The sequence below is a fragment of the Dermacentor albipictus genome, chromosome 7 (assembly GCF_038994185.2).
Source record: "Dermacentor albipictus isolate Rhodes 1998 colony chromosome 7, USDA_Dalb.pri_finalv2, whole genome shotgun sequence".
NCBI classification, from domain to species: domain Eukaryota; kingdom Metazoa; phylum Arthropoda; class Arachnida; order Ixodida; family Ixodidae; genus Dermacentor; species Dermacentor albipictus.
Window position 1 is genome coordinate 77,661,314 of NC_091827.1, and position 125,737 is coordinate 77,787,050.

Consider the following 125,737-nt stretch of genomic DNA (forward strand, 5'->3'; position numbering starts at 1 on the left):
GATAATGGTAACCTGCTGTTCATGATCTCAGAATGTCTGCCAAACGCACCCCAGCCCATTCTTATTCTTCTGATTATTTCACTCTCATGATCCGGATCCGCAGTCACTACCTGTCCTAAGTAGATGTATTCCCTCACCACCTCCAGTGGCTCACTACCTATCGGAAACTGCTGTTCTCTTCCGAGACTGTTAAACATTACTTTAGTTTTCTGCAGATTAATTTTTAGACCCACCCTTCGGCTTTGCCTCTCCAAGTCAGTGAGCATGCATTGCAGTTGGTCCCCTGAGTTACTAAGCAAGGCAATATCATCAGCGAATCGCAAGTTACTAAGGTATTCTCCATTAACTCTTATCCCCAATTCCACCTAATCCAGGTCTCTGAATACCTCCTGTAAACACGCTGTGAATAGCATTGGAGAAATCGTATCCCCCTGCCTGACGCCTTTCTTTATTGGGATTTTGTTGCTTTCCTTATGGAGGACTACGGTGGCTGTGGAGCCACTATAGATGTCTTTCAGCATTTTTACATACGGCTCATCTACATCCTGATTCCGTAACTCCTCCATGACTGCTGAGGTTTCGACAGAATCAAACGCTTTCTCATAATCAATGAAAGCTATATATAAGGGTTGGTTATAATCCACACATTTCTCTATAACCTGATTGAAAGTTTGGTATGGTCTATTTTTGAGTAGCCTTTACGAAATCCTGCCTGATCCTTTGGTTGGCAGATGTCTAAGGTGCTCCTGATTCTACTTGCTATTATCTTAGTAAATACTTTGTAGGCAGCGGACAGTTAGCTGATCGGTCTATATTTTTTCAAGTCTTTGGCTTCCCCTTTCTTATGGATTAAGGTTATGTTGGCGTTCTTCCAAGACTGCGGTACGCTCAAGGTCATGAGGCATTGCGTAACAAGGTGGCCAGTTTTTCTAGAACAATCTGCCTACCATCCTTCAACAAATCTGCTGTTATCTGATCCTCCTCAGCTGCTTTCCCCTTTGCATACCTCCCAAGGCTTTCTTTACTTCTTCCCGCGTTACTTGTGAGATGTTGAATTCCTCTAGACTATTCTCTCTTCCATTGTCGTCGTGAGTGCCACTGGTACTGTATAAAACTCTATAGAACTCCTCAGCCACTTGAACTATCTAATGCATATTAGTAATGATATTGCCGGCTTTGTCTCTTAACGCATGCATCTGATTCTTACCTTTCCTAGTTTCTTCTTCCCTGCGTTCAGGCTGCGATAGCTTACCGGTATCCTGTCTGACGAAGTTACCACTGACTTCTATTGCACACTCCTTAATGATGCCCGTAAGATTGTCGTTAATTGATTCAACACTAAGGTCCTCTCTCTGAATTAAAGCCATATACCTGTTCTGTAGCTTGATCCGAAATTCCTGTTTCCCCTGTTACCGCTAACTCATTGATCGGCTTCTTGTGTACCAGTTTCTTCCTTTCCCTTCTCAAGTCTAGGCCAATTCGAGATCTTACCATCCTACGGTGACTGCAGCGCACCTTGCCGAGCACGTCCACATCTAGTATGATGCCAGGGTTAGCGCAGAGTATGAAGTCGATTTCATTTCTAGTCTCGCCATTCGGGCTCCTCCACGTCCACTTTCGGCGGTCCCGCTTGCGGAAGAACCTATGCCTATGCCTAGACCCTATGCCATATTCCCCCACTGAGCAGCGCAGGTCACGCAGCAGGTGAGCTGGGCACAGGTTGTTTCTCCCAAAGCTCGTCCCCCCCCCCCCCCTGTTGACACAGAGCTGGCACAGGCACATGCCCAGATTAGGCGTCTCACTGAAGAAAACGCAAAACTCAAATCAGAAATCACTAGCGTACACGCAGAATTCGTAGCACTTAAACATGAATTACTTGGAAGAAATAGCACTACCCATACACAAAACACTTCAACCCCACCCCCGGAGAAGCGGAAACGGGAAGAACAGCCAGCTCAAAAAGTCACTTCAAACCCGACACCGCAACGAGCAACCGCGCAGCCCACTGCGCCGCAGGGAGTCATACCCGTCCAATATGCCACTCTCCAGAAGGTAGAATAAGTAGTAGCAAAAGCTATTCAGAGCCTTCAGACATCCCTACAAGCTACCATGCAGCAACAACTCACAGCTATACAACAGTCAGCGGCACAACAACAACACTCTAACACTCAGTTGGCGGAACGCATCATGAGGCTAGAGGAACGCATACTAGCACTGGAAGCTCGTCAGAGCCGGCGCCCCAAGAAAACAGCTCATCAGGCCCTACCAGAATTGCCAGATTCTCTGGGCTCCCCAGAACCCCATCTTGTGCACGCATCACCACCCCTTGATAACCAAGATGGCTCCGCCTCAACATATATGCAGTAAGCGCGGGGGCTCCTCAGGCGAAACCACGGTGTGGCAGTGGAATTGCCGGGGCTACAAGAACAAGTATGGATCACTGATACAATACATCGCTACATCAACAAGACCACCCGAAATCATCGCACTGCAAGAAACGAACACACACGTCCGCCTACCCGGATACGTCACTTATGGCACCGATACAGGCAGCAGCCTTCACACCCTGGTCAGTAAGAAGCTAGTGGCCGTTCAACACCATCTCCAGCAATCCGACCCGCTTGCCATTCTGCTCGAAATTATCCCACAGGCAACAAAGAAGAAGAGTCCTATGTTTGTTCTAAACGTCTACTGTCGGCCGAAAAGCGCGTCATCGGTCCTCAAACTGGTTTTGGAGCAAGCCACGCACGCAGCACGCAACCATCCGCTTCTAATTGTGGGCGACTTCAATGCAGCCCACCCCCTCTGGGGTTATACGTACACCAACCCCAGGGGAAACATGCTTCACAAAGTTATTGAGGACATGGATCTCACACTCGTCACCGATCCAAAGAATAGCACGAGGCTCGGCACAAGTGTTCAAAGAGACACGAACCCCGACTTAACCCTCACCAGAAATATCCCCCAAGCTTGCTGGACCAATCTGGAGGAGTACCTAGGCAGCGACCACGCGCTGCTAGCCACCACTCTCCATGGGCTCGAATACAAAGCCAGGATAGGCACGGCTCGCCTCACGGATTGGACCAAGCTGCGGGAGATAAGAGAAGAAAGAGCTGCGAACGAACAGAGCCAACAGCTTCAGTCAATTAAGGACTGGATCACTCAGCTTCAGAAGGATGTGAAGGCGCACACCAAAATGCTTGAAACACATCGCGAAAATCGCTCACACATCGCGACTGTGCCAGTCGTTGTTTCTTCTCTGACCGACTCGTGACGGTGGTGGCGTGATCGGCACGAAGGTGGCGTGACTTGTGCACTCGAGCTTTGGTGCTGCGGATCCCCTCCACGTGGGCCCCTCTCGGAATGGTTGGATAGGTGTACGGTGCGGATTCTTCTAGACTCCAACCCGCTGTCTCCGATTCGGTGAGGTGTTCCGGTGGCTGTTTTTCGTCCTTGGTTTTTTCCAGTGTTCAGCTGAGGGTTCCTAGCTTCCTACCTTGTGTAGTGTTAGCTTAAACTTCGGCTAGGCACGGGCGCCACGTGGTTTTTACCGCGATGGTGGCCCCTTCGCGGCTTCGGCCGCTTACGTTTTTCGGGCGAGTTCCGAAAGGCGCATCCAACGTAGATGTTTGCAAGGCGCTCGTAAAGCGCTTCTCGTTGAACGACCTTAAGTCAGTGCAGGACTTTGGTGCAGGACGGTTTGAGATAACGTTTAAGAGTAAGGCCGCGGTTGATCGCTTCTCAGCTGATCCCGCACTGCAGGTTCGTGATGTGGAAGTTCGGTTTGAGTATAGAGGTGTGCGTGTGAAGTTGGTTAGGGTGTTTGGCTACTCCGCGGATCTTCCGGACCAGGCTCTCGTCTCTGAGCTAGAGGTCTTCGGAAAGGTTCACGGGATCTCCGAAGAATGCGTGCCCGGTTTCCCTGCCGTTGGCACCGGTAACCGGCGCATTCGGATAGAGATGGCGCGGCCCGTTCCTAACCTTCTTCGTGTAGGTGAGCGTGTCGTTCAGTGTGAGTACGAAGGTGTAGTTAGGTTGTGCCGTAGGTGTAACTTGGAAGGACACCACGCCGCCGCGTGCGACACGCCTCAGTGCGCCCGCTGCGAGCAGTTTGGCCACGCGTCCTGCGACGCGGCGTGCGTACGTTGCGGCGGCGACCATGCGGTTTCGGCGTGTAGTGTCCGCACCTACTCGTCAGTAACCGCGCGGCCAGAACAGCAGAAACCTGCCGTCGTGGAAGCGGTTACTTCGCCGGTAGCTGAGACGGTTGCTGCCTTAGAGGAAGGAGAGAGCCAGGGCTCCTTGAGCGTGGTCGATGCCGCCGAGCGCGGCGGCGATTCCGTGGACGCTACCGAGGTCGGTGCCCCTTCCGCCACGGCAACGTGCGAGGGGGCAGCGAGCGAGGGGGCTGAAACGACGGTCGCTGCCGCCTCCGTGGCAGGTGCGTCTCTCGCTCTGCCGGTCGCTATCTCTGGCGCGTCCGAACCGCTGACTGGCGCGACTGACACTGCTCGTCGGTCGAACCAAAAGCGTAAGAGCCGGCGCGCACACCGCGCTGGTTCCGCTGCCAGCGCGGCGGTCGCGGAGCGTGAGTCAAGCTCGGACGAAGGTGGCTACCAGGGCTCGGCGACTGGCGCTCCAGAACTTAAGCGCAGTGCCATTGAAACGTCCGAATCTGATACCGAGCTCCCATCGGACACGGAGGGTTCTCCTCCTTGTCCCAACTGCGGATGGGGACGTTGCGATTGCTCGTTGCTCTCGGACAGAACCTATGAGTCTACTGATGAGGGGTCTCCAAGTTCGGAGACCCTCTCATAAGTAGTCTTTGCCTTTTTGTCATTAGCGGCTAGTATTACCTAATACTAGCCGGCTCTTTATTTATTTCCTAGCTCTTTTCGTTTTCCTTTGTTTCTACTAGCTTCTAGCTAATTTCTTTCTTCTTTAAAATGGCTCCTTCTCTCACTATAGCTACTTTTAACTGTCGGGGTTTGTCGCGCGCTTCTAAGCAGTTAGAGGTTGTAAATTTGGCTAAATCCAGAAAGGTAGATATTCTCGTACTGCAGGAAACTTACATTCATAGGCTAGGCCAGATCAGCCACTTCGACCGGATTTTTCGCACTCGGTCTTACTGGAGTTATGGCGCGACGGGCAGCCGGGGTACGGCCATCGTTCTGATGCCGCATTTCGACGGCCTTGTTATTCGCCATGCCAGGGATTCCGAGGGCCGCGTCTTGTCGGTGGATCTTGATTGTGGCATTCGAATTGTTAACGTGCATGCTCCAAACCAGGCTAGAGAACAAAAAGAGTTTTTCGGTACATTAGTACCGTATTTGGTCGGTCCCTCTCGACTAGTTCTAGTAGGGGACTTCAACTGTGTGTTAGAACTGGTTGACCGCCTCTCGCGTAGAGGGACTCCAATAACGAAAGATAAGCGTGGTAATGCTGTACTGCGAGACCTCGTCGATGAGCTGGGACTGGTCGATGCTTGGCGCGTGCTTCGCCCTGGACAGTCAGGAATGACATGGACAGGGAGGGGTGGGCAGAGCCGCATCGACCGTTTTTACATCTCGTCGTCACTGGCTCCCAGTATGCATTCTTCGTGGTTAATTCCTTCTGCTCTTAGCGACCACAGCTTCCTATTTCTGCGGTTTGCCGATTCTAGCTTAGTACCAAGAGCAAAGAGACCGTGGCGCTTAAATCCACGTCTCCTAAAAGATAGGCAGGCAACCGCAGAGGTATCATCCATACTATTTCGATCGCTTCACAACACAGCGAATCTAAGTGGTACGGAATGGGATAACGTGAAGGTCAGTGTGCGTGAGTGCTTCATGTCTTGGGGCAGGCGTCGAGCGCGCGAGGAGCGTGAGGAGATAAAAATCGTCTCCGACGCGATCCTCCTGCTCTCGAGGCCACTGTCCGGCGGGCCTGGAGTTGCTCCGGCGCTGGCCTCACTCCGAAAGGAACTTCGCATTCTCCTGCAGCGACGCTGGGATGGCTTGAGGGCCACAACCCGAGCAGAGCTGTGGGAAATGGAAGTGTGGTGCAGCAGAAATGTCCTACGTAAACATCTTTCAAGGAAGAGCACAACTCTCTCTTCCCTAATAGATCCACGCGATAATAGCATAGTCGACTCACCAGACGGAGTGCTTGCACTGGCGAGGCAGTTTTACATGTCTTTGTATGCCGAACCAGTTGCCTCTCCAGCTGTTTTTCCGTTTGCTTTACCAGCTGAGCCGCCGCAAGTGTGCGACTCAGCCATAGATGAGGACGAGCTATTTTCTGCCTTGAAGTCTATGAAGCGTAATCGCAGTCCAGGTTCCGATGGCCTTACAGTCGAGTTTTATGTTAAATTTTGGACAATGTTAGGGGAGCCGTTCACATCACTGGTGAACCGGCTACTCAGTGAAGGGACTTTGTCAGCGTCTCAACGAGAAGGGCTAATCACTCTCCTTTGTAAGGACGAATCGAGGAGCACTGATATGCGAGCATGGCGTCCAATCACGCTTCTGAACTGCGATTATAAGCTCATAGCAAAGTGTCTGTGTACGCGACTCACACCAGCGCTCAGCACTGTTTTGGGTCCGTACCAGGCATGCAGTGTCCAGGGGCGCTCTACTCAGCTTCACGGTATAGCATTGAGGGACCTTCTCCTGTGGGCAAACACCAGGAAACTTCCAGGTATTCTTTGCTCCTTTGATCAGGAGAAGGCTTTCGACATTATTAGCCATAGGTACCTTTTCCGTGTTTTGGAAGAGGCTGGTTTTAGTGTGGGTTTTCGGCAGATGGTCCAAGCTTTGTATTCTCGACCGACTTCTGCTGTTGTCATACGGGACCGCGTCTCGGAGGCGTTCATTGTGGGGCGTGGTGTACGGCAGGGGGACCCCCTCTCACCTGCCCTCTACGTGCTCGCTTTTGAACCGCTTCTGCAGAGGTTGTCTTGTGACCGCAGAATTGGCAGGTTCCTACTCCCACCAGGTTCCCCTCCGGTTGCGCTATTTGCCTATGCGGATGACTTGTCCATTGTCGTCTCGGACGAAGCCTCAGTTTGCGGCGTCTTGGAGGTCATGGACAGTTACTGCGGGGCGAGTGGTGCAAGGTTGAATAGGTCGAAAAGTGCAGCCATGTACTTGAACTCCACTCCGTCCAGTCCGCAGCCCGTTCATGGTCTCCCCGTGAAAACGCGGCTGCGCATTCTAGGCTTCCAATTCGAACCAGATGGTCTGTCTCCTGAAAACTGGCAACAGGCTAAGGAGAAGCTTGAAACCAGAATTCAGCAGTTCAGCGCGTTGTCATGCCCATTGACTGCTCGAGCGACAATCCTGCGCTCACTTTTGTTTTCATTCCTGACGTATGTGGCGTGTGTGTCTCCTGTTTCAACCCGAACCAAGCTCATCTTGGAGAGGGTTCTCTTTCGCTTTCTTTGGAAGGGTACAACTGGTTGTGTAGCTAGGCGGGTGCTCAAGCTGCCCAGGGATAAGGGAGGACTCGGAATTCCCGACCTGGGCATCGTGGCTACCGCACTACACGTCAGATGGACCCAGGTCGCTCTTAACTCGGATATGCTCCTGACTCGAAGCTTTACCTCGTTTTTCCTTAGCACCCGACTCCGCTTGTTTTCGCAGAGCACATTTTCCCACTGTGCTCCTCGTTCAGGAACCCCATCCACCATTTATGCGGCGGCTGCCAACTCTTTGGTCAGCCTCCGCACGGTTCGCCCCGACATCGACGTAGTTTCAACTCCGCTCCAAGAGTTAGTAGACATCCTCACCCCAGGCCTCCCCCCGCATTGCCATATGTATGACCTGTCCATTCACAGGCCAAACTGGAAGCTCATCACGGCCAGTTTCCTCGACGCTAGGCGTGCCACTTTCATGTATCGCCTGGCGCGAGGGTGCCTGCCGTTGGGCTACAGGCCCTTCACAGCCGTCCCGGTTCGTGGAGCGTGCCCGTTCTGTGGCGCTCGTGAGGACACGGTTCATGCGTTTGCGCAGTGTTTGCTTCCTGCAGCTCTTCTCCGTAGGATTGCTAGTCTTTTTAATCTCCCAGGCATTCCCTATCAGACAGTCCGATTTTTGCACCCTTTGCCTAATCAGGCGGTCAACCAGTTCGTGCTTCTCCTCGCTGAGTGCTCCTACCAAGTTTGGTTGGCACGCCGCGATGCAGTTTTCGGGGGGAGGGCGCCGGGCCTTCACGAAGTGCTTGCGAAAGCACGGAAGGAGGTCTGGTTTCATCTCACCCGGGAGCGGCACCGCTTGGGCGAGAAGAGGTTTCTCGAAGTGTGGGCCCGTCCTGCGGTAATTTTTGATGAGTCAGGTGGAAAGCTTTCCATTAAGTTATGATGCATGCTCCTAAGGTCGCTCGACTCGGCCGTGTGCGCCAGTCGATCTACGGGGTTTTGTTTGGTTCAGTGGAACCCAGAGCTAGAACCGGTGGCGGCGCACCCTTGGTTGGTCGCGCTGCTCCGCGGACGGCTTTGGTGCTCTGCATGGTTGTATGCCTTGGCCTCTTTTGCGCCGAGGCAGTCCGAAGGTCAGTCAGGCTCTGTACGACCAGCATGGCTGTTTGTGTGTTGCGTGCGGTAACTTTGTGTTGCTGCACCACAACAGCCCCCTTGTCCGGGAAGGACCGTTGGCCCGAACCAAGTCCCCCCACCGAGTCAACCCGGGTTGTGGGGGAGTACCGGGGTCGACGTATCGGATGATGATGGGTTGATGAGATATGTATGCTCATGGACGCGGTGCCTTCAAAGGTGCCAAGTCCTCCTCCCATCTGACAACGGTACCACTCCAAGCATCGACGCTCGCTTGCTCCACATGTGGGAAGCCCGGCGTAGCCTGCTGAAGCGTTGGAAAAGGCAAAGATTCAATCGCAAGCTCAAGAGGCGAATAGCACTACTCACACAAGAGGCTGCGGAATACGCTACCACACTATGCCGAGAGAATTGGCTATCCCTCTGCGACAGCTTGAGAGGAAGACTGAGTACTTCCAAGACGTGGAAGTTATTGAGGTATTTAATCAACCCGGCCAGCAGCAAAACGGAATCCCACCACAATATGGCCCGAGTAATTCACCAATTTCCTGGAAATGAGGCGGACCTCCTTTTGGCTCTCAAAGCCCAGTACTTCCCCACACAGCCATCGGAGCCTCTGCCACCCTACACCGGCACCCCTAACGAGCTCCTAGATGAGGACATTCATCTACATGAGATAACAGCGGCGATAATGGGCTTGAGACGCCACACAGCCCCGGGAATGGACCAAATGATCAATAAGGCACTCGTAAATCTTGACAGCCCCTCGCTACTAGAGCTTACCGCTCATCTTAATGAAGTATGGAGGAAAGGAAACCTTCCCGAGGACTGGAAAATAGCCGAGGTTCGTCTGATACCGAAGCCCGGCAAGCCACCAGCCATTGAGAACCTACGACCGATCTCCCTCACTTCGTGTGTAGGAAAGCTCCTAGAGCACATCGTTCTCAATCGGTTACAACCATTCCTGGAGGACTCGGGGAAACTTCCAACAACGATGATAGGATTCCGTCCACACCTCTCAACTCAAGACATCCTACTTCAGCTGAAAGAGGAGGTGATTGTACCAGCGACACGCAACTCCCCCACGGCTATCCTCGCCTTAGATCTTAAAGGGGCGTTCGATAACGTCAAGCACACAGCAATCTTACAGAGGCTAAACGCGCTGGGCTGTGGGGCCAGGCCGTACTCCTATATCAGAGATTTCCTCTTAGATAGAAAAGCCATCCTAAAGGTCGGGGACAAAGCCACAAACCCCTTCCTACTGGGCGGGCGCGGCACACCACAGGGCGCAGTGTTATCCCCTCTCCTTTTCAATATCGCCCTAATAGGCCTACCGCCGCTCCTCGATAACATCCCAGGGATCCGGCATGGCCTATATGCTGACGACATTACCATCTGGTCGTCCACAGGGTCCATCGGGGAAATGGAGAACCGCTTGCAGGAAGCTGCTGACGTGGTGAGCGACTATGCTAAGTCATGCGGGCTCAGCTGCGCCCCCCAAAAGTCGGAGCTACTCCTGGTCTCACCGCGAAAGAAGCACAGATGCGACTCGCCCACTATCAACATACAGCTGGAGGGACACACCATCGTTCCGTCTCGGAGCGTAAAGATATTGGGAATGGTTTTCCAGTCGGATCGCACCAATACAATATTAATTCAAAAGCTTAAGACTACAACAGCCCAAGTTACGCACATGATCCGACGAATAACAACCAAGACAAGAGGCATGGGGGAGGCGGACACGCTTCGGCTTGTCCAAGCCTTCGTCGTGTCTCGAATAACTTACGCTATTCCGTACGCACTACTCAACGAGACGGAACTCAAGAAAATCAACACAATGATCAGAAAGGCATATAAGCAGGCGATGGGTCTGCCAATCAGTACGTCCACAGAACGCCTACTACGACTAGGTGTGCACAACACGGCCGAGGAGCTGATCGAGACACATTTATCCAGTCAGCGAACAAGGCTGGCGATTACGGAAGCAGGGAGGTCCATTCTCTTACGCCTGGGGCTCTCTGCCCCTATGAGCCATCCGACGCCTCAGACTGTGAGCTTACCCCATGTCATCCGGAGAAAAATCACCGTACGTCCTCTGCCTCGCAACATGCACCCAGTGCACCACGCAGAGCGAAGGGAGGCCCGCGCCCTGGCCATACACAAGCGATACGGAACTTTACCCTCTACAGCCTACACTGACGCGGCTTCTTACTCCAGACGCGCAGCCACAACAGCCACCGTAGTCGTCAACACAGAACACCGGAGCAGCATTTCGCTCACACGAAACAATCCCCTCCAAGCCGAGGAAGCGGCCATAGCCCTCGCTCTCTCCCAAACAGAGGTTGAAGTCATAGTGACCGACTCCGAACAGGCGTGCCGCAACTTTGCTAGCGGCAGAATTCATGCCACTACACTCCGGATCATCAATCAAAAGCCGCCAACGAGATCAGTCATGATCATCTGGGCGCCAGCTCATCAAGGCATTCCTGGCAACGAGGTCGCCAACCACGTGGCTCGAGATCTGACCCACCGAGCCGAGGCCGAGGAATCTGAACCCGAGCGCATGCACCCTCTAGTCTCTTACCAAGACATCACACAACACTACAAGCTAACCCGCAGAACATATGCACCCCCACACAAGTCACTACCTAGAGAGCAGGAGCGATTCCTCCGGGCTCTACAGGTCAATACATTCCCCCACCCAACCAGGAATCACCTCATAGACCCTACAAAATTCTCTCCGCAATGCCGCTTCTGCGCAGAGCCCGGGTCCCTCAGGCACATAGTAGGAGGTTGCAGAGCGGCACCATTAAATCATCCGAACCCTTACCCCACTAACGAGCTTTGGGAGAGAGCCTTGGCCAGCTCCGACCTCGAGGATCAGCAACGGCTGATTGCGAGGGCCCAGGACGCGGCCCGAGCTCAAGGCATTCTGGACTGAGGACGCCTCTCCCTAGCTGCTTCACCTAATAAAAATGTTTATTCTCTCTCTCTCTCTCTTGTCTCCAGCCTGCTTCTTGCCTGCCCTAGCATTGAAGTCGCCCATCAGTATAGTGTTTTTTGCTATGACTTTACCCATCGCTGATTCTATACGTCTTCATAGAAGCTTTCGACTTGCTGGTCATCATGACTGGATGTAGGCACGTAGACCTGTACGGCCTTCAATTTGTACCTCTTATTAAGTTTCACAACAATACCTGCCACCGTCTCGTTAATGCTGTAGAATTCTTTTATGTTACCAGCTATATCCTTATTAATCAGGAATCCGACTCCTAGTTCTCGTCTCTCTGCTAAGCCCCGGTAGCACAGGACGTGCCCGCTTTTTAGCACTGTATATGCTTCATTTGTCCTCCTAACCTCAATGAGCCTTATTATATCCTATTTAATGCCCACTAATTCCTCCAATAGCACTGCTTGACTCGCCTCACTAGATAATGTTCTAGCGTTAAACGTTGCCAGGTTCAGTTTCCAATGGCGGCCTGTCTGGATCCAGATATTCTTAGCACCCACTGCTGCGTCATAGGTCTGACCGCCGCGGTGGTCAGTGGTCACGCTAATGATGTAGACATTCAATGAATTCTGCTGTTAATCAGCTTTCTTATTTTTGTCAGAGACGACTTTTGAAAAAAATGGAGCTAAAGCTTCCGGGGGGGACCCGATGCCCGCTCTGCTGAACACGAACGCGTACAGTTGCAGCGTTGCCTTGCACTAAGCACTGTGCCAGGAAACATTACATTCCGGTTTCGAATTGCTATTTAGTGGAGCTGCTACGTCCAATTAAATGGAGAACCGAATTGTCGAGGAAGGATATACCTGTGATGCGCCCCAGGCTGTGGCCAGTGATGTTGCGGAAGTGGCGACCGCAGAAGCCAGCGACGTGAGCCCCGAGGCTGAATCCCACCAGATGGACGTGGCTCGCTCTCAGGAGAGAGCTCCTGAGGATTTCTTGAAGCAGCAACGAAAGCTGAGCCCCGACCAAGGCCGTGTTAGCAGCCGCAGCTCTGTAATTCGGGAACTTTGCTCCATTCCGCCAGTTCACGGTGACTACGTTGGCGTTAACCTGACAGGAATGTTAGAGACGACGCGCTATAATTAACGAAAAACCTGCGAATGCCCTCTCCATCCGCACGCACGTACTGAGGCCAGTTCCCAGATCTATTACATTCCTTTACTCCGAGGTCTTCGTGGCACAGAGTCTCCAGCAAAAATTACCACAAGAAAATCTGGGCGCTTTAAGGTATCTGCCTGAGCTCCAAGCATGGCTGTTCAGCCATCATATAAGAACGATGGTTAAAACATAGATTTGCCTAAACTACCTCATTCTGGCTTCAGACGACTTTTAGACTTTGTAACTTTTCTTTCCAATTAAATACTGCGTTATAACTGCAAAACCTCGCATTAATTAGCGTGCGAGTCTTCTGCGCATAGACAAATAAATTTCTTCGGAATTTGGTTGAATAAGGCAAACAAAGCGTAGTAACTAAAGGCACAAAAACAGAGATCAGACAAGTCCGTCTACCATATACCTATGATTCCCATGGTAACTGAACGATCGTAGTATCTAGGTAATTATACCAGGAGCATTTAGGCTTCGCGCCGTCATCGTGTTCCCTTGTGCAATGTGCTCAGCTCGCTCCATCTTCGACAGATACGTGGGTGCGTGGACTGGAGCTGAGGCGTCATTGGATGAAGAGTGGGATTTCTGTTTCAAGTATCAGGTATAATCGCAAACTAAGCATACATTTCCATCCACGAAGCTTATCGGAGGCAACCTTGGAGGATAGAGCGCTCTCTCGCTGAGCACGCAGCGCGGTCCCCGAGCTCGGAGGCCGCTTACGCTCCGCCGAGGGTGAAATGTGGAAAAAGTTGCGGCAGAAACGATCTCACGATGATAGTCAATTTTAGCACGATTAACAATGAAGCATTATGGTACGATTAACACTGGAGCAATGCTGCCACACACCGCACCGCCACTGCCGAAACGCGTCACGTATGAGGCGCGTACTGCGACCCAGCTCCTCTCCCGCACTTCCCTCCGAACGCGCTGCGCCATCTGGCGACGCCACCGCGAAGTCCGTGCGTGGCGCATGTGTGAACATACAATCAGAAAAGATTGTATGAATATCTATATATCACGCGGACTCGATGTCGGCGCGGCGCCGGACCACATGGCACACACCCAGCGACGCAAGTTGGCTTGAAAGAGATTCGATACAAACGGACAAACCGGAAAGTGGGTAAAGTGCCCGAACAATGCTAATCGTGCTAAACTGAGCATCGACCATCAAACCTAGGGTTTTGCTGCACGACATGAGAAAAATTTTGCTATGTCTCGTAACGTCATCACGGTGTCAATGACGCAAGGACTGGCGTTTCGAGACCAACCTTATGTTTCCCAGCCTCCATGCTTGCCAAGTGTCATTCCTTTAAAATACGAGAGGCATGTATGGCAGATTCTACAACTTCCAAAATACGCGTCACCACTCCTACGAGGAGACAAGATATGCAACTTTTTTCTTCTGACCTCGTCCAGGAGAGCGTTCTTGAGGTTGGTCACCCACGGTACGCCGACGTGCTGCATGAACCCGTGTATTATGACAACGAGGGGCTTTTCCCCCAAGTCCCACTGGTTGATTCCGATAGGCATTGCTCGCAGCAAGAGTTCGGCGTCCACACCGCGACTGCGTCGGTCTTTGTAGAAACGAAACTTTGTCCCCAGCTCTCGGGGTGACGCGGGGCCACCGATTTCCAACGCCATCCTATTACCCGGATGGAAGCATCCTAAACGGGCGTAACAGACGTGGCCTGCCCGCGGCTTCTCGACGACGTCCATCATCTGCGAAGGCAAAGAAAAGGACGATTGGCGCTGCGGTTTCGGTGTATGTTCGCAAGGAAACGTAAACTATGCAGTTTGGCACTAGTCACGAGACTTTAAGTTCTTTTTATTGTATGATGAAACATCGCTGGCACCCCAAAGTTCAAATCAATCAATCAATCAGTCAATCAATCAATCAATCGATCTATGAATTCTTCGTGGAAGTGTTTCAGCACAAACAAACCATTGGAAATAAATTCCATGCCCTTCCACACTGTGAAGAAGGATGATCAGCAAATCTGGGAATGTGCGCCCCTTAATGGCGAAGTGCCTCTCCACTGCGGGTCGGCCTGGTATTGTACTATCTTCGGGATCGGCCGACGTACGAAAAATTGTTGGCCTATGTCCCCGGAGACGAGATCTGCCAGAACTTAGCCATAAATAACTTCGCTGTAAAAACAAACAAATGACAGGACAGAGTACTGCACTCTGTCCTTTCTGTTCTTGTTGTTGCTTTCCTACACTTTGTGTACGCTGAAACGCTGCCACGGAGAATGCGTCACACAGTGTTCGCAGGGAGGACACAGTGTCCTCCCTGCGTGGAGCCTAACCGACTCTGCAGGCATTTTCACTAAAGTTGCTCTCTCTCTATCTCTCACAGTGTTCTGCTGGCAGACATTGTGGAAGTTCACTATGAAGCCATCGTACCTTTTTCAAAGCACCGCTGTTCTTCTTCATAAGTGTGGTGTTCAAAGCCCGCACAAGAGATTTGTAACTCTGGGCAGCGGGATTCCCCGAAGTCAAGTGTTCTGGTTCTTCGTAATGCGCGAACCGCTGATGAGCTTTGTGCTCCAAGAGTTTTGTCACTTCCTGCGTTAAGGATGCAAAAAAAATTTTAGTTTTGATGCTTCGCGCCGCCTGTATAAAGCACGTAAGAAGAGAACCATCAATTTCGCCGACCGGAAGCAAATGCCTAAAAAAGAAAAAAAAACTGAATTCGTTTGGTTTGCAACCTCACGAATACAACATGTCCTGAACGTGCTTGAATAAGGACGAGGACCGGAATAAGAAATACGAAGGGACCGGCTTAACCACGATATCTCAATTTTAGTAAGGAGGAGTGGGCGAGGCTCTGTAGAGAGTTTCTTCACTTTCACATCTACTGAGCTTGGAACGGGTGAAATTGTCTTCGGTTCACTCTCGGAACTTCTGTTGGCACAATAAATTTTAATATTTGAAGATCATTCATGGTGTAGTATGTCTACCGCGAGTTCATTGCACTATATTAATGCGATCCGGAAACGCCGTCGCTGTATAAGAATAGAGAAAGTAGCGCCTAACCGGGTAAATTTTTATGACGCTGTTGTGTGTATTGAGTGCACGTTAAACAATCCTCAGGTGGCCAAACTTTATACGGATTCCCCTACTACGCCAGGCCTCATATTCACACCGTCGTTTTGGCACGTAAAGACCCCAGAATTTTTTGACGCTATTCCATCATCTGCCCCATCGTCAATTTAGACATTGTTCTCTATATCGCTGCTGTGCACAACATCATACTGTAAAAGATCAAACGAAAAGAAGTAGACCCGTGTAAAAATGGGTTTGAGCTGTAAAAATTCTTTTATACTGAAAGTGTTACCAAACGAGTACACATTAAAGCCAAGAAAATGTGCTAAATGGGGCGCTCTTTTTCTACCTTGCATTCGATTACTCAACGGCGAAAGAATATTGTGCACTTGCCTCAATTGTATCAATGGTATCAGCACGTGTTTCCAGGCGATGTTGGCCATCTCCTGCATGTGAAGCCCCTCTGACTACTGCGTCGTTTTTCTTATCATAGTTGTGTTCAGTGGCACTTATTGCTGCGGAGATAGCTGAAAAACAGGAGCAGGAAACGGAAAAAAACAGGAACAGGAAAAACAGGGAACGACAAGCTGCGGGAACTTGAAGGGTCGTCGCCACCCGTCTTTCCTTCTTGCGCTTTTTCTGCCTTACTAACCGTATTATCGTATAGTAAGAATGGTGTTTTTGGTGTCCTAGAGAGGTACTTTACTGATGCAGAAGAAATCATTTTTCTCTTTAGTGTCCCTTTAATATAACTCGAAGGACCGCTGAGCGTGGTTCAATTCAACATTAACGCCTTCGCATTCACAACTCATATGAAGCGCTTAGGTGTCCTCGTACATTTTTTTTTCCTCTGTACCATCTAAGAGACCGCTAGCAAGCGATGTGCTTTAATATTACGGCTAAGTGCTACGCGCTCATTCTTCCACCACATACAACACGTTTACCTACCGCACAGGAGCGCCGTCGCCGCATGCACGCGCATTTCTCTCCCGCTGCGACGTCGACGTCAAACTGCACAGGAGGAACGCCCCGCCAGTCAGCTTTGTATCGACCTTTTTCGGTTATCAGCTTCCTCGTTCCGACGTTTGCCGAATTCGCGGATTTTGTAGATAGAACGTTACGTCCTTCTATTGTTACAAGGTATTTGAGTAATAAATTTCGCATTCGAAGTTACTTGCAGTCCGAATTACACCCTGTCTCACTCGCCGCTGATTTCGCAAAGCGAACGTACGATCACGCAATGTCACTGACACAAAGCACTATCATATGTACGTATAGAGTGTTCCGTCGGCCGATAACGATTGGACCGTTTACAGTGCTGTTCGTTTGGCGGTAACGTACAAACTTCGATAAGAGGAATCTCTACTGCGGATGGTTTTCTATAAGCCTTTTTCGTAACAGCTTCCCGCCCGCATCGTTGTGATGAAAAACAATGCCACTTCAACTGCCACCACGCCCCCTCCCCGAAACAGTACTCCACAGACACACATCTTTCTTTAACGCCCACGGTGTCCAGGCAAGTGCGATCACCTTTGCAAAGTGAGGCAATAAAAGGTGTTTCAGGCGAATGCCACATAAGTGGGCCAATGTGCCAAGCCGATAGACGAAGCACGTGTCCGGTTCACGGGCGTCGCTCGTGATTGAACGTGAACGAGCGGGGCAAGAGCCTCGCTCGCTCAACCCGTAAGTCCAGCCCCTGCATCGCGCTAGAGTCTTCGTGCAGGCGCAATTGGGTTTCAGTTTTTTTTTATTTAAAGAGAAAAGCTCTTATTCAAATGCCCACGCGAAGCGCCGTAAAACATGTTCTCAATCAACGAAAGCTAAACCCATTGCTCAGCAAAACGCCCTACTTCCAAGGAATATAAATTCTAATAAATGCCTTATATGTTTCACTCCGAAAGTTATCACTTAATGACTCAGATAATATAATCGGTAGCTGCCATCTAAAGAGACTAAATGATTAATAATTATGTGACCAAACTTTGTCGCATCTACTACACACAAAGATCAGTTTCGATTATGGCTCTCACAAAGTGCTTTCAACGGTCCCTAGAGAATTTAACTTTTGCTTAAATGTCGAAATTTTGCGATTTTCCGCATTTAAAGAATAGTCATATTCTAGTGACCATTGAAAGCAGTTACAGTTCATCGCAATGCCACACGATTCGAGTGGAGAATATGGTGCTCCGCTGTGTCCAACGATTTGATCGATCCAACAATAATAGCAGCGTCATGTTTCACCCCTGATCAGTCACGAATTTTCACGATGAGTGCGCAACAAAGGCCCGGTCCAATCACTTCAATGCAGGAACACAAACGAAGCGAGCCGTTACTAATAGTTTAGCCATTCTGAATGACAACAGAACAACAGCTTATACCACGTGTCCCACGTAACTTGTGCCAAATTTTTAAGAGACTATGAAACTGCCACGTAGGTGGATAGAAACAAAGTAATGTTTTTACCGCCGCTTGGAGCAAGTCAGACTATTTTCTTTGTATTTCGCTTAATTGCATAATTAGTTATTAATAATGAATTAACTTCTCAAATATGGCATTCAGAGCAACAGTGTCAATGAGGAAATGTGGACCATCCTGAAAAACGCCCGATCCAGCATTCTGTTGGTTAATATGTGCTACATAAAAGTTTTTTTTTTTTTCCAAGCCTGAAAGAAAATCTGCGAAAAATGAAAAAGCGCAGCGCGACTAGGCGCGACTAGTTAATAACAAATTATGCAATTAGGCGAAATTAAAAAAATAGTAATCAATGGCAAAAGTTACCAGTATCATGGCCTCCTTCGTTCGAATGTGAGAGGTGGTGGTCTTAGCGTGTATGTAAAGAGTTGTTATGCACAGAGTGTGTTAGACGTTCCTGTAATAAATTCCAATGTTGAGTGTTTAGCCGTATTACTGTCCAGTGTCATTGTAGCTGTTGTATACAGAGCTACCGCAGGGAACAAACTACCTTTTTTCAACTTTGTCGAAAGCTTACTCTTGAACCTCGCCGATTCCCGGTTGCCTTTTGTAATAATGGGTGATATTAACATTAACCTCATGCACGATGATCACAGTACGCGCGAATTTAATAGCCTTATAGCATCTTATGGTTGTTTAAATACTATAAACATATCTACTAGAATTAGCATTGCTACAGCTTCCCTACTGGATGCTTGTGTCACAAATATGGTGTCTCCAGAAACGGAGTGTGGCCTGTTATCTTCTGAAATCAGTGACCACATCCCGATTTTTTTTCTCTTTCTGTGAAGCGCATTAAGTCAGTATCCAAAAATGTATCGAGGGTAGCAAGGGCCATTTCCGATGAAAATCTCGGCAAACTTATGGCTCTCATTCAGAATATATGTGTTGGGAGCACGTATACAGCATATCTTAATTCAACGTGGCGTATACTGCTTTTCTTGAAAAGTTCATGGAATGTTATAATCCTGCGTTTCCTGCAATCGAGGTAAAACACAAAATCTAAATCCGAAAATCTAGAAAGCCGTGGGTTGATAAAGTGTTACATAACAGGATACGTATTAAAAATAAAATGTAACATGACTTTGTACGTACTCGAGATGCAGCCCTTTTTAGAGAGTTCAACAAATTCAGGAATAAACTAAATAAAGACCTCAAGTCTGCAAAAACAGCTCACTATACAAAATGGTTCTCCAGAATTTATAATGACCGCAAGAAAGTTTGGGGTGAGAGAAAAGAACTATTAAACAAACACAAAAAGTGCAACGACCACTCAGAAATCGCTGCATCTAATTCCCAAGCTAGCGGAACTCCAATTATCTAACACCATAAACCCCTTCTTCATTGAAGCTGGCAAGCCTACATTAGATCAAGCTCTCTCTAATGCTCCCGTATGCAACCTGATTATCACTTTACCTAACTCTATTTCGTTGCTGCGTGTGATCCCACAAGAAGTAGCTGCCTACATTGGGAAAATAAAAAGCAATGTCTCAGCAGGCCATGACGACATCAAAGCGATGCCATTGAAGTATGTGTCTGCATTACTATGCGAGGTTCTAGCGTATATTATAAATCTGATCTTCACAAGTGGTACGTTCCCAGATGAATTGAAGATTGCTCGTGTTTGTCCTATATATAAAGGAGGAAATAGAAATTAAATCACGAACTAAATCACGAACTATCGTCCCATCTCCGTGTTATCAGTGTTATGGAAGGTATTTGAAGGAGCCATTAATAGTAGATTAGAAAAGTTCTTTAGCGCTCATAACATTATTAAGCCCTCTCAGTATGGCTTATTGAAAAATAAATCGTTTGAGCAAGCCTTACTCTCCGTTAAAGAAAAGATTATTGACAACATTGAATCCAAAGCATACACTCTCGGTCTGTTCTTAGACCTCCGGAAAGCTTTTGATTGCGTACAGCCTGAAATTCTTTTAAGTAAACCGAACAGTTACGGCATACGCGGAATAGCTCTAAACCTGCTGAAAAGTTACCTAAATAACAGAATACAACACGTTAAATGGAATAATTCTGGTCTACATTTGTTTTTATTGTATATAAACGACATCTGTAACATACCTGATTCTCCAGATTTGGTTATGTATGCTGACGATACAAATATTTTTTTCACATCACGTACTCTCCGGAATTAGAAACTGCCGGAAAAAAAAAAGAGTAGTGGCTATTCCGTACATTAATTCAATGTCGCAAGTACGTTTGATGTTAATGTTGGCCTCACTGCTCCTCATAAGCTAGGTAAGATATGCGCTGCCGTGCAGAGGAAAAAGGAGCTGGTAAAAGGCAAAAAAAGAAGTTATTTGTCCAGTGAAGCACAATAAGAACAACAGTTTTACTGACTGTAGTATGGGTGTGGTTTATAAAATTCCCCTTAGCTGTGGCCAGTTCTACGTAGGGCAAACGAGGCGGTGTATCGATCAGCGGCTAATGGAACATAAAAGGTCGTTAACCGGTGGATCGCCTTCTAATCTTTCCCTACATTGCCAAGATTGTAACTGCACGCTAGAGTTAGCTGAATGCGCGATATTGTATAGTCACAAGAATGAAGATACGCGTCAAATGGTAGAGGCATGGCATATCTTTAATGGTGGAAGTGCGTGCGTGAGTCAGCCTTCGATTGCTTTACATAAGGACGAGATTAAGTGCCTTAACAGTTATCTCTCACGTAGACCGGCACGTGTACCCGACTGACACGTGGTGATACCATTCCAGAGCTTGCGCAGATGAGTTTTGTCTTCTTTCTTTTTTCGCCTCAGTGCACCCTTCAGTTGATAGTCAGCGTTCGTGTTGTCCACTTCTCTACTCTTGTGTCCTGTCTGCACGCCTCATCTCCTTTTGCATAATGAATCCTTGCCAACTAGCTCAGCTTTCTGTCGTTCTAAAAGACGTAATTCACTGCCAGAACTTAAAAGAAAATGGCATTTCAACCTTAGAAAAACGCAGAAAAATCAGTCACCTAGAAGGCTTTCTTGGCATAAAATTACTATTTTTTTGTAAAATATGAACAAATTTGCGTCACTGCGTCTGCGTGAAGTCTCGTACTATAGTACCAGACACAATAGCAAATACCCGTTGGGCCAGATTTTCGAGCGAACTGCGATATCTATAAAGATGGATTATTTTTTTATTTTTTTTAAAGAACGGTTAGAAATTGGAATTCTCTGCCTGAAAGTTTTTTTTTTTTCATCCAAAGGTGTTTATAACCAGCTGATTTTTCTTACGTAATGCTTTTCTTCTTTTAGTTCGTTACTTGAACTCTCTTTGTAATTTTGTTTTCTCAGCTCTTTATTTTTCTATTATTGTTCAGTATTCTGCACTGTCCTCTTATTTCTGCCATATTGCCCCTCCTGCTTCGGCCAAAGTATGGCTCGCAGTATTTGTAAAACAAACGTGCATGGCATGGCATGGCAAGAACTTTATTTTAGCCCAGAGAAACTAGGGTCCGAGGGCACGAGCCCCCAGGCTAAGTCGGTGGCTCCGCCCACGTAGGCACCGGTAGGCCAAAGGCTTTCCCGATGTCGTGAGCTCTCCAAACAAGGAATCAAAAATATTAGTGAATAATTTAATCAATGAATGCCTAATAATTAATGTGGCAATCGGTTATAAGCAATCGATTTTTTTTTTAACCTAGACGCACTCACGTGACCTTCTTCATGTAGTCCACGCTTCTCGTTCAACTTTCTCCACACGCATCTTCACCTCTTGCTTCGTGTAGTGCTTGTCTATACATAGTATGCACGTAACGTCACATCCGCTGCTGTCGTCTGGTTACGCTACCGTTCGCCATCTTGAGGAACGCTATGAACAGGCGCGCGCATATGCCTATAGGTTCCCCAACATGGCACCGCCGTAAACCGGAAGTCGCGGAGTATCCTTGAATGACGTACGTGCATACTATGTATTCGCGAGCGCCTTACCTGCAGGGGCACACTCCCACTCTGGGGGATCTTCTTTTCTGTTTCTTTTTTGTTAAGCATGTTTACATACCCAGTGGTCCAGCTTGTCTACTGGTACCCGTTGCGCAGTCACACATACCCAACCTGCCAAGTTGTACAAGTGTCAAGGCAGGAGCAACGGTGCCATCAAAATGTGGAATAGCTAAAGAAAGCTTTGCTTTAATAGATAAATAAATGAATAAATAAATAAATAAATAAATAAATAAATAAATAAATAAGTGGCGGAATGCAGAAACGCTCATCTGTACCATGCCTTGGGCGTACACACACAAAAAAGAAACCCAGACGGTCTAAATTACTTAAGAGCAACCCCTGCTCGTCCTTCTGCTACGACGTCTGTCGCTATATATTCGATAAATTATTTTGAGACATTAAACACCATAATTTACATTTAGGAGCCTGCTCACATTCCCTGATCTGTACCAACTGGATCATCCGCTTCAGTAAAACATTCAGTAATATGGAAATACAACCTTCGCCGAACCCTTGTAAGCAATGTAACAAATTCACATAAGATATAAAGTGACATATCGAATTTGTACGCTCTGAATGACCTAATGAATGCCGTTTACAGAACCGCGATATCTGTTCTTAACGCAGACCTATTAAGTCGTAAACTTCGTGCTTCTATTTTTTCAAAGTTTCGGATTTTTGAAAATCTTTTAAAACATTTTCAGGGCATAAATCAAAATTCCGCTACCAACAGTCACTAGAATTTAACTTCCTCTCTCAACTGCGACACATTTCTTTAAAATCGGTTCAGGGGTTATCTCATAAAAACGTTTTTGCTTTTTACATGCATTTGAATAGGCCGCGTCGGAGTTGGGGCCCGAGCTAAAGCTTGCTCTTGCCTACTCCCGACGAAGCGTCGCTTGTTAGGCCTAGAGGCCTAAGCAGCGCGGCCGACGCATTAGCTGGTGACAAGCCATCACGAAAACTCATCGTCGATGTATGTTCCCACTCGAACTTATCGAGCGTGAGGTCAGACGATCGGGCTAGCCTGTCGGCCCTAGCGGAGTACGGATTCACATGTGGTCCCCACATGTCCCGAAAGTTTGGCGGCGGCGGCAGACCACGCCAAGCCAATAGCAAGCCTACGTGCCGATGCCTCCGTAGGATAACGTCGGTTGCACGCTTGCGTATTTGCGGCGGTGCAGAGCGCGTGTGATTCGGTATCCGCACGGCAAGCTGCCGACGAGCCATCAAAATCCGCAGGTGACCCTTTGCTGGCCCATCAGAGGCAGCCGGCTTGCATTTTTTCGCCTAACCTGACTGACGTTACGCGCAAGCGCAAACATGCAGCTCTTCAAATCGGCGGTGTTTGTCCAAGGCAGCCAAGCAAGCGAACGAAGAAGGCACCTAGTGATGAAGAAAATCGCGCTTAAATTGTACGAAGAAGCGCACTCAGCACGTGGCACAGTGCCGCCGCCCAGGGGTATGCATAGGTAACGCTGAGCGAAGTGGAGATGGAGAAACGAGGCCAAGCGCCGCGAAGGCGGAAGGCAGGCGGATGCGCACTGGGTTGACCTCCTCGGGCTGTTGCCACTGGTTTTCTTTGCGAAGCAAACGTAGTGGGTTCGTCTCGTGGTAACGTCGTACTAGCGCACCGTACGTTGTGCGTGTGAGTGAAAGTGCGCGACGGTGAGCGTACGATGGCGGCTCCATCTCGCGTGCGCAAAGGGAGGAAGCGCGCCGTATTCCGTCACGCGCATTGCACGATGGCACCGGGGGAGGAGATGGAGCGGGGGCGTTGTACTTCGGTCGCGCGCGCGTTTATCTTGAAAGCGACCTGCTTTGGGGGCAGTCTAGGTAGGCCGACGGTTCTCAGCTTTGCGTGCGCTGTGTTCTCACCACGGAGTTTGCGTTGAAGTGATTGACAGCACGAAGATCGCTTCGCTCGCTGCTGCTGCCGCGTTTCCTCATGCCATCGTTTTGACAATGAGTGTCCGCATCGAGTGCGGGCACTTGCTGTTTGCCCGTGCGTGCTGACACCATGTTAGGTAATTTAAATAGTAAGCGAATGTTTACAACGAGGCGTTCTACTCTAGTGGCTGCCGCGTGTGGAACGGCCGCGCGAGCCCTGTCTTGAACACGACCTGTGATGCGGAATATATGTAGGCGTATAGGCACACCGAGGGCCGATAGCGTCGTGTGCGCTATAGCACCCATATACCCGCGTTCACGAAGTGAAACGTCACTTTTTTTCCGCCGATATCTGCCTGCATGTTTATAACGAATATATAATATAACGGAGATACCTTCTGTTCGACTCGTCGAACATCATTATAACAAAGTCGCATTTGACACTTCTCTTATGCCCTACATTTGTTATAAGCATACACGCTAATATCGACGAAACAAATTTGCAAATTACAGACTTACTTCGTTAAATTGACAATTCATTATATTCATATTCGTTATATCAAGGCTAGACTGTAGTTCATGCTTTACCACCTCAACAGTAACAGAACTCAAAATGTGACCTCTTCATTACATTACTGCAAGCGGTTGTAGCTTGCAGATTCACATCACTTATAATGGCACAGCAGAAGAGCGTTAAGATCCTCCCATGTTTTTAACATTGCACTCTATGAACTCTGGCCAAGCGATCCACTTCAGTTCACATTGGCCACAATCGTACCAGCGTGATCTTATAGTAAGTAACCACACTATGGTAAACCTGTACAATGACAATAAAATGAGCAACACAGTAAACAGTAATTCACCATTTTTTAATTCACACTTCATCATTTATGAAAGACATTTAACCATTGGCTTTTATATGAAACCATGCTGAAAAAAAAAGAAAAGCGAATCGACACGTCAACACCACAATGTGATAATTTTTCTGTAAAGCAGTGTAAAAGTACAATGTCAATCCATTTTGCCTTTTTTTTTCTATTCACTAATTCGAATTCACTAATTCACTAATTCACTAATTCACTAATTCAATATTCACTAATTCAATATTCACTAATTCGAACGCCAGGTGCTCTTACCCGAGTGCTTCAGCACCATTTATAAGCATGCAAATTTCTTATGGAACATGAAATGGCATATGCACATAAGGTGTCACAGTGCAAAAAACTTCCTTTGCTAAATGTATGGCTTTTTACAACTGAATTTAGCTATGCAAATTCATACAGGACAAAAATTTTCTAAAAATCGTACATCTCATTATGCTGAGGTTTATATATTCCAGTGGTAAAATATAGTTCACAGGTTTCTAAACAAGAAGTGTTCTGAACTGGAACTAAACCACGAAAAATCAACAATTGAAAAGAAAGGAAAACAACATTTTTTAATATCTTAGTTTCACAACATTTCAATTTTGTTAATCCAGAATGAAGTTGAAAAGAAAGATTTTATGGTCTCCAGTTCAGGTTGACTACTTCATCCAAAGCTTTTCCCCCATGCATCTTGGCACAAATTTTCTATGCATTTGCAAATGAATATGACTCTACATAGTGCCCATTAAAAATGGCAACACTGTTGCTGCACTTTTCTACATTTGTATTTGGAGGTAGGGGCAGGAGTTTAGTAATAAACCAAGAAGTGCCTACGAATATGCCAAATGTCTCAGTAGTGGTGGGACACATAAAAGGAAATGGTTCGCAGTTGGAAAGTCACTTTCGATCACACTCGTATGTAACTTGAAGCAGGTGTGACAGAAAGACACACTGTGAATAGCAAACATACTCAATCAACTGAAACTACACATACAGTAGAACCTCGTGCGTTTTCCCGGCGCTAGCTTTCGCAATCGGGAACACAAAAAAATGACTCAAGAAAGTTACGTTTATTTTTTACCGGTTCATGCGTTCCCTGAAAACGCGATTTTTTGGCACCAACGTTCAGTACATCGCCAAAATGCGATCTTATGATACGTTTCCCGGCCGCTAGATACCATGTACACAAAAAAATGTGCGAGGCGACCACGAACGGCAGCTTCACCGCAATACTCGCCCGCCCGCGCACAGCATCTCAATCCGGTACCAGCAAATCTCCGCCGAGGTCGTCGAACACCGCATTCACAGATATGGCCGCCGATCCTACTGCGATAAGCATCTTCGCCTATCTGTTTCACAGCGCGTGGTGCATGGTTGCATTGGAAGCGTACTGCACACTTTTAGTAGGCGATAACCGAAACGCGCCGCCATTCCCTGCTGCAGGCGGGCGCGATGCGGGCAGCACATTTCGCTTCGGCGGCATCCGGCGTCGCCCACCAGCTAGATTTCGTTTCGGTTTCCCGTTGCCCTCTTTATATGAACACAACGAAACGCGTGTCGGGCGGCCGGAGCACCACCAGTTCGACGCGCGTCGGCGTCTCGTGACGCAACGATCCGCGCGACGCCTCGCATTACGCAGATGCCAACCATAGTTGAGGCTGTCAATTTTTTTTTTAGTTACTTCGGATTGTGCGTTTTCCCTGCTAGTACGTTCTTCTCGCAGTTCGTTCCAGAATGTATGAACGAGGTTCTACTGCATTATTCTACATTATTCGCATAAGGTGCTTTTACTGCTACTCAACATCGGAGCAGCTAGATGTAATTATTTGCAATGAGCACTATATGCTGCGAGACAAATATTTCGATGTTTTAGCGAAACATGATATACGTATATACGCTTTGAAGAAGTCAGGTAAAATCCTGTCAGGGTTCCCAAAGCATGTATATAATAACAAAAGGCGCATTCACTTATCAACCCAGTACTCTCCCGCCTCAGCTGTGCTTCGCTTTGTCAAAAAGCTGCAGTGACGTCATGTGCTGTCGCACAGCACCAATGCCTGCTGCTGGCCAAATTTTCCTTTTTTTATGCCCTTCAATGAGGAAGCTCAGGTGTCTCGACAGCAGAGCTCCTAATTACTAAATCAAATTCTGGCGTTCTATGAACCAAAAGCACGATCTGATAACGAGGTACTCCATATTTTGACCACCTGGGGTTATTTTATGTGAGCCCAATGCACGGCAGATGGGCACTGTTCCACTCCAGCCCCGTCAGAACTCATGATCAGCAGTGCAATGTCATAACCACTGGGCTCCTGCGCCAGGTAGCAGAGCTCCTCCAACTACAATGACGCAGCGGTGGATAAGGTGGTGGTGCCAACAATGCATATTCTTTTCGTAATCGTTTGAGCTCACTTTCAGCTCCTGTTTTCCTGACGGGCATGACAGGACACACTCAGCCCATTTTTTATGCCGGTACATAGGAGAAGCAGTGCGAAGTATGGTCAGTTTAATCGTTGGAATTCTACTCACTTGCCAAAAACATGTGTGGGCTAAAGGACATGTGAAAACGAATTCACAGCCAGGCAATGTTTTTATTTAATTCTGCTCGCCACAAAGGCTCCAGATTTATGCGTGCCATGCATAAGAACTTTGTTAAATTGAAACCACGAATGAAAATTACTTCACTAATTCATGACAAAAAGATGGATGGTGAAGAAAGATCAGGAAATGAAAAAGATCTAGCAGATTTCACTAAATTAGGTTGCTGTATCAAGGTGCAACTGCATTGGGGCCTTGAGCAGTGGTCGAACAAGGAGTGTTGCTGGAGCCAGCGTTTCGACAAAGGGATTTGTCTTCCCTAGGGCAGCAACTGCTTTCATTAGCAGCCTTTCTATATATGCGTAGCTCACCCTCCTCCACCCTAAATGGGGGAGGAAGAGGAGAATAAGCTAGTGCATGGCATGGGGTAGCTCATGTCGAAGTTTAAAAAAAAAGAAAAAGATAAGCGGGACTCAAAATGAAAGGAGAAGAGACAAAGGGAGGCTCGGTGTTGTGATATAAAGTCACACAACACAGGTGGAGGTACTGGTGTTGGGTTCTTTTCAGAAGTGCAGATAAAAACCAGAAACAGAAAAAAAATTTACGCATGTAAGTAGGCATTGCCAATCCAGTATCCCTAGTTCTCTGAAAAAGTAGGAATTACGCATATAATCACTAGAGAATTTGAAAAAAAAAAGAAACAAAACGAAACCTGGGCAGGAGACGGGCAGAAAAGTTTCTTTGTCCCAATTTTCCTCCTCACACTCACACCCTCTTTTCCTCCCCCCAAATTTTAGAGCAATGATAAGTGCAGTTTAAACATTCCTAGAAAACCATTCACACCTGATTGGCAGCATCCACCTATATGCATAAATCCTTTTTTCGTTGCCAGTTTTATCTACACTTCTTGAAAGAACCCAACACCAGTATCCCTACATGCTTTACCCTTTCTGTCAGGACACCAAACCTCCCTTTGTTCCGCCCCCTTTTCTTTTCCTGTCCTTTTTTTTCTGTTTTTCAATACTTTGAATGTGGCTATACCCCACCCCTCGCACGGGCTTATTCTCCTCCTTCTCCCCAATTGAGGGTTGCGGCAAGTGAGCTATGCGCGCATCGAAATGCTGCTATGGAACAGAGCTGTTTCCCTGACGAAGAAAGGCCCCTAGTCGAAACGCTGGCTTTAGTGACCGTCCTTGTCTGACCACTGCTCATCACTTCAAGCCTTCAATTACAAGTGAGCTTCTGTCTTGTTTGTATTGGGGCTTCGTCACTCTGTATTTACAAGCAGATGATGAATGGAAATTCAGCCTAGAAAAATGTGCAAATACACTCTACATTACTCATAGCAGTGCTTAAAAAGGGTAAGCGAAAGTACCAGATGGGAGTGGCGAGAAAGCTAAAGTAGTCCGATCTTGGCGCACGGGACTAAAGCTATGCACCCCAGCTTCTCTCTAGCCTGTTAGAGACCCAACTATCCACCCCAGCTTCTCTCTAGATTCCACCAATTATTCGTATATATTTGGAAAGCTGATGCCACAGATTATCTTGATGAGTTTCCTTCTGGCAGACAAAAAACAAGAAACAAATTGTACTCACCTGTACAACATGCTTGTGCAAGAAAAATGCTCGCAATCTTGCTTAATATGACGCACGGTCAACTATCCTTTCCTGAAAGAAAAGGTCAAACAATAAATTCGGCACGTTAGACAGCAGAATCAAGCAGGAGAATCAAGCATCACAAGCAGTCGAACATCAAGCATCAAGGTGTCGCCGCTGACTGGTCAACCAATGCTGAAAAAGAGAACATCCACTGACTGCCAAGGAGTGTACATAAGCTAAGAGCTTGTTAGTTAGAGTTAGCTAGAGTTACATAGCTGCAGAAAGTATGCCCAATGACCACAGCTCAGACACCACTGTGCCAGTTTCCCAGTAATCCTTCCCGATTTTTTTCCAAGAAAAGAAGACCAGCCTGCAGGAAGTCATTTTCCACAGGCCAAGAATGACACACTCTAGTTGCTATCACTCTGCAGGAGCAATCAGTAGCAGATTGCCAGATTTGGCTGGATTGCATGAAACTGGCTAATTACTACCAGTATACTATTAGCTACGTTATGGCTAATAAACTGGATACTGAGCACTACAGTGGGTCCATATTTTAGTGAGAAACAAAATCAAAACATTAATGTTTTCCATTGCTGCAAAACGGTGCCCCTATGCTAAATTACATGATTCTCTCACCAGAGCTTATATTAACCCTTTAAGGAAGAGCATTGCCTACAGGCAGTATAACAGAAAACCATTTTTTTCCTTGCTGACTTTCGGTATTGAGTGCAAAGTTTCTGGCTAAAGGCAGTTGGTCAACACTGACTGACAGGCAGGAAGCGTCATTTCCTTGGTTTAGAGCAGGAACACAGGACAAGGAATAAGAAGATTGGCACGCAACTTGCTTTCTTTTGAAAGCACAGTCAAAGGATACAGACCAATGCAAGCTCTCCGGCTGCACTGGTTTCACACATGTGACATAAAGCAATGGTTCGCATATGCCAGAGCTGTCAGTACGCATTCCAAAATCACAGAAAGTTTGGGGTGAAGCCCACTTCCAGTTTCCTGCCTGGTGCTTCCCTTATATTGCTGAAAAGCTTCCGCAAAGTATTTCTTCTTTTCGGTGATTATGCTTATTCTGGTTGTACCATTAGATGGTGGCACGTCAATCACCGGCACAAGAATGCGAGTGCCTGAGGTGACCACAGAGTCATTTTGGCTGCCCCTGGAGAATTCGTAGCCACTTTTGCATTTGGTGCCCACAGACCTGAGTCATTAAGATTTTGTGAAGCTTTTATGCATCCCCACTCACTCGGATCCAGTCAGACTTTTACAGGTTCAGATTCGCACGGGCATTAGGGGAAGTCTGAGCAAATAGAGCGGCAAACGCGTCAGCTGACCGGCTGTGCACGCACCTTGAGACCGACCCAGGCGTCGATGAGCTGCAGCCCCACACTGCGGGCTGCCACCACAGGAAGCAGGTTGAAACGATAGAGCCCGACCAGAGCCTCGATGGCCAGCAGGAAGGGCACAGTGTGCCGCTGACGTAGTGTCTCGTAGCGCAAAAGCGTGTCGAAGCTCACTGCACAAATCAACAAGCGCAAGTGGAACTCGGTCAGCGATCTCATACATCATGGGAAGGAGCATCTGTATGCATAATTACAAATAGTAACGTACAATTTGTGGCACAAACTTTTTCATTCACAGGCAAGTTGTGAAACAGCCAAAGAGGAGGCGTCATTCCTACAAGTGTCAAGTACAAGTCTGCTATACGAGTTCCAGGGTTCTCCCCACTGTGCGTGGCAATGAAAATGCCGCCCAACGCTAAGGTTTACTGTCCACTGCTCCGGTTCCCCACCCACAGCACGGGTTTACTGCCTACCACATCGCATTTACCACCCACTGCTCCGGTTGACCTGCCAAAATTTCCAATTCTTATTTTTTTTTCGAGATTGTCAAGGTTCCTTTATCCCGTGGGGAAATAAAGAAAGAGAGGTGTAGAAGTTGAGAAAATTGGACGTTTCTACAACTTTCTGCAGTGCTGCCATTTTCAAACCATATTAAAGAGGAGAAGTCTTACCTTCAAATAATCACATCACCGTATTTCACCATACGGAAATAAAGCAAAAGCAGTGAACAAAAATTAAATGTGTCGTAATTCATTACTGCTGCCACACGGACACAGGCAGCACTTCTATTGGCTAATGCAGGTTTGAATGGTGGGTGAGTGTTTCACGCATATTTTAGCAATGGCAAGCTGTTAATTTCTTTGTTCTGACAAACTGTACAAATGAAGCCGAAAGGGTTGTCCATAAATCGCTTCACAAACTTGCAGTCTGCAACTGCAAAAGGCACACTATTTGCGGGTCAGCAGCTTTCTGGCAGTTTTACTTTGCACGCAGCATCCTGTTGCTGAGCGGCTTCTTCGAAGGCAGGAGCATTTTGGCCCTGCTTGGAAGTGCATTTTGCAGACCGGAATACGAGGCACAGTCGGTAGTGCGCGCCTGGTACGCATGAATGCATTGCGCTTCCCACCGACATGTCTTTCGCTGGTTCAACGTGGTCAATTTCATGACATTCACCTGTCAACGTCGCCTTTCTGCTGTGCTTAATGCAGCAGCATAGTTATTTGGCACCCCTGTAAATGACGTAGTAGGTGGCAACCAAGCGTCATAGGCCAATCTGATGCGAAAGAGAATCCACGTGGTGAAGCTGCATCGTTAACACACACAATCGGAGCATAAAGCTTAGCACGAATGGCAGAGTGGCACTATTATTCGGGGTGATAGCCTGCTCTATCTGTGACAGCATTTCTGTGATGTTCGTACATGCAGGAATCTTTGGTGGAGCTTGGCGTAGAACGCTTTCGTATGTAAAAAAAAAATTACATGCAGAATCTCATCTGGGAGTTAAAAAAAATTAAATTATGGGGTTTTATGTGCCAAAACCACTTTCTGATTATGAGGCACGCTGTAGTGGAGGACTCCGGAAATTTTGACCACCTGGGGTTTTTTAACGTGCACCTAAATCTAAGTACACGGGTGTTTTCGCATTTCGCCCCCATCGAAATGCGGCCGCCGTGGCCGGGATTCGATCCCGCGACCTCGTGCTCAGCAGCCTAACACCATAGCCACTGAGCAACCACAGCGGGTCTGGGAGTTATCTAAATGATGTGCAAGGATTTACTACTAATCACCTGCTGTTTCGTTGTCGTATGCTGCTGCGTTTGGTATAATTGTGACAAATAGCACAGAAGAATCGTGAAACAGAGAAGCGTGGTTGCAACACCAAAATGTTAACTAAGACCACCATGAGACGACGAAGAGGAGGCAAGTAGTAGCGATATTAACGCATGTTATATGATAGTGCGTTAGGATGATGCCACTGCTTCGTGGAAGATGAGCGATGGCCGATGCGCGCTGTAGTACGTGAAGTATTTTTTGAACAATGTCACGTTTGGTAGACCTCATACGTAGACGTGGTTGATGATGCTGCCTCCTCTCGATGTGAACCATTATCAACTGCGATCAACTGTGATCAACCGTACTCCAGCAGCGGCTGCTTATGGCTTGGTCCCGCGGGCCCTATCTTGAAAGCGACGTGCAATGGGGACATAGCAAGCCGAGTGCTGATAGCTTCGTGTGCGCTATGCTCTCACTGCTGAGCTTGCGACCAGTAAACCGAAGCAGTTTACTGGTCCGAACATATTGGCGGGCACCTTGCTGCAACGACCTGCTACCCGCTACTGTGTGAGCTAGCAGCGAATTTTGTGAAGGCCATACGATACAGCGAGGTCTAACCAGCGGCACTTCGCCAGCATCCAGCAGTAAAAGTGGCTGCTTGGTGCCAAATTGACCAAAAGCTTAGTTGCGGCTGCATACCATCCTTACTCCATGAAATCGCCATGCCAAGAAAAGTGGGGGACAGGCAGTGAACTGAATAACAAAAAAATTTTAATGACCGCCATGTCTGCAGCAGTGTGCACATTATGTTCAAAAAATCTAGCAAGACACCCATGCAGCATCTCAAACTTCGATGACTGTTTTACATTGGTCATACAGGAGAGGAGAGCAGGGTCTGGCTTGGCGCCAGAGCAATCAATCACTGCCGCCTAAGTATGGCTGTCCCATCGCCCAAGTAACCTGCACACATCGGGGTGTAAAGTATTATTATAGACAACAGCCCATGGAAGAAATAGCAGTATGATCAAGGCTTAATTGGAGAGGCTCAACTGGGTCCACCGCTGAGCTGATGCAGCTGTTGGTCCACGTTGTGCCACTTTTGTTGGTAAGACAAAACAGCGCATGAGGACTTAGTCCCATTTTTAAAAGCCCCAGCAACTCTTTCGGGTCAAAGTGAGCACAGATTTCTCACATTTTGCCGAAATGTAGCAGGATTAGCAGGGTTTGCCTATCAATGCAATTCGGCGTTGTGGTAGCATCACTGCATAATTCTGTTACGAAGAAACTCAGACACAGCCTCTTGGAGGACAAAGATTTACGTGTATGCCAAAAAATGTCCATGTGCGATATCCTTGGGAGGACGTCTGTGGAAGGATATACAAAACCAGGCATTCGGAGGATGTCCTATTTGTCTCCGAAATGGTGCACGGACACTGGGACATGGTTCGGATGTCCTACGGATGAAGCATTCTCACATGGGAACTTTGTTGACATCCCGTGCACTCACTTTTGTTTGCGAGGTGGTTTGTCAAATTTCCAAGTGTCGCGCGGCTACTGTGATAGATGTATGTTGATTCTGCACCAAACCATAACCTTAGTCACTGATGCCAATGAAGCGGTGCCAATTAGGCCTGATGGCCTAATTGGCACCGCTTCATTGGTTGGGTTGGTTGGGATAAAGATTCGCCATTGGCCGATGTGGTAACGGGCCGCATGCCATCTTGGAATGCTTGTTGCTTATATGTTCATATGGGTGGCTCATCAGTGATTGGTCCCAAGATTGCGCATGTGGATTAGATTGACGGCTGTTGAAGCAGCGTGAAGTTTGTCACCACATATTCAACACGATCTGTGTGCCTATCGGTGGCTAATTGACCCAACCTTTGCACACGCGTTCACACTTTGTGAAATATTGTGAAATACATACTGCTTTTGTCGCCATTCCATCTGTCCGCACCGTGTCATCATTTTGATCGATCTTGTTGACCTGTATGAACCTTGTATATGGTCGATGTGGAGCCGTTCAGTAAATTGCAGCGTTCGGGCACTGTATGTGCGATCCCTGCATCAAGCAGATGTAGGTGAGCGCTGGCAGTGACAAATTCCACTACTGGGTCATCTGAGACAGCCTGTTGGCTACGCACTCAGCGGTCTTTTTGCAGTGAAAACAGGGAAATGCTTGCTTGGGTAGCATCGAGCATGACGGGCTCTGTGGCGCATGCGACATGTGGCACTGTGCAGGTCTCTACACAGAATGCCGTAGACTCCCTTTAAGACAAACTCAAAGGGACCATGAAGATTTGTTAGTCTTACAAGAAGAATAATTGGCAACACGACCAGGTGCATCGGGATATCTTACTTCTAAACAGCAAATGAAGTAGACTTACAATGGGGGAAAAATGATATAAAAATTAATCATTTAGCTGAACTTTATAGAAAACTGCCTTCAAGTGGTACTCTTGCTTGGTGTCATCCAGTTCGTGATGGATGTTTGGCACTTCTGTGCAAATTGGCGAGCAGCCACAAACGATGTCATCTCACCTAACGACCTTAAAAATCCTTCTGTGCATTCGTGCTGCTGGAAAAAGTTCACTAGGGAGTTCAAGCAGGCATTTGCCACCTCACAGGTCATCGATGCAGGCTCCGAGCAAGCGTAATTATGAAGGAGTACGCTGAGTGCAGGGCAAAGCCACACAACCTAGAGGAAAGTCTAGGTGATGTTGAGAAAAGTGGGGAAGGACAAACAAGGCGAAAAGTCACGGAGGAGGGAGGTAGGCAGAGGCGCGCTGGGTTGACCTCCTCTGGCGGTTGCTACATGTTTTGTTTGCGATACGGATGTGTTGGGTTCGCCTTGTGATGACATCGTCCCCGTATGCCGTACACTGTGTGTGCAAGTGAAAGTGTGTGATGGTGAGCCGATGATACGGCAAATGACTTCAGTGACTACTGTATTGCTGTTTTATGCCTTGTATTTCCTTTAATGTATATATTTTCTGACAGGAGGTCCCCTTTCAGCCACATGCTCTGGGACCTCCTTCTATATACTTATGTAAACATGTATGTCTCCTCCTTATTAAATAAACTGAACTGAACTGAATCTCATGTGTGCAAAGGAGGAAAGGGGGGAGGAAAGGGGAGGGAGGAGGGTTTTGTACTTGGGCAGTGCGCGGTTGCACGGGCTTTATCTTGAAAGTGATTTACTTTAGTGGCACAGTCTAGGTGGACTGATGGCTCATAGCTACTTTGCATGCACTGCATTCTTGTTGCACAGTTTACACTGAAGCGATAGACAGTACAAAGGTCACTTTGCTTGCTGATGCTGCCACAATTCCTCACACCAGTGTTTTGACAGCGAGCGTCCGCGATCATAGAGTGTGATGTGTTCATGTTTGCCCGTGCATGCTGACTCCATCCTTGTCAATTTAGTTAATAGGCAAATGAAAGAGGCATTATACTCTGGTGGCTGCTGCATATGGTGCACCCATGTGAGCCCTGTCTTGAACAGAATATGTGACGCGGACAGTTTAGGCGCACCGAGGGCTGATAGCTTAGGGTGTCCTAAAGAACCCATACGCTTGCCCGTCACCCACATTCACGAAGTGAAACATCACCGTCTCTTTTTGTTTCCTCGTCTTGTTTTCACCGCTGTCCACGGGCGATGTGTGCTGCAGGCTTCCAGTAGGGTGCCCTATGCTCACACTCCCGGGCACAGTGCATCAAGGCACCCAAGCATGCAGGATCAGTAGCGGTGGTGGTCACTTCGAATGTTCGTCTTAACCGAAGAGCATGTATGAGGTGGTTGTGTAAGCGGATTTTTTTTTGCACTGAGTCTATGGAAAACCAAACAAACGATACCATGCTGTTCGTTATATGCAAGAATTCGCCTTAACTGAGTTCGTCTTAACGAGAGCTCACTGTATATTGAACATTCAAAAAATCTTATCGTAAACATTTGATTCAGGAATCGAATTACTTACATTCTCTATTTGATTCCATTTGGTGATATCCAAGTATTCACACAGCTCTAGTATTTACTCGTGTAAGGCCTGCACCCCGCTTTGGAGAGTGAAAATTTAGAAAAAGAAGTTTCACGAATTGTCACACACAGACTTGCATGCTGGCTAGTTCCCACAAGCTGATACAAGGTAGCACTAGCCTACATTTGAAAGATAGGTTGACAACACTGTAAATGGGTTCATAGTCGGCTGCCAGTAGTCTCATTTATTTGCATAGCACTCTGAGCGCAGTTCAAGGCTTCAGTGAGTAGCCATAAGCCTGCCTTGTCTAAGGCCAGCACGCAGTAAAATAAAAAAATGAAAATAGTGTGGGATTTACACAAGTAAATACAGTACATGTGAAAGTAAGGCAAGGTTAGTAGCTAGAGGCCACCAAACACATCAACAGCTCACCTATTGGCATTCCATTCCACACAGACTCAACCAAGAGCTGGGCCAGTTCCTGGGCATCACCAAAGCCAAGGTTCGCACCCTGACCTGCCATTGGGTGCACTCGATGGGCAGCATCACTGCATAAATGATTGAGAGATAAAAAAGCAGGTCTCAAGTGCTTTGCATGACTGTAGCACTAATTTCCTCATAAGCGTGTTTAATTAACTCATCCAGATGCACCATTAACTTTCTGAGGTTTAAGCAAGCCACGTTCTTGAACTACGAATAGGTGCTCTTACAAGTGCTGCTGAAACACGAGACATTTGCTTATACAGCCTATGCTAGCATATGCTTTATTCCTTAGATAAAAAGATAATGCTGCATGGATTGGCTGATATGACATGAAGTCGCGTGTGGTTTGTTACGTTACGTCCACTTGTAGGCAATTGGTGGTAAAAGCTGCAATCGTACAGTGCATCCAGAAAACTTAGTTTCCTGACTTTCAGACATGTATGAATGATAATGCAGCACAATTGTTCTGTTGTGAAGTGATCAAAAGACAGTTAATGAACATGAAAATACAGCAATAACTTAGTGCCAACATTAAAAACTCAAAATTTAACCTTTAAGGGCAACTGTGGTGTCATATATAGTTCGCTGCACAGTTTTTTAGAAACATGGTATAAATGTGTATCAAATGATGTCCAACATTTCAATCTTTGGTTATTCAAAGTGGCTTAAAGCCCACATTTGTGCCATGCCCCCTTTACCCAATTATCCTGCACCTTCTTATTTTTCAGATTATTGCTGTACATTTGTTTTACGTGCTTCGTAAAATCATGATAAAAAGGAGCACACCTCCTTGAAAGGCAGCCGCTATTTGAATTACGATATCTACATCTTCTGCTATCCTAACCGTTTCAGCAGGAGCCATTTATGCATGTTGTATCGATTTTCCCACCTCTACCAAGCCTTTCTTGTCTTTAGCAGTGTAGTGATATGTGGTGGAAGTTTGTTGCAAAACATTACAATCACGTAGGAATCCAGCTGATGTTTCTTCAGGGGGACGCAGGGATGAGATCATGAAAACTGCAAAATGGATTTTGGGAAACCGCTTGTTTCAGCATCTGCAGTGGTTAATCTATACTATGTCATTACAGTTTAGCTGAAAACACACTCTAAATGCGCCCCAAAATCGTTTTGTCAGTGCAGATAGCGAGGAAGGAGTGTAAAAATGGCCAGTTTTAACAAGATCATAACCTAGCCATGTTTACAGATGGGGGCTGCCATTGCGTTTTTGTTGCACAATCGCTTCATGTACCTGTGACTGTCATAGGCTAACACGTGCAGTGCAATGCAAACACCAGTGAAGTGAAGGAACAGTGCTACAGAGCATGTGCACCAATACAATATCAATCACCTTGTAGTACTGTCTTGTGTACATTAATTTGCTTCTTGCTGGTGGCCTCTGTCCACTCACGTGTAACTGTTTACCTAGTTATTGCTCAATGCCAGGTGGCAAGTCATCAATGTATGTCATTGCTCGGTACAAGTACTGTCCGCTCATTTGCGCAAAGTTGCCATGCTGCAGTGGTTGCAACGTAAGACTTGAAATAGCAAGGTCACTAGTTCAACGTTAGGTGTACCTGCCTGCATGTCCTTTCCCTTTCTTTTAAATCACGCCATGTCAGATCAAGGCACCAAGAACAAACGAAAGTGATGAGCCCGTTGCCCAGCTCATAAACACTGTCTGCAGTGAGACCCAACATGCGTGGGCTTTCAGCATCAGGCAGTAGAGACCAAGTAAAGCACAACTCACCCGATGAGGGCTACTCGGGGTAATACATAGTGGGCAGCATAACTCAGGCCCAAAGGGAACGTGGCACGGCTCGCTGGCACTAGTGAGAGGATGCGCATTGGCGCATCACTGCAGGCAGGGGGCGCTAGTAAAAAGAAAGAAGGCAGAGTAGATGCAAAGCGAGGTAACTCATGAATGCCACGGCACAAGAACATTGCCCATGTACGTAGAGACAAAACACACATTGTATTGCTTCTCTAGAGACATCACTACACACGCTGTTTGTGTCTGCCCAGCGATATATGGATCAATCCGTGCCAAACATCTCAGAAAGCTAGCTTGACCACCTGCGATGTCTTCTAAGAAAATAAAAGAAAGAAAACTCGCTTTACCAAGATTTTAATTCACCAAAAGAAGAGAGAAACCAATTTAGCCAGGCTTCTTGTGCACCTAAATTACTTTTTACAGAATGTTTTTTTTTGTGCACCATTCCCCTTTGTGTACTATGGTAGCGATAGAACCAACGCAAACAAAATCAGAAAAAAAATGCAATATCTCATGGGCATCCTTCATTATGTTACAATAATTAGAAAAGGCATCACATATGCATATTCAACCCCATCAGGGGCCTGAATATTCTTACCGCCTGCCCATCAGGCAGGCAGTGAGAAATTACGCCGGAGGCAGGATAGCGAACGAAGTGGTGAGCATACTGCAGGCATCCAAGAATGACGACGGCAGCAAACGACAAGTGAAATTCGAGTGGTTCCCGGCAAATGCGGGCGAGGCATCCGATTGCAACGTTAACCACATTGAGACGGCACACGCTGAGGCGCGCACATTAACAGACTGCGCCTTGGTCAAATCGTCGCCGTGGTTCAGCAACTAGGGCCGAATGACCGAAAACAACAGGATAAGCAAGGCTTTCCGCCTGGCTTGCAGAACTCTCCCACCCCCTTGCTAGGGGCTGAGTCGAGAGCAAGCCGTTTTATAAAGACAGCTGCCGGCGGGCTCACTCCCCAGCCCGTCGCTGATTGATGCACAGAATGTATCCCGAGATGCACCCAACAGACAAATGCAGAATCTGTCGAAGGAAGACGGCGGGCTTCACATACATGCTGTGGAATTGCACCAAGTACCCGGAAGAAGCCAAGCCTGGGAGGATCCCGCCACGACTCGAAGCAGCCGCAGGGAACAACAATTAAAATGAACAACTCTGGGCTGTCCAGCAGGTCATCGAGGCACTGGCCTGGCAGAGACCCAATGAGCCAGCAACAGTGCGCGGTTGGCACCCAGAAGACGATGTAGGCCCCACCCGGAGTGTGCGCGCAAGCGTGTTTTACTGCAGGCTCAAATAAACGTTTTACCAATCCAATTAAACAGCTGCTAAACTCAATGGATCACTAGTTTTGATGAAGGTCAGGTCTTATTGTAAAAAAAAGGGGGGGGCAAAATGCCTCATGTTCAGGCACAAGCAATGCCATGAACTAATTCAAGTAGTCTAAATTTAATGCATCTGGCTGTTTATTCATAAAGCATTTATCTCGGAAAGTTTAATCAATGTACATTTCATTCTCAGTGACAAAAAAGAAAAAAAAACAATAAATTAGCAGTTTTGCCCGAAGGGCATCGACAGCAATGGCAATGACTAGCTTTGCCTTGAATTCCTCAGGTGGCGTTCAAACTATACGCCGGTGCGACATGTTGGCGTGATGCAGCACGCATGAAAACTCCCTCCTGCTGGGCAGAAGGAAGAGAGCTCTGTAAACTACCAGACGTCCCACAACACTGCCGGGATGTGGAGCGCCGCTAGTGATTGGCATTGGAGGCATTGCACCTCAATGGTACATGAGGCAAGACTGACAGGTAACCATTGGCATTAGTCATCGGCACCTAGTGAAACATTATATAATGTTAGCTTGACATTTACTCTCCATTCCGTTCAGACCAGTGCATACACACAGCATCTTAGCACCAAGATTAGTGAGCTTATAGCGTGAGTGTGCACAACACTCCTGCCAGAAAAAGAGAGCAGAACGCTGTCTTAGCTTGGGGGCGGAGCCAGGACGGTGTTCTGCATTTCTGCAGAAAAAATTGTACACAAACCATTGACATTGATTGTCAGTGTAAGTGAACAGTCAAAAACAAACGAATGAGTGAGCGAGCAAATGAACAAATAAGCAAATGAATGAGCGAGCGAGTAAATGAATGGACATTTTCTTTGCAGAGTCTGACCACCAACCAACCATAAAAATGATCGAAAGAGGCAAAGAAATCTACTCCCTTTGAAAACATCAGCACACAAGATACATGACCGCAGTAAAAACATACTTGCGCTCTATGTCACATTATTGTAAACACTGCAAATTTAGGACACTATGGCAACATAAGCGCATATTTTGCTTTTTTAGAATAATTATCAGAGCTGGTTAGTTCTGGGCCGACAGAACTGTCACTGCTGATGGTGGCAGCACAAGTGTAGTATTAACAGATTATGGAAATCTTGCAAAAACTATCAAAGTTGCTGTTTAGCAGTTACATAACTCACTCAAGCCCAACAGGGTTTGACAGTCTTGAAAGCTTGATGCAAAACCAGTGAGAAGTGCCCGTACAACACAGGGATAAGTCGAAAACGCAGTATATTTGTGTTCATTCGACCTTGACCTAATATCCCAGCTGGTGCCCATACATCTTCTATGGGCCAAAACATTTATTATTTTGATTCTGAAATTGGACCTTGTCGGATAAATTAAACTTGACTGGTTAGCGTGTATGCACCTGCTGACCTGAGTGGCAGCAGCGTTTGTCTTTTCAGGGCTAGGAGAGGGTAAGTGCATTGAATACATGTTATCTCCAGCCAAAAATGCTGATTCTGCCCTAGTACAATTTTCAAGCACAAATGGCAGGTTGGAATGAATTGTTGCTCTATTTGCCAGCTATTAGCATGCATACTTTTTCGAAGAATATTGGACTGGAAATTGCCTGTACGTTAGTCGCATACGAAACCACATTTGCAGCATCAGCAACCACCTACCATCAGACCCAGTGTTACTGCCATTGTCATCAGAGGGTGGCAGCCGGACGTTTTCAGGCACGATGGCAATGGCCCCAGGGCACTTTCGTCCTTTAATTATGAAAGCTAATTCAAAGAATAAGTTATTTTATGTGCTTAGCTAGTAGTAACAAAGTGATGCCACGTGTTTTCAGCACTCTAGACTTGCACACATCACAGGACAAACTGGCAAAGTGGTTAGTCTAGGTTTGTGATTGTAGTGGAGCGGTTCGAGAAATATGGAATATCAAACGCACTGAACCAGAAGGAGGAAGATGTGTTGTAGTCTCTAAACAGCAATCAAAAGCTGAGATTGACGATGTAAGTATCAAGTGCAAATAAATTTATGATCTGTGAAGGTAAACACTGCAATTATGTCTTATTATGATTGCCTGAATCAGAGGCATGCTACATTTTCTGTTTTTTATAAGATCAGCTGTACGTTAAATTTCTATGTACACTTTTTCTACTATGAACCCATAAAAAGTTCGGTGCTAATCAGATTCAGGGGTGTTAGAACCATGTAAGTACACTGCCAAATGAAGCAGCAGTCGGTCAATTCCATCAGTCGTGTGAAGGTCCAATAAACTGAACTCAACTGTAGCACATCACTGCACACACCTCATACGGCTCACTTTTTGCGACTCAATCAAGGCCAACAGCAACAAAATTCCACTTTGGTTTAATTGGTTATAAGTAAGTGTTATATACTGTTGAAGCAATCTTGGCAAAGCTGCGATGCTGGAAAATGCCAAGTTTTCATATCGGGAGCCTTCTAAATAGCATCTAAACAGACAATGCGTGTACCTGGTGGTTAGCGGGTATGATGCAAATCCTAGCATGCAGCCTCAGAGATACCCTGTCAAAGCACTGCAGGTGGTGCCCAATCTCGGAGGTTGTGCGTCACTTCCAGTGAGCGGTAATGGCACGACTTCTTTTTTATGTGGGTATGAAAAACATTTCCTTCTGAGAGCCTTTCGTGAGGCATCCACATGTATTTCAAGTGCAATATTTTGTATGGAGGCTGCTTTATATCTAATCTACCTGAAACTAGGCTTTAAGCGCTGTTCGAAATTGTGTAGCAGTTGGCGTTTATGCTGACAATGCGAGCCGCTGCATTCTGCAGCTTCTCTATTGCTGAGTCACTCACCGGCACCGAACCTTTCAAGTAGTGACGCAACCGTGGAGAGGGCTGTGTTGACCAGGGGCATTTGCCTGCCTTCACCCCACTGTAGCAGATGAGATGAAAAACATATTTTGCTGGCACATCACATTTGTGTTTGCAAATCTGATGACATGCAAATAGTAAGCCAAGAAAATAGTAAGTTCTGTTCGGTGGCACAGGAAGCAGACAATACAGCTCGCACGTTATTTGCAGTTGCTGCAATGGCATCTGTAACATGCACATTTGATGCATTGTTGGCTTAAACAATGACTAGTGTTGCCGTAAGTAATTGGGTACATGCATAGAATGCTGAGAAAGAAACAATAAAAAAAAGAAAGATGGACTAAAATGACAATGTGTAGCTAATTATAATTGCAAGCCACTGTGCATGCTCAAACTCCATTCATTTGCAAAGGACAGAAAGGTTGTGGACAGAAAAAAAAAGGTCACTATTTCAACAAAACACATTGCAACTGAGGCTTCCTTCCCAACCAGTCTGTTGCTGAAATTACAGAGGTAGAGCTGGCCTTCTTTCCCGAGTGGAACTGGGAAGCCCCTTTTTGCTGTTACGAGGTACATAGCTTACGAGGCCTTGTTTATGCTGCTGTGATTTTCTCTATGCTGCTGTGTGACTTCGTGCACCTCTTATAACTAAGGGCATTAGAAGAAGGAAATGCCTTGAGAAGTGCAAGTCATTGTGGTTCTATTCTTCACAAAGGACATCTTGCTTGAGAAGAGCAGCTTTATCCTATGTACTAAATGCTTAGTAGATGCACTAAGTACTTATAACATGTTGAGTATTTGCCAAGTACTCAGCATGTTTCAAGTATATTTTGCCAGCTCGACAACAGGGACACAGCTTCTTGCGCAGCTGAGTTTTAACGCGGTCTGGAGAATGCTGAAGAAATCAATGATAATCAAGAGCAACGCGATTTAAAGAAGTCACAGTGTTGCTTCTCTTTTCCAAGAAGCACAGAATTCATTTTCCAGATTTCAGCAGGAAGTTCAGGGAACAATTGCAGCAGGGCCATTAGATGTATTGACCACCTCGAACCTACTTTCAAAAAAGATTTTATACTTTCCTCATGTATGTTCCCTCAAGTCTTTTCGAGCATTCTTATTTTCTTTATTACTTGCCTTTCTTATATAAGCAAGCCTCGGTGGTAAACTGGGTTAACAGAAACACATCAATTTTATGCACACTAAACAAAGATCCTCAAGCTGTTCAGCTTGCAGTGTCGCCACGAACAACACAGACCACAGCATACCACCTGAGCTGAATGTGCGAGTGCATTTACAGTGCATTTACAGTGCATTTACAGTGATGGCAGCTTTGTACCACTCACACAAAGTGCAGTTTTCAATGGGGCTGCTACTTGCAGGGACCTCACTCCGAGCAATGTGCAGAGCAGTTGTGCGATGCCAGTACCTACAACAAGGCACACATGTTGCATTGTCCACAAAGAACTTGCCATGCAGTGAGCCCGTAAAGCATGCCTGCCAGACTCTGGTGCCCAATGCAGCGAGTCGGTATGCTGTGCTTGAGATGATCAGTGTCCACCGTGCCAACAGTTCTTTTTATAGAAACAAGCTTTCCATTTTAGAAATGGGCCATGCCCACATCTAAAATGTCACTGATACTATTCAGGCTGAGTGATTTCATCATCTGTTGCAATTTATAACAGTATGACTAATGCATAACTACATAACTACCTCGAAGTATAGCAATATACCGTATTTACTCGCATAATGATCGCAATCGCATAATGATCACACCCCTGAATTTTGTCGTCAAAAGTTGCTTTTTTTTATTTCCCATGTAATGATTGCACCCCGAACTTGCTGCAGCGATATGTCGTGTGCCAAGTCTAGCTAATAATGATCATGCTTACCATCTGTCAAATGCTATGCGAACAACTCTTCAAGACAAACCAAGCAGTCTGCACGCACCAAACATTCTTAAGCAGATGCCCCATTTCATTCCTTTTATCACTTTCCGCACTTCCATGACAAAAAAGAAAAGCTGCTACCAAACTTGCCTTTATTATGCGTAGGCTTTATAATGGTTGTGGTCAACAACAAAAAAAGGCGCCTTTTGATTCTTCTCATCTGCGCACGTGGGCACGAAACAAATAGCGAGCAGCAACGATAGCAGCCACGTTTACACTGATACGTTAGAAATGCACCCTAGTCGTACGCCGACACTTGTAACACAGCTAAGATATTCACCCACCCTTAGCGGAAGCGTGCCATATTAGCATAGTAATGAAGACAAATGCCACAGTTTCCGCAGCATGCCCGCCATGTGTTTTTATGTCACTGGCAGGTGACATAAAAACTCTTTCTGTCCCCTCAAAGTGGACATGGCTACATTATTGCCACAAACTTGCCGATATTAACGATATTATTCATTATTGATACGGAAGAAACTGCATCAATGCATGTAATGTACTCATGAGAAGAAAAAAAATCACATTCGGCGCGTTCGGCTACCTCCACCGGCCGCCATTTTTGTTTTGGTGTCCCGCACTACATACAGCGGCAGCCACCTATTTGTTGACCTGTTGTCATTCCGCAGCAAATGCGGGATGAAAAAAATTTTGGTTTTCTTTTTGCTGGAAATTTAACCCGCGTGATGATTGCACCCCTGAATTTGCGTCAATTTTTTTTTACAAGAAAGTGTGATCATTATGCGAGTAAATACGGTACCTGTGCATTTGTTTGTATGCGTGTAAAGCTGGCTTCACAAGTTGCCCCAAATCTGAACGCACTTTCTGTGAAATGGACTGGTGTGCTTACTCCTCAACACGTATATAGCTGCATACAAACATGACAGCGCGCTCAAATCGTGTGCCATTGCATGGTTATGGCCCCTGATTGCCTCGTTCACTGCTGCACGTTTCCCTGGCACACTCACTCTAAGACCTTCTCCACACAAAGCCATCCCACTTTGGCTCATCAACACTGCAACCTTGAAGTTTGGGTGCACGAAGTTAGTTGCCTAAGTAGCATACCTACCACCCTTGGCATGCAATAAGCAATCTGCACACAGTGCACATAAAGTACAGCCGGGGACAAAAGTTTGAGAACAGCAAGCAACGGGGAAAATAAACAAACAAAATACGGGATTATGTTGCCCTCGGGTGCACAAGGCCTGCAGCACAGTTCAGCTAGCACAAAAGGCCCTTCTAGATTCCAGACTACCTGCTCGCAGAACAACGAAATTAAGCTTTCTTGCTGCACAATGGTCTACAAGCTTTTATCACCCAAAACTGCAAGCAAAGCATAACTCTAAAACGTAGTTATATATGAAATCTATTATTCAAATGACCAGTGAATTGAGAAAAAGAAGGTAATTTTCAAAGCTTCAATGGTAATAAGCATCGGTCGGTTTCATACTGGAAAAAAATATGTTCATGGAAAGTTTCACTATGGGCAAATGTGCACTGAACTGGGAGTTCAACAAATATGCTCACTGATAAAAAGATACTGCCAGTGATTTCATGCAAAGTACTTCCTATTGCTTAATGTGTACATGTGGCCAGCAGCAAATATATGTGACTCTGCAAAGAGACTTAGCAATCATTCTGCAACCCCAATGCCTAAGAGGAATGTCTAAGGCAAGGGATATTTAAAGGCACAGCTTTTAAAGGGACACTAACGGCAAATACTAAGTCAACCTAAGTGATAGATTAGTGCTCGAGAATATCTAAGGCCTCAATATTATTGTGGAACAGAGCCTTAATAACTGAGAAATCGAGGTAAATGCAGGACATCATTAGAGACTCCCCCGGGACATTCAAGCACTTGTCCCATTAAGAAAGCACTCCTCAGTTAAATTCGGTCACTAGTACTCAACTACTCATTGCACAAGAGATCTTTGCATCGTATTGCTATGGCACAATATGTGCGATCACGAAAGGCCAGCAGTGTGAAGACGACGACGACGATTTAGAAGCTAGCGCGGGCTGTTGCCTCTTGGCCAAGCGCAGCGTATTTTCCTTGTAAATATATTTGTACATAGCTTGTCGTCTGCGTCTTCCTACGTAACATATTTGGTGGAGGTGGACGTTCCCTGTACCTCGTCACGGAGCTTCGCAGTGGACGGTACGTCGAGCCTACCTTCATGGCTCCCGGCGATGACAATTCGACTCAGCCGCCTCCGACCCCTCCTGCCACTTCGACGACCTACATCTCTCTCCCTGCTCCTCGTGATCCTGGCGTATTCTCGGGCAAAGATGGGGACGACGTCGACGACTGGATCAGCCTGTACGAACACGTCAGCCGCAATAACCGGTGGGACCCTACTATCATGCTCGCCAACGTAGTCTTTTACCTCGGTGGCACACCTCGAGTTTGGTTTCGGACGCACGAAGAGGAGCTCACCAGTTGGGATTCGTTCAAGCAAAAGCTCCGAGACTTGTTCGGCAACCCCTACGGTCACAAACTTGCCGCGCAGAAGGCGCTTTCCGGCCGTGTGCAGACGTCAACAGAGCCCTATGTCACGTACATTCAGGACGTCTTGGCTCTGTGCCGCAAAGTTGATGCACACATGCCTGAGTCAGACAAGGTATCCCACATCCTCAAAGGCATTGCCGATGACGGCTTCAACTTGCTCGTGTTCAACAACGTCGCGACGGTGGATGCTGTTATCAAAGAGTGCCGCCGCCTGGAACTCGCTAAAAGCCGACGTATCGATCAGCAGTTTGCCCGTTTGCCCAACACCCCAGCGACTTCTTCCTGTGCCGACGCTCCTCGTACCAACAACACCGGCGATATTACCAAGATCGTTCGGCGTGAGATTGAGGCCGCCTATCCGGCTGCCTTCGACTCCAGCCCCACCAACGCACCGGCAGTCACGGTTTCCCTGATCCAGGCAGTTGTCCGCCAGGAGTTCGAAAACATGGGCCTTCACACCATCTGCTCGGCCCATCACCCTGATACCCATCCGGCTTCTTTGATTCCGCCCCGTCCCGCATCGTCTTACCCACCACGTTTCCGCAACCCAGCTGAATGGCGCACTGCTGACGACAAGCCCATTTGTTTTCACTGCCGTCGCATCGGGCACATTTCTCGGCACTGTCGAAGTCGCTGGACTTCCCTGACCCGGTCTGCTTATACTGCCTATTCTCGCCCCTCGGGTGGCCCTTCTCGTCCTTATGCCGCACGCTCCGATAATGCCGCCACTGACTCTCCCGCGCCGAACCGCCCCTACTCTCGTTCACCTTCGCCCCAAGGACGACAATCTCGCTCTCCCCAGCCCCGTCGCTCCTTTTCGCCGACTCCCTTCGGACGCCGCTCCCAGCCGGAAAACTGAATGATGCAGCGCCTCGAGGTGACACTGCATTGCTCCCTACGCCGCCAAATCCTCCACTGACGTTGCCCACTCATCTGAACCTTCTTGACGTGCAAGTCGACGGTGTTCCTGTATCTGCTCCTATAGACACTGGGGCGCATTTGTCGGTAATGAGCGCAGACTTTCGTACCCGCCTGAAAAAAATACTCACGCCCGCCACGACGCTTGTTGTCCGTGTCGCCGATGGCGGAACAGCCCCCGTAATTGGTATGTGTGCCGCCCGCGCAGTGGCGTAGCTAGGTCGTCTGGCACCCGGGGCCCATAGGTATTCTGTCACACCCCTCCGGGTGTAGCCGGCAGAAAGAGGGGTGTCTTCAGACGTATATGACACCCCCCCCCCCCGTCACTGGCCCCTGCACCCGGGGCCCACGGCCCCCCGGCCCCCCCTGTTGCTACGCCACTGCGCCCGCGTCTCCTTCGCCGATCGCTCAACAGTCGTGCTATTCACGGTCATCGCCCACTGTCCCCATGACATCATCCTCGGCTTAGACTTCCTCTCCGCACATTCTGCTCTAATTGATTGTTCCGCCAGTACTCTCCGCCTTGACCTGCCTGTTCTGGATCCCGCTGAACCACATCCCAGTCGCCTCAGTTCCGTCGACTTTGTTCGCTTGCCACCTACAGCACTGACTTACGTTGACCTAGTGTCATCCCCACCAGTGCCCGACGGTCACTATATCGCGGCTCCTATACAAGACGTCCTCCTTACACACGGGATCACGGTACCTCATACCGTTTTATCTATTACGGCTAATTGCGTCTGCCTGCCAGTGGTCAATTTTGGCTTGACGACACAAGTGCTGCCACGCGGGATGTCTCTGGCCCAGCTTTGCTCATTCGAAGATCACTCAATAGCATCTATTGAGGTAGACAGCCATTCAACCGATCCTCCTCTACCATCTCAGTCGACAACTTGCACCATCGCCGACTTACAGAAAATGATTGCGCCCGACATGCCGTCCGAGCACGCTCGTGAGCTCTACCACGTTCTGTTTTCCTACAACGATATTTTTTACTTTCACGATCGTCCTTTGGCCCAAACTACAACTGTTAAACATCGCATTAATACCGGCGATGCCCCTCCTATTCATCGCCGCCCGTATCGAGTGTCACCGGTTGAGCGTCAAGTTATTCACGCTGAAGTGCGCAAAATGCTTGCCAATAACATCATAGAACCGTCATGTAGTCCATGGGCGTCACCGGTTGTACTGGTAAAAAAGAAGGATGGCTCATGGCGCTTTTGCGTGGATTATCGGCACCTTAACAGGGTTACCAAAAAGGACGTGTATCCCCTACCTCGGATCGATGACGCCCTTGACTGCTTCCATGGTGCTCGCTACTTCTCTTCTATTGACCTCCGCTCCGGCTACTGGCAGATTGCTGTGGACGATCTCGACCGCGAGAAGACTGCTTTTGTAACTCCGGACGGTCTTTATCAATTCAAAGTGATGCCGTTTGGTCTATGTAACGCCCCTGCCACTTTTGAACGCATGATGGACTCCCTTCTTCATGGTTTCAAATGGTCCATATGCCTGTGCTACTTGGACGACGTCATAGTATTCTCCCCAACGTTCGCTACGCACCTCGAGCGCCTCTCGGCAGTCCTGGACGTTTTTCGTTGCGCCGGTCTGCAACTGAACGCATCGAAGTGCCAATTCGGCCGTCGCCAGATTACCGTCCTTGGGCATCTCGTGGACGCGAATGGAGTGCAACCGGACCCAGGCAAGATCCATGCTGTTACGCACTTTCCTGTTCCGAAGTGTGCCAAGGATGTGCGCAGCTTCATCGGCCTTTGTTCCTACTTCCGCCGTTTCGTGAAAAATTTCGCGGCCATAGCACGACCACTAACCGAGCTTTTGAAAAAAGACGCCCCTTTCCAGTGGGGCGATAACGAGGCCTCTGCATTCTCGCATCTAATCGATGTTCTCACAATGCCTCCCGTTCTGGCCCATTTCGATCCTTCAGCGCCTACCGAAGTTCGTACTGATGCCAGCGGTCATGGAATTGGCGCAGTACTGGCACAACGCCAGCGCGGCAACGACCGTGTTATCGCTTACGCCAGCAGGCTCCTCTCACCCGCGGAGCGCAACTATTCCATCACTGAGCGTGAGTGTCTGGCCCTAGTTTGGGCGGTTGCGAAGTTCCGCCCATACTTATATGGCCGACCCTTTTCCGTTATCACAGACCATCACGCGCTTTGTTGGTTATGCTCATTGAAAGACCCTTCAGGACGACTTGGTCGCTGGGCCTTACGCCTCCAAGAATATTCGTTCTCTGTCACCTACAAATCTGGCCGACTACACAAGGACGCTGACTGCCTGTCTCGCTACCCGGTAGACGAGCCTGACGACGCCGACAGTAGTACCGCCGACGGCATTTTCTCTGTGTCTGCCTTCGCTAACATCGCCGATGAGCAGTACCGAGACCTATCGCTGCGAGTACTCATCGAGCGTCTGCGCTCTACACCTACCGACGCATCCGTTCGCCGATATGTCCTCCAGGGCGGCATTCTGTACCAAAGGAACTTCCACCCTGACGGATCTGATCTTCTTCTTGTCGTGCCAAAACATCTACGACAGACTGTGCTCTTTGAGATGCATGACGCACCTACTGCAGGACATCTTGGCGTAACCCGCACGTACGACCGCGTCCGCCGCCGCTTCTATTGGCCTGGTCTCGCTCGCTCCGTCCGGCAGTATGTTGCTGCCTGCGATACCTGCCAGCGTCGGAAAACACCTCAGGTGCTACCTGCCGGTCATCTCCAGCCGATCACTGTCCCTGTGGAACCGTTCTTTCGTGTTGGATTAGACCTCCTCGGTCCCTTTCCCACGTCATCCTCTGGGAACAAATGGGTAGCCGTCGCAACTGATTACGCCACCCGATACGCTATCACGCGGGCTCTCCCTACCAGTTGCGCCACTGACGTCGCGGACTTTCTCTTGCGTGACATTATCTTACTTCATGGCGCCCCGCGACAGCTGCTCACTGACCGTGGTCGTAACTTCCTCTCGAAAGTTATCGCTGACATTGTACGTTCCTGCTCCACTCAACACAAGCTGACTACCTCATACCATCCTCAAACCAATGGCCTGACAGAGCAGTTAAACCGTACTCTTACCGATATGCTGTCAAAGTACGTTTCCAAGGACCACCGCGACTGGGACATTGCCCTTCCTTACGTCACATTCGCTTATAATTCTTCCCGGCACGACACCGCCGGATTTTCTCCCTTTTATCTGCTCTACGGTCGCGAACCGACCTTGCCCCTTGACACGGCACTTCCTCCTGCTTCGATCTCAACCAGCGAGTATGCGCGCGACGCCATCGCTCTCGCCGACCATGCACGCCAGCTTGCCCGTGCTCGACTGACAGACTCGCAAACCACTCAGCAGCGTCAGTACAACGCCCGCCACCGTGACGTACAGTTTTCGCCTGGTGCGCTCGTGCTCTTGTAGTCGCCCTCTCATCACGTCGGACTTTCAGAGAAGCTTCTTTCGCGATACACAGGGCCCTACCGCGTGCTGCGCCAGGTGACGCCTGTGACTTACGAAATTGCTCCTGTGGGCTCAAGCTCGTCCTCTCCTGTGGCATCTAGTGATGTCGTACACGTCAGTAGGCTCAAGGCCTACTACACTGCTTCTGAGTCCGATCTTTAGTCGCTCCGGGACGGCGCTTTTGCAGCCGGGGGTAGTGCTACGGCACAATATGTGCGATCACGAAAGGCCAGCAGTGTGAAGACGACGACGACGATTTAGAAGCTAGCGCGGGCTGTTGCCTCTTGGCCAAGCGCAGCGTATTTTCCTTGTAAATATATTTGTACATAGCTTGTCGTCTGCGTCTTCCTACGTAACAGTATTACGAGACGAAATAAAATGCTACTTGTCCAGTTGCATTTCATGGTTAGAAAAAAGAACTCATTGAGATTTCTGTTGACAATGACACGGTTAGTCGAAAAGTTTCGTTTTCGCTTGACTCTGCGCCACCCATGCTTTCACATTTCAGTGCTTTCCTGATCATGTAGTGCTGCGCTGGTTTTGCTGGCTTGCAAAACGCGCACAAACTGCAAGTAGCAAAGAATTAAACTTCCATGTGATGTCGCAGGATGGCCGAACGGTCTACGCCATTTGGCCAAAAAGCAGCTGTAGCGGTGAATACGCCGCTCTGTCTTGATTCGGTGCCGTCGTCTTTCAGGTGCCGTTTTACTCACCGACGGCAGCAAAGGGCAGTGATGCCGTATGCAACATCACCACTCCCCTGGTTGGGTGGCAGGAGATTTGAATTTCGAAAAAGGTATTCGGACCCTTCAGATACAATTTTCTCATAAACTAAGTCTTTTCTTGGTGCGACACAACCATTGTGACGTTTCTGGAATGGTATTTAAACAGTCCATGTTGACTTAGTATTTGTCTCTAGAGTCCCTTTAATTAAGAGGAGGCTTTACTTTGGGGCTAACTGATTTTGCTATTCGAATAAATGTGACATGCAGAAATTCTCTTGTCAGACAACCACTCAATCAATATGAATTAAAATCATTTCACTTAGGAAAAGCTGAATTCTACCAACTAAAGGAAGCAGAGTTTTGATCTGGTGCCGTATATTTGTAGAAAAATTGCTAAATATCTGTCAAGTTTAAAAAGAAGCTGAGGCATAAAGTTTACAAATGCATAACTTGCACCAAACACAGATGTCGCAGTTCTGTAAACTGTGTGCATTAAAGCATCTGAAGTGGACAAAAGCTTTTGCAAAAGCCCTGCTCACCAATTTGTGGCGTAATCCAGAGTTGTGCAAAACACATCAATTCCATCTGCTTTAGATGTCTCAACTGAGCTTACAGAACTATGACCTTTTTTTTTTATTGGATTGTGTCAGTTAGTGGATCGCTATCCAAACGATTTCTCCATTTTCGCGTATTTAGGTGGAAGCTTCTGAGGTAATAGCACTTCTGAGGTGAAGTGCCTGTTAAAATGTTAAGCGTCAAGAGTTGAAGCTTGCTTACGACCGAGTGATGACTGGCATAGTGACACACGTCAACCAGCGACTAGTGAATACCAGAGGGGAGGATGAAGAAAGAGCTTGAATGAGAATGTAACAACAAGCCAATCCCTGTAGAGACTTTACAACTTAATGACTCACAAGGCTCTTGTTGAGGGCATCCACAAAACTGTCCTCTGGCAGCTGCATCAGCTTATCTGCCAAGTCTGACCGCACTGTCCACACCAACGAGGAATGTTCCGAGTCCAGCTGTAAAAGGCAGGTTCAGAGTCTATACGTAGTTACAACTTCTCAATTACTTTTTGATCATGGAACACTCACTACAACATGTGATCCAAATTTTTGTAGAAGCCACACAAACCTTTTGTATGTGCACAAAACAGGCCATTTGCTTGGTGTTTAACAATGGCCTGCCAACCAAACCTAGTTGCAATGATACAGGATCTAACAAAATATTGGATATAACAAAGTAAGTGAAATTCCTTGTAAAATCCCCATAGAGATCCAGGTACGTATTTAAAACTCGTTTTAATTAGGTAAAATTGTCTTACCAATGAATATCATGAACTGGATTTGTCTCCCAAACCCGAAAAGTACCTAACCCTTGCATAACTCCCACCTCCCTGCGCTGAATAACGCACTGAACAACACTGTTCTTACATGCATCTGCACGTAAATGTCACCAGTGAACTTGACTGTTTCACTGTGGCGCTGCACAGACTGGCGCAGCTAGACGTGACCTGTGGTGTAAACATGGGACTGAGATTACAGAAATGGATAACATGAACTCTGAGCTCTAAATGAAGTTTATTGTGCAGTGGCAAAAGATATGGGCAAGGAAAACTGCTACAATGTAAAAAATGCACGCACTGAAAAATGATTCCACCTATGATTAAGGGATCCCGAGCACATGCGGGAGGTCAATCATGTAGATACTATACACTGTCAGATTTCAATGTTTATTTTTTCCACTGTCAATGCACGCTATGCCTTATGCACATACCCATTTACCAGTGCTTCACTCTGTGCACAGAGGAATCTAGCAAGGAAGTCAAGGCCACCATCACACAAGGATGCCAGGTGCAACCCAGTTGCACATTGTACACTCTCAGGTCACCCCGGGCTCCCACATATATTGCTCCAAGAGCAGACAATGTCCTGTAAGAGAGGGCATTGTCTGGAATTCCCAGGTGACCCCTTTGGCACTTGCAAAGAATGTGCAAACAAGTTTCTTGAGTGATGCGCAAGCAACAGTCACGTAACACTAACCAGTCACCAGTGCCAGCCACAGTGCAAGACTCACCGGCAGCAAGGCCACCACACCGTTCGGCAGGAATCGTTGCCATGCCACTGTGTTGTCCACCGGCTGCAGCAAGTGAGGAGAAGAATAGCGGTCCCCACGTGAGTTCCTTGCTTAAAAGACAAACCTCACATCAAGTTTGCATCATCCACTTTCCCAAGCTGGTGACAGCCAAGACAGGTGGAAAGGCATGGCTGCGCACGAGCAACAAGCATGAGAGACGTGAAGCAGGGAAAGTTTGTTGACCCCTCTGGCTTGATTAACTGGTTGACTGACATGGATAAAATTGGAAACATTCACTATTTTGTCACTGCCTTCACCAGAGACAATAAATTATTAAATGAAAAAATTATGGGCTTTTTACGTGCCAAAACCACTTTCTGATTATGAGGCACGCCATAGTGGGAGACTCCGGAAATTTCGACTACCTGGGGTTTTTTAATGTTCACCTAAATCTAAGTACACGGGTGTTTTTGCATTTCGCCCCCATCGAAACGCAGCCACCGTGGCCGGGATTCGATCCCACAAATTATTAAATGAGTAAGGAATGATAACATGTCGATTTGACCGCATTCATTCAGTAAAGACTCCTCTGGCAAATCCCAGACATCTTATAAATGTAGAGCATAAACACAGCCTACTTGCACTCTGCCTTTCAAGGCCAGTGGAGGGAGCTCACTATGATTAATCAGTTTCTATAAGTCACTTGTATGAGTCCTGTCCCGATTGGTTTACTAAAGCAAAAGCTTTCTTTGGCTTAGCAGTTTTCCTCGTCAGTCAGTTGTTGATAGTTGGTAGTCGGAGTCGGCAAGGCAACGTACTAACATAGTATTCTCTTGCTCATTTGTTATAGGCTTCACTTTGTTGTTGCGCGTCTTGTATTTTTTTTTTCCCTCACCATATTTTGATATTCCTTGTGCAAATGGTTTTGTTCTGGGTTAGCGCAGGGTCACATGTACTGCATAAAATTTTGTTCTGCTTGTGCTTTTCCTTGATTCATGCAATATCTGCTGGTATGTGTACGCTTTTTTCATGTATTTTTCCTTGTATAAAGTGACCAAGCTGCGTTGATTTTGTGTAACACCCAGTTTAAATCTATATGTATCTTCAGCGTTTAGGACGTGTCGTTGTATTGCTCTTATTGGTTTCTTTTTGTTTGTTTTCCTGTTTTTCCGCTTTTGTTCTTTTTATTGTAGTATGCATTATCTGTTTAAATGCATATACTGTATATATCACTAATTCATAGTAACACCCCTATGTAATGCCCGCATGGGCCTTCAGGGTACTTGAATAAAAAAAAAACACTTTCTCATTTTCTCTCTCGCTGTCTCATTCGCTGACTTGCTCACTAGGGCTATTTTCTTTAGACTGACAATCATTGTTGATGGTTTCTGCATAAATCTTTAAAAGGGCAGCACCAAATACAAGAGACACATTTCAGAACTGCAGAACATTTAAAAGCAGAAAGAATTTCATGGCAAATTTTGCAGCGTCAACCAATGTTAGTTCTATGGCCACCTCAGGATTGTTAAGCCAAAATCTGGCTGCATTTTCATCACTGAAATAAGACGGGATATGTGAAGGGTTGCCAGGTGGCCTATGCAGTAAAATGGGGTATAGAGGAAATGTAAAGGGGCAATTATCCATGTTCACTGCTTTCACCTCGCTTCCTTTCTTTCTTTTTTTTTTTGACATTTACTGTAAGTTGATTAGTTCTCTTGGCTGTTTGCTGTCTGCCATGCTGTGATACGCAACCCTTCTTTAAAATGCAACTGTGAAGTAACTGCTGATACGACTGTTTACTTCAAGATCTGTCAAATTAGTTTTAATAAACGTCTCTCTCATCTGCTGATGAGCTTTCCACAGGAGAGAGAGCACTCTCCGCAGTAACTCTGCTTACAGAGACAGAAACAAAAACTGTGAAGATATTGAGGAGGTTATTTGGGCACTTCTGATTAGTGCATTGTTCTATATGTATGCAGGGCACCCACGCCCCTAACAGAAGCCTAGCTCCAAGCATAGCCTGCTGCACTTCTGCGATGCCTACTCAGTGACATGAACACTAGAAGTCACAGTCACATAAGTTGGTCACAGTCAATGCAGTGTGGTTAGGGTCCCATCCACTCTTTTTCATTGCATGTCATGTGGAAGCAAAGGAGCGGCAGTGGTGCATGGGGAGAGTTGTCAACGCTCTCGCAACAACAGGTATAGAATATCTGGGAACGTGGCACTTCCATAGTGGCTTTCATGTATTACAGAGCGACTGGGCAGGCATCGTAAAAAATAGAGGAGCCCATTCAAGGACGCCATACAGGAGGCTTTCGCATACCACAAGGCCTAAATATGGGACACATCGCTGCCCTGACAAAACTACATTGGGACTGAGGTGCCTCTTATGAAAGCTAGGACAGTATTGGGAAATCTGGAATGGTTGGCAACCTTACAGAGGGCGCACTGGTAACATGACATACCTCACACAGCTTCACCGTGGCGATGATGGACTTTTGGTTATAGTTCCAATGGAGGCACCTGACAGCCATGCTTTTGCGAACTTGCGAGTTGAAACCATCTGCTCCCACCTGCAATTCAATAATACTGTGACAATGCAGGTGTTGGCAGCTTAACTGTGTCAGACACCAATGTTTTCAATACTTTTATACACACCATACCCCTAATGTTCTTTTTTGTTATACTTTGTCTACTACAGTGACTTTGCTGTTCTTAGTATTTTTCTTTTATACGCATCACATTTTGCATGCAGGCAACTGCATTTCTTATTACAACAGTAATTGTCAAACTTGGGTTTGCGAACATCTATCTAGGTTCACATGCAGCTGACAACCTGCTATCTGATCAAGCAGTAATCTTCCAGTCTCGTTTTGTCTGCACAATAGTGTCCATGGAATGGTATATGGAAAATACGGACTTCAGATGACTTGTGTGTGTCACTCTTAAGAACTAAGCTGGTATTACTGTTAAGCAAAAAATGGGAGGAGATAGGTAAGAAGGGGACAATAAAAAGGCCAATTGAGAAAGTTACTAATAGTAAATCCTTCAACACTACCCTCTGTTTGTTCTATCTATTTGTCTAGCCACGGGTGTTTTTGTATTTCAGTCTAGCCATGCGTGGCCTTAATACTTCAGTGCCAGCTCTCATACCTCGTAGGTAAGACTTCCTTGCATGTGCATACATCTGTATCCTCTAAATATATATTAGTACTGTTCATTCACAGGTACAGCATCAGTCATAACTTTTGAGGCCACCACATGTGTGATGACAGCTGTTATGGGGTCACGTGACACAAGCTCCCTGCTGCTGTTGAAGATGGTGCACTTTCAGTTTCAGTTTATTATTCTTTAAATACAATGCATTGGAAAGATACAATATACAGACGAGGGTCCCAAAGCCAAAGACTGCAACGGGACCCTCGGTTAATAATAACAATGTAGAGATGTATTAAAGAAGAGCAAGCTGGGGAAGTCCAGGAGGGTGCAGCTTTTCACCCCAATGTTCCACACACATCACAGACTGTTTATAATGTAACTTGACAAGGTTGCAAATTTATGCACAATAAGTGTTACCGCATTACAGCAAAGACCCGTTAACATGTGATTGGGGGGTAACGTGGATCAGGTGGAGCATTAAGCGACATACTAATTAATTGACAATGGCAAATGAGCGGCTATAAGCTTACCAGCGAGAAAAGAACTGCGTCTTAATTCTCCCTCGAACATGAATGAAGACAAGTTTTATTTGCGAGCAGGCTGCACAAAGTCTGATTTTCAATTGCCACAGTGGCGGCCTTGCAACGATGACAGCATCCTCAAACTGCCTCAGCCTAAAAGCAACAATGTGGGAACAATGCGTGACAATGCGGACAGCGCGCCGCTAACAGCCGCAGGAAAAGGCTTCATCCCCTAGGCAGCCCCCGCGTGTGCACGCTGCGCGAGCATGCTGCCGCCGTGGTCTTTTTTTTCCTCCTTCATTTGCTCGCTACGCGTCTCCTCCTCCTCCACAACACCCTTGTTGCTCTCCCCTTGGCTGACGCACATCGTTCAGAAGCGCACCCGCTACTTCACTTGTCTGTGGAATCTTCCAGCAATGTTATTATACTTCGTATTTTGTATACTGCTGCATTATAAGTGGTACGCATATACACTGAGTATTGTGAGAGGATAAACGGAAATCTGAATAGAGTGCATAATATCTAGTCCTGCAGTATAAGCAGTTACGTTATAAGTGGTCTAAGCTGTAAACATGTGAGTTACAGTCGAACCCGGCTATATAAAACTCACAAAAAAACGCCTATCAGTTCGATATAGACCATAATTCGACATAAGCCTGCTAAAGGATTGGATGTCATAAAAGAACATACAATTTATAAAATCACTTTACTGAAGAAACTAGGTTAGTTTACAATCAAATAGTTATACATTTTCTTCTCCTTGGGCAATTTTGCTGCTTGCGACACACGCACTTCTCCACATTGTCTAAGGGTTGGAGCAGCTGAGGCCGCAACCTTCCACATTCGCACAGAAGCACTGGACTTGTGCGAGTGCAGGAGTCACCTTGGAGGATGTGGGCAAAGGATCATCGGTGCTTTCCTCATTGTGCCCACTTTCACTTGTGTTCGGTATGATGTTGGCAATGTAGTCTTCATTGTCGGGCCCTCCCGTGGTCGCGACACAATCATCGGCACTCACAAACTCATCGACCATTGATTCGTCAACAGCTTCCAGAAATTCTGACAGCTCACTCCAAACTTCGGCAACACCGGCTACGGCTTCGTTGCATTCATCAGAATTTACAGTCCTCACCGAGCAAGCGGATGCCGGCACGCCTAAAGCAATTTTGGATGAACCACTCGTACACGGCCGCGTGCACGCATCGGGCGCCACAAGCACCAGGTCGTGAAATTGGCCACTTTAGCCCTAAATCTCCCCCTTATTCTTCAAGATTGTGCTGAGAGTGCTCCTCGGAATCTTGCACACTGCGGGGACATACGACTACTCACCGTGTTTAACCCGATTTATGATTTCGAGCTTCACAACGAAAGGCAAATTCTGCCGCTTCTTCATGGCAACACTGCGGCAGAACGCCCACAAGGCGCAAACACAATGAACCAGAAAAGCAGCAAGACAACTCGCACTTGCGCCATCTTGAGCGACGAGGGCACAAGAGCCTCTGATTGGCTGTCTGAGCAAGCGCTGCGGGCGGGCCAGGATGATTTTTTGCAGAGGGGTGTCGACGGCTTGCCTTAGGCAGCGCGGTCATGGTAGGGAGAGCGGTTGAATAAGTCGCATTGCCAGGTTTCCCCACCACCGCGAGGGAAAGCCAACTTCTGGGTTCAGTTTTCCGCCGCTTGAAGTTCGATATATTGGGAGTCGCTGCTATTTTTGTTCGATGTAAGCGTAATTTTGCTGCATATACTCGTTGGAACTATACCGTGTTCAGAAATTGTTTGATATATAAAACAATTCGATGTAAACTGGTTCGATATAGTCGGGTTTGACTGTATTAAAGTAAACGTTGTACAGTCAAACTTTTATCAACCTAAGTGAACTTGTCCAGGGTCCACTTGTGCTCATTTGTCATGGATATACCAATGTCATACAGAAAGACAGCTTGGTAGCTCTGGTATGTGTTGGAGCACAGCCTTGCGACGGCTCGGAAAGCAAGCCATTGGCTTGGCCTCACCTGATTAGTCAGGATATCGCTTTTGCCAGTGAAACCACCATTCTAACCAATACACTAGGTCGTGTGAACGGCTCGCTTTCCAAACCATTATGAGATAGCACTACTGAGTAATCTGTGAATCAAAGTCGAGTGATATGTAGCCACACTTCAGTCATCTCACACCCACTCTGGTGTCTTTGTAAGCTCATCGTCAATTTTCACACTCAGCTGTACCTCCACTAACTCTTTCAGTCAACCTGCCACAGTCACAATGCAAGCAGAATTAATAAATGCAATTTCTTCTAACAGTTACCCGCACCTACATTTACTACTGGGATTCTCTACTGAGCTGCTGCATACAACAATGCAAGAAGTGTTCAAGCGACGACTGGCTCTCAGCATTACAAGCAGAAAAGTACGCTTTCTTGAGTGCCCAGATTTCCAGCAGAGGTGGGAGACTGTAATTTCAACAATAACTGCCAGTAGAATGATTAGCCAACTAATTTTATCAGATCAGCTTTTTAAAATAATTAATTCAGTGCACACAGTGCAATATTGAAAAGTGTCTGAAATTAAGCTTGGCATGGTTTCATGACGGAAAAACAGCGCAGCAAACGGGACAAGAAAACGAGGACAGGAGTAGGCACTCTCTGCCAACAAGCGCATTTATTTAGAAAAAATATATATATTTTGCTTAAAAATCGACTGAAAGCCACACATGTGCCCTCAAAGAAAAACAAAACAGGAGCCTCCAACATTGACATGGAAGCAGGTAATTTCAATATCAATCTGGGCAACTGATGGAAAGCTGACACATGAAGCCACATTGCAGCAATGCATAGTGAATGCCTCGTCGATTTCACGAGCGCTGGTGTTACGATACCTGTGGAAAAATATGCGTCTGATCAAAAATAAGTTTGCATTTGCCGCAATGAGTGGCCAAATTTTTGCCCGTTTTTCAATTCAAGTTACCAGCGCACTCTCACAGACTGATACAACTGGTTTGTCTGATATAGAATGGCACAAGTGTATATATTGTGGCTGGCTAAATAAACGCATTTGTTGGTATTGAGCACCTGGTTTGGTCCTCCCTTTCTCGTCCCATTTCTTACGCTGTTGTTTTTCTTTTTCTTGCAATTGTGAAATCGAAGCTTGTACCTTTGCGAGGCACGTCTGATAGATAGGAATCCTGGCACCAGGAACAGTTCTGACTCTCAAGATACCCATTTCCAGATCCCTGGCAAGATGCGCTGGTGCTCACACATTGCATTGCCCATGCAGTCAATACTTGTGCGATATTAAAAATCTGGGAGGATGTCCAACAGCCAGCGCTTACTAGCAGGGAGGCTTCCAGTGGCTTGTCTTCTCCAAGCACATGGATTCTGACAGGTGGACAAGGGCCCATCGGGTCAAACCTCTCCAACGTTGGCAGTTCGTAGTTCATCACCTGCAACACAAACAGTGCGGGGCATTTGCACCAGAGAGAATGTACATTAGCTATATTGTTGTCACGGGTGGACAAACTGAAAAATTCATGTTCTTGGTGTTTATTTGCTAGGAGCTGATGACCTGCAATACTGTATGCACTATGCAGGAAGGTGCTGTACATTAGAAACATGCCCAGTAGCACAACTAATACTGATGTGCCACTTTGCCAAAAAAGTACAGTTCCACAGCAGTCAGACAAACGTGCGTTGTGGACAAGGTCACAAGGCAAGCTGTCACAAGTGATGCAGTCTCAGGGCCCTTGTTTTTCTTTTCTTTTTACATTTGCATCAGAACATTTTTCCCCATGCTCTCAAATCTGCCATGTTTTAGGCTGCTATTGATGGTATATGTTTAGCTGCAAAACTACTTACAGTGTCATCTGCTCTGCATTTAAAGAATACTAATTTACTTTGCAGTATAAGTGCTATGCAATCACTGATATGAACTGAAGAGACACTGCTGCCAATATAAACATGAGCGCAATTCTTCTTCAATCATCAAATGCCAGAAATCAAAACACAGTAAAAGGAAAAGGGAGAGTGAGACAGCACGGCATGGTACATTTAGACTAGATGTCTGTTTCAACAATATGTGCTTCAAGGCACTGAAGCTCAAAGAGGGGAAGACAGGGTTGTGAACAGGAAGTATAGCTGACTTAGTTGAGTGGGACCACAATGCCGTGTTTCAGATTGGCATTTGGGAAGGTGCAGCTTGCACATAAACAATGTCTTTACATGGCTGTGTCTTGCAATTTTTGCTTGTTCAAGTTAGCACGATGAAGTACTCATGCTTAGCATTGGCTTACATTGTATTCTGCCCATGGGTCAATTTTCAAATGAGTTTCCATAATCTAATCCGCAGTGCCACTGTCATCACTAGCCAATCACAGCACTAACGCTGTGAGGCGCTTCAATGACACCATTAGAATGCACAGCCATTTGCCGTGACTCATGCAGTGTTAACAGGCGCGCGACACGTTTTTGTCCTGCACCAAGGTTTGCTCTGGCCTGTAGTCAGATGTCACAGAGGCAAATTTGTGCAATAACGTGCCCCCCCCCCCCCCTCCCCGAAAAAGAAAAACAAGATGGAGACTACTTAAGAACAAAGTAATTAATCACACCATCTGTTGAAACAAGAAAATAAAAACAATATTTTCATGTTAGCCACAGAGACATTGCCGCTCAACAGCTACGGTGATCTGCTGCTGAGTGCCAGGTCACGGGTTTGATTCCCACCAGCAGCAATTGCACTGCAATGGGGGCAAAATGGAAATTAACTGCGTACTTGAGATTTTGTTGTACATTGAGAAACTGCTGGAGGGTAATCTAAATCCAGAGTCCTCCACACTAACATCCTTTCTGTAATTAATGTTTCTTTGGAGCGTGGGACCTCCTCAGTCAATCATTGAAAGGAAAAAAAAAAAAAAAAAGAAGATCCTACCTACCTTGACTTTAGAGACGACGCGCACCACTTCTGACGGTAGTTGTGCCAGTCGACGATAAAGCGCATCCGCTAGGTTGCCCATGTCGACATCGAATGCCACTTCGTTGGCTGCTGTGCGCCCAAAGAAGGCAATGGAGGCAGTGGAGTGCGATTCCCAAACCTGCAAGTGCATTCACTGCTTGACTTGGGCACACTGCTCATCACCTGTGACTAAAGTGTCGTCTGCTGCGGGGGTTTAGATATCCCCAAATATGTTTGCATTCTTTTCTACACTTAGTGGTTTGCATCCCACCCCCATCTTAGGGTGTACAAAACCTAAATGTTCCTATTATTGCTACGTAAAATCTGTATAATGACACCAGCTTATTACACTTACTTTTCGTAGGAAGGCCTTAAGTTGAGTGAACTGAACACACAGCAGAAGAATGATTCAGAGATAATTTGCTTTGGCCAGCACATATTTTCTGATTGCAGATGTCCAGGTCAGAGTGATCTCTAATGAACAAATGAACAAAATACTTTTAATTAACTTTTAACTGACAACGTGAGGAGCCACTTCGTATTTGCGAAATTGAACCCAGTGAGAATGGAAAGCATACATCACAATTAGCTGGATATCCTATGACTTGCACAAGTTTCAATTACCTTGAATATGTGTGGAAAAGCGCACTGCTGTTCTATTAATCATTTTTCGAAAGTAAAAAAGAAAAAAAAGAAAAGCGAGCTTGGACAGTGTAATATTTCTTCCTCATGAATTCCAAGCAGTGCACGGACACTAAAAGGGCATGAATGCATGGTAAGGCTCAACTTTGGACTTAATTAAACAACCTGAGCAAGTAAGCCACATAGCTGGTAATACACACGTATATTGTCTTTTGAAAAGCCAAGCCCCACTTACTCGCATTCGCTTGATTGTCTGGACTTTGGACTTTGGCAGCATGTCCCATACACCGAGGGCTGTCAAAAAAAGAGTGTGGAAACCAAGCAAAGGTACAAAACTATCATTATCAAGTTCCAACTCAAACAGAGGAAAAACAATGGCAGGCTGTCAGAAAAGCTGAACTATGAATGTTCTGAATTAGTCAGCTGAAATTACAAATGCCATTGTGTCACAAAAGGAACATCTGGTACTTTTGTTGCGATTAATTCATGTGACCTCGCAATAGCATATTTTAGCCTGCAGGATAGTTCTGAGTGGATAGCAGTGATGATAAAAACAACACAAATAATGAGAGGCACAGGTGGTCAGTGCAAGGACTCATCCGCAGCGGTAACCCAGCGCCAATGACGCAGCACTGCCAAGCACAAGGTCGTAAGTTCGATTTCCGTGGCCAAAATGCAAAAACGCTCATGTACTTAAGATTTACGTACCTGTTAAAAAAGACCAGGTGGTCAAAATTACTGCAGAGCCCCCACTACAGTGTGCCTACAGATTATGGTTTTGGCATGTAAAGCCACCGAATGTATTTTTTTAACGCAAGGTCTCTAAATTACACTGAGGAAACGCAATTTCATAGGTAATGGCGAGGTTGTGGATGTATAACTTATATATATTAAGTCTAACTTATATAATAATAATACATAAAAGCAAATGCAATATGCACTGCTCAGCAGTTGAAATGAGATACTCAGACCGTATGACAGCTGGCGCTTTTGCACCACCGGGTGATTGCTGAGGGGGCTGAGGGCATTCACGATGCATGAAAAAGTCTCACTTTCACGCGACACAAGATCGCCTCAGTTTAATGGCACAGCACCCACCGGCGGCGCAAAAAAAACGTGCTGGCCATCATGGTGTTCGAGTATCACGTTTAAATCACTGAGTACTGTACATCTATGGTTTACACATGATTAGAGCTGCCAGCGCGAGTTTGAAACGAAACGACATGTAGCTTGTGGTGAAACCTACTTCCAGTTCTCTGGCTGCTGCTGCTGAAAAATTTTGACAAAAAGTTCTTTTTCTCCCATCTGTTTTACTTATTCTTGGTGTATTCTGCACGCAATAAAAAATAATTTCTTCCTGGTATTTATATGCCTCATCCTCAAATAGTTATTTAAAAGTGTTCGCAAAGAGAATGCAAACACTGCTAGAAGACTTTTGGCTGAGCCACCACTTTGATCAGACAAAGGCAGATGTTGACACGTGTGACTTGATACCACACGAAAAAATTGTCAGTTTCAAAGCTCCAAAGCAACATGAACTATGAGGGAGCCCTTAGTGACGGGCATGGATTTACTTCAACTACCTGGGTTCGTTAACATGCGCCTAAGTCGAGTACCGTACACGATTTGTACACGAGTGTTTTTGCATTCCGCTGACATCAGAATATAGGTGCCACATTCAGGAATTGAATCACAACCGCGGTGCCTTGTGAAACACACACAGAGAAAGAAAGCATGGCAACCTCTTCAAATTTTGTTTTGTGCTCTTGTATTCCAGTATCAGAATTTGCCACATCTGTACAAGCAGTGAAATTGCGAGCACGCATTATCATGTTCAAAACAAAGCTGATTGTTCTGAGTGAACGATTATAATTTACATCCTCCTGATGGCTCCCTTAATATATGTGTACACTTTGGACAAACGAAATGGCTGCATTCTTTAGTTTGTGACATAATGAAAGTGACACCGTTTCTGCGATGCATTTCGTGCAACAGCCACTTGCCTTCAGCGTAGACCCGGAGGGAGAAAATGCAAAGATTACTGCTTGCAAACATTCGAAGCTCGTTTGTTGATGTCAGTTCAAAAGCACAATGACTGCCAGTGATGTTGAATGTAAATCGTGTCGCTTCCTTTCATATGGCGAACTGCTTTTCATCGAAACGGCTGTTCTAACAGAGGGGCGACGTTTATCTTCGGCAAAAGCGGTTCGGCGCAGGGTTCGTACCTTGCAAAAAGCTCCTGCTTCCCGGAGTCAATGCGTAGACGCGGTTGCTCCAATTCTCCTCATCGTGATCCGAACGGAGTTGACGTCTGTCTACGAGCAGCACTCGCTTGTTCGCAAACGCCTCCGACGTTCCTGCGCAAAGACAAAGTAAGGTCACGCGACACGCAAGTCGCGCATTTTCCTCGTACTCGGAAGCGCCCGCTACCGACATGAGCAGCGGAACAGGGTACGGCCGCGGCTTGCATTGCATAGAACAACACTTATTAGAAGGACTGCTGCATTTTCGAAAGTCCAATAACACCAACACGTTGTCGCGGTGCAGCTGTCGTAGCAGTTCTCACCCAAAGCGCAAGCCAGAGCAGCTCCAGCGAGTCCCGCTCCCGAGATGACCACATCCCAACGCTGTTTCGTGAGCTCCGAAACGTCGTCCTCGTCGGCGTCCAGGTAGGCCGGCGACGTCCTGAGCAGGCGCCGAGCAGTCGGCGACATCAGGCGCCGACACCGGCGAAGTAAGACGATCGACTGCATTGTAGCGGTAACGGAAGCGACGACTCAGTTCGAAAGGTGATCGCCGAGATCAACAACGTCACGGTTGATCCTTCTTGTTTGGTTCAAAAATTCGCAGCTACTCAACAGACCGCCCTTGGGTATTAGCTAGAACAAATGCTCTCTCACACTCTTGCGTTACTACGCGCAATCAATCCCTAACTATCGCGAGAATCGAGAAAGTACGCAGGAACGAGACACTTCCGAAACTTGCGCGTACCGCAACAGAACCCACGTTTTGTTTTGTTTTGTTTTTGCCCTTGACAGTCCCGCAGCAAATAGTCAATAATATTCAAGTATACAAAAATATAAAATTAAGTATTGTAATAAAAATATTTACGTTTTAGTACCAAAAATTGACTTTACTTAATAGGTTGCATTAGTTCTTAATGCGATATAGTCACCCCGGCTCTGCAGAGCGCTGTTTCGAGTGTAACCATGGCAACAAGGTAGCACCGGTGCGTCGGACGGTTTTGCCGGTGTTTCGAAACACCGTCCCGTGTAAGAAATCCTTGGATCCCAAATTTCACTTGAAGACAAACTAAGCGATGCGAAGAGGATGCTGCCTGCGCTAACAGTACGACAAGGAAGGAATATTACGTCGTTCTGGCGGCCGTGACGCCTCAGTGAGTATGTGGTCATGCACAATATCAAATATCATGTGTTGCACTGAATGACGTAGACTCCAAAGTGCGATCCTTCTGCAACATTTCAGCAAGAACAGTGCAGCATTAAGTGCAGCATCTCTTTTCGAACGCGTTAAGCGAAATGTGCAGGACGTCCATGTATACAGGGTGTTTCATGCATTTCTCCGCAAAGTTCGGAAACTTATATCTCGAAACTGGTGTCATCTTTGAAATTCGTTCCAAGTGGATCCGGCTTGCAGACCCCACGGCTAGAATTGGAAAATTGCAATATGGGTCATACGGTAATTAGTTAACATTTAATTAATACTTCTTAAAATTAATTAGTCGACTTTGCATCTAATTGTCTGTGCAAGCTAGTAATGTCCGCCGCTTCGAGTACACCAGCTCATTGATTAGAATTGTGATATCTGCCACAGGCAACATTTAAAGATTTTTGAAAGTGTTAACTGAAACACCCTGTATACTGAATGGCAGTAATAAATGTGAACTCCTTGATTTAAAAAAAGAAAAGAAAGACAAGAAACGAAAAAAAAATGCCATGTGAAATATTTGTCAAATATGTACAGGTCCTTCGTTTTATGCAGTTAAGCCACCGTGGGACTGATCGAGAAACACGTGTCAAGCATTTCCTGAAATTTTTTTTGTACAAAAGCAGGCAAGTGCCTAACCAAGCTCGACGGCGGATCGCCATGACTCAACCAATCACTTAATCAACCAGTCAATTAATTATTCAATCAATCAGTCAATCAATCGCTAGTTACTACTCGCTACGGCAACTAGAATTTTCTGATTAACTTTATTATTTTTATAGCAGCGTGTGGGCGTGGGCCATTTGGTGATTCATGATTTTGGGAAGTTACCGCAAGCAAAACACGAGACTTGAAGAAAGGGACAACAGGATGCGGTACCGAAAACTGATGATTAAGGTGTTTTGCTTGCGGTAACTTTTTAAAATCACAATTATTTGCACAACCAAGCATGGACATGAATACCACCTTACCGAAACATTTACATCTCCCACATAATGAGAAAGTTTCAGCTGATTCTTGACTTGTTTGCAACGCGTCTCTAGCGCTTTTAGTGAAATCAATGCAGTGCAGCTTCTTGATCACAACCTACTGATTACCGGTTCCGAGACAACCGTTTCCCAGATCGGCCGCATTAGCATTTCACTGCGTGTGATAGCTGTATTATTTATTTATTTATTTATTTATTTATTTATTTATTTATTTATTTATTTATAATTTTACCTGGTCAAAGTTATTGTATTTCGTACGGCATTTGGAGGATGGCTACCTCAACATTGGTGGCGGTGTCAGCATTCGTGTATAAAGGGCATGCAAGTTGTTAATAAACTTACTTGGAAAAACGATGTTCATTATGCCGATATATTTAAACATAGTGATCGGTCGTGCTCTTGGAGTTATCTGCCTCAGAACGCGCGATAGCGTTTTCTGCGGCAAAATCTCCTGTATATGAAACATGTAAAGCGAGCTTCTTCCCACAAAACATCTTATAATGGAGAAGCCAACTCTCAGTAGTGGTTCTTTGCAGAGATGCATTTATACTTAAGGTGGCCGAATATCACCTTTTTCGAATGCGAATCGAATACTAATAGTATGTATAAAATATCGAATACTTAAACGCAGACGCATATATGTTCAGCAGGAATATTCATTTTGGTATAAGTAACACGCGTGTGCTACTAGTGGGAAAAAAAAATGCTATCAAGGGCAACCAGGATCATAAATGGTTGCCAAAAGAACATCAAAAGTTCTGGAACAAGAAAAGAAAAAGCTTCTGAAGTATTCATGCATCGCAGAAAAATTTAAAGCAAGGATCACTGGATGTAGCGTCAAAGATAAATCTGCAACGTGACTAGACTGCAAATGAAAGGGTACAAGTGAAAATATAAGGTTGTCATGAAAGCCTCTGCCACGAGATTGAAAACAAAACTGGCACTACCGATCTTTTTTTCTGCATCGCTTCAGAAAACGTTGTCGTAATTCACTTTTGATAATTTGCGATACCTTACCTAACAAACAAAGAACAGCAAACAAGCTTTAACGGTCGATTGTTGCTAAAGATTGAGTTAGTTTGCGCGTTCGAAAATACCCAATAGTTCATTTTCGAATACAGATACGGATAATTAGTCCGTGATATTCGATTCGTATTTGAAACTTGGAATATTCACCCAACTCTAATTTATTTCAATATAAGAAACCAGTCAAATTAGACCTAGTAATGAAATAGGCATGCCTTTACGCACGTGGATGTCAATTAACACGGTGTCTGAGAAGAACGGCACATTTTTGTCATGCGTGGTAATGAAAACGCACGAGATATTACCTGGCCATAATAATCAGATGTGTGAGCTTGGAATTCCTCCTCTGGCCAAGTGGGCCCAACCGCGTGGTAGGATACATTTCAGCCGGGCCAACTTCAATGATTCGCCACGTTTGAAGGCGGGCCAAATGCCACCGGAGGTAGCGAGATTCGCACCTACAAGGTAGCGAGCGCAGCGGGATTTGTCGCTTTCCGCGTTTCTGTGGAGCGAGTTTAGGCCTAAGTATTACGCCAGTAGAGCTATCAGCTCCGAGCACCTCTCTGCCTTCCTTTCTCTGCCATCTTTCCTTTCCTTTCTCCTCCTTCCTCACACAGCTGACCGAGGTCCAGTTGTCAGCCGCGAGCTAGGCAGCTACGGTGTGGTCAGTCACGGTTTCCTATTCTCTATCAACAATGAATGAATGAATGAATTGGTCTTCGATATGATAGACGATTGACCACAGACAAAAGCTGGATCTTTCTAGCTACAGAGCCGACAAATATTTACGTGGATTTTTCTAACGCGACTTTAGGATGTGTCAGTATCCGATAACAGATACTCGCTCGCAAAGTTACAGCAACAGGAAGAATTACAATCGGGCGAAGTTTGTGAAGTGTTGCTTCCGGTATTTCGTTTATTTGTGCGTATAGGGCCGATATTCTTCTGGTGTCTAGTTTTCTTGTTCCATAACAGCGTGTTAAAAGCTTGTTTCAAGTCTTCTGCGCGGAGCGGCGTATACGAAAACGCGAAGACGAGCTCGTGCCCTGTCTCTATAGTGTTCGAAGTCTGCTTAACGAAAATGAGAATGCTCTCACCTTGACAAATGGTGCCGAAACGCGCGGTGAAACCAGGAACCGCGGAAACTCCAAAATGCCAATAACAACGCTTCCAAATTGACCGGAACTAGGTAACGTCTTTACGAACCCGTGGAAGTGCGCGGCGAACATTTATTACCTTTTAGTAAACATCAAGCTTTTATATTTTTCGTTTATGTTTTCTGAAAAAATAAAAAATTGGAAAGGCTTTCCTGTATCCTCGGGACATAACGCCCCGCCGGTTAGGTGACGCAGTTTCACCGAGTGGGTTTATTCTACGGCGATGCTTTTTTTTTTCTTTTTCAGCGCGCACACATAGGCTGCGATGGAGGCCACGCTGTCGCCCTTTGGTCGCCGGACGAGGAGGCGCTGCTCGTCTCCCCTGAGCACCGTGGTGTCCGTGTCGCCGGCCTCTTCCTCCTCCCTGGTCCGGTGCGCCTCCGAGTCCGCGCTGCAGCGTTGCGGTGCTCCCCCGTCCACGCCCGTGGCCACCGCGCCGCGCCGGGTCTCCCGAGCCGACAGCGAGCGTTCGGAAGGCCCGTCGGAGTCGTCGACGTCCGAGGCAAGCCGCGGTCGCCGCGAGGCAGGTACGACGGTCGCTTGCGAGCGCTGCGGCTTCCGAGTGTCGCCCCTTCGCTAATTTGCATACTGCTATCTCGTTGGTCGGAACGGTCTGACGTGCGCCGCCTTGAGCTGACGCGAGGGTTAGCTTATGTCGAGCAACTCGTTCCGCTTTCGGCGAACAGTGCCGGCCGGCTCACCCGGAGTGGTTTGTACCGGCGTGCATCGTTTGTACCGTCGTACGATCGGCCTCTTACCGAAACTATGAGGTCCCGAGGGCGTGGCCTCTGTCCTCGTCGACCCGGGAGGCTTGGCGGGCGATTCGCAAATACACGAAGGCAACGAGCTTTATTTCCCGACTCTGGACGCGATCTGTCTACAGTGGGTGTGACCTGTCCGAACGCTCCATCTCTTCCCATTCCCAATCCGTTATGCCCAAGTGCAGAGCGGCCAACTGTCTCCCAACAACATTTCCTTCTATTTCTCTCTACAATTTTAGCGTCTCTGACAGCATAACTGTGGCTCTGGCGTCCCTGCGACAAAGCAGAAATTATAACCACAGGTCGCCTCTCCATCCCCTCCCCCCCCCCGCATTCACACACATATTTCTTTCTTTCTTTCTTTCTTTCTTTCTTTCTTTCTTTCTTTCTTTCTTTCTTTCTTTCTTTCCTTTGAATGCGTAAGCATTAGGAGTGTCAAAGTGGGAACTACTGTACGTGACAAGTGTGGGAATCAGGTCACGTTGTAAACGTGGAGAGAGTATGGGAGAGCTAAGTGTGTATATACAGGATGTTACAGCGAATACTTTCAAACATTTTTTTTTAAGATTGCCTGATACAGATAGCACTATTCTAGTCCATCAGCTGGTCCATAAAATTGGCCAGGAAAAATCAGGTCAACCTAGACACCAGGGAACCATGATCATGAGAATGAAATTCACAGGAGAATAAAAATGGGTTGGAGCGCATACGGCAGACATTGTCAGCTCCTGACTGGAAGCTTACCATTATTATTGAAAAGGAAAGTGTACAATCAGTGCATTTCACCGGTGCTGGCATATGGGACAGAAACTTGGAGACTGACAAAGAAGCTTGGGAGACCGCGCAAAGAGCGATGGAACGAAGAATGCTAGGCATAACGTTAAGAGACAGAAAGAGAGCGGTTTGGATCAGAGAGCAAATGGGTATATCCGATATTCTGATTGACATTAAGAGAAAAAAATTGAGCTGGGCACGTCACATAATGCCTAGGTTAGATAACCGGTGGACCATTAGGGTTACGGAATGGTTGCCAAGAGAAGGTTAGCGCAGTGGAGGACGGCAGAAGATTAGGTGGGGCGTTGAAATTAGGAAATTCGCGTGCGCTAGCTGGAATCGGTTGGCGCAGGCCAGGGGTAATTGGAGGTCGCAGGGAGAGGCCTTCGTCCTGCAGTGTACATAAATTATGATGATGATGATGACGATCTGGTCTACTCAAAGAGGTAGGCATTCCTGCACCAAAAATTGAAATACATAATCGACTAACTAACAAAAATGCACCAATGAAGTTTTTAAGTAATTACTTTATGGCAGATAACGCAATTTACAAATTCTAGCGGGTGAGACTGGAAGGCATATCCACATGAAAAGAATTGTGTGCGTGACACCCTTTACGAGATATGCACCGTCACACTTGCGGGAAAAGTGCACTGTCGTTCCACTTACTTTCTTAATGAAACCTCGTTTTATGCATTGAAGCGTAAGAGTCACTCGAACGCCTATGAATTTCTCCGCAAAGTTAAGGAATTAATATCTTGAAACCGGTGTCACCCTGAGAATTCGTTCCAAGTAGATCCGCTCTGCGAACTCCCCAGCTGGAATTTGTAAATTGCAATAAGTGCTATAAGGTAATTCGTTCAGGCACTTAATTAGTCATTTTGGTTAATTAGCAAATTATGAATTTCAATTGTTTTTGTAAGGAATGTCCAGCCTCTTGTGCTATCTGCCAGAGACACCTAAAGAAAAGGAAAGAATTTTAGAAGAGGCGCGGTGAACGCGGTTTAAATCAGAGATCCAGGATCTCAAAGAGGTGCGACGTACTCTCGCATTTGCCGCTAAATGGCCGCTGATTATTATTATTATTATTATTATTATTATTATTATTATTATTATTATTGTTATTATTATTATTATTATTATTATTATTATTATTATTATTATTATTATTATTATTATTATTATTATTATTATTATTATTATTATTATTATTATTATTATTTGCGCTCTTATGTTACATCAAGCTCTCGTTTTGTTATCGTAAGCGTGTTCGCTGGTTCGTTCGTTGCGACCTTTCTTTCTTTTGTATTTATTTGTTCACTCACGTTTCTTTTTATCATTATTACAAAGATCCGCCACCGCGGGAAACACTCGCATCGAATATCACTATCCGCGCGTGTTACGCCGTCGTCTCTTTGTCACTAACTCCGCTAATTCGCCATAACTTGGGTCGCTATATTGTAGGAGGTCGTACGCTGTATGTACTATATAGTACACTATATGTACACTATATGTACTCTCCCGGCCGGGGAGTGACAGCCATTGCCTTCATTTCCGTTCCTCAGACGCAGGCAGCCGGCCCCACAGCGTCGCCGTGAGGAGACGCAGCGCCTCCTGCTCCCCCCGCTCGTCGCTGGCGTCGACGGACGACTACCCCGGAGCTCCTCGACCGGCGCTCATCGTCAAGATGAACGCGTGCGCCTTGCTCAGGCAGGGCGAGCTGGTGTGAGTGTCGTGCTGCACCCTTCCCTCGGCTCCCTCGTGCACGTCCTCGGCGCGAGACTGCGCGATTTAGTGGGAGCACGCCAATTCCAGTGGCGGCCGAATCCACCAGTCTGCCGAGCAGACGCTGCAGTGATGTGTACAACTCTATAGTGAACGGTGCTCATGCTGTTCCAGCTAATGGAGCACCGGTATACATAGTAGTTCAGCCAGTAAGCATGGTCACTTTAACGTATACAAGAAAGTGCGTGAAATACCCCCCTCCCCCCCCCCCCCGCCACCGATTGCTCGCAAAAGAAAAAAAAAACGAAAATAACACGAGTGGCGAAAGAATTAATGACCGAAGCGCTGATCGGGCTCCTCACCCAATTCAAAAATTCGAGGGGCACTTAGTTATGTCCACGTGGATGAACGCGAGAGCATTGCGGTCACGTCAGCAGAAGCGCCGCGACCTGGCCAACGGTGTTCGTCACGAGGTACACGCACAGCGCAAGGTCGTAGGTTCGACTCGCGCCAGAGGTCGTGGGTTCAAGTGCTTTAATTCACTCTAGTTTGTGCCTTCGCCTTAATTAGCACCAAAGGTCGAGGGCTCGATTACTTTGATCAAGACAACGCCGGCAGCGTATTTTCCGCCTCATGAGCCAGATAATGATATGGCATTGGAAGTTCCCTGTGCGCGTGCCCCTAGGCTCTGTCTTTGCGTTTCGTAGATCGCCCTGACTCGGAATGCTCCCGTGAAGGGAAACCCCAGAATGCTCGTCGAAAATTTCAACGCTGCGCCGCTCCTACGTTGAGTGGGTCATCGGGTGTTCGACGACAGCGATAGAGGAGTCATTCACTCCTTCTCCTAACGGTACGTTTTAGGTCGCACTGGACAAGTACCGCGGCTTAGCACTCCGTAAAAAGGCTTCTTCCCGTCGTCTATACTTAAGAAGTGTTCATGGATGCGGCCTTATATTGTCGTGTCTCTATATCTGTAGTAAGGACGATGACGATAAGACAATATTGGCATTTGATCAGTGTTTTTCATCCCCCGAGTTCCCGACGTCGAGACAGTTATGTTAGGCAATACAGTTGCACCTTGAGGCAGAGCTCGACCCCTGCTTTTGGCTCCCGCGACTTACAGCGAAACGTTCGAGTCCAAAACAGGCTTCTATACGAACTCTATATGTTTCGTGTCACTTGTCCATACACACCCCTCAGTAATTAGATAGTGCGACCGTGGCATTCGCTGTGTTGAGCATCGAATCGCGGCGAGTTGCCAATGAGCGCCGTCGTCATGACAACGTTCAGAGAAGGTGCGAGGAGGAGGAGGAGGAGGAGGAGAAGGAGCGCCGGCCATGCGCGCACATCGGGCACAAGCGCAAGTGCGCGAGTTGCTTTGTGGTTCCCAGGAGAGGGTTGTAGCGCCGAAAAAGACAACACATAGAAGCGAGACGATGTGTTGTCTTTTTTGGCGCTACAACCCTCTTCTGGAAACATGCACCAACTAGCCCCCCCAACAAGTATTACTCAGTTGCTTTGTGGTGCGAGAACCCGCCGTGGTTGCTTAGTGGCTATGGTGTTAGCCTGCTGAGCACGAGGTCGCGGGATCGAATCCCGGCCACGGCGGCCGCATTTCGATGGGGGCGAAAACACCCGTGTACTTAGATTTAGGTGCACGTTAAAGAACCCCAGGTAGTGGAAATTTCCGGAGTCCTCCACTACGGCGTGCCTCATAATCAGAAATGGTTTTGGCACGTAAAGCCCCATAATTTAATTTTTTGTGGTGCGTGAGCAGCAGGCGCCGACTCGCAAGCCTACTGAGCCCCGTTTACGCGAGTGCGACACTAGCGCGTAACATTTCGTGGCGCGCATCATCTGAATGCGACGCGTCACCGTTTACACGTGACGTCGTAATCAACCAGCGTCATGATGCGTCAACCAAAATCTCGACGTCGTGCTTATAGCAGCGCAGCGTCGCAGCCGCGCTAAGCCACCGCGGCCAAGAATGCGCTGAAAGGCGATTTCGGCGCGCTATAAAGAGGCACCGGCAATTTCTGTAGCGCATCGTCCCAGCTTGCACGAATGCGACGCGCTATATAGTTATATGACGCGATGCGCCACCGTCGCATTCACGTAAAGACGGATTGCGAGTGTTATTGCTGCGTCGACAGAAGTCATTCGATTTTTTCCCCCTTGGGCATGCTTTCTGCAACGTCATATACACTGCTCGCCTATACACTGTAAAAGAATTTACACCCTTAGAGGTGAGAAAGGGTGTAAATGTGTCTGTGACTCGCATCCTTAGGGTGTGATTTATACAACTGTCACCCTAAGGGTGTGAGTTATAGACGCATTTACACCCTTTTTCACATTTAAGGATGTAAATTACTTTACAGTGTACTCGAGCGGCAAATTGTAAAACGCGTCCGGCGGGGGTCGCGATTGATGACCTCCCACGCAAACACCGAACGACGATAACCAGAGCCGTGCGAACGTCCGTCTTTTTTTTTTATTTAGGTCTGTGCCTTTTTTCTGCGCTTCCTTTCTCGCTCGTGCTCGAAGCCGCCGGCGCATCGCGCAGGCGTCGCCGTGAGTCCGAGCGGCGCCAGCAGCACGACCGAGCGTGGGCCGACCGGCGCAGGCAGCTGGACCGGGCGCGACTCAGCGACCGGCTCGAGATGCTGCAGCGACGGACCCCGGAGCCCGGACCCTCGGTCAAGGAGAGGCTCAGGGCTCTCAGGTGTGTGTGTGTGTGGCCTGTGTGGAAGACGCGCCGCGATGCGCCTTTGGCACTGCGTGTACGCTTGCGCTGCAAAACTTGAACCGTGACTTAATTTTTTTTTTTAAACGAGATATCGAGTTTGCGAACTTACATTTCGGCACGCCTTTCGGAGGAGGAGCGAGACTTGAATGTACTGCCGCCAACTTGGACGTCTTTATATCAACACGAAACAAATTGTAAAGAAAATAACGATAGGGAGCACCTACAGCTTAAATTTTTACTTACTGATGGTGAGAACTGTAATCGTTGACTGGTTGGGTGTCAGGGTAGGCGTTACCTGGCGTTTGTTGTTAAACTCTTTAGTTACCACGCCCATATGTAGAGAGATCGATCGATTTGATAGATTTGCTACGCATTGTTAAGCACTTTCGTTGGAATTGTTCTACTAGCAATGTCGTGCACCGTCTGAAATAACGACTGAACTTGAACCATTTGTAAGATTTGATGATGCTTTTTGAAGATTAGGGAGTCAGGAAAAATTAGACTGGAGGTATTCTCGAATCTAGCCCCAAGTGCTCCTATAACACTCCTTCGATAAAAATACGCAAAATTCGCGCTTTCGTCCACTCGGCAACCTAATTTTTTAATTAGGTCAGAGTCAAGACACATAAACTCATCTCAGATTGTCCAATTCTTTTTTGATCCGACATCCCATAGACTGTTTTTCAACGATATCTCCAACAGCATCTTAGGTGCTCATGAGTGCGTGCTATTTTGATAATTGTGTTCGAACAATATCAAGCGCAACATTACTTTCCACACTGCGGGTTCTTCTTTCTCCATTAGCGCTTCAACAGCGAATGTACAAATTATTACGGGCAATATCCTTCCCGTCGTGGGGGGGAGGGGGAAAGGGGGCGTCATTCGCACAATAGCACCCAGCCGATTTTAAGACCGAACTTCGACCGAAGCCTAACTGTCTAATCACTCACGTGTTGAGCACGGTCTGTACAAGTGCTCTTATTCGTTACTTTACAATATTGCGCAAGACTCCACAATATTGTACAGGGACTGAACAAAGCATGCGGAGGCTTCAGCGCCCGCTGAACGCACACTGGACCAACTTTGCTTGCACAGAAAAACTGATTGAACGCAGTAATCAAATGTGAGGTGGCTTCTCCATATGCTTCCCTGACCTGACAACCATTGCTTCGCGAGCCTAAAGAATGCAGTGAAAAACAAACCAGGTGCCTCCTGCTATGAGTAAAAAACAAATGCTGCCTGCACAAGCGCAAGTTACCATTTTGGCATTTGCGAAGCTACTCCTTTCCCGCGTAGCATTAGTATCATTCTGGCTAGTATTCAGGCCAACAAATCTCCATAATAATTTCTTTGCTTGATCTGGCTTACAAAAGTTGGGAACTGGGAGCCACGTGCATATTTTGTACATTTCAGATTTTTTTCTCATTCTCAGTACTTACATTATTATTAAATATACCAGGTTATTCCTTTCATTCTTGTACCTTTAGGTTCTTATTTGAAGTTCGACATAATACTCAAGTTTTCAGCAATTATTACTGCCGTATACTGCCATTCAAAACAATGATCAGTGTTTAATTTTATGTATAGTAGTATACGTTGCGACTAGTACATCCTAAAATAAAGGTTAGAACATAAAAGCACTGTAAATTAGCACATTTCTAGCGGAAACGAAATAGCGCTAGGCTATATATGTAGAATTTCGTAATTAAAGAAAAACGTTACTAATTTGTTATCATAAATTAGTGACCCAAACATTGTCTCCCTTCATAAATAAAAAAAACGCAAATCCGTTTCTGCGGAGCGTTCTTGTAAGAATAAAGGGTCAATACGTTGATAATGACGTTTGCTTTTTATCGAACCATATAATCTAGACTATAGTTATATACGCATGAACCTTTAAAGGCCTTGCCACGGGATAAAGGAGTAATAGAACTCCCTGCAGAGCCTTCTCTCTCTTGTGGATGGGGAGAGCGGAAGGAAGGAGAGAAGGGGGGGAGCAACGTCTGGCATTGTTACAAAAGAGTTTCACAGAGCATAAAACATGTCTGGCTTACACTTAGTGAAGGTTATAAGTACCATTATGTAAATCTCGTGCTGCATCGGCGTGTGCTTGAATGCCCGACTGCGGCTGGGTCTCTGTCAGGTGTTGCGAAACACCTCTAGCCCAATCTCCCAGCACGTATTGTGAACCGAAATAAAAAGTTGCGTCGTTAACCGGCTCGTATGAAGGAGAGTTGTAGCGTCCTAGATGGATTCCAGGGTCTTCGAGACGGGTTGGTGGGACAACTGCTCGACAGACGAAGTTTTGCGCAATATAAAAGATCTAAGAAACTGTCTTTCTTTAACCATGTGTATTTTTTTTTCTGTATTCACTTCTCCTTGCTCTTTTCCTCCTCTATAGTCTCTCTCTCTCTCTCTTTTTATAGACATCTCGACCATCATGCATGTCAAATGCTGTTCAATATTTCTTTCTTTTTTGCGACTGTGCTCTACGCATACTCAACTATTGTCTCGTAATTGTGTTTAACTTTAAAATGCCTTAGTTTCTACACGATGTTTGGCTAATCCTTGAGAGTGAGTAGGTGTCACTGCCAAATAGGTCTGGTCTGTCTGCTCCGCCATCCCAACTGGGTCCCAATGCGAGCCCCTCGCGCTTTAGATGAACGTCTCCCGCTCTGCCGCTTGAAGGGACGCCGCAGCAACGTTTGAAAGCTACCCCAGCTCGGCTTCGAATATATGCGTCGAAGTAGGGACGACAGAACAACAACAAAACTTGGCGCGAGCAACAGGGAGTTAAGAAATTGCAAAATACAAAAAAAGCGATAACCCACTTTCACACTCGTACTTTCGTGAATACCACTTTTCGTGAAGGCAAGTGCGCTGTGATCCGTTTTTGATGCGACCCTTTATAAACTTACGCATGCCACCAACGTTCTCCTCGTTATTGCTGTTCCTCCTCAATGTTACTTTTAATCAACACTAACAGTGCTGGCTGACAGTGCTTTGTGAGACGTCTGCGGTTTCGAAGCATCGACGCTCACTCTTCATGTGCATTGATACAACTATACATGATCGTCCACAGTCCGTGCAGATGCTACTTCAAAGCCCTACCCGCCTCCATATTTCGCTCAACATGCAGCGTAGACACTCTTGTGCTTATTGAGGATGACTGGCCTGTGCGAACCCGCGCTTACGCACTTTCACCGCCCATGTTTTTTGTTCTCCTCTCTCTCAGGGGGTATGGCAACCGAATAGACGCTTTTTTTCTGGCGGTTAACATCTCCCCGCCTAGCTTCTTTTAATCTTCTATATGCGAACTGATCTTTGGCTTATCCAAGGCACTTCGCGGTAAGTAGGCATGGTGTAGGTTCCCGTCTCGCCTCGTTTGGAGGTTCTGTTTAGGTATCTGATGGTTGGATTGAACCTCTGATGGGATCGCACGAATGTTTCTCTCGTGCCAACGCCGACTAGCTCTTTGAGACGACGGACGCACGCGCGTACACACGCACACACACACACACACACACACACACACACACACACACACACACACACACACACACACACACACACACACACACACACACACACACACACACACACACACACACACACACACACACACACACACACACACACTTTCTTGCTTCCCACAAGCACGTCCGTCCATCTGTTCATTCTTTCAAAACGTAGTATCGATTCCCACAGTGCGTGACATCTGGATATGCATATATTTTGTTTTCTCTCTCTCGTTGTTGTGGTTTGCCGTGCTGAGGTCTGTCACCGCACATCTCCGACGCAGGCAGACTGCGCTGGAGCGCGAGGCCGAGTACAAGCGGGAGATACAGAGCATGGAGACACGCGTTCGAGCCATGCCCCTGCTGCTGGAACGGCAGGCTGTGGTACGCATATAGTATTGTGACTCACTGATATCACCGTGATCGTCGCCGGAAAATAATGATTATTTCAAATTACCTCTTCACTGCATGTTAGTCCTTGACTACGCAGAAGGTGCGTGTACTTGCAGTTCTCACAGAATGTGCGATACGTTGCCGGCTATCACTTCGTAGCGTAGCATGTCCGGCAAATTTGCAGCCGAACACTCTTCTACAAAACTTTAACTGAACCCCGGGTTGCACCGTAAGGCTCAATCATGTACTGTGTTCTCTGCTCTAAAAGAAGGTAAAAGCCTACAGAGAGCAACATATGTACACTCACTACGTATCTTCTTTCACACCCACCCCCTCAGGCGGCGGCCCGTCGCAGGCTGGAGCAGCAGTACGAGCGCAAGCTGAAGGAGCTGGGACTGAGCTACGAGTGGATCCGGGAGAAGGCGCAACAACCTCGCGATCGCCAACCGGCGCAGCGCGTCCTTTCGGCGACGCAGGGGTCGGACACCGGATCGCGCTTCCGCCGGGGCGTGGTGCACCGGTGTCCGGCCGTCCGGACTCCGCCTCCGGAAGCGACGGCCGTAGTCGTGATGCGGTCACGCAGCGCCTCGTGCAGCCTCCGCTCGGCGCTCAGCCGAACCGAGAGCGCGAGCGACCTGTCCGCGTCCCTGCACGACGGCGAACCCGAGCCCGGTGTTGCGGTGTCTCCGCGGACTACGCCAAGCGAGGAAGAGACGTGACCCTCTGCGTGGAGTGCTTAGGTGGCCGTTTGACCTGCACAGTTGTCGGCGTGTTACGCTAGAAACGATATACACACGCGTGGCGCTCGGCACGTCGAATAACCGTTACATGTGAGGAGGGGGAGGTTTAGGAGCCTGGTTCCGACCGAAGTGCGGATCTTAGGAGCACTGCTGCGCACTTAGATAAGTAATGCCGACACCTAATTTAAGGACACCGTCTTTCTTAGCGAGTTACACTCGGTTTTCCCTATCGGGTAGCGGGATTTCTAGCCTTTTTCATGGGCCGATCTCGAAAATAGTCTACAGTCAATAAACTGGCGTAGTCAGACGCTCCTTCTCACGCGAGGGGTGACACGACAGAGTGCAGTGCCAACGCTTCCTAGAAAGCAGGCCGGTGCGCTCTGGTTTACGACGTCATGCTACTCGGACCGAAATTTCCGCTGTCAAGCCCGGAGTGACGAAAGCAGTGACGTCATAATCACCGTGGCTTGCTCGGGCGCATCGCCATTAGATTCTATGTAGCCGGTCAAGGTAACATAACGTCATGGATAATAGTGCGGCCGTGGCACATATCTTGTGCCATCTTGGAGGCGTCAACGCGTTGCCCGTGCCCTGTGACCCCACCCCAACCTCACCCTCAACTCGCTCAGGGAGACATTGTCTTTAATCGGCTTCAACGAGAGGTTGAATGGCCAGTCAACTTCTTTAGAGCGTGTATAAACTTTACCACAAGTTTCTTGTACGCAGAAGGTCCAAACTTAGTGAATGGTCGTGAAGCATTTACCAGATATATTAATTTTATAATAAAGTTGATCTCGAAACGCCGAACCTGTCGTCGACATTCTTGTTCCGTCGTTACACAAGACGAAATTTGCTGGTGTCGTATATAGCAGTAAGGCTAAATGTGGCGAGTCTCATAAAAAGATAAATAAATGTGATGCATGCGTTTCTTTTGGCCTGCGCTCGCGCGTTCCACCCTGAGCGATTGCAGGACCGAAGTGACCGAGTCATGTGTCACGACGTCGCGACGCATCTACCTCCTGGCTAGTGAGACCGAAACTGTTTCCATGAAACAACTGTTATACAGTAGCTTCTGTTGGGCGCTCTGACGCTTGCCAATATCTTTTCTAGTGCTTAGATGGGGTTCGAACTTTTATTTCACGCTAAAGAGGACTAATCGAAGATGCTCGATCTCCCGTAATCGAGAGTAGATTTAAGCATGAAATGGCTACCGGCAAAGCAGATTGGTTGGAGTAATTACGACGGAGGAGGAGGAGGAAATAACTTTATTGAGTCCTGAGGAACCCCTCTCCACCCACTCTTGGTTTAGTGGTCGGCAGGGGTCGCGGGCCGCACCCACGTTGGGACGGGAAGCCCCGTGAGCCTCCGCCCTTTCGTGAGCCCTCTGGACGGCCCTGGAGCTGGGTCTGGTGGTCGTCGCTTCGCAGGGCGTCCACCCAGTCTTCTTCTTTAGTGAACACGGTGCCGCTTAACGCGGAGCATTGCCAGAGCATGTGCGCTAGCGAGCAGTACGATTCGCCACAATCCGGACATTGTGGCTCTACTTCTGGTGAATAACGGCTCAGTCTGCCTCTCGAGGGGAACGACCCTGTCTGAAGCATTCTGAATATCGATGACTCTACGTCTAGTGAGTTTAGCGTGGGGGAGCGGGAAGCTCCTCCTCGAAAGCTGATAGTGCGTCACGGTGTGTAGGAGTATGACTCAGTAAAATACTAAACAAAATGGAGGAGAGCACTGCGCCTTGAGGAATGGAATGGAATAGAAAACTTTATTGACTCTTTTAAGGTTTTAGCGGTTCGGGGCCGAAGTCTTCATTCTTGAAGCTCGGGTCCTCTTCAGGCATGGATGGGCCCCTAGTCCAGGGCTTCACTGAGCCGGGCCGCCTCGCACGCGTGCGCTATTAGAGCTCTTTGAGTCTCTAGCTCGCGGCTGGTGAGCCAGCTCTCCCATTGCTCCGCACTTGGTGTTTTGTGTTTGCGGAATGCCTGGTTTCTTGTACACTCCCATGTAATGTGGCATAATGTTGGTTTAGCTCCACACCACGGACAGGTTGCGCTATACTGCGGGGGGAACATCCTGCTTAGTATGTGTAACTTTGGGAAGGAGCCCGTTTGCAGTCTCCGCCATCCTGCGGCCTCCTCCTTTGAGGAACACCCATGGTCTGTGTGATTGAGAAGAAACACCCTTTTGACAGCAACAATATGTACGTCCGCTCAGGAAATTACGAATCCGTGCAATTATATATTTTGGGAGATTCACACTTTCGACCCTGTCGGTCAAGATGGTGTGCTCGAGGCTGTCATATGCCTTCGAAATGTCTAATGTCACTAAGGCCGCGTACTGGTTGTTGCGGCGAGCGAGTTGAATTGAACTCTCCAAGTCAACATGAGCACACCAAATTGAGCATCCAGGACTGAATAGTATTTGAGAGTCACTTAATATTTGCTTGTCGCCTATCAACCTTTTGATATGACTATACAATACGCTCTCGATTAACTTTACAAGATTTGAAGTGAGTGAAATAGGCCTAACGTTATCTATTGTGTATCCATCGCCGTGCTTTTTAAGTAGCGGAATGACTTTGGCAACTTTTCAACCTGGATAAATGCATGCATTCTGAATTGAAAAATGTACAAATTTCAGGAACTCCTGGGGAGACAATTCTAAAATAATTTTTATCACTCTCGCACATGCTTTGGCAATGTACCGCGTTACCAGAGGGCCCTCTCTCCAGTGAGCCCGAATGGGAAGAAGCCCTCAAAAGCCCGGACCTCAAACTGCAATTCAAGGCCGTCAAGAGGGCCCAAGAACTGGCGGAGCGTCACCACGTTCCCGTCCCGACTTGGGCGTCGCCTACGGTTTCGGCCCAAGGAGCTCGCCGCGTGCGATCTCCAACGGCTTAGACCCCTCAGGACCTCAATAAAGTTCTTGACTGACTGACTGATTGCTGTAGTTACGCCATCAGGGCCTGGAGCTGAAGCTGGCAGTGACTTTACCACTTTCACTAATTCTTCTGATGTCACTGCTGTGAACTCGTCTGCTTGTTCAGATGCCGGCAAATGATAGGGTAGAAGTGACGTAAATCGACTCTCTAAGCCTTTCACAATCTCCTCCAGTGACTGCACCAATTCCGTGGAAGTTAAATTAACAGACTCTAAATTTGTTGGTGCTGAAACAATATTTTTTTGACCATAGAAACGTAAATAGGGCTTATTTATGACTGGACTGTGATGTAAAACTGTAGTGTCTTGCGTTATAATTTTCTTTCGAATTGTCAACTGCCTGCCTGAATGTAAATTTATAGTCATTCCGATTACGTGGACACTGGTTGTACAGCAACTTTTTCCGCGCTGCTTTTCTTCGTCTATATTCGCGTTCACAGTCAGGATTCCACCAGGGGGAATAAGTACCGCCTTTGGTTGACTGTATATACTGAATCTGGATTTTATGTAACTGTCACTTATCACGTGACACAAATTAAGTGCCTTTACTTAGACACTTAGTCCTCCCTGTTTATTTAAATTTGACTGCAGTGAATCTTGAAACTTGCTATAGTTAACATAGGTGCGGACATTCTTATTGACCGATATAATTTTACACGCAATTTCAAAAAATTTTGGAAGGTGGTCGCTGTTTGTGACCGAGGTGATAGCAGACCAGGTCAAAATGACACTACCCGGACTGGAAAAAGTCAGGTCTCGCACCGAACGCAATTTCCCGGATATATAGGTCGGCGTTCTACAATTTGCACAATTAAGGTCACTTGATGAAGTCCAATCTAACAATCGTTTGCCACTAGAATCTGACCGATAACCCCGTGATACATGGCGAGAATTAAAATCACCAGCTATGATTTTATTCTTTCTGCATGCTGCAACCGCAGCATCAAGAGAACCTGTACTTATAACTCCTGTAGGAAAATAAGCATTGACTATCGAAAATGGGGCGCGACCAGGCAGCGTTACGTCCAGTGCTAGCGCTTCACTTTCTTCAAAGAATGACGGGTGACTAATCTTAGCTCGGTGACAAACTTTCGGTGAGATGAAAAATGCTAAACCCCCTCTACGAGAAGGGCGATCCAGACAAAACTACGATAATTCTTTAAATGAAATCTCTTATCTATAGATAACCATGGTTCTTGCAAAACAATCAAATCAGGAGACAGTTCTTCACAGAGGCGTAACAAATCAGTTATAATATAAGTGATAAATCAGGATAAGTTAGAATGTATATATTACGAGGCAAGATATCATGGCTTAATTTTCATGGCTTCTATGTGCATGGTGTTCAATATAGTGTAACGTCTTCAATGTGTTGTTAATTTGAATGCATCCGCGCCCCCTTGTGAAGGTATTCAGAGACATCAACAATAAATCCATAAGTTGCACTTATTCTGGTTGAATAAGCCGTTATGTACACACAGCAGTGAGACACAAACACTCGCAGAACTCTATGTCACCGGTACCTCTTGTGCAGTGACATTGTGCCTTTTGTTGACTGCTCTGAGAGAGCATGAGAATGAAAAAAAAAAAGCTTTGGGGCCTTCTTAACTCCACTTTTACAATAGATGCGACAGCATTTCCATATCATGTTGAATCTGCTCAACCTTAAAATTAAGGGGCGCATGGATCAAAGTCGATAAATGCGGATTAGCGGGTAGACTGGGGTGGATTAGTGAGATGAGTGGGTGAGCTAATGCGAATTAGTGGGATTGGTGTGTTGATTAATTTGGTTTAATTTGGATTCGAGGAATTACTTGGCCGGTTAAGGTGGATTAGTGGGTCGGACCAACCTCGGTATTTTTGGGGTCCTTCGCATTTGCAAATTTTGCGGCGCTACCCTCTCAACCAACCAGACAATTTAGCTGCGCACAAAAAAGCTGAAAAGCTTTTAGGTGGCGCCAACCTAAATGCTATAAAATGTCTTTATGCACGTATTGCGCTGTTATGTTGTTTCTAGCGTAAGATTCACATCACGCACTGAAGTTAAATAATTGCCTAGTGCATATTTTGTATTCATCCAAGGGTTTTCTAAAAAAAAATGCTTATATGAGGTAAGAATGTAGGAAGCAACTAAGTTGAACGAGAAAAAAAAATGAAGGGCGGTCAACTGGTTTGATGCAAAGGAAATCTGATAGCACTCCTCAATACCATCTCTTCCCTTGTGCTACCCTTCTGCAGCCTTAGAGTACCAGCGACCAGTACCACTTCTTGCGACTTCACTAAGCTGCTATCTTTACTAGAACCCAATCGCTGTCACGTGTCTCTGAAGTGGGCAAGTTGCTATCGCCCGTCTTTCCCTACAGTTAGTGAGCCCATTATAGCCATTCCTTCTTTCTAGCCAGTCTGTTGGCAGGTGGAAGGTGGGGAGAATGAAATCCCTCTAAAAGCCACCTGCCACGCTTGACAGGTGGATGCTGACGCCGGACAGTTTTCGACTTCTAGCACTGCTAATGCTTTCGCATTAAAGCTAAAACACCGTTGAAACATTAGGTACATGAAAAGCGTAGCAGACCAAGCAAATCTTTTTTCAATGTGAAACATGCCTCATTGAGCGAAAATACGTTTTCGTGTGTGCGTGCGTGTGTGTGCGTGGCGACATTTGATGGTACCAAAAAAGATGGCCGATTGGTAGGCTCTATGCTGCCCAGAGAAGTTGCCTGGCTGCCTGTCAGCCACAAGATTCAGGCGAGGATGCATGATTTGTAGAACGGCCCGTCACGGGCCGGCCAGAAGGGGCCGTCTCCACAACGTATCGACTATATCAGGATTTGCATGGTACATGATAAGCACACGTGCATTGGGCCCTGCGCCGAAAGTGTCTGCTGCTGCGCCCAATCGGCTTTTTGCCTGCGCCAGGACCTGCGCCAGGACCTGCGCCGAAAGGTGAAATGGCTGTTCCACCACTGGGGACAGAATACAAGCAAGGAAAGCCGTAGCGTCATTTCGAGGAAGCCTTGGGAAAGCAGAGAGCACGGCCGCCATGGTTCTCCACAATCTTCACTGTACGTCACTTCCGGCGGGCGATAATGGCGGCTTTTTTCAGTTTCGGTATGAAAAACATCAATTTTCGCGAACTCTTTGTGACGCGTTGCCCCGTACGTATTTCAAGCGTAAGATTTTGCATAGAGGCTGCTGCATGTCTATCTGAAACTGGGCTGTTTACGCCATCGAAAATTTCCTGGCGGTTCGCTTTTAATCTCGTTACCCTTGTCGCGCGCAGAAAATTCTCTCGCCTCTGCCTTTTCCGAAAGATCTATTACCACAATCGCGCTGGATACAGCCTGCTTCTTTTATATCTTCACGCCCTGATCTACATTGCAAGCTTTACGTTTCTGGAGGAAACACAGTAACAGATTCCCATTCATTTCTATACTCAAAGCTTGCGCTGACTAGAATCACCTTACTTTGTTATAGCGCAAGCTTGACACGGACAACAGAAGGCACATCTGACACACACAGCGCTCACAGCGCTGTGTGTGTCAGATGTGCCTTCCGTTGTCCGTGTCAAGCTTGCGCTATTAGCGGCGAGAATTTGGAGTGGCGCCCTCTCGCGATTGACGTCACGACCATGGCGCCGCTCGCTGCGGCTCGCTCGGCTGCCGCGCGCGCTCGTTCCCTTCGTGTATGCCTGGGGTATGGGTGGCTCGAGCCGTACTTATTGAAGGGTATGTCGGCTTCTTTCTGCTGCCATGCCTGAACCACAGTTCCTTCTCCTAAAGCGCGAGAGACGATAAAATTTGCGGCTTGGATATCACAAGTTATGTAGCGGTAAAGGAGTCTACTGGTTTTACAATGCATATGTGCGCCGTGTCTGTCCATAGATTTTGCGTAAAAAGAAGTTATGCAAATTCAACACGCGAAGTTGTGTATGATGCTTCGCTAAACACTTAACATTCCGTAAGTATTAAGCTATGAGAAACATTGCATTTTACATGGAAGAAAAATCTTGGCAATTGGCGTGAGCATGTTATTTGTGTTAGAAGGACACTGCCCAGCGAAACTGTCATCATGATGCTTATTACTTTGGTGAGTTCTAGTCAAATATGGCCATTAAGTAAAGCGTAAAACAAAAAGTAAGGCGCGCATTTCGTATGAAAAAGTTTGCTGATATTTTCATCCCTCTCTGAAACAGGCCTCCAAAAAACAAATTGCTCATGGCTGCTACTGGGAACACTATGGCGTTTCATGTAGAGTATTTACATAGTTGATTCCCAAATACCATACAAGCAATCACCTGAGAGAAAAGTTTCGTGGTTAAGATCGAGAGCCAATCAATTGCAAGCGATGAAATGTTTCATGGTGGCCCTCAGTAGCCTTCATCGACAATATATGACACACCCCTCACGCAACGGTAGGAATAGACTGTCGGTATGGCGAAGCACACGTTTTTCGCGAAACCCATCAGTTCACTGTAACTTCGAATTGAAACCATAAAGCATTTTTTACAGCGCCAGTTGGAATGCCTAAGGTATTCTCGAGATACTACAGCGTAGCTTAGGGTGCCTAAAAAAGAAAAATTCAAGCACCTTCTGCCTCACCATGTCTCGATGCAGCGTTGTTTAGTTATACAAACGGAGAACTATTTGCTTCGCCATACTTAAAAGAGAACCTCGAAAACCTTCATAAAGAAAACACCACAAGCCTTACATATTTCACTTGATTTTTACCCTCCACCGAGAAATTATGATATCTTCAATATGTCCCTTACTACTAATGATTGACGCTTCGACTTCTTTCTGGCTGTAGCCATACGGTCGAAAAGGCATATTTCACAAAAACATTTGGGCCGAGCATCCTGTGTCAGTTCGCCAAACATGTATATTTGCCGTCATGTATATTTCTCAAGCACCAAGCACTAGTAAATTTCTGAAGTGAGTTGAACGCGTAGCACGGCAAAGGGAATATATATTGGTCCATTCCTTTTCGTATTCTGGAAATAGCCGTCAGCCTTCATTAGCTTTACTTCGAATTACCGCCACTTAACATGCAGAACCGCCTAATTTTTAGAAGCAGGTAAAGAAGCAAGTGGTGTTTGTAGAGTTTAATCTGCAATGTTAATGAAATCCTCGTGTTACTGCCTAGCGTTTCTGTGAAGAAATGCGCAATTCGATATTGTGACATACTTGTGGCATCGTGGCATGCATGGTATCATAACTGGATTATTATTAAATGCTGTGTTTGCGATTTTCGATCCGCTCATGAAAAACCCGCAATGGGCTGGTCTGCGCTCCTTCGGCTGGCACTGTAGCATTGCCTTTGAGAGCTACATTGTCGTCTAAGAAATAAGCTCTGAATGAATTTTCGCGAATGAAGACGTCGTAAAAATATATTTGCTATTACCGCCATAAGTTCACAAGCAGAGAAAACGAGTGCGAACAAACGAAAACACGGCAGAAAGCGCCCGAACTGTAGCAGACGACAGGCGCGAGTCCGTGCCCTGACGTCACGCGAGCAGCGCTCGCAGCGCCCCTGTAGTTCGTTCTCGGGGCTAATAACAAAATAAGATATGCCGTACCAACAAGCCCCTATTGCTATCCTCATGGAATCACCTGCGTCCCTCAAGCCCCAGTATTGCTAACCCAGAAAGATTCTGTAAAGAACTTAACAGGTCCTTTTGATGTCTTTTTCTTTTTACATTTGCTTTCTCTTCTATTTCCATTTTTTTCCACCTGTATGCATGCACAGCGCAATGACCTATGTGGCACCATCTTTGTCATTTCATGTACCTCATGAGAACATGCTATTATCTTTCATTGAATTTTTATTGCGATAGCAATTATATGGACACTCCAGGTGCATTTCTGCCATCGCCGTCGCCGTTGTCGTGATGTTCCGTATAAAGTCCAAGGGCGATAAAATCGTTGCCGCGCGCCGTATGCTGTATGTGCGAGCGAAAGCGTGTGAGGGTGAACCGGCGATCGTGGCTCAATCTCGCGCAGGCAACAGACGAAAGCGTGGAGGAAGCGCGCCGCCTTCCGTCGCGGGCAAGGCTTCGGGGGAGGGGAGGGTGGGGCGTTCCCCATGGCGGGCGACGCGGGTGACCGCGCGAGCCCGACCGGGCCGCTGTATCTCGAAACTGCGACAGGTGCAGCGTCTGCGCTGCGCTGTGTTTCCGCGACTTCGTTCACGTTTACGCGAGCGGCTGCACGAAGGTCGATTCGCTCGCTGCTGCTGCTGCGTTTCCTGAATGCAGCGTTTTAACAGCAAGTTCCCGCGGTCATCGATTGAGATGTGTTCACGTTTGCTTGTGCGTGCGTGACACCTTGCTTGTTTAGTTAGTATGCCTATGTGTACAAGTTTATACGGCCGATAAAACCACCATCCTTTCTTCGTATAGCTAGTTGTCCACTGATTTGCTATCGCAATCCATGCATCGCCTTTCGGGCGAAACTGCGACTTCCTTCTTTTCTTGCTTTTTCTTATTTTCTGTTTTATCTAAAGTGTTCCTTATCAAGTTTGTAAGTGTCCTTTCTGTGTCCCTCCTCTCTACAATGCTATAAAGCCTTGAGGTTACAATATATAAATAAATACGTGCCTATAATATTACTCTATTAGAGTTTTGAAACTGTAGGGCCTTGTGTCGGATTATTAGTTCCGAAGCACGTATTTTATCTTTACACGGAGACTCAAACAATTTTTCTGCACGGCTGTAGTATCACAGAACTCGTGTCGATTTCAGTATTAGCGGAAGTAACCGTTGGCGAAACTAATTTGGTGATGTGAATGCGTATCATTCAATCAACCGAGCAAAAAAGGGCATTCATTTTTCTCAGTCTTTTTCCACACATTAGTTATGACTGCAAGTGGATAAAAGTTATATGAGTTGGCTTTGCCTTCGCTTGTTGAGCGTGGTGCTTGCGTTGCTGGTGCAATCTATTGGCTCGTAGGCAATCGTACAGATCGCACTATTACGAATTCGCAGGGCTTTCCCAAACGTTAAACACTACATGCTAGGCACAAAAAGTGTTAAAGCATGTCAGCATACCATTTTATTCAGTTATTCTTTGTTTATTTGTTGACCAGTGCCGAGCTACCACGCTTCGAGCACAATTTGGTATACTTGAAGTTCACTAAGTCACGATCGCTTTTGCGAACTTTAGCACACTCGCAGTCACACCACTGGAGGCTCGCAAACATGGTTTACAGCTTACCACAGGGTACCCAAGAACGAGAAGTGCAGCGCATGCACTTACGGGATTTTAATGGCCTAGCCTATTAACTCCATCCTCGCCGAAGACCTCGCCAACCTTCAGTAGGAACAAGTCACAATTCGGTAGGGTCATCAGAATTTGGCGATGAAAATATACGGTGGCAGCAGGAATGGCTATCATCATATCGAATGTTGGGATATACTTAAAGCCCTTCCGTGAGGTGTACTAAACATAGCATGATCATCTACAACGTTAGAAAAATTTCCGTCTCCGCGCCGAGATTGAACAGTTTCACTGGTAATGTAAGAGTTGGAAGTACTCAGGAGATACCATGACATCTTGCACTCGTGACGATGTCTTGAATAATTCGCTTAACCGTTAAGAGCGGATGATAGATGATTAGATATCTTACTCACAAGGTCGTCAGGGCGTTTAATCAATTTGGTACGGGTTGTCCAAATCGTATTCACAGTCGCCGCAGTATCCATTCAGAACTGGCTGCCAACAGTATACCACGCCTTTAGAAGAGACGAAACACATTAATACAGGTAAACATTGAAGACAAGCACGTTGGCAACTATGTAATGTCCCTAATAAGCAGCAACGTTGGAAAGCAACGTCCAACGTCCAAGCAACGTTGGAAAGCTTCGCCAATAGGGAACAAGCGAGAAGCGACTGTTTTCGACTTCAATATCTGTTTTATTGTGATAGCAATTATACGGACACTGCAGGCGCATTTTTGGCCGTCGCTGTGAGGTTCCGTATGAGTGAAAGCATTTGAGGGTGAGCCGGCGAACGCAGTTCAATCTAGCGTGCGCGAGCGAGGAATGCGGTCTGGATGCATGCCCTCTACTGTGGCGTGGGAGACAGTATAGAGAGGGTGTTGGATAGGGAGTGAGGCGAGGGCAGGAGGGGCGTTCTCTCCGGTGGCTGCCACTGTACCTCGACGTTCTCCTCGCCCGCCGCCTCGTGCAGAGTGGAGGTAACCGCGGCGTCTACTACAGCGTGGCCACGCCAGAGCCCCGCAAATTGCAGACGCCGTAGTAGACGCCTTTGGTGGACGCCGTAGGGAGGCGTTGCCGGCGCTCGTGCGTCTTGAAAGCGGTCTGCGACGTGGCTAAAGTGCCCGCTGCACGTGTTCCAAGCCCACCAGACGGGGCGCCCTTCAGAGAACTGCGGATGACCGGCAGCCACGTGGCGCGCGGTCAGCTCAGGAATGGGGTACTCCGCCGCGCCAACCGGGACGGAGCACAGTTCTACGAAGCCCTCTGACGTCGACACCGAGAGCTATGCGGCACCGAGAGTTCTACGAAGCTCTGACGTCGGCTCCGGACACTCGAACGGTGTGTGCCTTTGTGTGTGTGGGCCGTCCTGCGGGGGGTGGCGGCTAGTTTACAATGACTGGACGAACGTTTCCGTCCACTGGGACTCCGTCCACGGGAAATCCGTCCACGGGGCCCTCGAACGGTGACGTCGAACGATGACGTCGAACTATGATGTCAAGCGGAGAGGATATAAGCAGCGTTTGCCGGCTGCTAGTGTGTCCTCGTCGTCGGGAGCTGAGTGCTCGTTGTCATACTCGCAATGTAGTAGTGAGCTGTGTGCTCGTAAACTGTTTGCTGTATGTTAGTTTTGCGGGCTCCATATGGGAGTCGTGCTAGACTGCCAATGTATCTTGCTTAAAATGTAAAATATGGAAATAAATCCTGTTCACCGAGTTCCTCTCAACGACCTTCAACTCCTTCAAATGGTGGCAGCGGCGAGATAGTCCGACGACTCCTACATCTGGTTGACAGCGGTGGGACCGTCCGACGAATCTAATAATGGGTGGAAAGGACGCGCACCGGCGAAAGACCTGCTCCTATACCCCTCTCCTCCGTGCTCCCTCTACGCGCACTCTGATTGGTCCGCTCTTTCCGCCCCCCCTCCCTGGCGCACCCTCTGATTGGTATGCTCCCATCTGGGCAGGACCTCGCTCCTACCCTTGGCGCACCCTCTGGCGTTGAGCTCCGGAACCTGCCCTCTGCCTGACACCGGACAGTGGACGACGAAGGCTCGTACTAGAACAGTTCCGCTGTTAAAACCACCCTAAATGAATGCTCCATTTATTTGTACGGCACACACCAGAGCCGTGACCGACACTATACAAAATGCCGGCTCGGGAACGGGAGGTGATGGTTTCACAATTATGATCGCACAAGTGTGAATGAGGATCCACTCGGTTAAAGTGCATCGAGGTTATTGATGTTGTGAATCGATATCCGTGCGGTTGAGTTGAGTCATGTGAAATTCACACCGGTGGGAATGCTGCACAGGAAAAGCATTTGCATATCGCGGACAGGGGACGGGTGAGTGCGAGAGTAACTCAGATTTGTAGATATGCTGACGAGCTATATAGTCTGGGTGTCGCGGAGGGATTTGAGGAGGTAGGGAAGGAAGGATGCTAACTCATCACATTCCCACAAACCCAAGCAGGTCCTCACAAACGTTCCAGCAGAGCTTTTACGTCAGAAATTTATGGCATTCGACAGAAAACTATCATCTTGCCCCAAATGCGCGACTTGGCTCTGCTTCGATGGAAGCTAAACCGCAGGCCGTCGAAACGGCTTAGGCTAATAAAGGTAGACAGACAGACAGGCAACGAACTTTTGTTTAATCCTGAGGAGTCAGGACCTCCTAAAGGGAGGCCTTTGTAGCCGCTGGCCGCACCCACGTAGAGGACAGAACGCCGTGGTGCTCCGCCCTTTCCTCGGCCCTCTGCCTGGGTTTTATTTTGGAGTACCGTGCTTCTGATGGCCTCCTCCCATTCGGCTTCGCTGGAGAGGAAGTCATTAGGCAACGCGGGACATCGCCAGAGCATGTGAGCCATAGAGCAAAATGTTTCACTACAGTTGGGACAACTCGGGTCCACATCCGAGTACATCCTACTTGAGGAATCCCCGCGACGGGGAAGATCCCGTCTGCGACATTCTAAGAGTAGCTGACTGACGTCTGCTGAGCTCCGGGTGAGGCAGAGGCAAATTCTCCGACCAAGTTGGTAATGTTTAGTAATTTCATTAAATGTTGAGGAGTGGATCGTTCTGCTGAGTCACTTCCTGCCCTTCCGGAGTCTCCAGGCTGTCGCGGCGCGAGTTCTCGCGCATGGTCGTGGGCTAGTTCGTTTAGGTTTGGGAAGCCCTCGAAGAAGGTTCGTCCCCATGTGTGCAGGGAGCCACGTGATATAATGAGAACCGGAGTTAGCCGTTTTCTCTAGAATAGAGGCCGATTCTCGTGCGAGGTTACCCGATTCGAAAGCTCTGAATGCGTCTCTCGAGTCGGTGAATATAGGAACCCTCTGGGTCACACAAGGCCAGCGCAACCGCAATTTGCTCTGCTATACTCGCGGTGGCGGCTCTGACCGAGGCCGAGGAGCGAAGCACCCCCCGTCCGTCTACAACCGACAACGCGAGCACCCCCCTGTTCCCGTACTGCGCCGCATCGACAAAGACCGCGGAGCCTCGATCATCTCTTTCTTCAAGATGGCTCGTGCACGGGCTTTACGTCTGCCCTCGTTATGCTGTGGATGTACGTTGCGTGGGGAGGGCCTCACCAGGTATGTCACCCTCGTTTCTCGTCTCAATGTTATGCGCCGGTCCTCTATTATCCTAGGAGCCATGCCAACCTCTAGCCTAACGACGATACGACGATAGGCCTAACCACCTGGGCAATGACCGGTGCCTCTATGATCTCGTCTTTGTGCATCTCTAGTTGATCTAGCCTGTCGGAACTCGTTGCAATAGGCAAGTCTAGCACTTTCTTGATCCTCTTACGCATGAGGGTATTCATTTGGTCTTTTCCGTTTTAGTCCATACTAGAGCTGACGCCACATAGTTACTATGGCTCATGAGAAACGCGTTGTACATCCGAAGGAGGGTTGTCTTCACCTAACCCCTTCTTTCGGTTGGACACCCTAAAAATTAACCGCGATCTTAACTGAGCCGGCTCTAGGAATTTTCTGCCCATTATTCGCGTAACCAGCTGGTTGAGGGGTGTCAGACCCCGAACCCCTTGCCTTTTGCGGGTCTGTAAAGTAACAGCCCCGATTTACTCGTAGACAGGTTGAGACCCGAGTCCGCGAGGTAAGCCTCCGTCTCGCATAAGGCCGCTTGTAGAGCTTGCTCCATTTCAGCTAGGAAGCGCCCTGGGCACCAGATCGTGATGTCATCTGCTTAAAGTGCGTGACCTATGCTCCGGAGGCCGCCCAGTCTGTCTTATAGGCCCTTTATGACTATATTGAAGAGCAGTGGCGACATGACTGATCCCTTAGGGGTACCCCGAGCTCTGTAAGGATTGGGAGGTCAATCCCACCGCTCGTAACCAGTTGTCAAGATTGAAGTCGGGCATGAATTAGATGGCAGCTGGCCCATGCCGTCGTCCAACTTATCCACGCTGAGGCCGTTGTTGAAGGGAGGGACTGCTTCTCATCGAGAACGAGTAATATGGGTTTATTTACAGTATCTACATAAGGACGCTGCAGTTCATCAGTCTAGCATGACTGCGAGAGAAAGTACACTGAGCAGCCGCACAGCAGCTGTTTATAAACACTCTGTCCTCCCTAGATCCCTACGTGAGGGAAAACGTTCGACCAGTCATCGTAGCCGAGCCCCCTTTTAGCGGCAGGGCTTACACACTTCAGCACCGGTTTCACGGTCCCCACCGAGGCCAGACGGTCTTCGCAGAACTCGGGGCTTACGTGTGGAAAGGTGCGTGGGACGGCGCCGCCAAATACGTCCCCTCGGGAACTCCCCCGCTCACGGCAAACCAGGTCGGCGGTGGTGTGTTCAGTAACAAAGCCTGGTTCGTCGAACTCATCTCGGCAATCCCGCGACGAAGAGTCGCGGACGTGGCGTATTGTCCTCCGCACACAGTGGACTTAGTGGCGCCGTTTGGCGAGAGGATGACGGTGGCTTTCCAGGAAATGTCGACGCCGCTGTCGCACCTGGCTGGCAAAACTTTGCATGTTGGCACCTCAGCAGGCCGTTGTTAACAGCCCCCAATCCGTACACGCTCGACCGAATCTGCCCCACCTGAATAGTCGCAGTACTATTCATGAGAAAGGACCTGACAAAGGCCTGGAATTTGACTACCAGGCCTACCCCGGCCGTGGCCTGCACAATGTATCTATGTAACACTGTGTCAAACGCCTTAGTGAGATCTAGGGCGAGAATCCCTCTCACGTACCAGGTGTGGCTATCAAAGATTTGCTTCCTTAGCATTAGCATAACCTTATACTAGGAGAATGCCAGCAAACTTGAGAGTAGAATGTTACGTTACCTACGTTCCTTACACAAGCCAAATCAGGCGTAGTGTCTCTCGCAACAGACGTGCCCAGCCTAGTGGGGAACCCTGGGTCCGTGATTACCGAAAACGCCAGATCATCCAGGATTCTCGCCAGGTTCTCTCCTTTTACAGTCCGTCTGGCGTAGTCCCATGCATTATGAGGGGCGTTAAAGTCCCCGGCAACTATCAGAGGAGAGTGCTTGGCTATTGACGTCGCCTTCCTAAGCAGGGAGTTAAACGCCTGTCTCTGGTCCGACGGCGGGCAAGACATTAAGCACAAAGACGCTCTGCTTGAGACGCCCGTGCGGTACAACCTCCACGAAGAGGGCCTCCATCTTACCCAATCCAGATTGGATTGGATGTTCAATAAAGGCTAGATTTTTTTTTATCTTCATGGCTAGTCCTCTGTCTCCCTCGTTCCTGGCCGACAGTGTTGAAGCCAGAGAGGGTGGAGTCGTCACATAGTGTCTCCTGTAATAACAAAATCTGCGGTTTTTCCACTTCATTCTCCAAAAATTGCCATAGCGGAGCTTTGCGCCTTTGAAAACTAGCGCATTTCCACTGCCATATAACCAGCTCTTTGTGATCGCCCGCCATGATGCTACATTAACATGCCTTGCTCCACACCCGGAGCAACCTCGGAGTGATTCACTGCCTTGCTTTGCGTTCGGGCCCTGGCTTTGGCGTTAATCGCCGCCTTTTTTTCTAGTACCGCCGCTCTTTGGACCAAAAGCTTTACGCTTTCCTGATTTTCTCTGCTTATCCTAAGTAGTTCCTCCAACATTTTTCTTTGCTGGACCTCTCCCTCAGACGTTTCTGAGTCGCTCTCGTCGTTAGGAAGGGGGCGGCTTTGCTTGGCGGCTTTGTGTCAGCGTACCTCCTCTCTAAGCTCCTTAACTTCCTTAAGGAATGCATCCACGTGCGACCTACTACCATGCTCTGGCGAAGCCGACCGCGTTACCTCCGTGGGTCTCTGTAGCTCCTTCTTCGTCTTCCCTTTGACACGATCCGCCCAGGTAAGCTCCTCCTGGATCCTCACGCTGGACACCGAGCGCCCTCTTGATCTGGAGCGCTGCCTGACTGCACCGCGCTTCCGCGCAGCTGGCGTGCGAGAGGAGGAGGAGGAACTTCATGATTGCAGAAACCGTTGCGCGGTGTATTCGTTGGTGGTTCCCTCTGACAGGGTTCCACTGGCGATCGCGGCTCGCCGGCCCTGGTCGAGGGTCGCCAGTTGGCTTCCCAGGTCCAGTTCGGAGAGTCTCGCCTCCCATGACCACGTAGTGAGTGTGTGTGTTGTGACTCGTGGCGAAATTGCGTCGCCCGGATGGTCGGTACATTCGTGTGTTATGTGTGCGAGTGTCGCTGTGTGGTTGCTACACCAGGCACATGTCCGGGACGTATAACTGGCTGGGGAGATTGCGTGTAGACGAGACAAGTGTGGGTATGTGTTAGTTTGCAGGCGGCGCCAGTCGCTTGCCTGGAGAGCTTTGTGTGAGGGAGCGTATTGCGTTTTTCCGAGATGGTCCTGTAGTATTCGTTGACCTGTAGTTAATAACTGGTGGGTCGCTCGTCGGTCTGTCGGGGGCTGAAGAACAAAGCGGTCTGCCGCTCGGCTAGTGACACCTCGAGCTGCGCCGTCCACCTCTTCGTTGCCCTGCAGGCCTTCGTGCCCGGGGCACCAGACGATACCGTGGGTCCATTCTAGTGAGCCACCCAGGATTTGAATGGCTTGTATAGGGAGTGTTCCATTCATGTATAAACGACACGCCGCTTGTGAGTCCGTAAGGACGCAGGCGGAGCTTCCCTTGCTCTCGGCGTCGCGAAGCGCGAGAGCGATCGCTGCTGCTTCTGCTGCTGCGCTGCATGTGGCGCGGATGGAGGCAGAGGCTACCAGGTTCTCCTGATTGACAACGGCGAGTTTGTATTTGGGCCCGCAACGTGGCGACGAGGGATACGGGCTAGCGTCCGTGTTCTTCCGCATCCGTGTTCTGGGTCTCTGAAACAGCGTTTGTGCAACATGCAGGCACGCGCTGCTCTTCTCTCTTGATTGTGGGTGAGGTGCATGTTCTTGGGGATAGGGTCTACTACCCGGTACCCGGTACACAGCAGAGTTCTACGAAGCCCTCTGACGTCGGCTCCGGACCTTTACACCTGTGTGTGTGTGCAACACGAGTATGTGAGCCCGCGCCCTCCAAAAGGGCGGGTCATCTTCGGTGACGTCGAACGGTGACGTCGAACGATGACTGGACGAACGTTTCCGTTCGCTTGGAATCAAGTGGGGACCAAGTGCTTATAAGCAGCGGTTGCCGGCTGCTAGGGTGTGCTCGTCGTCGGGAGCTGAGTGCTCTTTGTCATGCTAGAAATGCACTAGTGAGCTGTGTGCTCGTAAGCTGTTTGCTGTATGTTAGTCTTGCGGGCTCCATATGGGAGTCGCGCTAGACGGCCAATGTATCTTGTTTTAAATGTAAATCCTGCAAATAATTCCTGCTCGCCTACATCCTGACGATGGCATCAAGTGTCTCCCTTCAACAACGACCACTCCAATCCTACAGCGCCAATGTCCCGTCGAGCAACAGGCGCGCGGCGAGGCGGCTGCTGCTTGGCCTTTGGTTACATGCTCTTGTACGCAAAGTGTCCATATATCTTGGGCACCGCGGCGGAAGCTCGACGTCCGCAGCGGTCCCTGTATCGAAGAGTGGCGTCGTTCTAAGAACACAAACGACCGCCGGCAGCTAAAGAAAACAACCTGAGCGAGCGTCATGCATGTGGCTCCCGCTTTCCAGCGTGGTTGCGTTCAGTGCATACAAGGCTGATTGTGTCAGTCAACTTCGATCCTCGGCGTTAGTGGCTTCATTGTGCTGGCCCTTTGCTTGCGCTTCTCGCTCTCGCAGCTTGGAATATGCGCCACGTCTGCGCTGCCGCTTTCGTGCGAGCTCCGGCGGCCGCTCGCGCCGAGCGGAATGCATGGGTGGAAAGGACGCGCATCGGCGAAATACCTGCTCCTATACCCCTCTCCTCCGTGCTCCCCCTACGCGCGCTTTGATTGGTCCGCTCTTTCCGCCCCCCTCCCTGGCGCGCCCTCTGATTGGTATGCTCCCAACTGGGCAGGATCCCGCTCCTACCCTTGGCGCGCCCTCTGGCGTTGAGCTCCGGAACCTGCCCTCTGCCAGACACCGGACAGTGGACGGCTAAGGCTCGTACTAGAACAGTTGCGCTCTTAAAACCACACTAAATGAATGCTCCATTTATTTGTACGGCACACACCAGAACCGTGACCGACAATATACAAAATGCCAGCTCGGGAATGGGAGGTGAAGGTTTCACAATTATGATTGCATATGTGTGAATGAGGATCCACTCGGTCAGACAAAGCGTATCGAGGCTATTGATGTCGTGAAACGATATACGTGCAGTTGAGTTGAGTAATGTGAAATTCACACCGGTGGGAATGCTGCACAGGAAAGCATTTGGGACGTCGCGGATAAGGGACGGGTGAGTGCGAGAGTAACTCAGATTTGTAGATATGCTGACGTATAGTCTGGGTGTCGCGGAGGGATTTCAGGAGGTAGGGGAGGAAGGATGCTAACTCATCACATTCTCACAAACCCAAGTAGGTCCTCACAAACGTTCCAGCAGAGCTTTCACGTCAGAAACCTATGGCATTCGACAGAAAACTATCATCTTGCCCCAAATGCAATGCAATACAGAATACAAATGCAATACAGAAGAGCTAAGGGCCCCGGGTGCCAGACGACCTAGCTACGCCACTGGCGGGAAACCACGTGATATAATGAGAACCGGGGCAAGCCCTTTTCTCTAGAATAGAGGCCGCTTCTCGTACGAGGTTACCCGATTCGAAAGCTCTGAATGCGTCTCTCGAGTCGGTGTAAATGTAGGAACCCTCTGGGTCACACAAGGCCAGCGCAACCACAATTTGCTCTGCTATACTCGCGGTGGCCGCTCTGACCGAGGCCGAGGACCGAAGCACCCCCCGCCCGTCTACAACCGACAGCGCGAACACTCTCCTGTTCCCGTACTGCACCGCATCGACAATGACCGCGGAGTTCTCAGTCATCTCTAACTTTCTTCAAGATGGCTCGTGCACGGGCTTTACGTCTGCCCTCGTTATGCTGTGGATGTACGTTTCGCGGGAAGGGCCTCACCAGGTAGGTCGCCCTCGTTTCTCGTGTCAATGTTATGCGCCGGTCCTCCATTATCCTAGGAGCCATGCCAACCTCGTCGATAGCCTAACGACGATACGATGATAGCCTAACCACCTGGGCAAACCGGTGCCTCTATGCACAAAGACAAGACAAGTGCATCCCTAGTTGATCTAGCCTGTCGGAACTCGTGCATGCCAAGCACTTTCTTGATGCTCTTATTTGGTCTTTTCCGTTTTTGTCCATACTAGATCTGACGCCACATAGTTAATATGGCTCATGAGAAACGCGTTGTTCATCCGAAGGATGTTGTCTTCACCTAACCCCTTCTTTCAGTTAGACACCCTAAAAATTAACCGCGACATATTCTCCGTCTTGGCTGTAACGTGCGTAGTTCTGGCATTAGAGCCCCTCGCGTTTATGAGCTGACCTAGGATCTTAACTGAGTCGACTCTAGGAATTTCCTGCCCATTATTCACGTATAATACCACGCGTAGGTTAAGGGGTGTCAGACTCCGAACCCCTTGCCTTTTGCGCGTCTGTAAAGTAACAGCTCCGATTTACTCGTAGACAGCTTGAGACCCGAGTCCGCGAGGTAAGCCTCCGTCTCGTCCAAGGCCGCTTGTAGAGCTTGCTCCATTTCAGCTAGGGAGCACCCTGGGCACCAGATCGTGATGTCACCTGCGTAAAGTGCATGATCTATGCTCTGGAGGCCGCCCAGTCTGTCTGACAGGCCCTTCATGACTATATTGAAGAGCAGTGGCGAGATGACGGATCCCTTAGGGGTACTCCGAGCCCTGTAAGGATTGGGAAGTCAATCCCAAGGCTCGTAACCAGTTGTCAAGATTGGCCGATTGCAATCTGAGGACATTGTTGAAGCAAAGGACTGCTTCTCATCGTGGACGAGGAATATGGGTTTATTTACAGTATCTACATAAGGACGTTGCAGTTCATCAGTCTAGCATGACTGCGAGTGAAAGTACACTGAGCAACCGCACAGCAGCTGTTTATAAACACTCTGTCCTCTCTAGATCCCTAGGTGAGGGAAAACCTCACCTAGGGATCCTTTTAGCGCCCTTTTAGCGGCAGGGCTTACAGACTTCCGCACCGGTTTCACGGTCCCCACCAAGGCCAAACCGTGTTCGTAGAACTGGGGGCTTACGTCTGGAAAGGTGCGTGGAACGGCGCCGCCAAATGCGTTCCCTCGGGAACTCCCCCGCTTACGGCAGACAACATCGGTGGTTCGTGAGAGTGGCTTGTTGGGCTAGTTGGTACATGGTTATGCTAGGAGAATGCCAGCAAACTTGAGAGTAGGAAAAATCAAGAGGCAGACATAGACAAAGAGACAGGAAGGTGGCTGGACTAACAACTGAACTTTATTCATGAAAACAACGTCCCCCAAGTCCGTACTGAACATGCGCAGGCACACCCAAACAAACACAAAAACACGGTCACCACCTTATCTATACACGTCGACAGCTATCAAGAAATAAAAGCTCTTTCTTGGTTAGGAACACAGATGGCGCGCTTACACACTTCTCGGGGCCAAGTTTATAGATGCGATAGGCTTCAATCAGTTCTCTTTCCTGCTGAGTCTTAGCCTTCGCCAAGATTGAAGCGTCATTGAAGATAGGATTACAACCGCACTCCTTACAATGCAGCGGAAGATTACCTCCTGTGCCTGTGGGTATTAGATTTGCATGCTCACGCATGCGATCATTGACGCAGCGGCCGGTTTGGCCTATATACTCTTTACCACATGTCAAAGGGATACTGTACACTACAGATGTGGCGCACGTGCGGTGCTTCACGACATGCTTGGTATTGCACGTACTCTTTCGCGAACTGTGCTGTGAAACCCTGCTGCAAAGTTTAGCAAGCTTGCAAGGCGCAGAACAAACCAACCTGAGGTCGTTTCTTGCCGCAACCTTTTTCAATCTATGAGAAATGCCATGTACATACGGCACGACCACCAAGTTCTTTTTTATTTTGTCTCGAACATCGCAATCTTCCCTGTTTTTCTTTTTCAAACGCTTGTACACAGATTCAGCCACTGCAGTGATCAGAGTCTTTGGATAGCCTGCCGCTAACAGTCTCCTTTCTTGTTGGGCGGCACTGTCTTGCATTAGATGCGTACAACTCTTTTCCACCGCATTCGACAAGCACAAAGAGGCTATGCCACGCTTGACCAGTTTCGAGTGAGCGGATTGGTACGGTAGCAACGTCTTTTTAGTTCTTGGACTATAAGCCCAACAAATGTGACCTTGGGTGTGAAAGGTTAGAGTCAAATCTAAAAATTTGATGGAATTTTCTTGTGGTGCCTCGTGGGTGAAACTAAGATGCTGAGAGCAATGCTGAAAAACTGATAAAATACTGCAAATGATATCAGGGAGACAATCACTTCGTCTAATATTTAAAAGAACCAGGAAATCGTCAACATACCTGAACACCCGGGCAACACGGTAATCGTTAATGGCGTCTGACAAAGACTTGTCGAATTTCGCTAAGAAAATACCGCACAGTACCGGCGCAACACTTGACCCTATACAGATACCATTCTTCTGTAAAAACATCTTGCCATCGAATTTAACAAAATATGCCGACAAGTAAAAAAGTAAGAGTTCCATAAAACTCTCAGTCGAGAGGCCACAACTACCTTGAAAAGAAGTCTCTCCTTGGCATTCGATAGCTTCCCGCACTGCCACAAAAAGTTCTTCATGCGGAATAGAATAATATAGTTCTTCAATGTCCACAGAAAAGGCCGTGTTCGCTGTTAGCACACCCGATCTCAAAGCGTCGATCACTACCCTTGAACTGTCAATGCCGAATGGGTCCTCAGTGGCAAGGGCATTCAAGGAACGTTGCAAGAACCTTCCAACAGGCTTCTGCCATGAGCAGAAGCCTGTTCACTTTCTTCACTTTTCACTTTCACTTTTTCTGGTTTTACGCACACAGGCTTGAAGTTTTTGCTCAAAGCTTCTTTGGCTTTCTTATTAAACGAAGTATCCGGGAGGACGACAAACCCACCTTCCCTATCGGACTGCAGAAGTCCAAGGTCATTGTGCACGCAGAAACGTACAACAGGCCGCATGAGCTTTTCGGTGGGACCACGGGACGGTCCTGAATACTGGAGTTGTTCAATACCCTCTGATAAGCACCTTTCCTTCTCCTCTGAAGGCGCTTTTCGTGATATCTCCCGGACAGTGGCTAGAAGCTGGTGACCACGCAAGCTCGGTGCCAAAGCGAACTTGGGTCCCTTGACCAGTAGGTCGTGCACTCCAGTTGGAACCGAAGCGTCGTCGAGGTAGATGACACATCCAGTACCCGGGTTCACCTTGCTCCGCTTCGGAACAAGACGAAGCACGTCACGCCAAAAGGCTTCAACCAATGAAAGAAATAACCCAGAAGGCCGAGGAATATGCTAATCAACTTACAACAGCCAACTGGGAACGCTTCTGCGAATCACTTAATGGAACCCTAGGGACGGCAAAAACGTGGAACATCCTCAGAGGAATGATTGATCCGCTCAAAACCAAACGCGAAGGACAAAAGAACTTGGAGAGATTGCTACACTCGTACCCAGGCACAAAAGAAGAACTCCTACAGGCAGTCCATAGAAAATGCTTCGGTAACAAAGTCCCGATACCTATGGGCCCATACCAAGCTTATTACATCGGACACCCAAACCCAGAAATGGATGAACTCTTCACGGTAGCAGGAGTTAAAGCAGCAATTGCCAGCACAAAACGGAACACAGCGGCAGGGGCGGACCAAATATCAAATGCCATGATTAGAAACATGAATGATGAAGCCATAACAGCCCTTACGAACTTTATAAATGATCATTGGGTCAAAGGAACGATACCACAGCTATGGAAACACGCTGTGATAATCATGATTCCAAAACCAGGTAATAAATTTACTTTAGACAACCTTAGGCCCATCTCTCTTACATCATGTCTAGGAAAGGTGTTCGAAAGGTTAGTAAACACTAGACTCCAACGTCATCTTGAAAAAAACAACTTAATGCCTGATACCATGTTTGGCTTCAGACCACATCTGTCAACACAGTACAGACTCCTACTTTTAAAGGAGGAAGTCTTAACGAACGTCCCCAAGGCCGGAGAACATAAAAGGGGCGTTCCACAACGTAAGTCACAAAGGGATACTGGATGGACTTGCAGAGACCAGCTGCGGTCAAAGGACGTACCAGTACATCCGAAGCTTCCTCAACGAGAGAACAGCAGTTATAAAAGTAGGAAACGATGAATCTGAAGTCATCCATCCTCCCAACAAAGGAACGCCACAGGGTGCGGTGATTTCGCCTACACTCTTCAACATAGCCATGATTGGACTAGCTAAAAAACTCCAAGAAATCCCCGACGTCCACCATTCCCTATACGCGGATGATATAACGATATGGATAACCAAGGGCAACTTGGGAGAGAAGGAGGAAAAGCTTCAACGGGCAGCCAGTATAATAGACAACTATACGCAACAAAGAGGACTCCAGTGCTCTGCGGAGAAGTGAGAACTCATTCGCCTCACAAAAACAAAAAAACAAAGAACTGACCCGAGACTCAAACTCGAGATCAGGCTGGACGGGAAAATTATTCCTGAGAGGTCAATAGTAAGAGTGTTGGGGATGTGGCTGCAATCTAATGCCAGATGTTTACACACTTTAAACACGATCATAAAAACAATGCAACAAATTAACCGGATGATAGCCCGTGTGGCTCATAATCGGACAGGAATGGGGGAACAAGACACCCTCAGACTGGTGAAAAGCCTGGTCATCAGCAGACTAATGTACTCCCTTCCTTACCATACCATGAACAGGGAGGAAGAAGAAAAGGCTGATACAATAATAAGGATGGCATATAAGACAGCCCTGCGGTTGCCACGCAACACTTCAAATGAGAAGTTTCTAGCCCTCGGCCTCCACAATACATTTCATGAGCTGGCTGAGGCCCAACTCATAGCGCAGAGGAGTCGATTGGCGCAAACGACAGTCGGCAGAGCTCTTCTTCTAAGAGTGGGCCTTGGAGGATGCATACAAATACACCAAAACGCCAAAGGTCTACCCTGCCAGATTAGAGCTTTGTATGGGGTATCACCAACACCACAAAACATGGATCCGACATTACACGCAGGAAGGAGAAAAGCTCGGGCAGAATACATAGACAAAACAACAAAATACTTGGACACTGCACGATTCACGGATGCTTCACCATATCGGGCCAACGCAAAGAACATGGTGGCAGTTGTCGTAAACCGTAAAGGGAAAATCACGGCCTGTGCTTCGGTTTCCCGAGCAACCATTTTAGAAGCCGAAGAGATAGCCATCGCCTTAGCTATACGAGAAGGCATAGAGCGCAATGCTCCACTAACAATAGTCACAGATTCTCAGGCCGCATGTAGAAACTATCAGAGGGGACAGCTCAGCGCGAGGGCACGCCGGATACTTACCTAAATCAACAGAGACCTTGACGTCAGGTATACCCAAACGATAACATGGGCCCCGGGACACGAGGGTGTTACTAGGAACCTCCATGCAGATGAGGTGGCTCGAGGTTACTAATTGCCGAGCTGCCCATGGCAACATGGTGGAGGACCCGACACCCATCGATCCAAGTAATAAAGCGATCTTGCAACACTACAGGTAAATCAAAAGGCTCTACCCAGCCCCGCATAGGAACCTTTCAGCCATGGACTCAGCGACGTTACGCAGGCTCCAAACAGACACATACATAAACCTACATAAACTGCACATATACTACCCAACAGCATACAAGGACATATGCCCGTGGTGTGGGAGCACATCAACGCTCTACCACATCACATGGGAGTGCACAGCTCACACAGAAGAACAAGAAGATAATAACACGAGAGCGAGGTGGGAGGCATTGCTATCCAGCTCTGCCCTTGGGGATCAGCTCAGGCTCGTCCGCAGGGCGGATAGGATGGCGAGGGCCAGCGGTGCCTTGGAATAGGGGCCCGACCACACGGCGTTACCCCGTTTTAGGGGCAACGAAGTTCTTCCTACGAATAAAGTTTTGTTCTTCTTCTTCTCTGCTTATCCTAAGTAGTTCCTCCAACATCTTTCTTTGCTGGGCCTCTCCCTCAGACGCTTCCGAGTCGCTTTCGTCGTTAGGAAGGGGGGCCTTACGCTTTGATTGGCGGCTTTGAGTCGGCGTATCTCCTCTCTAAGCTCCTTAACTTAACTTAACTTCCTTAAGGAATGCGTCCACGTGCGACCTACTACCATGCTCTGGCGAAGCCGACCGCGTTACCTCCGTGGGTCTCTGTAGCTCCTTCTTCGTCTTCCCTTTGACACGATCCGCCCAGGTAGGCTCCTCCTGGATCCTCACGCTGGACACCGAGCGCCCTCTTGATCTGGAGCGCTGCCCGATTGCACCGCGCTTCCGCGCAGCTGGCGTACGCGAGCGGCTCCTGCCGCCCGCCGTGATGACGTCGGTTCCCAGCTTCAGCTGCTCGGCGCGTCGACGACGCCGCTGCCGCCGTCTTCTTCTGACGATATATGGAACTTGAAATTTGTCCCTACACTCTTTGGCCGCTGTGGGGTGCGGGCCACCGCACAACGTGCATTGCGGATCGCACTGGTGATCTTCCGCCGGTGATCGTTTGCCGCAGGTGCGACACCACTTGCTTCCCGGGTTGGGACACACATCAGCCCGGTGTCCCAGTCCTCGGCAACCGTAGCAGACTTCCGTGTGGCGTCGGTAGAGCGTGCAGCGAATTATACTCGCGCCGCACGCCACGTAGTTGGGCACCCTCATTCCCTCGAAAAGTACCACCATCGCTGCAGTTTTCTTCATCCGCCAGGCCTCCAAAGCGCCCGGATTTTTGATTATTTATGATTCTCACACTGAGCTGAGCCTCGCTGACTTCCACGCCGACTCCTCTTACGACTCCTCTACACGTATTCTCGGGTGGGGCCAGGTACGCCGCCACCCGAAACGTACCTTCACCGAGCCCGATTTGCTGCACTCGGGCGTACGGGTCCGCGTTTTTCTCGTGAGGAGTACACAGCAAAAGTTCTGAACTCCATTGGGACACATTTCATTTCATTTTATTTCATTAAAGACCCCGTAGTAGGGGTATTACATACGGGGTGGGAATACAACATATACAAACAAGTGTTATAATGCATTCAATTCTGTACATAAAAAGTTGTTACATCTTGAACAAATTGTGAAGAGCAGGTGATGGCAGCGATTTGATGAGGAAGGCCACTCCGGTCTTTAGATTCTCGGTAGAAAAATGAGGCTGAAAATGTATTTGTGCGTGAATGTGGCTGTGCCACCTGCTGGGGATGGCCAATGCGTCGTGACTGGCGCGTTTGGGGAACAATGTATGGTGGTCGATTAAGCGTCGAATAGTAGAACCTGTGGAAGAGGGAAAAGGCGGCAATGCGGCGACGAAGGGACAGAAGTGGTAAGGAAGATTCTTTATTTAAAGATGATATGCTGACGTTGTAAGAGTATGTGGAATGAATATACCTGGTGGCGCGATTCTGAACTGCCTCGAGGGCATTGGCGAGATATGCTTGATGCGGATACCAGAGGGCAGATGCGTATTCGAGTTTCGTTTTTACCAATGATCTATAGGCTAACAGTTTTACATGCAATAGAGCGAGGCAAAGGTGACGTCTTAGAAATCCCAATGTCTTGTTAGCCGATGAAATAACATTAGTAACATGCGAGTTAAGTTTTAGTTCTTTTCTCCTTGAAGTCGACCAAAGTCTTTTCAGGGTGATTATCGGCGTTGATGAAGCAGGAGGCAGGTTGGAGGTAACAAAACGAAGATATATTGCAACGAAAATATTTACAGTCAAATACAGAGTTAGCAAAAATACACTGATGCAAAACACACAAGTAAACAGCGCCTTACTCTTCTACTTTCTCTTAAGTTAGAGCCTAGAACAACTGTCACTACATACGACCAACCGAGTCTCACTGTTCTACCACTAAGCGGTTACGGCCCAGACTAGCATTGCATCGTACAGAGTCTTACTGGTCTATCAGGTTTAGTGATTACAGCCTAGTCGACTGAGGAACAAGCACCTCGTCTCGATTGTTATAGTCGGAAGAGACACAGAAAAAGGGCGGTAGGGTCGTTAGCCCATCCCACGGAAGCAGTTGCCAATGAGAGTTGAAAGTCTGCTTAAGCAACAACCCAAGGGGATGGCCTTACTCTCAAAAGTAAATGCATTGGAAAACAACCCTGTTTTCATTCTTCCCACAACTTCGTTTCCCTCTCTTATTTCCACGTGGTCAGTGACGGCCTCGGCAAACACGCCAGGCACGCACGATTTATTGAGGTCATCTCGCACCTCAGCGGCGTTTCTAGCAGGCAGGGGGCTCGGGCGCTGGTGTCCCAACACCGCGTACCGCAGTCCCCCTCAAGGTTATTCCTCGTGGAAAAATAATGACCGCTGGCGGCATCCTGACTCGGTGTTCTTAAAACGACGTTCTCCGAACGCGGCCTCCGCATGCGCACCGCGCCCCTCTCTACGGCGCGCACTGCAAGTTGTAACTCGACACCAAGCGGGCTCTCCTCAGCACTCAAAACAAGATGCACGTGGTTGCCGCCCGGATGCGTAGGGGCGTGGACTCCCGCTCCGCGCGCGCAACACGTGGTCAACATTGCTAGGTGCCCCTAAACGTCGGCTGCGTCTCTAACCAGCAGGGGACTCGGGAGCCGGCGCCACAACGTCGCGTATACCACCGTCCCACTCGAGGTTTGTCCGCATGGCCCTATTATGAATCCGTTTTCCGCATCTGCACCGCCCCCCCCCTCCCCCCGGCGCGCGCCGCGGCTCGTCACCCGACACCACGTGGGCCGTCCGACCCCTCAAAAATTACCGACGATTACGTTACTTCCTAATGCGAAATTTGAGCGCAGCAAATGCGAGCCTTTGTTTGCGTTTGGCCTCGGCCTCGGCCGCGCGAACGGTAGAGTCTTCTCTGCGACGGCGATGAGCTTCTGCTTCAGCCTCGCTTACTGCTGGTTGCTCTCGACGGCGGCGATGAGCCTCCGCTTCGGCGGCGCGAACTGCAGCGTCTTCTCGGCGGCGGCGCTTAGCCTCTGCTTCGGCGACGCGTACTCCTGGATCATCTCGACGGCGGCGACGGTAAGCTTCTGCTTCGGCGGCACGCACCTCTGGATTCTGACGGCGACGGCGCTGGGCCTCTGCTCTGGCAGCTCGTTTAGCAGCAGCAGCAGACGGAGGACTTCCATCGGTCGTCTCGCTCATGGCTCAGAAAGAACTGGCAGATAATTTCGCAGTGGCGAACGGCAGCGGCAATTTCGGCTCGGGCGGTGCACATATACAGATCCGCCGCCACCGATCTGGCTCTCTGATTGCCACCGCACAGGGCGAACGGCAGCGGTAATTTCGGCTCGGGCGGTGCACATATACAGATCCGCCGCCACCGATCTGGCTCTCTGATTGCCACCGCACAGGGGTTGCATTGGAGGAGGAGCGAAGAAAGGAATTAAGTTCGAGCCGGCGCTTTGACAACCGGAGACTCGCAGGAAGAGGGGGGAGGGGGGCGGCGTGTACACCCAGCGGCAAACGATGGGGGCAGAAGCGCGCGCAGCAAGCGGACAACACGATAAAGGGAGGAGGGAAGAGATAGCAGCGACTGACTGATGCCGCTGACGCCGATAGTGAGTCAACCCCAGCTGCGGAGTTGGTTTCAGGGACAACGCCGCCGATGCCGACACAAACAATATGATACCCTCGCTTCCGCAGCGCTAAGAACCAGGTCTAGCCGTGGGAAGATGGTCACGTATTCGTCGACGTGCCGGGGCCTACGTGAAATAACCGGCGCGTCGGCAACTGAAGAGCACCCTATCCGCCACACAAGAACAGGGGGGGGGGACCCTTTCCTCCTCTTTCTGCATGGCGGCGACGGTGTTCTATGCAGTCACGTTATCTTGACTCTCTAGCGGCGTCAGCGGCATCCAGCGGTATCAGTCGGTCGCTGCTAGCGCTGGGGGGATGAAAGGGGGGCGGAGCTGGTTACGAGGCCGACGACAACGCCGACGACGACGCGAAACCCAGGAACGGACGCCACAGAGCTGCGCTCTAAAAATAGAAACGGTTGCTGCCCGACGCGCTGGGGGGTGGACGCCTCCCCACTCACAAAACACATGGGCAACTCGCGGCACTGCAAAAGTGTGTACAAAACAATCATGCAGCCCTACACCATCCATTCTGCATGCTCGAGAGATGAGCGGCCTAACAATGCGCATTCCAGGTTGGATCATTAGTCAAGTTGATCCCCAGGTATTTGTAGGATTCCCCTGATTCCACAGTGACGTCACCAATCCGATAAGAAAAGTAAAGAGGGTGATGACGACGGGTAAACGAGACAAGTTTGCATTAACTAGAGTTGAGTGTCATCAGCCAAACATCACACCATTCTTCTACCCAGTTAATATAGGATTGAAGAGTTATTTGGTCAGTGATGGTATTGACTGCGCGGTAAATAACACAGTCATCGGCCAACGTACGGATATGGCAGGACACATGCAAGGGTAAGTCGTTATTGTAAATAAAGAAAAGAAGGGGGCCAAGGACGGACCCCTTTGGTAAGCCTGATGTGACGAGTGTAATGTTTGAAGCGTGGTTATTAAATGAGACATACTGTGAGCGGTTAGTTAAAAATTGTTCAAGCCATTTTAGGATATCAGTATGCAAATGCAAACGAGAAAGTTTTAGTAATAGGCGTTGATGTGCGATTTTGTCAAACGCTTTCGCGTAATCCAAAAATATGGCGTCTGCATGTATGTTACGGTCAAGATTAGCATGAACATCATGAAGAAATAGTGCAAGCTGGGTCTCGCAAGAACGGCCCCTACGCAACCCGTGCTGTGAAGGATGAAAGAAGTTGTTAGCGTCTAGAAATTTCGTAATATGAGAGTAGATTACATGCTCCATGATCTTGCAAGGAACACTTGTCAATGGGATGGGGCGGTAATTTAGGGGAGAATTTAGGTTGCCCGATTTGTAGACTGGAGTAACCTTCCCCATCTTCCACTCGTCTGGCATGGTGCCTGTGGAAAGCGACTGTGAAAATAATAAATATAGAAACTGCAAAAATGTGTTTCGTGTTTTTTAGTAGTTTAGAGTTAATGTAGTCGATGCCAGATGATGAAGACAACTTAATATTTTCTATCACAAATAAAAGCCCACGTACTGTGAATGTGATCGCTGACATGTTGCATTGTATATTTGTGGTTGGCGGAGTTGGAAGTGTGTTCATTTCATTAGTGAAGACTGAAGAAAACGCGTTGTTAAACATATTAGCGCAGGTTAAATCTGTCACTGATTCACCCCGCTCGTTAGTAAGATTATTGATACGTGCTTCTTTGGGGTTTATCACCTGCTAGAATTTTCTTGGATTAGCAAGCAAAATGTTTGACAGGTCATAGTGAAAAAACGTTCTCTTGGCATCGCGAATTCCGATTAAGTACGCAGCTTCGGCAGCATAATATTTCTCCCACGCAACTGAGCTTGTCTTAACATTAGCGTGGCGATAAAGGCGCTTTTTTATTTTCTAGTCGTTTTAAGAATCTCGTAAACCATGGTTTTTGTCGATTGGATCGAATGGTTATCCTGGGAATAAATTGGTTCTTTAGTTCACATAGTTTGTTTTTAAAACACAGCCAATTATCACGAATCGAATGGTTATTAAATTTATCTGCAAAGGTAGAAAGGAATGCCTTTAATTCAGTATTTATAGCCTCAGTTACCATTGTCATATAACCAAATTGTCTTCTTGTGCATGTCGCGTGGTGGGGAAGCGAAAGTGAAGGCAGCATGAATAGCTTTGTGGTCACTAATCTCACGAAGATATGTAAGGGATATGTTAAGCTTTCAGGATGACTGGTTAGTATAAGATCTAAAATATTGGCAGATGTTCCCAACACACGGGTTGGCTCCTGTGCTAGCTGCGTTAAATTGTAATTTAAACGCACTTCTATAAGGTCGCTCGCTTCAGTTCGATTTGTCAGTAAAGCAGTGTCATTGTGCCAGTTAATGCCGGAAAATTAAGGTCTCCTAAAAGGAGAATAATAGCATTGGAATACTTTGAAGTAATTTCATTTAATACGTTGTTTAAGATATTTGAAAAGTCCGGTTGATGGTGAGGGATCGATAACAAACACCTAGCAGTACTGTTTGTGGGGAACATTTACATTTTAACCACAGTGTTTCCAAGTGGCTGTCAATGTTAACTCGTGTGCACGGCAATTGTTGGTTCGCGGCAATCAGAACACCTCGGCCACGTGCGTCTCTCCGATCGCATCGATAAACGTCGAAGATGGAAAGATCGGCCAGGACTTCTGCGTCACTGATTTCTTTTGTAAGCCACGTTTCTGTTAGTACCAGTAAGTTACTGGCGGATGATGACATAAGATTTGATACGTGTTCACGCTTTGGCAGAAAGCTGCTATGTTTGTGAAAATTACTGAAAAAGCCAGATTATTACGTGGGATGGGAGGGCGAGTTCTTATATTCATGGGATAATGCGATTGCTATGCTGTTTCTTTGACGGTCTCTGATTAAATTCTGGGGTTTTACGTGCCAAAACCACTCTGTGATTATGAGGCACGCCGTAGTGGAGGACTCCGGAAATTTCGACCACCTGGGGTTCTTTAACGTGCGCCTAAATCTAAGCACACGGGTGTTTTCACATTTCGCCCCCATCGAAATGCGGCCGCCGAGGTCGGGATTCGATCCCGCGACCTCGTGCTCAGCAGCCTAACACCATAGCCACTGAGCAACGCCTCCTTTATTATACTATGCCTGTCAGTTCCGGCGCCACGCAATGGGACCGCCGCGGACGCCTCGGTTCACGCGCCGCTCGCACCGCGGCGCTGCTAGCTGCCACTATGCCGCCGCTCAGAACGCTGCTGAAACATACGCGCCGCGTCCGACTTGCGCAGCTCACGTTGGTCGTCGAGTTACATATTGCACTATAATTTATTCAGTTCGTCCAGTAGGTTAACCAAACACTGCTCAGGTGCTTATAACCTAAATATTTATTGTGATACAAGCGATACGATTGCGTGACATCGCCGCCGCGTTAGTAGCTAGCAGTTTCGTGTGTTCGTTCAGGTATTCCGATGTCGACTAGCTACTAGCCAAACGCATCGATTGTCACTCACTGAGCTCGGCAAAAACGTAAAGCGTAATAGCCAGAAACTGTACTTGTCCTCGATTTTGTGATTTGCCCTGCTTTTTCAAAAGATTTCGTTCCCAAGGCCCGAATTTTCTCACAAGTCAACCACATGGGACATTTAACAATCGAACATTTATTTGCAGTAGTTATCTAAACATGTCAACAATGCTACAGTTCACATGGCATATGCTACAGTTTTAGCAGCTTCCGTGACAATGGCTTCCTTGCATATAATTTGGCAACTGAATTCTTATCTGTAATATTAAAAGCATGGTTAGACAGCAGGGGTTTGATGAACTTGCGGCACAAGAGTTCAAGGAACATCTTCCTGTGGCCAGGCTCTCCGTTCTTGCACATCAAGACGGGGACGTCCACAAGCACATCAACAGCATGTTCTACACTGGTTTCGAGCGGTTTGGAAATGGACTTTCTGTGAAACAACATTATGTCAACAAACCGCTTGAGACCTATCAAGACGGACACCAACTCTTTGGTTGGATACTTCAGTCCACCACGGTCTTGGTACGCAATGAGCCCATCAACAGGGGCATTGGCCTTTGGTTTTTCGACAAGTTGAATACAACTCTCGCAGCTCAGCCTTTCTGACAAGGCTCTGGCTAGATAACCACCAATCAGGGCAATACTAGCCACTTCGGGGTTGGGGAGCCATGGTGTAGTGCACAGGTCCCGCAATCTATTCTTTGCTGCTGATGGGAAAAAACCCTTGCTAGTACAGCTGCGTTTCTGAGTGTCTCCATTGCAAACTGCCGCATCAGTACGGAATGAGCTTGAGCTGTTCACATTGCTTCGAACTGATGCAGATACAATGCCAGTCTTTAACATCTTCTCAAGTCCGCAGAGTACAGTCTTCACATCCATGGCATCATTGCAACCTGCTGTCCTTCGAAGGAAACCGAACAGTGCCTCAATCGGATCACTTGAGAATTTTCGAGTCAAAACAAATATGAATTTCTTTTCCTTCAGAAGAAAACGAATGCATGCTACATTCGATGTTGTCGTCAGGACCAGTGCTCGGTATGTTTCACTGGTAAAGAAATTGTCAGGGTGGCTCTCCTGTCTCAGCCTTTCGATATAGTTAAGGAAATCGGTCTCTAGCCACTGCAGCCTCATGTCGTCAACATCACTGAAATGCCGGCTGTCAGGGTCATTCCTGTGGACGTGCTGCTCTGTGTTGCTGACATCCATCAGCGCAAACCACTTGTGCATCAGCAACAAAAATTCAACAGTTGGGCCCACTGACCTGAACTCCAAGTCACAGGTGTGACCAGCCTGGTCTTTCAAATACTGGAGTGCAGCAGTAACTGGCGGAGAGAAGATTTGCACTGCATGTCTCACACTCATCTTCTCAATATTTGATGGATATAGGTGTTTCCGTGTTAAATATCGTATTGGCTTCACAGTAGAGCCTCGCTGCATTCTGTACAGTTCTTTCAAAGGAGCTGACGAAATTTGTTTCTTACCACCTATGTCCTTCGCAAGAAATTGTGACCTGACATTTTTAATTATGTGGGATTGGTCAAAAGCCAGATAAAGGAGTCTTGAAGGATCCGCTGGATGTGGAGCAGAAATTTGAGCCGTTCCCTTGCTTAATATGTCCATGGCAGCGACGTTTGTCTTGTGGTTATCAGTGACAAGACGAACTATTTCAAAACCGAGCTCCTCTGTCTTCTGGACAACGTGACAAATGGTCTGTGCGAGCTCGGCTCCTGTGCAGGCTTTAGTAAAAAAGTACCCGACAGGTATCTTAAAGCTTGTCGACAGGCCACAAAGCAAGAAACAAAGCAATGAATTTGCTAACTGGTCGCTCTCACTTGGTACCAGATGCTCCAGATCAATGCTCATATTGACGTCACCAACAAAAGCATCTCTTTGTTTATTATATTCAAGCTTTTGCTTGATGTGCATTTCGTCTACTACCAAACTGCACACTTTTGACTGCGATTTTGTAAGACCCTGAAGCTCTGTTTTGAGCCTGCAGCGAACCAGAGGGCTGAAGCCAATTTCCCCAGTTGCCGATCCAATATACTTTTGCAAAGTATTTCTACATGGTAAACGCAGAAGTTGTTCAGTCCGCACATACTCATAGGCCTTGGTCGAGAGATTCCTCAGGATCACGCAGTACCTCACGGTAGTTTCAGACCACGTTGGTCTCTTCCTACCGTAATTGATGACTTGGTCCACAATGAATACAGCTTTTGCCTTGTTTTGGTGCGCATCGGCTACAACGTCCACAAAGGCACGCACATTGCAGTCGTCCTTCAGCTTGCAAAGTTCTTCTTTGTAACTTTCAACTGTCTGTTGCAACCTGGCGATCTGTAACCGAAGGGCTTTCTCTTTGGCTCGCTGTTTTCGGCGATCTACGTAACTGCTTGAACTTGCGGTCCTTTCCGTCTGAGTTGAAAATGTTCGCTTCGCAAACGCCACTGTTCTGCAAGTTAACGCTTCGGTACGCACCGCCGTCGCTACAGCGCATACTGTGCCACTCAAAGGAAGAGATGCGTTCGAGCATGCTGGCCTGTTAGTTGGCGCTAAGGCTGGTCGCGCAACTACTGACGTTACAGTGGCCTAGAAGGGGCAGTGCAGCGAGCGGAGGCGGCGGCGCATTGAGTAGCCTGACTCCGGTGGTGGCGAACGGAGCGGCGGCGCTGCAGTCGACCAATCTTGAATGTGATCGCCGTCTGCACGTGGGAGTCGACGACTGCTGTGCTTGTTAGGCGGTGTTTCTCGTTTCTTTGTGTGTGAATGTGGGCTTCTACAACGCCCGAATGGCTCAGAAGCAACGCCTGAACCATTGTTTCGCACCGGGGTGCAACACAGGATACTCCCGGATCAAGCAAACGGCCAAACTCTCGTTATTCAAAGCACCCGCCGACCCGGAGAGAAGAAGCGTGTGGGAACGCAACCTTCGCAGAGACGACAGGAGACTCACACCTGATTGTGCTGTTTGTGAGTTGCATTTCGAGAAGCATTTCATCGTCAGGGACTATGTTCATTGTATTAACGGCACGGAGGTGCGAATTCCGCGCGGGATCCCGACGCTCACACCGGACGCCGTTCCAACTATTCTACCGAACGTTCCCTCATATTTAAGCAAGCGCTTACCTGCGAAAAGAAATGAAAGGAACAGGAAATCTGCAGACGATGTCGTGCCCAGGAAAAAGTCACGACTGTCTACTACTGACGAGCCTGATGTCTTGGACGAGCCCACGACAAGCCAGGGCGCCGTTGTAACAGTTGCCTCCTTGAAAGAAGCAAGACTGCCAGATAAGTACTGGACGTTTCATGAGCTACGTAACGCTGAGGGTGCGTGTTTTACGTGTTGCGCCCTGAACGCCGGCACAGGGGAGGTCAGCGTAGAAAAGGCAGTGTTTTTCACTGTAAACAGCGATGGTGTTTTCAGCTCGAGAACGTTTGTGCTCGGGAAGCTCGTAGGAGAGGCGGTGGTAGTTACTGTGTGGGATGTGGAAACCGTTCTGGGTCAAGCGTGCGCACTGCACTTGTGTAAAGGAGCAGCTGCCCATCGCGATTCATTGTTGAGCAATCTGACTACAAACTTGCAAGGCCAAATGCAGTTCAAGTGTGGGTCTGCTTTCAGCATTAAGTGCCTAGGAAGCGCGAAGAAGGTGGGAACGCCTTGCGTCAGCTGCAAGTATTTAAGGAAGGCCCTTCTCACGCGGCAGTCGCGACTGAAGAAGCTTAGGAAAACAACGGCTAATACCTGTGGAAGTGCCGAGCGGAAGCTGAAGGTATGCAAGCGCAGAAACAAGAGGCTCTTGTTGAGGCTAGGAAGCCTTGAAGAACACATTCAGAAACTGAAAAATGAATCTTCTGCTAGTACTGAAGAAGCATTAGCAGCAAAGATAGGATCACTACCTCCAAAACAGCAGCTTGCCGTCAAACAGTGCTTTGAAGCAGCAAAAAGGAAGAGTTTATGTGGAATGCGATACAACAATGAATGGATGCTGGAGTGCATTTTGCTCAAGATAAGAAGCCCGAAGTTGTATCAGTACATGAGGAAGCAAAACATCCTTGCACTTCCAAGCGAAACCACAATACGCAAGTACACTGCTCGCTACAGAACTGGCTATGGCTTCAATGAAAAGATGCTGAGCGCGTTGAAAACAAAAGTAGCCCAACTTGAAAATATGCACCGGCATGGAGGTATCGTCATTGACGAAATGAAGCTTTCTGAGCACTTGACTGTGAGCAATGAAGGCAAGATTGAAGGCTTTGTAGATTTGGCGCAGTACACGCCTAAGGGCCAAGAATCACTGCCCTGCAATCACGGGCTTGTCGTTTTGTTTGTGCCACTTGTGGGCAGCTGGACACAGGTGCTTGGGACATTCGGTAGTCATGAGAACGTCAGAGGTGACCTATTAGCCAAAATCGTGCTGGAGGCTACAGTTTTGGCAGAGAAGGCTGGCCTATTCGTGGACTACTTAACCTGTGATGGAGCTTCATGGAACAGAGTGATGTGGCGAAAATTCAACATACATGCTTCATCGAAGGAAGTGGTCTGCAAAACTGTGCACCCTGTTGACAGCAGCCGCTTTCTTTACTTCCTTTCTGATTTTCCTCACCTCGTGAAAAACGTTCGCAACCGACTTCTGACAACCTCGCTGAACACTCCCGAGGGGCTAGTTTCTTTGGAGTTTGTGAAAGAAGCCTTCAAACTGGACAGCAATTCGGTAACCTTGAAAGCGATGCCAAGTATTACCACTGTTCACTTAGCTCCCAACAATTTTGAGAAAATGAGAGCGAGTTATGCCTTTCAGCTATTCGGACACGGTCCACTGCAGGCATTTTTTTTTGTACCGCACTCAGCTTGAGAGACAGTGTGGTAAAATTCAAGCTACAGAAAAATTTTTTATGCGAATGAAATCTTTAATAGCTGTTATGACTAGCAGATATGCTGCAGAAGCTCTACGGCCAGCCTCTACTAAGGTGGAAGTCATAAAAGAAATGCTTGATTTTCTAAATTTATGGGAGGCTCATGCCGACAAGCAGCAGTTCCTAAGTGTGTCTACTGCAGAGGGGCTAAGGGTGACACTTACTAGTACACTTGAGCTGCTCGGCTACCTGAATAAAGTGGTTGGATTCAGCTATGTTCTGACATCCCGGCTCAGCCAAGACAAGATTGAGAATTTTTTCGGCATTGTAAGGATGTCGTCCGGCTGCAATGCGCACCCAACGCCACAGCAGTTTCTGCTCACAGTTAACTGCTTGTCATTTTATAACCTCGCCCGAAGTGTTACAGGTGCCAACGTCGACGGAGATACTATCAGTTCTCTCCTCAGCGTTGAAGACAAAGAAAAAACTGCAAAACAGAAACTGGTGGATATCGTGAAATCTTACACAGACAAGCTGGCACCTTCATCTGCTTCAGGAGATCCTGTAGACCATCCCTACATCGTGAGCAGGAGTGACTCTAGGCTTATATGCCACATTGCTGGTTATGTGGCAAAGAAGTGTGTATTGCCAACCAAGTGTCCATCTTGCACCGACCGTCTTTTGCTCCCGGCACAGGAAGGGCGCCGCTTAGCTGCAGCGGAATACATAAAGCACAACGACCGTGGTGGCTTGGTCTACCCCTCACTCGAACTGTTCAGGTTCATCACACGCTTAGAAGACGTCTTTACAAACTGCTTTAGCACACGGAAACTGCACTGTGAAAGCATTATGGATGTTCTGCAGATGATTCACAAAGCTGCTCCACTACAGGTTGGATGTGAAGAGCACGTAAATAGCCTAACGCCGCGAATTGTAGGCTTTTATATCACCATGAGGCTTCATTTTTTTGTGAAAGGCGTCAACAAATCAAATCTCCTGAAAAAGCGTAACTCGACCAAGCACCTCAAGCTCAGCAGGTTGACCTAAGTGGAGGTCTTACCTATACAGATTGTAAACATGCATGCATGTGCACAAACTGAGTCCTTGTGTTTCTTTCTTGCAACATAACCTTGCAAACACCCCTCCTTTGCATGGTCTCTTAAACTAAAGCAGTTGTTCTGCCATTTGTTTGAAGTTTCCCTCTTTGCCTTCTGCTTCAGTGTTTGTGTTGATCCATTTCTGCAGCTCATTCATATGCGGGCGTTAAGCTCTTGAGAATAAATTGCTTGTGTGGGCGTATTGCAGGACTCATAATTGTTTATTCCATGGATGGATTCAATCTGCACTTATATTATTGCATGAATTTACCATCCAAGGTGAGTAATCAGCTTCTTTCTGTCATACCATTCAGTTCTCCTGGGTGTTAATATTTTGCAGTTTTGAGTTCTCCAATATCCTTGTGAAAAGTTGTACCAAACGTTAGGAAGCGTGCAGTGTAAGAACTAATTAGATAAAAACAATTAAAACCGCCGCGCTACTGCCGAGTTTAATAATAATTGGTTTTGGGGGAAAGGAAATGGCGCAGTATCTGCCTCGTATTTCTTTGGACACCTGAAGCGCGCCGTAAGGGAAAGGATAAAGGAGGGAGTGAAAGAAGAAAGGAAGAAAGAAAGAGGTGCCGTAGTGGAGGGCTCCGGAATAATTTCGACCATCTGGGGATCTTTAACGTGCACTGACATCGCACTGCCGAGTTTAAATTTCATTTTTAACGTGTTTATTACCGCAGCCACATTTCAGTGGTGGATACAGAGACGCCAAGTTCGTTTCAGCGTGTGCTTTGTATCTACCGAATGCACTTTGCATTTAATTTCTTCGCTGTAACCAAAGAATATGAAATTAACTCTTCCATATGATAATTTTGAAGAAAAGCACTTGCGTGCGATATGATCATATGAACGCCTCCGCGAAACGCGCGCCATTCGCTACAGCAGTTTCGCCTGCTAGCTTGGAAGATAGTTCGACCGCAGCGCCGCCGCTACTGCCGACGCTCCAAGGGTCGCCTGGAGAGCGGCGCCCGCTGCACTGCCCCTTCTAGGCCACTGTACTGACGTCGCGACGCCAGGGCAGCCAGGTTCTTCATTCTCGTTGAAGGTAGTAGCAGCTACTGCTTTCCGTTTTTTGCTAGCCTTCTCCTGGCCACAGTCGAGCTGCACAGTGCGCTTTCGACTACTTGCATTACTACGTACCTTGGCAGGTGCAGGCTTCATGTACGAGGGGTAGCACGTGAACACGCTGGGCACCGCTCCCTTGTTTAATTGTCGGATTTTAGTATTCTCCCGAAAGTCCGAGGCAACGAAGTGCTTACTGCAAACGACGGAGTAATTAGATGTTGTATTGGGCTCCCAGTTCTTTCGTGAGATCACCTTTAGCCATCGTTGGCGCAACTCGAGGTCGGCAGGAATCTCGTGGAATGATACTCCGTCGTCCTTCTTTCTTGCACTTGATGTGCACATAGGCACACAGCAGTACCTCATGCTGAACACTGTCCGTACACAAAACAGAACCAAATCAAACTTCAGAGCATCTTTCTACGCACGTCGACACCAGCGAACAAAACATTGCTTTGTTTATCTCGCGCCACGAGCCCCGCAAACCCATGCACGGCCGAGACGGACGGGAGACTGTAGTGTCAGCCGCCAGCGCCACGAGCGGCAAGCGCCGGCATATGGGAAAGAGCGACAGGAGAGGGTGTGATTGAGCGGGAGGGGCTCTTTTGACAGGCATAGTTAAATAAAGGAGGCGTTGCACTGAGCAACCGCGGCGGGTGCATGGTCTGTGATATCTCGTCAAATATGTAGTGTACCTGTGCGCAGTGTTCGTAACGCAATGAAAAGCGAGCAGATTTTGCATTCGCAAAAGCAACAAGGTGCCTGCGGGCGTTCTGTACAGCCTTAGAAAAATCTTCGCGACACAGTGTTCGGTGCCTTTGAACTTACGGCCATTTGATATAGGACATTCTCCTTTGTGTTAAAGTACGTAAATTTAACAATTATAGGGCGACGGCACCCAGCGGTATGCCTCCCGAGACTATGTGCTCGTTCAATTTCTTTTGTATCTGTTTTAATGTTACAATGTCTTAATCAGTCTTGTCAATCAGTGTCTTACCATGGAATGTCCGTTCCCTGCGCCGCCGTCACGCAAACTCGCAGAGGCGCTCGTATATACTGAGCGAGTATATGTGATGATGTCGCTCTGTCAGGAGCCATATTCACGAGGGGAGCTCTCTCTGCCCAGCTGCACCTCGTATCACAGTGTCACGAACTGCGAACTTTACACTGCCGCCCACCCGTGCACTTACCCGTCTCACGTATACCCCGTCGCTCCCCCGCATCCCTCATCATTCGCGCTCAAATTGCACACGCCACTGTGTATATTTCTAACATTTCTAACACATATGGACACATATAACATATTTATAACACTTGGATGGACTTGATTCTTACGCACCGGTCCGCATTTTGCGGGCTGGGCGTGATCAACATGTTTTGCTGGTTGTTCGAGCAGATTGTGTCGTTTTGACTGCCTTCTGAGCTAAGTTGCGTTGCATGAAGAATAGCTGCAGTCAACACATGCTGTGGCGCTGCTTGGCGTTGGCCGGTGATGGTTCTCGAGGTGAACAGTGGTGGTAGCGGATGCTAGCTGCACAGCGAAGTGCTGGCGGACCAACTCAGGGCTGTCCAGAGGGCCCGTACGTGTGACGGCAGAGGGGCTCGGCCTCTCTGTACCGACGTGGGAGTGGCCCGCATCAGTCCCAGACTGATCCCTCAGGACCTAAATAAAGTTATTCATACCATACCATACTGTAGGGCTGCCAACCTTGGAAACATTGAGTGCTCTTTTGGGTCTGACCATGATCTTGATCTCATTTGCTGGTAGTGGAAGCATGCGCCCAGCCTTGAGAACTTGAGTCTTGACTTGCTGCCTGGGTCTACAGCGAGAGCAGGAGTCTTGCGTCTTAGGTGGTTCTTCTTGGGGTAATTTTCGGTCCCGTTTCTCGTCATGGCGATAGCTTATATGTACTGGCCTCGAATGAATGACGATATAACTGGTATGATTGAGTTGTGCCCTTCCTGTCGAGTGCATGCGTACAAACAAGCCGACGAACCGTTGCTTCTACAGGATACGCCCAATCATCAATGGGACCGAGTAGGTGCAGACCTGTTTGAATGTGCCGGAAGACATTCTATTGCTCTCCAATGCTATTCACTACGTGCTTAGAAGTATTCAACCTATTTAACTGGGATGACTTAGGAGTAAGGTTCGACGGCGAATATCTCGGCACCCTCCGGTTTGCCGACGACTTTGTTCTATTCAGCAACAATGCAGACGCGTTACAACAAATGATTGAGGACCTTAACATACAGAGTGTAAGTGTGGGGTTGAAGATTAATATGCAGAAGGCATTGATAAATAGCCGGGCAAAGGTACAAGAGTTCAGGATCACCAGTCAGCCTCTAGAGTCTGTGAAGGAGCACGTTTAATTAATGTATTGCTTGTGGTTTTGACTTGGGCATCTGTGTCATTCTGTATCACCTTGGTTCTTTTCTTCCAAATGCATATCTCCGTCACCCTCCCTTTTCTCACATGCTCACATTTGCAACATTCTCAGGGAATAAGCATTTTTTGGGCTAGCACCTCATAGGTACACGTTTCAGAAGTACTTTACAATACAGATTGCCATTTTAGCGTTTGATTGTTTTTAGAAAAAAAAAATTGTTGCAGCACATTTTAGGTCCCACGAAAGCCTCGTTCCACTGCTCAGAACCCTCAGAATTTTAGTGTGACCAATACATTTGAAGACACTTTTGTAACCACTTATGATGGCTGATCTATTAGTTGTGAAGCGACAGTCACTAGTAAAGGTTCTACTCTCTGCATGTGTCACAGAAGAAGACAGTACCTACGGCAGTGCATGGAAGGGCCCACCATCGCGACAAAGAGATTTCAGCCAGTTTGACCGCTGTCGTATATGTACAGTACCAGAAAGCCTTTTTAAAACAAGCCACAATTTTTTGTATTCCTCATATGTGAAACACACTGCCATTTTTGGGTCTACTTATGTACCGGAAAAAAGTCAAACGTGGCATTTTGCGAGTCCTGCACCACATCTGCAAAATACTCAGGAGTTTGAATACAACCAATTCATGCAAAATGCCATATTCTACAAATTCCACATTTCCCGACAGGGTTTACAGATAGTCCCATTAGCCAGCCATTGCGGGATTGTGAATTCGACTATGCCTGGAGGACACAATGCAAGATTGATTAGGTCAGAACACTACCAAGCTCCCTGTTAAATTTAATTTCTTTTTACGTGTGAATAGCAGCTAATAGACCTGACCCAACGAGTAGAGGCGTAATAATACCTGGCTTCCAACCAAGCCAGCATGAATTTGTTTTCTTTATATTTCAGTTGCTTTAAAATTTAAGTTTACTATATTCGTGCATTCGTCTTCCAGCTTCTCGAGGTACATCTAAAAAGTATGAATTCTTGTGAAGTCACCCAGCTGGCAGCAGAAGGCCCGCTGATATGTATACATGGGACTGTAACTAGGCCCTGGAAACCGCATTTTTCCTTCACATGTCTCGGCAGTAGAGTGCCTTAGGCTCTCTTAATAACGAGAGCTGATAATGATAATATTTATTTTCCATCACATTAAACACAGCAAACGGGGAAAGATCTGGTCCTTATAGAGGCAGCTTGACAAGAGCCCACAGCCACCTCTGTTAAGTGCATTCGAAGAACCCCGAAAAATTGGCCAGCAATGTTTTCTTCCAAAGTGGTAATATCCAACTATCTGCTGTAACGTGTAATGCTGCAAAAGAACTTAATTGTCACCCATCACGTCAACGACAGTACCGTTGCAACAGTGTTCTGTACTACTTTATTATTTATAATGAGAAGTACCAGCAGCATAATCTAATGAAATGGATCTCTTGCAAACCTTTGCATTTGAGTACTTCTCATTCCGTTTGGGTTCATAGTAAGGTACCCGTGTGGTAACAAGCTGCCAACACGTTTGTTTTGAGGAAGTGTGTGGTTGGCTAGGTTCGGTGCGGCTCCACTTCTGATCATGTAGCAAGTAGCACGTTAGGTACAGTAATATGAATGGCATGATTGCTGGTTAGTAACTCTTTGTTTGGTCCTACGTTTGAGAATTTGGGTACCTAGTCTGTGGAATGCTCCATACTATAATAAGAGTAGGGGAGCAAGAGAGGCAGCTGGATGCCATTCAAAGATGCCTCGGCAGTCAAATACCACAGCTATGTACAAAGGAAGATATAGTAGATAAAGCATTCTTAGAATTTGAAGAGTTCGAAGCTAAACTGGGAGTGGATGCAGCCTTGAAGGCACTGCTGCTATGGCACATTCCTACCTGAATCCTTTTGATTAGTGAATGTGCAGGCTGAATGTTACTAATGACCCATTACATTTTTTACAGCTTCATATCAGTTATATGGAAATGGTGGGTCCACCATTGGCTCAGCCACAAGGCGTACTCTACAGCTGTTGCTCATCTACCAACTGTCTGTGCTGTATGGCGGGGCAGGGCAAAAGGGGAAAAGGAAGTTTATAGCCCTTAACACTACGGCGCTCATATTTACTAAGTATGTCACACTATTTTCCACATCTAATAAAATGTACCCCACTGTCACGGTATAGCGCAGCATACGCATTTAGTTTACATCCATTTCTTGCTGTGCAACAAGGACAGATGCTTGCATTAGTGTGACAATTCTGGCATGCCATTTGTTCTGGTATTGTTTTTGTGTGAACTCGTCATTGAACATACCATAGCAGCAGTACAGTACTTTTCAATCAGCTGAAACACTTGTAAAGATCTTCTAAAATATAAAACAGTGTGTGTTTGCCATAGTAGTTCTGCGGAAACCCGCAAGGTGGAGAGAAGTAATGAATAAGGGAAAATCAGACATCCACCCGTTCGTAGCAGTTGCTACAAAGGGTGGATGGAAAGGAAATGGAGAGCAGAGCACATGATCAGATTTATTTTTTCGGTATAAAGGAGACTCAGTTAAAGGGGTCCTGAACCACCTCTTGGACTTGACTTGTATAGACGAGACACAGTCCGCGGAAAGCATACGCTGCATGCTGTGTGTGTTTGTAATCACAAAATATTTCAGGAGCGCTGAAGCAAGGCTTTTCCAATGCAAAGAGGAGCAAGGTTGAAGGGACAATAAAACTGCGGCTTCGCCATTCCGATGCAAAGCTGCAAAAAATGCAGTCA

At 47.6% G+C, this 125,737-nt stretch overlaps 3 protein-coding genes across 4 annotated transcripts in view; 1 reads left to right on the forward strand and 2 right to left on the reverse strand.

The window, feature by feature from the left end:
• LOC135899118 (pancreatic triacylglycerol lipase-like) overlaps window positions 1–22,162 on the reverse strand; it is a 39,061-nt gene extending 16,899 nt beyond the window's left edge. The window contains exons 1-4 of the mRNA XM_070521991.1: window positions 22,103–22,162; window positions 15,054–15,215; window positions 14,055–14,366; window positions 12,344–12,590 (exon numbers count right to left, since the gene is read on the reverse strand). Coding sequence (XP_070378092.1) covers window positions 12,344–12,590; window positions 14,055–14,366; window positions 15,054–15,215; window positions 22,103–22,162 — 781 coding nt within the window. The remainder of the gene's footprint in view (window positions 1–12,343; window positions 12,591–14,054; window positions 14,367–15,053; window positions 15,216–22,102) is intronic.
• A 2,692-nt stretch (window positions 22,163–24,854) lies between these two features.
• Window positions 24,855–66,477, reverse strand: Coq6 (ubiquinone biosynthesis protein COQ6, mitochondrial). Its single transcript, XM_065428311.1, has 14 exons — window positions 66,021–66,477; window positions 65,680–65,811; window positions 63,690–63,748; window positions 62,793–62,951; window positions 61,197–61,307; window positions 56,655–56,762; window positions 54,187–54,249; window positions 53,025–53,132; window positions 42,521–42,599; window positions 38,340–38,463; window positions 36,542–36,657; window positions 30,366–30,532; window positions 29,005–29,076; window positions 24,855–24,934 (listed from the first exon to the last, which is right to left on the reverse strand). The coding sequence occupies exons 1-13, from the start codon at window positions 66,205–66,207 to the stop codon at window positions 29,047–29,049; spliced, it is 1,443 nt and encodes a 480-aa protein (XP_065284383.1). The 5' UTR covers window positions 66,208–66,477; the 3' UTR covers window positions 24,855–24,934; window positions 29,005–29,046.
• Window positions 66,478–66,673: 196 nt separating this feature from the next.
• Window positions 66,674–81,037, forward strand: LOC135899029 (protein FAM161B-like). Of its 2 annotated transcripts, none has more exons than XM_065428276.2 (6): window positions 66,674–66,855; window positions 70,320–70,600; window positions 73,174–73,333; window positions 75,897–76,055; window positions 79,882–79,981; window positions 80,329–81,037. In XM_065428276.2, the coding sequence occupies exons 2-6, from the start codon at window positions 70,339–70,341 to the stop codon at window positions 80,707–80,709; spliced, it is 1,062 nt and encodes a 353-aa protein (XP_065284348.1). In that variant the 5' UTR covers window positions 66,674–66,855; window positions 70,320–70,338; the 3' UTR covers window positions 80,710–81,037. The 2 variants fall into 2 exon arrangements, with proteins under 2 accessions (XP_065284348.1, XP_065284346.1); XM_065428274.2 differs by having other exon boundaries at window positions 66,674–66,851.
• The last annotated feature ends 44,700 nt before the right edge of the window (window positions 81,038–125,737 follow it).

What these genes read in the sequence shown, in the direction of transcription:
- Coq6 (XM_065428311.1), bottom strand. Translation starts at nt 66,207, where the DNA reads ATGCAGTCGATCGTCTTACTTCGCCGGTGTCGGCGCCTGATGTCGCCG. An exon ending in AAGCAGGAGCTTTTTGCAAG is followed by an intron (nt 63,749 to 65,679) that starts GTACGAACCCTG and finishes TTTTTTTGACAG; the next exon opens with CCCTCGGTGTATGGGACATG. An exon ending in GTGGAATGGAATGCCAATAG is followed by an intron (nt 30,533 to 36,541) that starts GTGAGCTGTTGA and finishes TGATTTGTGCAG; the next exon opens with TGAGCTTCGACACGCTTTTG.
- LOC135899029 (XM_065428276.2), top strand. Translation starts at nt 70,339, where the DNA reads ATGGAGGCCACGCTGTCGCCCTTTGGTCGCCGGACGAGGAGGCGCTGC. An exon ending in CCGCGGTCGCCGCGAGGCAG is followed by an intron (nt 70,601 to 73,173) that starts GTACGACGGTCG and finishes TCCGTTCCTCAG; the next exon opens with ACGCAGGCAGCCGGCCCCAC. An exon ending in TGCTGGAACGGCAGGCTGTG is followed by an intron (nt 79,982 to 80,328) that starts GTACGCATATAG and finishes CCACCCCCTCAG; the next exon opens with GCGGCGGCCCGTCGCAGGCT.